The sequence below is a fragment of the Mchenga conophoros genome, linkage group LG16 (genome assembly GCF_057382185.1).
Source record: "Mchenga conophoros isolate Kocher_MC1m ecotype Shallow Benthic linkage group LG16, M_conophoros_male_GT1.1, whole genome shotgun sequence".
In the NCBI taxonomy this organism is placed as follows: domain Eukaryota; kingdom Metazoa; phylum Chordata; class Actinopteri; order Cichliformes; family Cichlidae; genus Mchenga; species Mchenga conophoros.
This window is the reverse complement of record NC_140541.1, coordinates 34,724,202-34,842,038: the sequence shown is the minus strand read 5'-3', so window position 1 is coordinate 34,842,038 and position 117,837 is coordinate 34,724,202. Positions and strand designations below refer to the sequence as shown.

Sequence of the window (117,837 nt, the reverse complement as noted above, 5' to 3'; positions counted from 1 at the left end):
CCAACTCTTGCCTCACATAATTATTCCAATGATAAATTTGTTTTGAATGATACACATGAAATTTGACACCTTACACATAATGGGGGGTGGGGGGGGGGCAATGTCAGACTCTGTGACTTAGAAATTGAACATATGCCCCATGCAGACCCTCTGGTGTACCAAGTGTTGCGCCACCTCACATGTTCTACTGACCTCAGGTTGGCTAAAAATTACAAGGGGGCGGGAGCCCAGCAGTGAGTGGTCAGATGGTTCAGCATGCAGCTGTCGTTCTAAGACTTGCTGGGCTGTGACTGTCATTTCCCCTGACTGGTAGAGCTAAGGGGGAGATCATGAGTGGGGCGGTTTAACTCATGGGATAAGGTGGGAGGGGGGGGGCACTGTGCGACTCACCAGAGAGGACTTGATGCTTCCATTCAACCAGAAGCCAACCAAGAAACACTCTCAAGGCCACCAGGAATAAAGAGGAATCTCACTGAAGACTTTCACACAATGCTGAGTGAATGCGTTACACACTTCTGGGAACTGGTTACAAAAGTTTGAAAAGTCAGAGAAGACCACGAAAAGAAGGGGGAGAAGCAACCGTCACTTCTAACAGACAAGTCCAGGGAGCCGTTAATGCAACATGATCCAGTAGGTCTTGCCCTAAAAATACCTTCAGGCAGGAGAGCGGCAGCTATCTCTATCTGCTTAATTACCTGATGATCAACAATTTCTTTTTCTTCTTCAAACAACAGCTGCGGTTAGAGAACAGCAATTCAAGGAGCACTTAATCTTATTGACGTGTTTCTAAAGTAAAAGTAAAATGAATTTATCTCTCCAATGTTCAAAAACATGAACGCCATGTTAGCTGTAATGTATGTGTGTATGTGTGTAACCTGTAGCCTCTAATGCCCTTTTAAGGCATGACTACGGCTTGCTAAGACAAGGCCCAGGTAGTGATATAATCATAAAGTCCAGGTAGACTGTTTTAGCCATGAGAAAAGCTGAGGTGCAAATGACCCTGAAAAAAGGGGCAGATGAAGCAGGGGCACCACCAAGTCCCATCATCCCCCCAAAACGGTCCAAAGCAAGCCCAGACCAAGTTGTCCCGGAACCTCAAGGACCTGGTTACCACACCCCAACCCCACCGGTTTTTACACGGAAAATGAGGAACGCTGCCGTGGGGACAGGCTGTGACATCCGTCTGAAGGTGACTGTGGCTGGAGATCCACAGCCTTCCCTGTATTGGTACCATAACGATGAACTCCTCAACATGGAGAACCAAGAGTACGGAGGGCTATGGATTAGGGATTGCAAACCGAGTGATGCTGGTCTCTACACCTGCATTGCCAACAATCACCTGGGAGAGGCTCGGAGCAGCGCTGTGCTTGCTGTACTGGATCTGGGTGAAGGTAATATCCATCTGTCTAAAGGTTTACTTCAGACTGAATAGCTTTTTCTGGATTCACTTTGCAGGTTTTGACATGTGAAAATCCACTAAAACATTTTATACCACACTTTTCCAAAAGTAACCTTCAAATTAATTGGAAAAAAACCTCCAGTTTTCCCTTAAAAGTCCACTATGGTGCTTGATTGGTTCCTGAGCCTTTAGAATATCAGTAATCTCTATAAACAAGCATCTGCAAATGAATATGCAGAATATGAAAGCAAAGGACAAGGTTTTCATGACAAGAAGCTTTCATGATTTCCATTTGCAGTCTGATTATAGACCATCTTCCTCTGACCAGTCTGCAGCTAAACAGCGCACATGGAGAGCAAAATAGCAACTGCATTTGCTAAAAATCAATCTCAAATGTGTCCATGCAGCTTTTAAAAATGTAGCTGCACGTATTGATGCACGACTGATGGCAGAAGCAAATGTCTGAAAGTTATTTTTAATGGAAGCCAACAAATCTAGCTACAAACTTGTTGCTACGTGCTGCCAGTGACAAGTCAAAGCTTCAACAATTTTTCAATGCTGGTGGTGAAGTGTCAGTCATCGTATACATCCATGTTTTGCACATGTACACAAGGACAGGGATGACGTGCTAGAGCAGCCGCTGATCCGTCTGTGAATCTATTCCACCAGGGTTGGAGTTGCAGTTAATATTCCAAAAAGGATGCAAGTTGCTCCATAGGCTTCATTGTCACAAGATCATTATTATAGCTCACCGTTCTTTTCAATGTTAAATCAGTTTATATCATTATCATTTCACTCAAGGTCAGTGCATGGCACTGTGATTGAAGCTGAGATTGAGGCAAAACACCTAAAATATAATCGCAAAATCAGATAATAAAGAATAAACTTATACGCACAAATAGCCAAATGCAGTGTGTGCTTGCAAAGCATATTGTTTTTCTTCGATGTTCTGTCCTGCTGAAGCGTGCAGTAAGATACAAGTATAGTCTCCCTTTGTGGTGCATTGTTGTTTGAGAAAAGCATGTAGTGGAAAAGCTGGATTTCCACCATGCATGCTGAAAATAAACCACCCTTAAGCCAACCGCTGCTTTTGACCGATTTAGCTGAGGTGAGTCCCTGAGAATGCATTACAGTTAGATTCCTCAATGTCTAACTGGAGACGCTCCGGAGGCCGGTGCAATGCATTCTTATCAACAAAAACCTCTTCTCATGCTTCTTGTCATCCCCGGCACTGATCTAAATTCAGCTCACCTGAGTGCTTTGACCACCTCAGCTGCTTTGAAAAATGGCATTAGCTGCTCCTCAAATTTGCCCTTCATATATCAGCCCCAGCATTTGTCATTGTTCTGCAGTCAGCACCAGTGTGTAGGGAAACTCTTGCTTAAGTTTCTAACTGCCCTTTCCTGCTGTTAGAATATGTTACATGTGGCATGCATTTACGTGAGCAAAGATGTCAGAACCATCTCTCCTGGATACACTGTACTCACTTAAACATCACTAAAGTTTGGAAGATTGAAAGTGTTTTCTGGTGGGAAAAGGGACTGGGTCCTTATATAACAGTTTTTCCTCGTATCAAAGAACAAGAGAGATTGTGCAAGCCTAGGACAGAAAAATGGGTTCTAAAAGAGTGGTGAAGTCTGCAAACTGGACAGCTGATCACAAGAATTGTTTGTAGTGTAGGCAGCAAAAAAATACTGCAGCGTATAACATTTCCTTTCCTACATAAATATTGAATGCTTGGACACTGTCCACAAAAAGATACACAAAACTGCGCAACAGGATCTCACAACCAGGCTGTTAAACTAAACAAGTCTTGGTTGAGTCTCAATTTCTGTTTGATTGTTGGAAAAAATATAATTGGCCTTTCGTTTTAAAAATCCAGAAACCGCACATTAATCTGCAACATCATACGATATATCGCAGAAAAAACAAACCAGTGTCACCACCTCATTAACAAACTGTATGTATCAGAGAAACCAACACATTTAGAGATAAATAATGACCATAATGCAGAAGTCCTATTACATCCCTATCACGTGATACAGTATGACAATGTTTACAGCAATCACATTGCAAAAAATGTGCTTTCATGTAAGCAGGCAACACAATATTCACATGAATGTTCATGTTTCATGTGATCAGTTTAACAATTGTGGAACCGTTAGCTGGACGAGAGCTTTGTCAGCATTTACAGCCTGTGAGGACTAAACAAGTCCTGTGCTGCTGGGCTTTTTATGCTGGGAAGTTTTCATTTGTCGCTCCATTTTAACCTTCACTTTGATTCAGCTCTCTTCTTCTCCACCATGTTCGTAGTCTACAGCTGTCCCATCACTCAATGATCCGGCCTGAACCTTTTCCCTCTCTCTTTCTCTCCCTCTCCCACCTCTTCCTCCGTCTTTGAAAATGTCTCTCTGTCCCGCCCCCCTTGTCCACCAACTCTCCCTAGTTATTTATACAGTGGAATGTGCCAGGCCTTAGATTTTTCTGATGTTAGCAGGCCAGCGTCTCTCCTGTTACACAGGAAGACATCACTGCTAATTTTAGCCGAGCCCTGCATGACCCACCAACACACGCACACTGATCAGGAAAAGGTACGCGTTTGAATCCACATCATCTAAATATACAACCAAAAAACTGTCTGCCACATGCTGAATGATGTCATGCCTTTTTCCTTATTTAGTTTTTGCCTTTAATTAGGCAGTTGATTTATTGTATTTACTCAGTAGCTGCATATTTACACATCCAGACACGGGGCCACAATAGCATTGATTCGTGTATTTCTGGCCACCTGCTATTAAGCTCCTATTAGCTTAGTCATTGCCATCTCCAGTGTGAAACATCTGACTCTTAGCTGCTAACTTAGTCTGTCATTTGGTGCCAGGCAGGTCGTATCAAAGCTTTTTGGTTCTTTACACCTTTGCTATGAAACCAAACAATAAGCTGAAAGATGATCGAAATATTTGCAGCGTTCTTTATTTTCTATTTTTGCTATTTTATACACAACACACATCTATTATCACCTTTTATGACAGTAAAGCAGCCAAACAGTTGCTCTTTGACACATCCAGCAGATACAGAACATTAGCTTTCATTTTGATTTATGTCTCAGGAAGCAGGAAAAACACTAAAAACATAAGGTGAGTGAATCACTTTGGTCACTGGCTGATAGTGATTTGATTTAGAAAGGTGTAGTGCCTGTCTGAAGCTTAAATGATACTGCTTGGCACTGCCTACATCTGGGAACATTAGCTGTCGCCACAGAGTGTGACGGTGGCCTTTTTCCAGTATGTTTGGATAGTTTCCTCACCGTGTTGTCTTCCTCCTAGACCTTGAATGTGAGTGAACAGGTGGAGCCACAGTTACACTGTGGAAATCCCCTACAGCGCCGTGTTGCTTCATAAGTACATCAACAAATTATTGTGTTTTTCAATGGACAGAAGGACAGGTAAGGGGTTTATATGAGCTGTAAATGGTTTAGAATATTGGAGTCTGTTTGGTCAGAGTTTTTGAGTGTGTCAGTGATGTCTTGTTTCCATCCAGCTCATAAGAAATACAGAAGGGCATCACGAGATGTAAACATGCACAAATGCTGATTTTTGTCCCAGGTCTTTAATTATTAAGGGTCTCAGAGACTAGTGACGATCTTCTAAAGTGTGTTCTGAAAATGATCTCACTCATAACTATTCTGTCTGATAAAAAGGCTTTTACCAAATATTAATTACAGTTTACTCATTTTATACACAGTCCAAGTATAAACAGTATTAACATGAACAATATGGTCACAAGTAAATATCAAATTAAAACATCCTGAAGGTCAATTTTTGTAGTTTAAATTTTCTATACATGTGCAAATTGAAGTTAATGGAAACAAAGAATTAAAGCTTTAAACATAAACAAATAGCTAGCTCTCTGGATTTCACTGCAATGTGCAAAAATATACTAGAGTCCATAGTGCACCCTTTAAAGATTTTTCAAGAGTCAAAAACCAAACACAGCTACAAACCATAATTCAGTGAATACATAATCCAAACTATGAAATATAATGCAACTGTGATTTCCATGTTTGAACAGAAGAAGGTGAAGTGATGGATAAGCAAAAGAACTTAGCAGCCATTAGGAATCCACACATTATGAAAAGAGCTTAAAAAAACTGGTTACTAACGGTGCTGGTCACATGGCCTTGGATATGTACTGGTGACAGTTTTCTAAATCTGAATTCCAGATGACAAACTGAATATAATGACTAAGAGTAAAGACCAACCAGTACAGGATCTTTAAGACCAATACTGATGCCAACATTTGATTATTTAAAAACCCCAAAACTGATACGTTGTCCAATATTTTTTCTTTTATAAACATAAACAGATGTTGTGTGTTCTTCTGCACATGTTGGTTATGAAAAGATGTTTTCTGCGTCAGAGCCTCCTTCTCATCAGCTCAAAACAGTCCGGCTGTTTTTCTCTGGCCTCTGGCATCAACAGGGTACTTTGCCCAGAGATCTGCCTCTTACTGGATATCTGCTCTCTGTGAATGCCAGACGTGGTTACATGGGGGAAAATTAAACAACCGTGCCATCTTCAGTCACTTAAATAACCTTTTACCCCATCCTGATGCACAGTTTGAACTTCAGTAAGCACTGAGTTGCTGCCATGTGACTGGCTGATTAGATATTTGCGTTAACAAACACGTGAACATGTGTTGCTAACAAAGTGACTGGTGACTGTACATTTACATAACTATTCTAGAATGAGCTGTTGTAGCACACAGCAAGTGTAAAAGCAAAGCGGCCCATGATTTCATGTCATTAGAGCGTGAGGTTAACGTCGAAGTCACACATGATATTCAGCTGCCAAGGAAACGAAAAGGCCTGAGGTTACATAATCAACAGACCATGTAATTAAGCCCGAAAGGTGGCTCCTATAATGAAAGTGCTCACTACATTTGCTTTGCATTTGTGATCTGCAATCATTAGTAATTATATGAACTATTATCTTAGTAATATAGACTTTATTCTGCACTCTCACACAGTCATTTTGCTGAGAGTACTGTGTAACCATGTGTGAACTGAAATGTTATTTTAAGCATGTTTCTGTGTACTGATTTATTCTACTGTGCAAGCAGGTATTGTTTCAATTGATTCAAACTGTACTAAAGATAGAATATTAACTGCAATTACTACGTCAAAACAATAAAGTATTATGAGCAGTTGAAATTGTCATGTGGAAAAACAACAATCTCTAGCAGTGAGCAAAGCTTGTGCAGTCAGTTAAAGCAGCCAGTAGGCTAACACATTTTCTGTGAGCTCGAACAGTGCTCCAGCAATGCAGAGGAGTGAGGAGGTCCCTTTTAGCTGTTGCGGCGATTCTCCCCCTCTCTTCCAACAACACAACATCGGCTCATTATACCCGTTGATGAAAAAGACACAGACACATGGGGAGGAAGGGGAACATGAAAAATGTCAACCAGTGCTGTAGAACACTGATCTCAAGAGGGCTGGATCACTCCCACTGGTTTTTCTGCCTATCGGTGTGCACTGCCTGTGGGGTGGAACGCAGCGGGGGAAGATGCTTACGCTGTCGCTGGCTATTGTGTGGACAGGGGGGCTCCCTCAGAGTGCATGATATGCATTCAACAGACATTTCCACCTGCGGACGGAGGTCTCTGCTCTGTGCTTTTCAGAAACGGATTCTCTCACAAGAGCTGCTGAGACTCTGACTTGTTACGTAATGGACCAAAGTGCCTTTTCTTTTCATTTTTCTTTCCGTTTTAGTGAGGAGCTTTTGTCTGCATGTTAGGAGAGTTACAATATGTAATAAGTTCAGTCTTTTTTTTTAATAGAAATTGCTCATGTTTTCTTAGGAAATTTGCTCAGTTAGGCGTGTAGTAATGGCTCGGAGCCCCCAGTGTATCTCGGGGAATACCCTGCTGCTGTGTGTAAGCCAAGACAAAAAATACCTGTCGAGGACATACCAGCAGTGCCTATGAAAAAACATTCAGACCAAAGAACAAAACAGGCAAGTGCTATTTCAATTTATCTTTCTCTTCTTCCTGCAGTGATTTAACCTTCATCTGTGAATAGAGCATTAAAGCGCCGTAAAATATTTCATTTAAAATGCTGACACCGACATTTTATAAATATTACTGTTGAACTGACCACACTGTTGTTTCAGCTGACAGTGGCAGAGGCAATGGTGCTGCTTAACAGAGCTCACTCTGCAAGTCCTTAATTGAGAAGGAGCAGTGTTACTGTGAGCTATAACCAACTAGAAACTCAGTCAACCTCAAAGCTCTTCCGTAGCTTTGAACTTCAGAAAACTACAGGAGAGTCTCACTAAAAGTTTCACTAAAATTCTTCCATGCAGTGCTGCGATGTTGAGAGGAAACTTCCAGAACTACTTGTTATACTTAAGGGCTCTTTGGTGTTATTTGGTGTGCACTTTTATGTCTATTTGTGCACCAGCAAACCGGTAGCAACTGTAACCCAGATATAGGGGTGGCCATTAGGGGGCCACTACAAATATTGGGGTGGCACACCAAAAACAGAACAATGCAGGGGCGCAGCGGAGGGGAGGGGGTGACGATGTGAAATAATGAGACATACAAAGTGACACAATACGAATGACAAACATCATATATGCAGGAAGAAATAACAAGTTTGTTTCAACTCATTGTAGGGTGTCTTCCTCTCTCTTGTGCGCACGTTTATTTAAACTATTACCAACATAGGGTCTTGCCGAAAAAGGGGCAGTGGGAGGGCCAGCAGTTTTTTGGGGATGCCTGCTGGCCCCCCTGGCCCCCCTTGGTGACACCCCTGCCCAGACAATCATTTATATTCTACCTCCTCTAACAGATTTCACAGTGACACTAAAAATATTCTTGACAATTATTAAATTGGATTTTGGAAACTGTAAGTTAAGCTCTGGTTTTTTTTCTGAGTGACAGGCTCATGTACTGTACTGTTCTGAGACTACAGCATGATTGATAATACCCTGTGCAGTCAGTCACAGTGTTATTAACTGTCAGTTACTAAAAGAGTTATAAAATCACTGTCAGCAGGGATTTAATATTGTCTGCTTCTCATGTGCAACCAATCAGGGACTTCCTCGGCTTATTCATTTGTCTATCATCTAACTTAGGTTCACAGTAGATATTGGGTAAGAGGCACAGAGGAGAGGTTGCTAGTCCACCGCAGAGCCAACATAGAAAGACATCACTGCTCCACCTTGACTTCAAACAAGATATTATGACATGCTAATTTTATACTACAAGCTAGTTTTATAAGGAATGCAAAAAAATGATACTGGAGTATATTTTCGTAATAAAAATATCCCGATTATAATTCACATTCATTCAGTTATATTTAATTAAAACATAAGTGACTTACTGGAGTCACTGCATAATGACTCTTCATGGCATGGTGGCACTTATCAAATGAACGAGGCGAATTGAAAAGAAGTTAATTAACTTGGGATGAAGAAGAAGAAGAAGCACAGAAAAGTGAATCTGAGACCTCATTGAACTGTCCCAAGATTAAGACTGAATGATAATGGTACAACACATGCACTGATACCATAAAATGGCTAAATATCATTTCTGTGTTTTGTCATTTTGGGGTATATTTTATGGATAAGTGGAAGAGGATGGGTGGATAGAGGGATGGTATATTTTAGTGTTGTGAAGAATGATTATTGCCTTGCAATATATCAAAGAGGACAGGTGCTGAAGTTGTATTTCTCAACTTTGAGGTGAGCGATTAAAGTGTCAAAGAGAAGGATAGCATTGCTTAATATAATGACAGAGTACAAATACATTAATGTTACCTGAACTAAATTTTCAGTAGTTTAGTCTTGGACAAAATCAGCGGATTCGAATGACTGCTTTGGAAAAATAATGTGTCACACTGAGAAATATGATGTTATACTGTGTAATAATACTCTTTACAATGTTGTGTCTGTGTGAAAGTGTTTTACTTTGAAATGTAAAATTATGTTATGTGATATTAATATTGCATGAATGTGCAGTGTAGCTAAATACAGATTAAATAGCTGTGAGTAGGACTCTAAGCTTTTCTGTGTAGTTTATAGCTGACTTTTTTCTGTCTGCTGATTTCAAACAAGCCTGTTTTTGAAAACATTTTTCCACCATTTCCATTGTGGCCAGCGTTACCCTGTTGTGTTCTTTTACTGCAAGAGAACAAGAGATAGCTTCTGTTATTTATTTATTTCATTTTTTTATAAGTGGTTCCACCTACTGTGAAGCAAACACCTCATGAGAGCTGCTGGGATGCCAGTGACTCAATACTGCTTTCTATTTTGAGTCCTACCAATGACTGAATTTTCTCTCAGCCTGTGAAGAACAGTCATATTTATCAGATAGTACAGCTGGAACAGTTTTTTAGGTTTAAAGAGGATACATTTCTGCTGAAAATATGAACACACTTGTAGTTATTTTCTTCTTGTATTCCCTTCCTTGAAATAAATTTGCTGATGTCATTGAAGTAATTATGGGTGACAAGACTCAGCAACAATTCAGCTGTAACAAATTTAGTATATTCAGCTTAGCTGTGCTAATGAGACCCTGGGGGCGTCAACTCATCAAGTAGAACAACTACATATATTATGAAATTCAGTTAAGTGCCACAGAAAATTTCAGTGGCATTACATAATTTCCTTTGGTATAAAGAAAGTATTCTGATTCAGATTGTTAGTCCCCCCCACTTCACCCCCAAAAGGGGGTCAGGAAAATCACTTCAGTTTCTTTCACCAAGCATCTCCATAAAGTGAACTGAACATGATAAGGTAATAGTGACGATATCCTGTCCACTGTCTGTTACATCTTTTGTTTCCACTGCAGAAAGACAGTTTTCCATTGTTGCCAAACAACATCACAGATGGTGCCATGCTTCATTTAGTAAATAGTTTTAGATTGTCCTTACTTTTATTTTCTGCTTTTTTTACAAGTATGCTTTCAAATGCACTTTTATTTTCTCACCAAATAATGTTCTTCACAAACTGGTCTAGTTGAAATGTGATTACATCACAAGTAATTTTCCATTTATTTTGTTTTATTTATTTCAGATTCTGAAACAACAGAAGATGAAGGTGGAGACCAATATGAGACCAAAGAAGATAGCGGGGATGTTGAGGACCAGGCTGTGCCTGCAGGTATGAACTGTTTCTGATTTCAATCATTAATTTGCATCAGTGCTTACAGGATGGTACTGAGACCTGCTATGAGGTTGTAAGATAGTAGTACCAACAACAAGAAAGAAAATGGAGCTGAAGGCAATCACATGAACCTAATGAAAAATAACAGTTTTCATTTCCATTGTTTTTTTTTTCTCTAGTTTTCTTTTTGGCTACTTCTGACACAGAAACAAACATGTATATCTATCTATCTATCTGTCTATCTATCTGTCTGTCTGTCTGTCTGTCTGTCTGTCGATCTAGATCTATCGATATAGATCTATCGACCTAGATCTATCTATATATATATATATTGTGTACTTTTTGTGTTGGAGGTCTTTCTCTCCTTCACTCTTTTGCTCTCCTTGTATGTCTGATCAGGGAAATAACTGTCTTTTTAGAACCTCAGTTCTCCACAGTGGTTACCAGCAGTGTTCTATACAGATGGCAGAGCCTGCAGTGATACAGCAAGTCACTTCATCCAGTGTTTACATAGAAATATTATTTGGTGGAGATTTGAACATGAATACCTGACCTAGAATTTTTGCCATACAAATGTGTTAATGCATCTCTTCTTTCACACGAGACACAGTGATGGAAAAATGTGCCCAGGATGTCAGTAAAACACATGGACATGAAGATCACTCTAACAGGCAAGTACAAAACATACAGCATTGATGGTAACCCCAACAATTACAGTAAAAAGAACTTTGTGTGTTGACTATACTACTGGACTTGAATTCAGTGCTAAAACACAGTAATGAGTAAGGTTGTAAATTAGCAACAGCTTCCTAATTTTAACAGATTTTTCCTCAAATCCTCTATTTCAGGAGCCAGTCTGAGGATTTTTCAAGAGAATCTCCCACACAAGTTCTCCCACCCCCATCTCCAAGACTGGTCAAACGCACCTCCACCTCTCCAATGCCAAGTCGCTCTGGTTCAACTACTCCTCTTAGCTTGCGGAAGAAAATCGTTGTGCCAACTGAATACCAAGACACCGTGCCTGGGGAGTTTGAAGAAAAGGTTAAGCAGCCAAAATCTGTGTCCCAAAGTAACACCCAAGATTCCCGACCACAGACTCCACTGAGTGAATATTCCAAGAAAGAATTTACTCTTAGACCCTCTCCAAAGCTTACAAGGGCTAGTTCAAAGGTTTTTGAGAAGGTCCGTGACTTAGAGGAGCGGAGACGGAGTCTTGATATTCCAGAAGGTTCCATTTCGGGAAGATCCTGGGCAGGGTTCAATCGGGCTGGATCTGTGGATTCAGATGATGGAGGAAGCCGTTTGGGTATCTCTAGAGAAAGTTCAAGGGAAGATCTTAGGGAAGCTCTAAAAGAAGATGCTGCTGAACGAAGGTCTATGTTTAAACAGAGAGCAGCTTCGCTGGAAGAGAAACCTCGCTACTCTCAAAAAGTTCAGGACATTGAAAACAAGTTCACTGAGGAGCTCCAACGCATTAAAAAGCTTGTTGGTAAACCTCATCTGAAGAAATCGTTTTCAACTGAACAGCTAACCCTGAAGGTCAAGCAGCGCCAGCCTTTTAGGAAAATTGAACCTATTCCTCCTCAGGTCCTGCAAAAACTCCAAGAAAGGGAACGAGTCCAGTGGGCAAAAGAACAGAGAGAAAGGGAACTAAGTAAGCAACCGATGCAGCAACAGCAGCAAACACAACATGAGCAGAAATCTCAACCTCAAAAGACAGCAGACACTGGTTTAACAGCTGTACCAGTTAGTAGAGTTGGAGAAGTTGCAGGCACCCCAGAGTCAATGCAGTTATCTGACTTACCAGGACAACGATCGGTGAGAGAATTCAATAGAGTCAGTCCTGTTACAGAAATTATTCAACGATCATCATCACCAGCAATATATAATCAACACAGGGAAGATTCACCAAGCAGAAATGTTACAGAGATGACGTTGCGCAAAGTTGAACGAAGGCCACCGAGTCCTCTTGTACAAAGGGTATCTCGAATGCAAGAATCCCCACACATCCAAGAGTCTCCTGTACAAACGCAAAAGGATGAGACTTCGGGGAGAAAGACACCAATAGAAGTTGCAGTAAGAAAAATTGAAAACAGACCTGAGAGTCCTCTGGTACAAAAAAGGCCCATCATTGTGCAAGATCTTGCCCCTTCAAAACCCCCAAGAATATTACCAAGCTCTCCAACAGAGGAGAAAATGGAAGTGGAACTTTCTAAACCAATCTCTAAGATTAAGGTACCTACAATTATTGTTGAAGATGAAAAAATGGAAGAGGATGTTCCTGTAAGCACAAGTGAGCCTAAACAGAAGCGTGCTGGTGCCAAAGAGGGACAACAGCAAAAGTCCAGAGGAAAGAACCGTCGTACACGACCCCTGTCTCCAGAGTTAGGTTAGATTTGTTCTGTTTCTTTTGTAAGCTTTTTTGTGGTAATGTCTAATAAAGTGACTTTCTCTGTCCTCTAGTGTCATTTTTGTAATTTGAGCAAAGGAACAAAAATCACTTTAAGTTTGTCTCTTGTTAAAATGTGCAGATTCTTCAGATGATTCTTATGTGTCTGCCGGAGAAGACCCCATGGAGGCTCCTATGTTTGAGTTTCCCCTCCAGGATACTGTAGCATCTGCTGGTGCAGATGTACTGCTAAGAACTATAATTGCTGGAACCCCTAGCCCTGAAGGTAATTTTTTGTAATTTTTATTTCAACAGCAAAACCCTTAAAGGTAACTTTGAATCAGTTGATGGAGAGGTGGATTTATTTTGTTTTCTTCTCTGTTTAAGTCACCTGGACTATAGACAACACTGAGGTCACTGGGATTGCAAATTATGCAGTCAAAGTGGAGGGTGAACGACATAGTCTTCTCATCAGATCAGCTAAAATAAGTGATGGGGGAAGATACTGTGTAACTGCTGTTAATCAGATGGGAAGAGCTTCAAGCAGTGCCACTCTTATAGTTAAAGCAGGTAAGTTTATGTTTTGGGACATGAGACCAAAAGCATCGCAAAGGCCTGTCTGACTGAGGCTTAAGGAACATCCATATCTATACATACATCCATAATCTCTTACCCAACGAAGCATGCAGCCTATCTAGGTGGACAATGGGCAAGTAGTGGGGTACACTCCGGACAGGTTGCCCGTCCATCACAGTGCTAACACTGACACAACTATTCATTCTCTCATTCACATTTAAAGCCAATTCAGAATCCCCTAATTAAACTAACATGCATTTCTTCGAACTGCAACAGGAAGCCAGAATATCTGGAGAAAACCAACACAGCTATTGGATGATTATACAAACGCCACACAGAAAGGCCACGTCAGTTATTATATTAAACTTTTATTGTAGTCGCTCAGAAATTGAACAGGACATTTATCACTCCCCCTACACTAGTATAATATGCAGCCTAATCAAAAAAAAGGTAAATGTACTAAGCAGTAATTTCCAGTTTACAGTATTCATTTTCAGAGGCCATTTTTGTCGTCTTAAAAATCATCTCGTAGTCTCTTCCCACGTTGGCATTGTATTTCTCTCCTGGCTCCCTTGTCATTATCTCTCTCAGCGAAATGTGTGCGCCATATATTCCAGCTGAATAACCTCACTTATAGTTACCATGGAAACTCAGAGGCAAAACTGAACCTATAAAGTGCCCATTGAGGCTCAGTGGCTCCACTCACTGTGAATCCACCATTGTTTAGATTTCACATTTGGCATCTTAGGTTCTAAATGTGTTTTAAACAGGAGGGATGTTTTATTCAATATGTGAACTCTTTTAAATCCCCTTGTACTCTTTCAGTTTTGCTCTCAGTAAAAAAAAAAAAAAAAAAGTATAAATGGGACTTGATTGTTAAAAAAGGTATCAAGGTATGACAATGATTATAATAGTACAATTTCTGGCTTTGCAGATTCTGTGCAGGAACCAAAGGGAAACTTGGGTGTTCCTATGGATATCAGCAGCCCTATTACATCTGATGAAGAGTATCTCAGCCCCATGGAAGAAGTCATGGACTTTGGGGGGCCAGAGCCAAGGCGAACTATTGACACACATTTTAGGAAACCCCCTGCATTCTTGGTGAGACTGTGCAGGGTTCATTGGATAAATCTTACTTTGCCCTTTAGTGTGACCATAGTATGTTAATCGAACAGTGGCAACAATACTGCATGGAAATATCTTCCATACTAAGCATTCTATCAGTATTAATTTTCCCTTAATAAATGTATTATCTGCTGTGTGGTCACCCCATCAACACATCTCTCATAAAACTTACAGGTGAAATGCATCTCTAAGCGTCTAACTTGCATTAAATTTTAAACAGGTAACAATGAGTGATCAAGCTGTCATTGAGGGACAGGAAGTCACCATGTCTGTCCGAATAAGTGGACAACCCAAACCTATGCTGTATTGGTAGGTCCCCCCCTCACTTCATCAGTCTACTTAAACTCATTGCTTCCATAAGATATGGACAGCACAAACCATGAGGAAACATGAATGCATAGTTTGTTTTTGAGCATGGTCCTTTAATTCATTAAAGGAGGTGGAAACTTAAAGTTTTAAAGTCAAAACTTTTAAATTGATTTTTTTATTGCATGTGATGCTTTTGCATACCCCCATGCTTAATCAGTGAAGTGATCTTACGATGTAGAGATGAGATCATTTCCTTTTCCTGTTGCAACTTTAACTTGGTGATACTTTTCTTCATAAGATAGTTGGTTTTAAGTTAGTCTCATATAGCTGCAAATGCAAAAGTTATATCAAAGTAAAGCACAAAAAAGGAAATAAATGTACAAATAAATTTTAGAGCTAAAATATGGTATCCAAATATATGATTTAATTGAAAATAGCACTCTCTGTAAATGTGTTTTAATAGAAAAGTGACAGCACAACAGTTAAAAAAGAGAAAATTACATACTGCTTTTGGTCTTTTTGTGGGGTTCTTTTAATGCTAAATTTAACATTACGGCTAATAATGCCAGTCTTATTTTTTTAATGTAGCTGACAATAAACGGCTGAGTCATTCATGCAGGTTTTGTCATAAGAGTTAGTCATGAATCTAAAGAGACAATAGCAGAAAAGACAATGTATTCCACCCCCTAATGTGGTGGGACAAAACGTGTGCTTGACCATCCTTTATTGAAAAACTGAAATACAGTGTATGAGTAATTTACCTCTTGTTGAAAAATATAGAAACAATTGGTCCCATGTGCTCTTGTAGGCTGAGGGACAGAGTGACGGTAAAAACAGGCCCACGTCACATTGTACGTGAGATGAAGGATGGCGCCTTTGAAATGACAATCAAGTCGGCAGTGAAGTCGGACTCTGGGATTTACACTTGTAGGATTATTAATGAGTATGGGACGAAGCAGTGTGAAGCAAAGCTGGAGGTGAAAGGTATGTATTTTTCTGCTTGTTTAATTAAGAATGCATAAATCGACATTTCGCTCTTGTTCACCGATTAATTATGTCCGTGTCAGTTTTGGGGAAGTAATTTTGTTCTACATTGTAAAGAAATGCCTCCAATTCCTTTACCATAGTTCCACGTGACTAAAAACATAAACAGAGGGCTGGAACTACTTCACAACATCACCGTTTTTGTATCACTTAACAGCAATCTTCAGAAAATGTACTTTATTTATATCCAGCACCACCAGTGGAGCCAGGTCTCGCAGTTATCCGGGCAGTCAGGGACATCACAGCCAAGGCTGGAGAGACTGTTTTGTTTGAGTGTCACGTCATTGGACCAAAGGACACGGATGTGGACTGGCTTGCAGATGGGAAACTGATCCAGCCAGCATTGCTCAATTGTAAAATGCACTTTGATGGAAGAAAGTGCCGCCTGCTGCTTAACTCTGTACATGAAGATGACAGTGGAACATACATGTGCAAACTCAGCACAGCTAAAGGTAAGTGTCAAGGATATATCCCACATGCATGATGCAAAACTTGAAGAAGTATATTTATCACTTCTAACTCGTTTCTACTTAAGAGATATTTTTTTCATTTTTTAGAGGAAGTGACCTCATGTGGCAAACTCAAAGTCATCCCCTCCCTCGAACCTCTCTTTACTCGCAATTTGGATGTTTTGGAAGTAATTGAGGGGCGCAACGCTCGATTTGACTGCAAAGTCAGTGGGACGCCACCTCCTAAAGTCACCTGGAGCCACTTTGGTAGGAACATACTTATACTCCTCTAGGTTGATGACGCTGTCACTTATACACACACTCCTTCTGTGGGCAGTGCAATAACCCCTGACTTCATTTCACCCTAACTGGTCGCAGCAGATGGCCCCGCCCCTCCCTGAGCCTGGTTCTGCCAGAGGTTTCTTCCTGTTAAAAGGGAGTTTTTCCCTCCCTGTCACCAAAGTGCTTGCTCACAGGGGTCATGTGATTGTTGGAGTGTTCTCTTTTTTCTTTGTATCACTGAATTTCACTGCCAACTGACGATTTTAGCCTTATTTCTTAATCTGATGGTAAATCAGATATAAAATCAACTGTCAAGTTTTAATTAAATTGTCGCTTAATAGCAAGCAAAAAGTGAAACTTTTTTGGAACATCTAATTAATTATAAACACAAAATCTCTTACTGACTTTTGCATTCTTTATCATTTGGTGTTTTTAATTATCTCTGATCAATCACTTATCTTTAAAGTTTTACTGGGTAAACTTCTAGCTTATCTTACTTATGCTCCTCCAATATAAAACCATATGGATATGTTTTCCTTTTTCCTTTAGATCATTTACTTACAGAAAGTGAGGACATTCGTATTCTTCGGGAGGGTGGCCGCCATTCTCTCGTCATTTCTCACGTGACCAGCGATGATGAGGGTTTTTACACTGTCAGAGCCCATAACAGTCACGGCGAGGCAGAGAGCTCTGCTGAACTTTACATACAGGAGCCACGTCCAGCCATCTCCTCACAGATGTAAGAGTGTTTGATTTTCTCTGGATCACGTGTGCTTTTTGAAATTCCGCTTGAGCTCCCAGTGGTGTTCATTGTTACCTATCCAATTCTTCTTCTCATCACTTCAGGGCTAAATTGGAGAAAATGCCCTCCATACCTGAAGAGCCAGAGGTCCCAGAGAATGAGGTGGAGCGTTTCACCATGCCTGACTTCATCAAACCCCTTTATGACCTGGATGTGATTGAGGGAAAAGAGGCTGTGCTCAAATGCAAAGTGGCTGGTTTGCCGTATCCAACTATCGCCTGGTTCCACAATGGAAAGAGGATTGAAAGCACAGAGGACAGAAAGATGACACAGTGTAAGTTTTGCAGAATGGATTTATATTCATCTGATATTTATTTCCATCCTTTGTATGGAAATTCCTTTATGTATGATTTTCTTTTCAGCAAACGCAAACAAATATTTTTTTTATTACTTCATTTAAAAAATAACTGCTTGTATTAAGCAGGTACAATAACCATTACTGATCTAGCAGTAATAATCAGAACCAAAGACTTCTTTATTGAGGAAGTGATTTTATCATTCTCTTTTTGCCCTGTTTGCTTCTTCATTGCCAGGATCATTACGACAGTTACTTCTGTGCTTCAGCAGCAAATCATTTCAACTACCTTTAATCTACAAAGACCAATTTTCAAAAACGAGGGTGCTGTCCTCTTTCTTGTTGCGTGGAGCAAAAGTACACAGAATTTCATTGTGAGATCAGGGTTTAATTAAATACAGAGAGTGTCGTTATTCTATAGCTGCTACACTGAGCACTTACACCCCTGAATGAATCCACACTGCCTCAGTCTTCCTTGTCTGTGTCGTGTAAAACCGAGTAAGCCAAGCCGCTTTCTCCTGTTGCAGTTCGTGATGTTCACAGCCTGGTCATCCGCTCTGTGTGCCATGCCCACGGTGGTGTCTACAAGAGTGTCATCTCTAACAAAGTTGGGAAGGCCACCTGCTATGCTCATCTCTATGTTACAGGTAAATTTTTTTTCTTCTTCCTCAAGTGCTTTGAGGAAACTCTCATTCTGATTTGATGCTATATAAATAAAATTGAACTGAATTGAACGCTCTGGAGAAAGAAACATGTTTTGATTACACAACCGTACTCAAGTACACCTTATAGATTGATGCTGCCCCATGCCGCACCACACCAGAGAAAAATACAGCTGCCTAAATCCATTGTCATTTTCAGACATCCTCCCTGACCCACCTGATGGGACTCCAGTCATAGAATCCATTACTGGCAAAACCATCACCTTGAGCTGGAAGAAACCAAGGAGGCTGGACCCTTCCATTGGTAAGCAAAAACATTGTCACATGTGCTATATTCAAGAGACAAAACAATATATTCCTTATTCTTAAGTTATTTATTGTTTTACACATTTAATGCAGAACATTCTCTAAGGTCTCTTTCAGACATGCATTTTAAAATATTTGTGTCTATCTCATCTTTCCATGAAAGTCTGACAGATTGTAATCTATCGCTTTCAACATGGAACAGATCTGAGCTGAGGGCCATTTGATCATAGACTGAATGTAAAAGATGGACCTTGCTTCTAGGTCTAAAAAGTAAAGCCAGTGCATTCTTTCTAATGTCCAGCAGAGGGCAACAGTTCTGGTTCCAAAAAAACACTGGGTTGTCTAAAACAGTGGTCCCCAACCCCCGGGCCACAGACCGGTACTGGTCCGTGAGTCGTTTGGTACCGGGCTGCGAGAGTTGAGGCTCGGTTGTGAAATTTATGGTTTTTATCGGTTTTTAGTGTTATTTTTTTGCAATTGTTTTTATCATTAACTGGGTTTCCCTCGGTCTTTTTCCTTGTGTTATGAATAAATCTTTTTTTTATTTGGTACCGGTACTGGTTTTATTTTGTTGTATTTATCCGCGACACCTTAAAGGCCGGTCCATGAAAATATTGTCGGACATAAATGTTCCGTGGTGCAAAAAAGGTTGGGGGCTGCTGGTCTAAAAGACTATGAGCAAATTATCCCATTTCTCAGTTTCTCTGTTTTATGACCTCAGTATAAGATTTACATGATGTGTTTATGGTCTCATTTGCTACTTTTCTGTCTTAATAATAATAATAATAATAATAATAATAATAATAATAATAATACATTTTATTTAAAAGTGCCTTTCAGAACACTCAAGGACACTGTACACAGCAGAACAAAGCAAGCATAAAAACAGGCAGTTTACAAAATCATAAAACATAAAAATAAAATAGGAGAAGGGAAAAGGTTATGTTGGATAAGCTATTAAGCTAAGCTATTTTTTACTTAATGATTTTACTGATTTATTTATTTTATTATTTAAGTTTAAGTTTTCACAATATTCATTTTGTAAATTGTAGTCCCAAATGTGTCCGAATGAAAGAAAACAAAGTGTTTGACAAATGGCCAGGCTGTGAGTGTGATGTGTTCTTTCATTTCTGGGTAAGACTTACTCATCTCTGGTTTTACAGCTGGGACACTGAAACAAGCAGCAGATTTCATTATGAAAAAACATCAAGAATAAATGCTAAAAATAACATACTGACACACTGTGAGGTGCTCCAGTTTTTACATGTTGTACTTTATGTACTTACTTCATATACTGCGTGATATAAAAAGGAATCATTGACCCAAAGCATTTTGAATCAAAAGCCTTTTTTTTTCTTCCAGATCCCAGCTCTTTGATGTACGCCATCCAACAGCAAGCCTTAGGCTCCATCCAGTGGATCATTATAGCTTCAGGCCTGAAGGAGACAACTTACACCATCACAACACTCTCCAAAGGTGTGCGCTATGCTTTCAGGGTACTCACCATCACCTCCAAGGCTTTCAGCAAGCCCTCACTAGCTACTGACCCAGTGCAGCTCCTGGACAGAGGTAGGTTTGACTTTATAGATCATCCATCCATCCATCCATTCATCCATCCATCCAGAACAAATCTGTTAAATATTACCTCTGTGGTTTATGTCTTCAGGTCCTTATGTGCAGGAGGCTCCAGTGATTATCGATAAGCCAGAAACTGTATATGTGATGGAAAACCAGTCGGTCACTATCTCAATGACTCTCAATCATGTTAATGCTTCAGTCATCTGGAAAAGGTTAGTTTCTGTCAATACACTTCATTTTGTTGTTTTTAGAAAAAGAGAAACTCAAGGAAATGAATGAGTTTTACTTTAATTTCACTAAAGAAAAAAAATTCAAACATATTCCTGTCGCATGAGAGAATCTAGTGCCGTTTGTCCCCTTTCTGACTTAGTACATAACAGGATACATGTACTGTTACTGGGAAGCATAAATACAGTATGACAGTATGCAAAGAGGCAGCTGCTTTATTCCCAGTGATTATCCAGGATTCCAGAGCAGTTAAGAAAGTCTATTATTATGTCCTGACTCAGTGACACTCTGCTGCCCTCCTTCCTATAAGTATCTGACCTGACTGAAAATGCTTTTGTTCCCAGGAGAGGAGTGGTCCTGGCCAACAAGCCAGGCCTATATGAGATGACAATGCCAGATGACGACCAGCACACGCTGAAGCTGCTGAAAGTGAAGAGCGCTGACATTGGAGAGATGGAGTTTGTGGCCTCCAATAAGTATGGCAGTGACAGCTGCAAATTCATTGTGGAGATGGCAGGTATAGATTTCAGGTAGACTGTGTGCATATAAATTATGAACATAGTCTCTGGGTTTAAAAGCAAAGCTTTTGTTGAAATGCAGTCTCTCTAATGGCCAGCAGGGGGCGACTGTTTCAAAAAGAAGTCGGATTGTTTAGAATTAAGGAAAATAGATTGCAAGACCTATGACTTCAGTTAACATGTTCCCTTAGGAGTTTATGTTTATAATGGGTTTATTCACTGGTGTTGATTCATCAGGTCTACAACATGATAATGATCTGAACTAGTGTCAAAAAGGAGGATGAAGTGTACTTTAGGGTGGACCTACTGTGAGTCCAGATCTCTGCTGTATCAGCATGAGTAGTCCCTCAGTTTCTCAGTCAGATCATCTCTGACATCTGCTTTCAGAATTCTAGTGATGGACATATTTGGAGACTAAGTACAAAATAACTGCAAATAATTGCCTCAAAATTAATTGAACTTTGTACTGTCATTACAGCTCCACCAACATTTGAGACCATTATGGAAGATTTGGATGTTTGTGCTGGGGATACCCCTCGCTTTGCTGTGGTTGTGGAGGGCAAACCCATCCCTGACATCTTGTGGTTCAAGGTTTCCATCCATTATAGTGTTTAATACAATGGCCCTGCATGACTAGTTATTCTTTACTGGTTTCTCTGTGCTGTTAACTAAATTAGTGAAATGGGAAATAACCATAAGAGTTTTTAGGGAGTTTTTAGCAAACGCAAGACGACCCGCTGTAAAACGTAGCATATTTGCTTTCAGAATGATATCCTGCTGTCAGAGAGCAGTCATTACACGTTTGTGTACGATGATAATGAATGCTCCCTGGTGGTTCTAAATGCTCGTCCGGAAGACTCTGGGGTTTACACCTGCACAGCAAGGAACTTAGCCGGATCTGTATCCTGTAAAGCTGAACTCACCGTTCATGAAGGTAAGAAGCCAGTCTGTCTGTCTGAGGTGTCAAAGGCTCTTGAATGAACAAATTGATGGAACTCATTTAATCTTTTATCTTTGCTGTAGCTAAAAGTAAAGAAGATCCCATCGACGATGAGGAAACTATTCTAAGGAAAATGCGCCGACTGACTGATTACTATGACATCCACAAGGAAATTGGAAGGTAAATCGGTTTTAAGAAAAGATCCCACAGCTGACGTGCACTGTTATTTGACAGTCTTTTTTCAACTAATAAGAAATTATGAAACTGATGAACTGTTTCTCCAGAGGTGCTTTTTCCTATGTGAAACGTGCGACCCAGAAGGCAGACAAGATGGAGCACGCTGCAAAGTTTATTTCCACGCGGGCCAAGAAGAAGACATCCGCTCTGAGAGAGATGAAGCTGCTTTCCAAGCTGGACCACGAGAGAGTGCTTTACTTTCATGATGCCTTTGAGAAGAAGAATGCTGTTGTCATCATCACTGAAATGTATCCACATTTAAAAGCAGTCAGAAAACAAACCTTCTGATGCTGAGTACTCAGTTAGCCTTAGTATAATATACCAGGTTTATGTTAAAAGAATATTTTAATATTGAATGCGTTATAACCAGTGATGGGAATAACTGGTAACGGCGTTACTTTTTTCAGTAACGAGTAATCTAACTAATTACTATTCCTATCGTTACAACTCCGTTACCATTACTAACAAGAAAATGCAGTGTGGTCGCGTTACTATTTTTCAACAAACAGACGGTTGAAGCTGCCTTCAGCTTACCGCATCTTATATCAGTTGCACGGAAGTAGCTGTAAGTAATTTGGGCCCTACTGCTTTAAGCAGCTGCGCGCGCTCCCGTGGGCGGCAATCACTTTCTCGCACAACAATCGCATGAGTGCTGCTGTTTGACTGAGGAAGAGTATAATAGTCATGGTAAGCCAATCACATGACCGCTTTAAGATGACAAAGCAACAAGGTGATATATACCAGTTTTTAAATTGTGTTGATAGGCCACGTAAAACCAGAGTCATGATAAACAATATATACGCGGCGTTTTTTCTTCAATAGTTTCGTCACGTTTGCTGTCTAAGGACAGCGCAGCAAGCGCTCTCTGCTTATGAGCAAAAACAAACAAACAAACAAAAACACAGGGGAAAAACAGAGAGAGCGAGTTTTGAGATGTGAGAGATTTGTGACGTTTAGCGTGTTTGGAGTGTGTAGTTAATGTGTTGTCTTGTGTAGTTAGTGTGTAGTGTTGTGGATAGTTTTGTGTTGTGTGTCAGAACAATGAGGCGACTGCTGTCTCCAGGTAGAAACAGGAGTGATACACCTGCTGCTGTCAGACCTGCAGGTATCAGGCTGTGATGTTTCCTTTATAGTGGACAAAAATATTTGGAGTGGCACAAATAATTTGTGTGACATCTTATTGAATGCAGAACAGCTGATTGTTCTGTAAATAGTTTGAAATGGTTATAAAGAAAAAAGGGTAAAAGGTAAATGGCTGCAAATAACTTGTGCATTTTAAAATTGACAATTTATATTTGCATTTAAAGTTATGAAATATGATTCAATAAACATGTTTGTGGTTGTTACAGTAAAAAACAGAACTTTTTTCTACTCTGATTTTATGTTTTTTGTCTGATTCTAGATCAGTTGTGGTAATACAGTATGTCAAAATGAAAACATGACTGTAAATTCAGACACGTGAGGTTGTGCTGAAAAGAATGATACCAAACAAGGCAAAGTAAATAGTTTTTAAAGGTGAAATGTGGAGGAAACATCAAAAGTAGTTAAAAATGGCCAATTATACCCTGGACCCCAGAGGGTTAAACATTTTTTAAGTAACACTATAGTTACTTTTTAGGTAATTAATTACTTTTAGAATCTTGTAACTCAGTTACTAACTCAGTTACTTTTTTGAAGAAGTACCTAGTAACTATAATTAATCACTTTTTCAAAGTAACTTGCCCAACACTGGTTATAACATAATAAATAATTTGTTACAAAGTGCATTTAATTTAACAAAAAGAAATGCCTTAACTGATCGTTAAAGATGCCACGAGGAGCTGCTTGACAGATTTACAAGAAAATCGACAGTAATGGAGTCTGATGTAAGGATCCCAATTTTTCACTAAGTAAATACTACTTTTATCTATATTTTCTTATTATCTGATCAAAAAAATCTTCTGTTTTTTTTGTTTTTGTTTTGGGGTTTTTTGGACCATCAGGTTCGTTCATGTATTAGACAACTTCTTGAAGGATTGGACTACCTTCATCATTCGAACATCATACACCTGGACATCAAGGTAGATAAATAAGAGTGCTCAATCTATACTTCCATCATCTTGTGTGTCAGAAGGTTATTTTTAAATGATCAGTTGCACTTTCATAGCAGACAGTGGGTTAGATATTATTTCCTAATTCTCTCATCAGCCTGAAAACATCCTCATGGCGGACCCCCATGGTGATCAAATCCGACTCTGTGATTTTGGCAACGCGGTGGAGATCACACCTGATGAAGCTCAGTACTGCAAATATGGCACCCCAGAATTTGTTGCACCAGAAATTGTCAATCAGAGCCCCGTGTCAAAAGCAACAGATATATGGTATGACTCAGTCACACTACACTAAAAATAGGACAGAACCTTCCATGCGATTAGTGAAAATCAGAGGTAGCCCAATGATTGCACTGATTTGTTATGTATTTATTTTTTGTTGAAACCCAGTTGCAATTAGTTGCAGTGACCAACTGGTCGCCCAGAGGCTGAACGTGCAACGCCCTCAGTCTCTGGTCAACCACTTATATCTGTCCTGGTGGGTAGCAACCTGTCTCCAAGCAATCACAGTCCGACTCAGGCTAACTGATATCCCTCTCTAACAAGATGGCCAAAGGTTTGCAAATAGCAGCTATCTAGTTAAAAAAAAAATAGACACATTGTCAACACATTTCAGTTGATCTGAGACTGTCTGTACTGATGAGTGCAACTTGTCTGTGACGCATCTTCTTGCAACAGCGGACTACGCTCAACAGGTTGCCAGCTGGTTCTATTCTGGTTTTATTTTCTAAATAAGACCCCAACTCTGCCTTGCTTTTGAACCCTATATTTTATTTAAAACAGTAAATTTAAAAAAGAAAACAAAGTTGCCAATTCCCTACGTCATTTTGTTGCCATCCTGCAACAACTAAATCACTATTTGTGAAGGAATTTTTACATTTTTGTTTCACATTTATGAGGTTCTGGGAGAACTCTGAATTGAATTTCCTCCTGGGACTTTCTGTCTATGTTGACTGCAACAGTTTAGCAGTTTTGGAGGATTTATCACAGTTGTTTGTCAAGTTAGCACAAACACATTGCATTTAATTTCCAGCTTGACTGCATTCAATTGAAAACTAATAGCAGATAGAGGGCAGACTGATTCTTTCTTATTTCTGTTTTCTTTTGCTTTTAAGACAGCAGCTGTATGTGAGTAGTTGTACACCTGGTCCCAAAGCAGTTTCAAAGCCAATAAGATCATGGTGGTTCCAGTAATTTTGGTCATTCCGCTGTTTTCCCTAATCTGACTATCACAGTAGAAAAGCTTTAAAATACAGTACTTACAAATATTTGTTAATGTCCTGATCTTAAACACTGTATTTTTTCTTTACTTTTCTAGGCCTGTTGGAGTAATAGCATATCTGTGGTAAGCACATTTTTCATTAGTTTCAATTTTCCATAATGCTAAAAACCTTTTTCAGTGTGTTGGTCAGGACTACATCTAAGTTTCTTATTAAGTTTGTTATTATTAAATGCTATTATTTCTCTTGTCAGTCTCACCGGTGTATCTCCATTTGCTGGCGAGAATGATCGCAGCTCTGTACTGAACATCAGAAACTATAACGTGGCTTTTGAGGAGGGCATGTTTGCCGATCTTTGCCGAGAAGCTAAAGGGTTCATCATAAAGCTGCTGGTGGCTGACAGACTGTGAGTAACACCGCTGTATCTCTTTTAGTCCAAGTTTCAATACTTGCAAACAGTTATGTGTCAACCACAGTAAAATCCTGACTTGATGGATAACTGTCATCAGTTATTATGTATCATCGAATGTCATACATCAAATATAATAATTTATGAAAACAGTCATATCCAAGTCAACAACACTGAGTTAATGATCAGAAGTATAAAGATTTGTCATTACATATTATTTTTATTCACTGTACTGAGCTTGAATTTAATAAAATTAAAATCAAAGATTTTTGTTTCAGCATTTCCAGAATTTTGTCTGATACTTATTTATCACATAGCCTATTGCAGATTTATTTATTTTCAGTTTTCATATTTGTTTTATCATTTTAGACGACCAGACACGCGGGAATGTCTCAGACACCCCTGGTTCAAGGTATGAATAAGTGATATCCATTTGGCAATTCTTAGTAAAGTCCCATTTCTCATTTATTTGTTTTAAATTTCATGTCCATTTATTGTACAGACCCTTAGTAAGGGGAAGGCCATAAGTACAGAGGCCTTAAAGAAATTTGTATCTCGCAGGAGGTGGCAGGTGAGATGGGTTGTAATTCTTTATTACTGCATGTTCCAAGGTCACATTGTGGTATTTATTTTGTCACATTTTCCTTTTTTTAGCGTTCTCTGATCAGCTATAAATCAAAAATGGTCATGAGGTCCATACCCGAATTGCTAAATGATTCCTCCAGCCATGTTTCCATCGCAATTCCCAGGCACCTTAAAGAGGGTTCGCCACCACCATCATCTTCCTCTGATTCTGATGAGGACATAGATGAACTACCTTTTATTCCAATGCCACTTAACATGGACTTCTCTGGATCAAGGATGTCACTGAATGACATTCAGACTGATGAGCAGGAGGCAGGGAAGCAGAACGGAGCAAGTACCTGGTCTGGGTCTTCTGTTCAAGGCCAGGAGGCAATGGAGTGTGATCCTAAAGAAATGGATAAAGAAGGACTTGAAGTGGGAGGCAAAGGCCGCCTGAGGAAAAGATCATCACAACCCAATGAAAAGGGTTCTTCAGATGAGGAAGAATTACCTGCTGAATTGCCCCAAAAATCAGAGCTGTCTAGAAAACCACTGAGACGGGGTTCAAGCATGGAGTCAGACAAACCAGAAGGTGGACGACGAAGAGGAGAGCTAAGGCGTGGTGGCTCAGCTGATAGTGCATTGATGCTTCGGATTACACCAGAAGAAGCACCTGGAGAAGGAAGTCAAGATGATGGCAGAAGAGTTCTGAAGAAAGCTGTCTCTATGGAACTACCAAAAAGGAGCACCAGCCCAGGAACTGCCAAGATGAGCCAAGAAGACTATGCTCTCAAACTGGAGCTGATGAGGCAACGACTGCTTCGTGGTGGCTCTGTGGACAACAAGATGAGTGGACTGAGAGGACCTCTGTTGGAAACATTAGGAATGGGAGATGAAAAACGTGCAGTGTCCTCAGATCGGTATTCTCGTACAGTCCGTTTGGGCCCACCTCCACTAACAAGAGCTGCATCCAGTGATTTCCCAAGGGATGAAGTTCCTAAACCAAAAGTTTTGCGCAAAAGCACTTCTTTCAGTCAGGGGGATTCAGAACCCATACCTTTGCACCGCCGTTCAGGAGCGCCTCTGGAGATTCCCTTGGCACAGATAGAAGAGAGAAGGCTCAAAGAAGCTATATCTATGTCATCTCTAACAGAGCAAACCAAGCTAGACTCCCGCCCAGTGACTCCCAGGGAGCCTTCACCAAAACCGCCAACACCAGAGTCGGTTTTGCAGGAAAGTCCAACCAAAACTGAGAGTGAGGAATCGTTTATGGAAAAAGAGATAAAGCCAGATGAGACTATAAGTGAAAAGATGGAAGGGCTGACCACAGATAGCAATTTTGATGAGAGATCAAGCACCAGTGGATTCTCAGAGAAGGACATGAGTATTTCAGAAGAACCAATGATGGAATCAGAGTCTGTAGGTCAGAGAATTCCTACACCTCCTTCTATGGTCCAAAGTCCTGCATTAGAAGAGAAAATGGAAGAGGAAGAAGAGGGAGAAAAGAAGCATGAAGAAAAGGAAGAGTTAATGAAAGAAGAAGAGGAAAGAGTTGATACTGTCACTGAATCAAACACTAAGGAAAACGTAAAAGATGTTATAGAACATATAGAAGAGAAAGTAACTATCCCTGAGAAATCCCCTGAGGTGACAATAACCACAAGCTCATTTATGCTGAGACCAACACAAGAATATTCCACTTCCCCAGGAAAAGTTGTTTCAACGTATGCGACACCCTCGCTTCCTGCTCGAGTTGTTCTGCCAGATGGAAGGACTTCAGCATATGCCAGTATAATGCAGACTATGATGGTCCCCACACTTCAGCCACTCAGTGAGCCACCGCTAGGCCCTTCTACACCTGTTGTTACTCCAACGATTTCATCATCCCCAGTATCAACGGGTATATCTTCCCCTGCCAGCTCTGAAATACCTGGTCCACCAAAGCCAGCCACCGTTTCAACCACTGAGCACCCTGCTGTATATTCCAGAGTAGCATCACCAGAGATGATAACAAAAGAACCCACTCCACCCAAGACTGTTACATATTCTTCAGCCCAAGAAGGGCTTTCAGCAGGAGCAGACCTACAGGATATCACCTCTGAAGAGGTCTTTGAGGCACGCTTTAAAAAACGTGAATCTTCTCTCACCAGAAGTCTGAAGTTTCTGTCACGCTCAAAGCAAGATGATGGATTACAAGCTGCTGCAGATTCTACAGAGAAAAGTGAAGAGATATACAGACCTGGGCCAACGGGTGCACCTTTAGAATTAAAACCAAGAAGACTTGAGGAGAAGTCAAAGTCAGTCCAGGATCTTCGTGAAGCTCAAAAGGACCAAGGCTTTATGAGAAGGCTCTCAATGCGCTTGAAGAGGACTCCATCAACAGAGCGCAAAGAGGAAATGATGAAGGAAGATGATTCTGTTGCCTCGAGACGTAGGCTTTCTTGGACTCTGGGCCGAAGAGGGTCTCAGGAGAAGAAAGAAGTAGAGATGTCAAGAATGGATGGGGGAACTGATAGATTGGTGGAAAATGATGAAAAAGAGATTAAGAAACCAAATGAATCTCCAGTGTTGGCAATGCGCAGGAAAATTGAATCAACAGTTGCTGGGATCTCTACAAGAATCCGCAGCTACTCAGAGGAGAGAAGAGCATCAGAAGACAAGGAACCCAAGAGGACACCCATTCTTTCCATGCTTCGTCGTTCAACATCAGAGAGCCGTGCAACGAAAGTTCCTCAGAACCAGCTAGTATCTCAGGCCACTAATGGTGCCTCAACCGAGTCTCTAGAGTCTATGTCCAGCCTAAAATCAGACACAGCAAAGGGTATGTCCAGTTACCTTTCCATTTTGAATCAATATTTTACCAGAGGACTATCTGTTGTACTTTTTTAAGAGTGATGTAATTTATGAAGCTTTTCTTTCCTATTTCTTTTCTTGTAGCAGGCTTGGAGGCTGAGCGCAGATCCCGCTGGGATCGATGGGGCCTGACTAGAGGGAGGCGAGATAAGACAGTGTCACAGCCTGACATACCAACAGCAATCTCTCGAGATAGTAGTTCCTTACGTTCACGTCAATACTCTAAACTGGCTTCTGGTAAGTTATATAAGAGTGTGCATAAAGTATTTGGGTAAGGCAATGATGACATTTAGTATGGGCCTCCTTTTTATTTTAATAGGAAGACCACTTACTTATATGTAGCCCTTAAATACGAAGCTACAGCCAGCAGACACTTCACTTTCTTTACCAGACCAGAAATAAAACCAAACATCACCAGCAGAGAGTGGATCTGTGACATTATTGTCACCGTGCAATAGTGGTATTTTAGAATGTGACAGTTTCCATCTGCTTGGTCAAAATGCTTGTGACTAAGAAATATATTTTTTCTCACTAAAATATAGTTACTTAGCAAAATGTGTATTTCAGTCAGACTGGGAAGTCTCAGGCACAAAAAGCAGCAGCAAGACCCCATTACAAAAAAATGTAACCATCACTTGCAACAAAGAAGCCAAAAACAGCATTAAAATAACAAGGTGGCAGTGGGTTGTAAAGCATCTTGCAAAGGCTACAACAGCCACAGACATGCTATATTAGTCATATAGTTAATAGTTATCTTGAGACACGTTATATTTTAAATTAACATTATGATGTAAATAGGGTTTTATACATGACATTTGCCAATAGGATGTACAGAAATGTATTTGCTGAGGCCTCAGATATGCTCAATTTCAGATTTTTAAAAAAATTACTTCATAATCATAACTGTTAGTTTTACCTTTCATCATACAGTATTTATGCGATTAATTATTGTAATGTCTTCAACTTCCAGATTTCCCTCCAGTATTCCATATCAAACTGAGAGATCATGTGCTGCTGGAGGGAGATCCAGTGACACTCAGCTGTTTGCCAGCTGGAAGTCCCCACCCACACATTACCTGGATGAAAGGTGAGGATCTTTAATGGGAATAAACAGTAGTGTCTTAGTGAGGGTAATACATGTGCATGTGAATAGAATCATTCTGTTTGCATTTTGCAGTAATTTGCATAATTCCTCTAACATCCATGAGTGCAGAGACACATTATGTTGCATATTGATGCAAATATGATGTAATTACAAATGCTACATACAGTGAACATAAATGTTGCTGTAGGTAAAACAGCTGAGATTATTCTTGAATGAGTTGTTATGCCAGTATCATGTTCTTTGGAGTGGTATCCTTAAGCAGCATAAATGGGCTCAAATTTACAACCTGACACAGGGCAAGTAAGAAAAGGGTAGGTAAGAAAAAGGAAATAAATATTCACCTTCAAAATTCCCTCCCTGTGCATGTGTGCTTTCTCAGACAAGAAGCCCCTAGAGATTGATGCCAGGATGAATATGATTGCTTGTCCTGATGGGAGGCAGCTGCTGATGATAATGCAGACCACCAAAAAGGACGCAGGGGTTTATGAATGTGTGGCTACGAACCCGCTGGCCTCAGTATCAAGCTCTTGCACAATATCTCTTGCACGTAAGAAATGAGACATTGTTTGAGTCTTTGAAGAAGTACATTTACTTTATCCCAACAGTATTACTAGTAATACTAATATATTTGTTTTACAGGCCTGCCCAACCGTCCTGGGACCCCAGAGATTCCTCAGAAGTACAACAACACTGCACTGGTTCTGTGGAGGCCTTCAGACACAATGGCTCCCTGCACATACTCTCTGGAGAGGCGAGCAGAGGGTCTGTGTTTGCAATAATTCTGTAATCTAGATGAACACTGCTGTACATCCATTGTTAGATTTATTAGACCTATCCTAAGTAACTCTCCAAAAGTTGATTCTGTTCATCTAGATGTAGCGTTTTCAGTGGGAGAAACGTTTCGATACTCATCCAACTGACTTCTTCAGTCTCAGCTGACTGCAGGTTTCTTATAAACAGTACATTTGCATAATAGGTGAAACCAGCCCACTGAAGGAACAATGGGCTGGGAGGTCACCTTCATCATAATTATGCAAATTCTCATGACCATTGATCAAAGACCACTGATCAGTGGCCATGAGTACCATTCACAGAGAGTTGGGGAATGGCTGCAATCACAGCATTGTAAGATGGTGAAAGATGTACCCTTAGGCCCCCTCCTCGATTAGAGATGGTCTTTCCCTTTTCACAGAAATGGCCTCCTTGACTCCGCGCTCAAACCAGCGTTCCTCCCTGTCCAGGATGTGTACATCCTCATCATTGAAAGAGTGTCCACAGGCCTCTTTCAATGATGAGATGCATGATTGAGAATGCATCAAGACGATGTCCTAAGTAACCCTTTCAAAACCTAAAACTAAGGTTTTGAAAGGGCTACACTGAACAAACTTGGGTCTCAAACAAGCACAGAAAAACACATGTATTGCATATATATTTCATGAGACATGGCGAGTGACAAAGAGGAATTGCAACTAGAATCCCAGACACTGTATATCTCTATTTGGTTGCCATGTATTCATTAGGGCATATTAGGGCATATCTAATTGGCCCTTGGGGATAAAGTCTTTCTGATTCTGATATAGGCTTTAAGCTAAGAACACTTGATCAAGTATCATAAGGAGACACACTAATGTGTTTTAGGTGTACTTGTGTTTAACTCTTGAGCATGTCTTTTAAAATTAAATTAAATAAAGACAAAAAACCTCAGTCAAAGGGAGTATTTAATTTCATACTGCTACTTTAAGCAAGTGATCTTAATATTCCTTCCACATCTGTCCTCAGGTGAGAACAACTGGCTGATTGTGGCCACTGGGATAGCAGACTGTTATTACAATGTGACTGACTTAGCAGCAGGGGGCTCCTTCAGATTCAGGGTGGCATGTGTCAACAAAGCTGGCCAGGGCCCCTACAGCAACCTCTCAAAGGTCTTGAGCATGGATGCCTCAGGTATTTACAGAAAACCTTCAATTGTTTTACATACCCTTATCAATGAAACAATTAAAGAACTTTCAAAACTGAAAGATTTACATTTGTATCTATCGTTGTTGTTGTTGTTGTTGTTGTGCTCAGCTCATTATAGAAGGTTATATTTTTATGTGTATAATTTTGTTTTTGATGGAATAATATATATGACAAATTATTCGACTCCACTTGAGGTAAAACAAACCTCTGTGTTGTATTTGTTGCATAAAATCAAGTAGCTTCTTGCCTTTTCTTGTTTTTCATAGAACCAGCTAAATCCAGTGCCACAGTAGTGGTGAAGACTGTTCCTGCAATTTCTCCTCCTCCCCCTGCTGTAATGATGTCATCCATGAAAGTGCCTCCCATGAAACTAGCTCCCAGTAAATCCACAACAGTGACGAATGCCCAACTTGCCCCTCCATCAACATCAGCTCCTGCTCCACCTTTGGTTAAATCTGCCTCTCCAGTAACCATCAGTCCTGCTGTTAGTACTGCCCCGGCAGAGCCGGCTCCTGTTAAGACCACAACAACTGCCCAAGCCACACCAGCCAAAGCCAAGAGCTCTATTAGCATCAGTGTGAGCAAACCCCAGACAAAGCTGACACCCCCGCCTGTTGTTCCACCCAAACCTCAGAGTCCAGTACATACTGTCCTCCAGTTGACCAACAAACCTCCATCCCCTGTTCCACCACCTGCACCTATAATAGGGAAACCTATTTCATCTGTGCCAATGTATGTGCCAGCTGCCACTGCTCGTGCTACTCCACCTTCCCAAACTACTTCCACCCCAACAACTACCACCCCTTCAGTCACTCCCGCAACCATCTCCCCACCTGTGGTGGTGGTGCAGAGCTTGACACCAGTGTTGCAAGGAGGGGACACTCACACTACCCCATCTGGCCGGATCACTCCATCAGGACGGATCACGCCATCAGGACGTAGGACCCCACTGGGGAAGCCTGGAGAGGGATCTCTGCGTCAGGGAGTTCCACAGAAACCGTATACATTCATGGATGAGAAAGCAAGGTGATAAGTTTTGTAAAACATTTACGGTCTGAATTAGTAGCTATTTATAATTGACATAGAGAATTTTCTGTGCTTTTCCATTGGAAGTTTATATCATTGCTTTCTCATGCAGAGGTCGGTTTGGTGTGATCCGTGAATGTCGGGAGAACGCCACAGGCAACCTTTTCATGGCTAAGATTGTTCCATATGAGGCAGACAACAAGCAGGCAGTGCTGCAGGAATATGACATTCTCAAGTCGCTTCATCACGAAAGGATCATGGCTCTACACGAAGCCTATGTCACGCCACGCTACCTGGTGCTTATCTCTGAGTACTGCAGTGGGAAGGAGCTGCTCTACAGCCTTATTGATAGGTATGATTAGATAGGCCATTTTTAGCACTATCCATAAACGAGTGCCCTAAACTGTTCTACTTGGAGTGCTTAAGAAGCTGTTTAATCGTGTCTCTTAGATTCCGTTACTCGGAGGACGATGTGGTAACCTACGTCGTGCAGATCCTCCAAGGTTTGGACTACCTCCACGCTCGACGCATCCTCCACCTGGACATCAAGCCGGACAATATCATTGTCACCTATATGAATGTCATCAAGATCATTGACTTTGGCAGTGCTCAGACATACAACCCTCTGTTCCTGAAGCAATTCAGTCCTCCTGTTGGAACACTGGAGTACATATGTAAGGATTTTTGTTTTTTAACAGTGCAATGGAAATAATACAATGATGACGATAATAACTATAGAAAATCTTATGATAATAAATTCCTTAATTTGAGTTCAACTTAAAAGGCTCAAAACCATGAGAGTGCCTTGAAGCAGCTGCTGCTGTGATTTGACGCTATATAATGAAAATGGAATTGAAATTAAATAGAGCGGAGAACCACCAATCATGACAGTTTCTGTCTAATTGCTCGACACAGCAGAGCAATCAAGAGTTTAAACGACAGATATTTTACTTATAAGTGGATGAAGACTAAAACAGAGCTGATAGGGAGCAAATATTGAATTTATTTTCATCTGAAAACCTTCAGCATATTACAAAATGAATGCTGTTCTTTTTAAGTTTAAACCAACGCGGTTAAAGAATAACAACTGTGCATTTAAATATGGACTTTGTCTTTTGGATATATTATAACTATAATAGATATATTATAGTTTTCTTAAGCATTTTAAATAGATAAAAAACCTTTGTGTACGTTATGTAATCTTAACTGTGGCCATTTATCAGAAAAGAAATTATAACACACACAAACAAAAATCTAAGTCAAAGTGATAAATGAAAGCTCTTTGTACACACAGATAATAAAGGCCGTGAATTTGTCCTTTTTCTTGCAGCTCCAGAGATGTTGAAAGGGGATGTTGTGGGCCCACCAGCTGACATCTGGAGTGTAGGCGTGCTTACTTTCATCATGTGAGTATTGCTTTCACAGCTTCCACCCTCTGAGTTCTCTTTAAATAGAAATATATTTGTGTTCTTTATAAAAGATCAGGCTTATGATTAAGAATGGTCTGCTACATTTGTATTTTTAATTTCAAGACTTTTTAGGTATTATTCTATTATATATTTCTTTTGGTAGTATGAAATCTTCCTCCTGATTTTTCAGGTTGAGCGGCAGGTCGGCTTTCATGGATAATGATCCTCAGGAGACTGAAGCCAGAATCCAGGCAGCAAAGTTTGATCTCTCTAAACTTTACCAGAATGTGTCCCAAAGTGCCTCTCTGTTTCTTAAAAAGATCCTCTGTAGCTACCCATGGTAAGCTGAATAATGGATTCTTCTCATTTTTGCCGTACTTTGAAAGTATTGCCAATTTGTAATATTTGGCTCCTTGTCATGCTCAACAGGGCCCGTCCATCCATCAAGGACTGCTTCAGCAACTCCTGGCTTCAAGATGCCTACTTGATGCGCCTTCGTAGGCAAACTCTTACCTTTACAACCACCCGTCTCAAGGAATTCTTGGCTGACCAGCAGCGCAGGCGAGCGGAGGTGGCAACCAAGCACAAAGTTCTCCTGCGGTCTTACCAGAGCTCGCCACAAACCCCCACTAGCCCTGCCACACCGAATGTGCCAGTATCACCCACTGCACCTGTCACCTAGTGAAGAGAACTCCCACACCATTGTGGCAGGACTTTGTGGTGGGAATGGGGGGCAAACATCCAAGCGAGATAAAACTTGAGGCTACAGTGAGGTGGTCCCTCCAGGTCTGACTTGAACTTGATCAGAAGAAGAAAAACCCACAAAACCAGCAATGGCTGTGATCTACAGAAACATAATTTCTATTTCAAATCTGGTTCTAAAAGAGAATCTAATGCATTAAGGAACTCTCTGAAAGAGCCTGACTGCATTTTGTATACCGTGAACCTTGTTCATACAGGGCAGGCTGTTCTTTTCAAGCTAGTACCTCAAGGTTTGTAACTTTGCAAACATTTTTGAATTAATTCCTTTCTTACTGTTGGCTGAACATTGTAAAGAGAGGAAAAACAAATACAGTGTGGTCACCGGCCATAATTTAGTAGAAAACCTCATTTAATTCCTCAGCAAAAAGCTTTTAGCACAACTTTAAAATAAGGGATAATCTACACAATTAAAAGTACATATTGAAACAACTGACACCTTTGTCACTGGAGCACATCTAAAATAGTAGTCTATAGTTGACATTCTAATGTTTCCTGACCAGAATTTTTAATGCATTATCATCCCATGGCATCAGATAATGCTGTTTTTTGTCAGATGCTGCCAGAATCTTCTCTCTGTTGCACAGAGGCAGGGATGGTATTGGCCACAGAGAGGTAGCAGTTGTGTTTCAGAGATATTAGATATTAGGATGGAGGTGTAGCAGTGGTAGGAGACCCAGGTTCACGTCAGATTGAAACTTTTGTGTTTACTACACGTTTTGGGGTTTTTTTGTTGTTTTTTTCATTTGCTGATTTGTTTTGGGTGTGGTGGTGGAGTGGGTAGCACTGTCCCCTCACAGCAAGAACATTCAAACTTCCTTGTCTTTGACTTTCTCTGTGGAATTCCCATCTTCGCCATGTTCCTGCATGGGTTGACTTGGCTATTTTAAGTGTGTTACAGTAGTAGATGTGAGAGTGTGTGCCACAAACCCACGTTGGATAAGCACTAAAAAAGAGGTATGGATGAATTTTCTGGTTAAGTTTAGTTTAGGAGTAAGAAAAATGACTGGCAAGGTGGAGCTGTGGTTAGCATGGTTGCTTCACAGCAACAAGGTTCTGAGTCTGAATCTGCCATCATTCTATGTGGACTTTGTGTGTTCTGCCTGAGCCTGTTTGGGGTTTCTCTGGGTATCCCTGCAGATGTTTCTTCCCACAGGCCAAAATAAGTAGTTAAGAAAATGGATGGGTGATGGGTAAAATATACATAACATTTACCCTGGATGTCAAAAAATGAGTTCGGAGTGTCAGTCCTGTCTCATAAAGGCCACAGTCCAGAGTATCAGGGCACAGATGCTGAACAATGCCTTGTGTGTAACCCAGCTATGTCTGCAGCTTTGACAAAACAGCATTAATGAAAGCCAAGGTAAGGAGAGAGGGTTGTAAATGCACTGAATTATGTCTAATTCTGTGTCCTTGATTTAAACAAAAGTCACTCTCCAAACCCACAAACGAGTTTAGGGAATTGTAGTGGTATGATGGTGCTGTTGGCACTTCAGTGATTTTAAAGACTGTAGCAGTTCCAGAAAGTTTTTGTTTGTTTGTTTTTAAAAATATGTACTGAGTTAAGAGGAAACTCTGGTGGCTTCTCTACAAGGGCTATTAGAATAGGACACTTGTCTGCATTTTTCCCCTTTCCTTGTGTTCTTAGACAGCACGGTAATGATGATCTCATTCTCAAAAGCAGAATTTACTTTTTAAATTTCTTATCCCGTTGTCATCTTTGAGCTTCCATATAAAACTGTTTTCCTCCCAGTGATAATGTGGACAGTTTTGCAGGGCAAATAGGCATTCGTTTCTTCACCACAGATAAGCTGTCATTGGCTTAAAGTAAACTCTTTTACTCAAACCGCAGCGAGATACCTAAGCCACAAAGAGATACTCATATCTGAGTTTTACAAAACAACTTTCGACATGTGTAATGAAGTTTTACTAACATCAAAAACACTTAATCACATCTGAAAAAATTCAGGGGATGAAAGGGAAACTGAAGCATTTTAGGAACTCACCGGGGTATCACGGTCCCCCAAAGTGCCCTTGAAGAGCATTAATCAGCAAAAAATAAAAATTAAATAATAGACGTTACTGAGTGTATTAGTCCTTATTTTAGTGTTTTTAATTACCAACAGCTACTGCTTTGAGAAAGCAGTTTGCTTCATTGTTTTTAAAGAATGTAGGCTTAACTGGCAAAACCTTTTTTTAATATATAAAGAGACATAAAATCGTTATAATTAGCATTAAGCTGAACCTAAATTATGTATAACCTCAATTATATGTTTCCATGCTATACAAGCATACAAGACACCATAAGCACTAATAGCATAAATTCATCATATGAGCCCCTGAAGACCATAATAAACATCGGATCACAAGAAGTAAAACCTTTGGAAAATCTAGTGGTTCTCAAGATGTGGGGCAGGCCCCAATTATGGGGCTTAGAGCCACTGCAGGTGGCTTTATAAAATATGGAGTGAAACTAAGTTGAATCAATATTATTTATGAAAAAAATGAAAGAGTTTGCAGATACAACTGTGCATCTACTCTACTCACTCATTTATTTCATTGAAGTTGAAATAACTGAAATGTAAACTTTCTCAAGTGGGGCATGCCAGAAAAAGTTGTCTATAAAAGATATATTTAAGTATGGATATCCATAAATATGCAGATCTAAATATATGTTTTAAATATAATATACACAGTAAATTATGAAAACCAGGCTCTGTAACTGTTTTATTTTCAGAGAAAAAATATAATAAAACACCAAACATTTGTTTGGAATCTGTCCTCTTAGAGTCAGCACATTGGCTCTAGCACTAAACTGAACACAGATTCTATCATTTTATGGCACATCAAAGGCTAATTTGCTTTTTTATAATATATGCTTTCCCCTTTGGGGGTAAACTAAGTTTTCAGACCAGCACATTTGATTTTTGATGCTGTTGCTTTCATACGTACTGATATCAAGCACAGATTTGCTCACTTAACTCAAAGTGTAACACTTATGAGAGTTTAGATCCATTTGTGGACAGATTCAGTTTTTCGGGTGTTTAAAAGCTGCTTCATACATAAAATCATGAGTTGTTTTACTGTGTATTAACTGACAAGTAGTTGGTAATCCTATGAAATTATTTCACTATTGCTTTATTGTCTAATGCTATTGCTAGATAAATACTGCCCTTCTGCAGCTCTTGTCTTCTTTGGCTCCTTTTCCTATGCAGAGTATAATCACTAAGGAAATTGTTTCAAACCTGAATGAAAACATGCAAGTCCTGCATGAAATGCAACGTTGCATTAAATCCTAAATGTCTGTGCAATTTATAATAACTTTATTTGTTCATCTTTTAAATGAAATGACAGCTGTTTGTAAGCAGACGACACAAGAGCGCTCTACATTTTGTATTTAAAATTTTGTGGAATGTGTTGCAGTGCCTCGTGACAGATATTAGACTCACAGAGATTGTAGTTTGTCAAAAAGAATGACTATTTCTTTATTTTGATAATATGACTGTGGCCGCTTTGTGTGCGTGTGTCTTTTGCAAATTGTTTATTTATTGAGTGACTGTATTTGTTACGGCTTCTGCTTTTTATCTGTGAAACATTTGAATCTGGCATGGAAACGGCATGACAGTTGTTAAGATTAAGAACAATAAAGGAAATGTGACAAATATAAGGGAAAACTTGCCATCTTCTTGGCTGAAAACTGCATGTAAGACCATGCTGAAAATGGTATACACATCACGGCTGATCCATAAAGAATTACTGAGTGTGGTAAGTCCAACCTTACACCACTCCATCTGCATCACCCTGAAGACCAACAACTATGTGCTTATTTTCATGCTGGGGAGATCCATATTCCAGAATACTCCCTCTACTATAACTAAACTATGAACTGCTTCAGTGATTCTCACGAGTATTTGATTTCTATATGAAGATGGGAAAATATCTTTGGAACATATGTTGCGCATCTTCAATCAATCTCATCAGTAGTAACCAAAGGAGAATGAATGACTGTATGACACAATACTTACTGCTTATAAAGCATCAGATTTCTTAGGTTTGCTGACTCTGTAGTGGATCTGAAGCTGTGTGTATCTTTGACAGGATCTCCAAGGTAAGAAGAGAGGGAATAAGCTGTAAAGAAATGGTGCAAGAGAAATTTCCAGTCAGACTAGTTTGGAAATTGTTAAATAAATGTTTACTATCTCTTTCCGCTGCAGATGTCCAAAGCTGAGACTTCACCCCCTCCCGGGTGCAATACTTAATTATTATTAATATTATTATTAGGCATTATATCGTGGACACAGGTAAGAGAATCTTTAATTCTTGTTGGTGTCACTGACAATCAAGGAGGTTTTGAGGCATAAGAAATGTTTAAGATGCTTGTTTGCTGGATTTTTTTACCCCTTAAGAACCGACAGTGCAACAACATATTCACTGGATGGACTGACTTGTCTCATAAAGTCTACATTGCACCAGAAACACCTTCAAGAGATTGTACCTATGTCCTCAAACCTTTTAGACTCACTGAACTTATAACTTATTACTTGTTATAAATGCCTATATTTCTCATCTAGGTCACATAAAGAGCGGCAAGAGAAAGGCCCTCCTAAGATCCTGCAAGACCTCAGAGATGTGGTCCTTGTTGAAGGCAGCACAGCAAAGCTGAAGTGTAGTGTTAGCGCTTTCCCGGACCCTTTCATTGTCTGGTACAAGGATGGCAGGATGGCAAAGGACTGAAGGTTGGTCCCAAGTACTGCTATGTTTTTGAAGACCCTGATGTATTGGCACTTGTGGTCTGGTTATGATTATAAGATTTTTTATTTTTTATTTTCTTGATTATGACATGAAGAATTTTTAAAATAATCACTGATGAGAACTTTGCCCCACATGTCAGATACAAAGGTTGACTCTTGCTGATTAATGTAGAATCATGTGGTTCACAGAGTTAATCTGTCCCAGTTCCTGCTAAGAATTCTAAAGACCCAGATAACATCAAGACCAAGAGAGGGACAACAGTGGTACTCAAGGCTGAAATAAGCAGACAGCCTCCTCCAGTCGTTGTCTGGCTCAAAGTAGTTGCTAGCAGATTTCTGCACTTGCACATAGTTTGCATGGAAGACAATGACTTGTCTTCAAACACTCGCCAAGTTCTCGCAGAGTATTAGTGAAAATGTGAAAAATGTGACACAAACTGGAAACAGAGACCATCCACCTTCAAGTAAAGTTGGGCCATTTGAAACATGTTGGCTGAAAAGGTGAGACACAACTTTTACTTTGAAGGTCTTCTGGTAGCAACTAAAATGATCACAGGGAAGTGTTTACCTCTATGACCAGTTTTACCTAGTAACACCCAGCAACCATTCGCCAATCAGATGGTAAGTTCATATTTTTTCCCTAGCAACTAGAGATTTCCAGGTGGTTGCCAAATGGTCTCTGGGCCCATGTGACTGAGATTGCAGTTTTTCCACTAGCATCCAATCACTTCATTAGTCTATTCAATATAAATACTCCCATTCCCCTCTATGTGTTGCCAGGTTGTCTTGTTTCTACTTCTATCCAGCAATTTCTTGCATTCACTTAATTTCCTTTTTATTAATAACTTGAATGCCTCCATGGAAGCGCATTTATTTGCTTTTGCCTTTCATTAAAGATCTGACCTTTGGAATTGACCAAAGATGGGACTTTATGAGCATTTGGGTCCTTGTGTGTTCCCTCAAACCATTATTATAATAATAATAATAATAATAATAATAATAATAATAAAAATAATAATAGTGGATTGCATTTATATAGCACTTTTCGAGACCCTCAAAGCGCTTTACAATTCCACTATTCATTCACTCTCACATTCACACACTGGTGGAGGCAGCTACAGTTGTAGCCACAGCTGCCGTGGGGCAGACTGACAGAAGCGAGGCTGCCATATCGCGCCATCGGCCCCTCTGGCCATCACCAGTAGGCGGTAGGGCAAAGTGTCTTGCTCAAGGACACAACGACCGAGACGGTCCGAGACGGGGCTCAAACTGGCAACCTTCCGATTACAAGACAAACTGCCAACTCTTGAGCCACGATCGCCCCACAACCCAAGCCATTATGTAGTAGTAAATGTATGTAGTAGATTCTAGATTTGGATTTGCCATTTGATAGGTAAGACTCAGTCCATCTGAAATAATATAATTAGAGTTTAAAAAATATTTAAACTGCAGTTTATTATGGGAAATGTTCATCCATGATTTTATTAACATAGAATGGTAGTGACTGCACATGAAAGTCACAACCAAATTTTGAAAAATACAACAGCTGATGCAAAGTTGAGGCTGCACCTCTTTGGCTGGGAGCGGTTCATCTTCACTGTGTCTCTGAGTTATGTCTCTTCAGGTAATTTAGCATTTTGACCAGAGAGTTAAAGAAAAAAGACAGGATCGGGGATTTTTAGGTGCCAGCAATAGTAGCAATCAGTTCAAGCTACTGGACGAAGCTATTTACAGCAATAGCTATGGCATATTTTGGCTTTAAAGCGCAGCAAATCTCTGCATGGTCCCCCAGCACAGATTGCAGATTGTAGGCATTTATTAACAAAGTGCAAGCAATGAAGATGGGCTCTTCATTCTTAGTTTTATTTCGATTCTTATTTTTGTTAATTTGTTTTCTATTTGCTGCAATTTCTAATGTGATCATGGTCCTTAAAATAAGTTACTTTTAAATTGCTATGAAAGGAGACAGAAGTGCATAAAAGTACATACAATAATGATACAACAGTGATCACAAACACCTTTATTTCCTGGCAAGGACCGAAATTTGATGTTGTGATAGCAAGCATATAGAGTATACGGTATAAACTACAGCAGGACATGATGGCCCACTGACACAATTTGTTTTCATCAGAAAAACAAAAGGCATAAGATCATTAACAGTTACTAAAAGATTTCCATCTAGAGCAAGCTCGATAAACCTGTAGAACATTTATTTTTGTGTGCCTGCAGGTTCTCTGTTATCCGCTAGGGGGTGATGCCTCCGCTTTATACTTCCACTTTCAGTGGAAAGTCCACTTGGTCGGACTTTCAGTGGACTGTAAGTACATGATTCCTTGAAACTCTGTCATTTCCGACTTCACTAAATGATTTTGACGACTCTCGTTACTGGAAACAAGCCAAATAAAAACGAAAAGCCTCGTTGTGATAGGTGGAGCCTTTACGGCAACAACATGAGGAGTTTCTATGATCTTACATGTGGCCTCTTTAGAGACCGTCCCTAACTTGGTCGGTTTCAAGGCCACCCCCAGCTGCAATGTTATCTGTAAACTTTTTTTTTTTTTTTAAGTTTCTCAGAAGTCAAAGAAAAGTAATAAGAGAAACCGAAATATGTTTTTTTCTGTTATGCAAAAGCAAAAAGAAAGGAGAAAACACTGTTTTGTTCACGGTTGGGCTCCGGATGAAAGTAAAAAATAAATAAATAATGAAAGGCCAAATGTAAAGAAAAATAATGTAATTGTTTAAATAACAATAACAACATAAGATTTATAAATACTATAAAATATTTATGAACCTGCAACAATGCTTTTTTTAAAAATACATTTAAAAAATAAATTTAAAAAAACAAAAAGCCTTCACATCCTGCATTGTGGCTTTAAGAACCGGGCTTCCTTGAAACCGTCAGGTCCCATTTAGCGAAGACAAATTGATGAACTTCTCCAGTATTTGCATCTTTTGTAACTTTTTAAGACCTATTTTTATTTTATTTTAACTTTTACAGGTATTTTTGTTCGGTGTTTCTGGCCGTTGACAAGGTTTCTTTTAGTTTTAAGCTGCAGCATGCGCGTCCGCAAACAGGGAGTGGCAAAATTTAAAGACTTGAATTTGCCCTAACTCCTCGCAAGTTTTAAACGGCGGTAAAGTTCCTGTGTGCGGATCCAATGGCCCACCCGTCGTCGGTAATCACGCAAGTAAGAAGAGAGGAGGAGGAGGGGGAGGAAAATGCCTGTCTTCGTGAGGAAGGTGAGTTTGGGAGAAGTTTTTAGAGCTGCGTATGATAATGTCAGAGAGGTTGGTTTGAGGGCGCCTGTCCTCTGTGAGCGGTTGCAGACATCTCTGTGATAACGCCTGCTCCTTTAATCAAGTGTCCGTGACCGGTTCTCAAAGGTTCTCACCGAGTTTAATAAGTTTGCATCCGGTGTAGCTTTTTGCGTTAGGTGGGACCCACGGGAGATTATAGCCGTTTCTAAGTAGATAAAGTAGAAAATATGTGTTTCACCGGGTCGGTCAAGGGGAACTTAACAGACTTCACGGTGTTACGCAGAATTTTTAGGCGGAATGAGGTTTGAACGGCAGAAATAACGTGTCTCTGAAGGGGGGCGTGGCCACAGCCCCATTGACAGCTCACTCGTCCTGCTCTGGACCTCCATGCTGAGCTGCCGTCAGTTTATTTTTGTCTCATCGTTTCAAAATGAACACGCTGTGGTCTCCCACCTCTTATTTACGTTATTATTGTTATGGAGACTGTGGAGCACGAGCAGTGTTACTCACTTTCTATAAGTGGGACATGGACTAAGCAGCTCTACTAAACAGTATTTATAGGTCACTGTAACAAATGATTTGGCCTATCTCTGGGATAGGTTCACTTACAAACACTTAGAGCTGTACACTCACCATCCGCTTTATTAGGTACACCGGTTCAACTGCTTGTTCGTGCAAATATGTAATCATCCAGTCACATGGCACCAGCTCAGTGCATTAAGGCATGTAGACAAGAGAGCGAGACGATCTGATAAAGTTCAAACTGAGCATCAGAATCGGGAATACAGATGATTGAAGTGACTTTGAATGTGGTGTACTTGTTTGTGCTAGACAGGCTGTTTTGAGTATGTCAGAAACTGCAGATGTGCTGGGTTTTTCCCACACAGCCATCTCTGGGGATGACAGAGTCGCCTGAAAAAGAGAACCTGTCCAGTGAGTCGAAGTTCTCTTGATGATACTGGCAGTCAAAGGCCACTGGTTACAGCCAAGGAATGCAGACATGTCCGATATTAAAGCAGATGTGCTACAGATGTGCCACCGAAGAAGACCACACTGGGTGCCCTTCCTGTCAGCTAAGAATAGGAAACTGAGGCTACAGTTCATATTGGTTCACTAACATTGGACAATAGAAGATTCGAAAGATGTTGCTTTGTATCAACCCTTCAAGCAGATGGTGGGGCGATGTTGTGTGGGATATTTTCTTCGCACCCTTCTGGTCTCTTAAACTGAGCATCACAGCCTACCTGCGTGGAGTTGCTGACCATGTCCATCCCTTTTTGACCACAGTGTACCCATCTTCTGTTGGGTGCTTTCATCAGGATTTCATCAGATCATCTCAAACTGGTTTCTTGACAATGAAATCAATGACAATGTGTTCATTGTATTCATGGCCTCCACACTTACCAGATCTCAATTCAGTAGAGCACCTTTGGAATGTGGTGGAACGGCAGATTGACACCATGAATGTGCAACAATGGCGTGATGCTATCATGTCAACATGGACCAAAATCTCCAGCACCTTATTGAATCTGTGCCGCGAACGATTAAGGCAGCTATGAAGCAAAAAGGGGACCAACCAGGTACTGGCAAAGTGTACCTAATAAAGTGGCTGGTGAGTGCATATTAGTTGCGGTAGTACTTCAGAAGACAGTGCCGGATTTATGCAGTTCTTTCCTAAAATGTACCATGTCACTTTGCATTTGGTGTATAATTTTTAGTATCCAAAAATACTTTGTTAGATACAGTCCCTTGTTATGTTGTACTTACATTTTGAGTTGGGCACGTATTTTCAGGTACTTAAAAACTTGTACTTTAAAGTAAGAAAGATAACATGATAAACGTGGGGGATATAAACCATAATTTGTGGCCTGTGTTATAATTTTTGTTTTTTCTAGCTTTGTTGTTTACTTCCGTCTTATTGTTAAGAAAATAATAGAAAAGAGGAAGAGGAAAAAAACTGTTTATCTGGTTTAAGTTTGTTATCACACCATCTCTGAACATGTAGTCAGCGCAAAATGAAAAACTGCTAAACATCAACCACATATCTCAGTAAGTACCGACTTATTTGCAAGTAGGCCAAATATTGGTCAACTAGGCCAATGTTAGCTGAGGCACATATTCATCCAATGTGTCAGTGAATTCTTAGAAAATCGTAAGGCTAAAAAAATGATTTTATGTATATAATGATGTTGCTGTTATTAGTTATTTCAAAACTAGTTTAGCAATTCTGTAATGCAGTTTCTTGTTTCTTATCTGGTGATGTACAGATGCAAAACGGAGATATCGGCTCTTAACTCCCAGAAATCAACTCGGCGTATGTTATTTGTAAAGTCTCATATGAGCCTCAAAATATATTTATGTTTTTCTGTTATTGTTGATTGAGGATCACATCAGCCTTGTGATTGAAAAACGCATGTTGAATTTTAGTTCTGGTACTAAACCTGTACAGTCATATATAAAGTTACCGTGGTAACTGAACTGAGGGGAACACTATTGCAGGATGAAGTGAGTAACGATTTTTATTTGGACTGAACAGATACAGTCTGAGTCAGATGTCACTGACTCTCTATTGATAGAAAATGTTAAAAGTAAGTTTGTATGGGATAATTTTATTTTATTTTTTTTAAGAAACGACTAGCTTATTTTTTTATATATAAAATATAATTTTTCATCATGAAGGAGGTCTAAATCCTGGTGCTGGTGCTCTGTAGAAGTTTATTTTGTTTTTTCAATTTTTGAGCAACGTTCTGGTGTAACAGTGTAAAACGGGAACAAAGGTACATAAACAGATCTTAAAATAGAGAACGAAGCTATTTATTGCAAAACAATGGCGATTAGAAAGGCGTTTAAAAAAGAAATGAATAACAGGAAAGGCTGTGTTGTAATTATGATCGGATAAATTAATGCCCAAGATTCTGTGTACAGATGATGGGCAGCTGAGACAGACTTTTGTCTTTAAGGGTTGTTAATATAGTAAAAGGAAAACGTTCTCAACTCACTTAAGATCGTTCAATCCTGCCTAGCAAAGAAGAGGACACTTGTTCATTGGCTGCTGCCCTAACAAACAGATTATTGGTGTCTGTGCTTTTTTACATTGAAGAATTTCTACAAAAGACACTCAATGCAGTTAGCATCCATAGACAGAAATGTCAATGTCTTATCAATTATAAACAAAAAGACTTCCTGAGCATCAGTTCTCTGAATGCAGTTGTGAACAGTAGGGGTGCAACGATATTCGTATCGATATTGAACCGTTCGATACAGTGCTTTCGGTTCGGTACGCATATGTATCGAACAATACAACATTTGTAATTTATTTTATCAACTTTCCTTCTGACGATGCTGTCTGTGTTGAGCGCTCAGTGAATCTGCGTTCGACTACTCCGCCTAGGCTGCACTGTCGAGCGCAGATCCACTGAGTGCTCAACACAGACAGCATAGTCAGAAGGAAGAGCGCAGGGCAAGCTAGCAAGACAGAAGTTAAGCTCTCCAGATCTGGCGTTTGGAATTATTTTGGTTTTCATGTGACGTATGACCCTGAAGGTAAGCGAGTCATGGACTAAAGTAAAACAGTATGTTGGATGTGCCGTGCAATGCTCAATTACAGTGGGGCAAAAAAGTATTTAGTCAGCCACCGATTGTGCAAGTTCCCCCACTTAAAATGATGACAGAGGTCAGTAATTTGCACCAGAGGTACACTTCAACTGTGAGAGACAGAATGTGAAAAAAAAATCCATGAATCCACATGGTAGGATTTGTAAAGAATTTATTCGTAAATCAGGGTGGAAAATAAGTATTTGGTCAATAACAAAAATACAACTCAATACTTTGTAACATAACCTTTGTTGGCAATAACAGAGGTCAAACGTTTACTATAGGTCTTTACCAGGTTTGCACACACAGTAGCTGGTATTTTGGCCCATTCCTCCATGCAGATCTTCTCGAGAGCAGTGATGTTTTGGGGCTGTCGCCGAGCAACACGGACTTTCAACTCCCGCCACAGATTTTCTATGGGGTTGAGGTCTGGAGACTGGCTAGGCCACTCCAGGACTTTCAAATGCTTCTTACGGAGCCACTCCTTTGTTGCCCGGGCGGTGTGTTTTGGATCATTGTCATGTTGGAAGACCCAGCCTCGTTTCATCTTCAAAGTTCTCACTGATGGAAGGAGGTTTTGGCTCAAAATCTCACGATACATGGCCCCATTCATTCTGTGCTTAACACGGATCAGTCGTCCTGTCCCCTTGGCAGAAAAACAGCCCCATAGCATGATGTTTCCACCCCCATGCTTCACAGTAGGTATGGTGTTCTTGGGATGCAACTCAGTATTCTTCTTCCTCCAACACGACGAGTTGAGTTTATACCAAAAAGTTCTACTTTGGTTTCATCTGACCACATGACATTCTCCCAATCCTCTGCTGTATCATCCATGTGCTCTCTGGCAAACTTCAGACGGGCCTGGACATGCACTGGCTTCAGCAGCGGAACACGTCTGGCACTGCGGGATTTGATTCCCTGCCGTTGTAGTGTGTTACTGATGGTGACCTTTGTTACTTTGGTCCCAGCTCTCTGCAGGTCATTCACCAGGTCCCCCCGTGTGGTTCTGGGATCTTTGCTCACCGTTCTCATGATCATTTTGACCCCACGGGATGAGATCTTGCGTGGAGCCCCAGATCGAGGGAGATTATCAGTGGTCTTGTATGTCTTCCATTTTCTGATGATTGCTCCCACAGTTGATTTTTTCACACCAAGCTGCTTGCCTATTGTAGATTCACTCTTCCCAGTCTGGTGCAGGTCTACAATACTTTTCCTGGTGTCCTTCGAAAGCTCTTTGGTCTTGGCCATGGCGGAGTTTGGAGTCTGACTGTTTGAGGCTGTGGACAGGTGTCTTTTATACAGATGATGAGTTCAAACAGGTGCCATTCATACAGGTAACGAGTGGGGGACAGAAAAGCTTCTTACAGAAGACGTTACAGGTCTGTGAGAGCCAGAGATTTTCCTTGTTTGAGGTGACCAAATACTTATTTTCCACCCTAATTTACGAATAAATTCTTTACAAATCCTACCATGTGAATTCATGGATTTTTTTTTTCACATTCTGTCTCTCACAGTTGAAGTGTACCTCTGGTGCAAATTACTGACCTCTGTCATCATTTTAAGTGGGGGAACTTGCACAATCGGTGGCTGACTAAATACTTTTTTGCCCCACTGTACATGGGTGGGAGCTAGTGTGTTAGCGCAGTTAGCTCGTTAACGTGTTGGCCGTCTAGCCCCATGCACGGGGCGATCGGCGGTAGCTCGTTAACGGAGATTTGCCGTGTTGTGGCGTTAAGGTCATTTCAACGAGATTAACCTGAAATCACTAGTGGGAACACAACGAATATGACTGCACATTTACGCCGACATCATCCTAGTGCAAAGACAAAAACAACAAGCATGCTACTAACTTTAGCCGAGTCATTTAGACAGCTGTTAGCACATGATTCTCCTTATGCTGCTGAGAATATAGCCCAGAAGAAGCGGATAGTATAGCTTTTATTTTGGAAAGAGACATTTCTCTGTAATAAACTCTCTTTTCCAAAGATGAGTGATTCCTCAATCAGATACAGGGCTTGCAATATCGCTAGCCCGACGTCCTGGGGCTAGCGATTTTTTTTCAGTCGGGCTACCAAAATCTATCTCTTCCCTGCCCGTCGGGCTATTGTAGGAAGAAAAATATATGTCAATGCTTTTGCATTCTTTCAGAAATGTAGCTGGGTAATTATGTCATTGGCATCGGTGAGCCACTGTCAATATGTGACATATTGAAATCGCGTTTGAATTTGCGCTTGTTTTTTTGCTTTCACTTTGCAATCGCGCGTACTGTGTATAGAGAGCGACAGCACTGATCTGTGAGTGATGAAAATTTGTGCACCAATTCCTCTGACATCGTCTTATTAATCGTTAGCTCACTATGCAAACATGACAAGTGAAATCTCCCGCAGCAAGCTTAAACATGTGAGAGGTTGATCGCGCAGAGAATCGCTGAGCTTATGTGAGTGCGTGTGTAAAAGCAGGAGGATATATATTTCATTTCTTCTGAGCCAAATAAGACAGGTCAGGGTGAAGAAGTGACAGCCAAAGAAAAGCTTACCACAAAACGGAGAAGTTATGACAAATCAGACTATAAGGCAAAAAGAAAGTGCAGCTTTATGGTTTCATGGACAAAAGAATTTCTGTGGCTGCAATATGACGAGCTAAATAACCAGGGCTGCACATAAGTGGTCCGCAGGTGCGCATTCGCTGTCAAAATAAAAAACGCGCACAAGGGTTAGGGTTAAATTTAAAAACTGTACTTTTGAGTTAAAATATATATTTATAATTTTAATAAATGACAAATTAAAAAGGCATGAACATTTTTTTTGTATCGAAAAAATATCGAACCGTGACACCAAAGTATCGAACCGAACCGAACCGTGAATTTTGTGTATCGTTGCACCCCTAGTGAACAGCGGTCTTAAACCCTATATTTTATTCCAGTATATGAGTAATCATACCATATCTGGGCAGTTTACAGACCCGTGGTCACATTTAAGTTGAATCTTAAAGAGTGTAGCTTGGGTCCTGTGCATACTGATGAATTAGAGACCCTGTTGAGTTGAAGTGATTGGATCTCATTTCTGTTCTTTGGCTTCCTCTCATACCAAGGAGCATAAAGGTGAGGCATTAGCAGTGCTGGTGCCCTTGAAAGAAGAAAAGATTGATAGTTGACCGTGCTGACTTTGTAATATATTTAGTTCTACTTCCCAGTGATGTGATTTGGTAGGCTGTCCTTGTGCTGTGGCTGAATCTAAATGAGCTAATTAAGTGAAATGAATAAATCTGCTAAACGACCTATCCACAACCAAACAGCATGATGAAGTGCCTTCATGTGAAGAAGCAGGATAAATAAAACATGTATATAGCCTATTTTGAACTCTGTGCATCTTAATAACTTGTATTTTTCAAGACAGTCATAAGGTGGCAGTATTGTTCAGCTTTCTGGTCAAGACCACCTCCTGCCTGCTCTCAGATTATTTCCTCCTGGCTAAAAGGTCATGAGTCCAAAACATGGCAGTCATCCAGAAGTGAGAGGCCAGCGAAAAGGGGAAGGGGAAGCTGCTCTTCAGCCATTCTATAGTTTCTGTAGTCAGTAGTGGTGTTATCAGTCGTTAAGTCCTAAATGTTTTGCACACTTTTCAGCCCTAAATACCTCAAGCTTCTTGATGTTTTATGGGCATTTGTTTTTTTTTTTTATCTCTGTCACCTCTGCAGTGCTCTGAAACATGCAGTTTAGTAGGCACAAAAACACGGCTAGTGATGTATTTTGACAAGTTTCTTTCCACACTCCAGCTACTTTAACAATTACATTTACACTGTAGTTATTGCCATTGAACTTGAGACTTGCTGTAAGGTGAATATTTTCCTTTGCAGAAATGTTTAAACTTTTTTTGACCTGACCCAAGTCCAGCTCGGCCACCATGAACTTGCCATACCATTTGCTCTGGAGGGGTGTGAAGCAACTTGTCAGATTGTAGCGGGATATCAGGTGTCAAAGTGTTGGAAAGTCGCTCATGGGAGGGGGGCCTTCATTCTTTCTGAGCCTCGATGGGAATAGAAGCAGCCGAGCACTGAGGCATGGCTCACCCGAAAGGGTCCCAGATAAGCCTGCTTTCAACTGAGTAGGCTGCTGATGTGGCGCGAGGTCTTTGCTGCCCCTTGGAAATGCTGTAACCTCATTATCAGCGTCTGAGCCTCTTGGATAGTGAAGTGTGAGGAATGTTGTGTTAGAGTTTGCCTACTCAGTTCTGCTGCTACCTAAGAGTAAAGCAAAGAAGGTGCAAGTTTATAATTGTCCGTCTTTGTATTGGTGTGTTCAGGTGTGCAGCACCTTAATTATAATCACGTTTCAGAGAGAATTTGTTTTTCACACAGGGCCTTGTAGGTTTGGATTTTTTTCCCTTAACAATAAACACTTTCACCTATAAACTGCATTTTGTTTTTCTTTTGTTTGTTTGTCTAATATTTAAATTTGTTTGTTGATCTGAAACATTCAAGTGTCACAAATGTACAAAAAAAAACAGGAAATCAGGAAGGGGCATGCATGCAGCACACAAGCCGGTTTATTTGTCTATCTTTGTTAGGATACTCACCAGCATCAGTATATTGTCAATGCAAATATGTGCCAGACCATTATCTAAACCCTTAAACCTACTTCTGCTTTCTTGTACAGATAAGTCCTAAATGTGGTGGCCCTGAGGGGTCAAATGCAGTGCAGTTTAAGAAGACATCAACAAGTAGATAGAAAAAAGCTTGGATAGCATACAAAACACAAATAATAATATTTCAAACTGCTTCTAACAAAGATGGTTGGACATCTTTGGTTTTTGCTGATAAGTGAGTCGAACGACGTATTGTTTGGATTAGCAGACACACACATTCAGTGAGTTCCTCGCCGGTGTCCATCAATCTGTCAGTTTTCTTAACTACCTATTAACTTTTAAGGGAATTATATTGTATTTTACACATAAAGTCATTTTGTTTGTTTGTTTTTGTTCTTTTTAAATACACATTATGAAGTTTGTAGTGCAGTAAAAATCAGTTAAAGGGAGCATGACAGATATTTACTTTGATTACACAAACATTACATAGCAGTAAGTAATAGATGATAGGTATTGTTTTGTAAATAGCCAATAATTAATAATAATTTGATAACTCAATACCCTGAGTTTATTACATTATGTTATTATGCAGTATATTTCTAACTAATTTGGCGGCTCATTCTCTTTGTCTTGAAGATAAAATGGAGGAGAATAGTTCTTTTTTTCCATTTTTGACTAATAAATCACTAAGTTGAACTTGAAGACCTTTGTGGATGTAAGCCAACTTTTAACAGAGTATTAACAATAATAATCCACACCCATACAAATACATGCATTTTATCAGGATTCAATTAGAACTTTCAAGTTTACAGAAAAAATGACACACATGCAGGCAAATGCGATCAAAAAATGTAACCTTGTCAGAGGTAATAATATTAGTATTATTTTGATACATTACTGAAAGTTCTGCATTGCCACTGTACTATATACACAGGCATACATGTGCTCTGATTCTCATTTTATTGCTTTGTAGAGGTATTACTGCTGCATTCCCTTTGTATCAATTAAGTTTGTACCCATGTCACGTTCCCACAGTATTTTTAGCCATGTTAGAGGTGGAAGAGTAGAGATCTTCAAAGCGAGCACGTCTGGGCCTTGAATAAGATATTAATATTACTGCTATGGCTCACATTGTTAACATCGTCTGCTAAAATTGACTGTTATTAGGGCCCGAGCACTGACAGTGCGAAGGCCCTATTGTAATTGCTCTGTTTATTATTATTATTAGGGCCCGAGCACTGACAGTGCGAAGGCCCTATTGTAATTGCTCCGTTTATTATTATTATTATTATTATTATTATTAGGGCCCGAGCACTGAGAGTGCGAAGGCCCTATTGTATCTGCTCCGTTTCTTATTATTATTATTATTATTATTATTATTCAGGCGAAACAAGGGCCTTTTTGAGGGCCTAAACATGCTCAAAAACTCATGAAATTTTGCACACATGCCAGGTCTGGTGAAAAATTTTGTATTTTAATGGTTTTACATATGAGCACTGGGAAATGGCTCTACAGCGCCACCTATGCCTTGTTAAATGCAGCCCTACGACCACATCGTTTCAGCTACATGTATGAAATTTGGCACACATGTGTATCATGCCAAGACGAACAAAAAAGTCTGTGGGCCCATTGACGCAAACCCAACAGGAAGTCCGCCATTTGGAAGAGAAGGTGACATTTTGGCTCTAATTTTGCCATTTCCATGCCTCGAACTTTTGCGAACTCCTCCTTGGGGTTTCATTTCATAACCTTCAAATTTGGACAGTGTCAACTACACCCTTGTGCCATGTTAAATTGCGGAGCTTTTGAGTTTTCACAATACTATGAGGCCGTGGCGCCATGGCGAATTTCGATGACTCGCCATGAAAATCTTATTGCCTCTCATTTTGTCATACATTTTCTGACCTTGACCAAAGTGAACACATATGATAAGGCTCCACCCCTGAACATATTTCAACTGCCATATTTGACATCAAGGACAGCGCCACCTAGTGGGAACAGGAAATGTCATGTTTTACACTTTGGGGTACAGTATAGTGATGGGTGACATCTGCAGCCTCAAATTTCTCCAGGAAAGCCTTAAGGAGTTGGTCTTGGGTTACAGTGAAAACTATGAGTTTTCGCAAAAGGGTGTGACCCCAGCAGCATGGCGAACTTTGATGTCACGCCATGAAGAAACAAATTAGTATAACTCAATGAAATCCAGTCTGATCAGTACCAGACTTTACAGGCATGATGTCAGACCCGCCCTGAACAGATTGATGTGCCCATTGTCGGAAATACGGACAGCGCCACCTAGTGGCAACAGGAAATGTCATGGCTTTAACTTTGTTGTACTGATTTTCACAGGTTGATCGTGGCCACCTCAAAAGCGGTGAATATCCCCATCAGTCCCTCGTGATGCTTCAGTGCAAAAATTGTGACTTTAAACTGAACGGCGCACCCTGGTGGCAACGCGGTTCATCATGAAAGATGAAGTGGCTTTTGAGGGTCTTGGCAAGTTTATAGAGGCTTGAAATTTGGCACACACCTCCAAATGGATGAAGGCTTTGTTGGCATGTGATCATTTTCATTGAATAGTGCGAAATTGCTCCACAGCGCCCCCTACAAAATTTCAAAACCACAGCCCCTGCTCTGTGTTCTATGTATGATTCTGAAACCTGGTAAGCTTATAGGAGATATCAAGATGTACAAAAAAGTCTCTTGGAGCAATATCCCAAATCCAACAGGAAGTCAGCCATTTTAAAATTAATGTGCAATTTTGGCAACATTTTGCCCTCTTTCCAGGCAGCGTTCTTTGACGAACTCCTCCAAGGGATTTCATTATATTGAACCAATCTCCAGTGTGTGGAATCTAAAGACCTTTGTGATGTTAAATTGCGAATGTTTTTACGTTCAGGGAAACGGGGTGGTCATGGCGGCACGTGGAGTTTCAGTCACTCGCCAAAAAGCAGTAATCTGCTGTCACTCAAAATCAAAATGTCCAATATGTCCCAAAGGTCGCAGGCGTGATGAGACTCGAGCTGGGAAATGTTTGTTATGCCATTTGTCAGTAATGGTTAGAGCGCCACCTAGTGGGACGACTATAATCATGATTGAATGAGATGAAATGTTAGCTGGTGGTTGAATGCATGAATTTCATCAATGTGACATCAGATCGGACGTGCTGGTTGTAGGTGTTTGGCGTAGCTCGACGCGAAGGGGTGCGAGGGCCCTCATAACGCTGCTTGCAGCTTTAATTATTATTATTATTATTATTATTCAGGCGAAACAAGGGCCTTTTTGAGGGCCTAAACATGCTCAAAAACTCATGAAATTTTGCACACATGCCAGGTCTGGTGAAAAATTTTGTATTTTAATGGTTTTACATATGAGCACTGGGAAATGGCTCTACAGCGCCACCTATGCCTTGTTAAATGCAGCCCTACGACCACATCGTTTGAGCTACATGTATGAAATTTGGCACACATGTGTATCATGCCAAGACGAACAAAAAAGTCTGTGGGCCCATTGACGCAAACCCAAGAGGAAGTCCACCATTTGGAAGAGAAGGTGACATTTTGGCTCTAATTTTGCCATTTCCATGCCTCGAACTTTTGCGAACTCCTCCTTGGGGTTTCATTTCATAACCTTCAAATTTGGACAGTGTCAACTACACCCTTGTGCCATGTTAAATTGCGGAGCTTTTGAGTTTTCACAATACTATGAGGCCGTGGCGCCATGGCGAATTTCGATGACTCGCCATGAAAATCTTATTGCCTCTCATTTTGTCATACATTTTCTGACCTTGACCAAAGTGAACACATATGATAAGGCTCCACCCCTGAACATATTTCAACTGCCATATTTGACCTCAAGGACAGCGCCACCTAGTGGGAACAGGAAATGTCATGTTTTACACTTTGGGGTACAGTATAGTGATGGGTGACATCTGCAGCCTCAAATTTCTCCAGAAAAGCCTTAAGGAGTTGGTCTTGGGTTACAGTGAAAACTGTGAGTTTTCGCGAAAGGGTGTGACCCCAGCAGCATGGCGAACTTTGATGTCACGCCATGAAGAAACAAATTAGTATAACTCAATGAAATCCAGTCTGATCAGTACCAGACTTTACAGGCATGATGTCAGACCCGCCCTGAACAGATTGATGTGCCCATTGTCGGAAATACGGACAGCGCCACCTAGTGGCAACAGGAAATGTCATGGCTTTAATTTTGTTGTACTGATTTTCACAGGTTGATCGTGGCCACCTCAAAAGCGGTGAATATCACCATCAGTCCCTCGTGATGCTTCAGTGCAAAAATTGTGACTTTAAACTGAACGGCGCACCCTGGTGGCAACGCGGTTCATCATGAAAGATGAAGTGGCTTTTGAGGGGCTTGGAAAGTTTATAGAGGCTTGAAATTTGGCACACACCTCCAAATGGATGAAGGCATTGTTGTTATGTAACCATTTTCCTTGAATAGCGCAAAATGGCTCCACAGCGCCCCCTACAATATTTCAAAACATCAGCCCCTGCTCTGTGTTTCATCTATGAGTCTGACACTTGGTAAGCTTGTGTAAGATATCAAGATGTACAAAAAAGTCTCTTGGAGCAATATCCCAAATCCAACAGGAAGTCAGCCATTTTAAAATTAATGTGTAATTTTGATGACATTTTCCCCCCTTTTCAGGCCTCATACTTTGACGAACTCCTCCAAGGGATTTCATCATATTGAAGCATTCTTCAGTGTGTAGAATCTAAAGACCTTTGTGATGTTAAATTGCGAAGCTTTTTCCGTTCAGGGAAACGGGGTGGTCATGGCGGCACGTGGAGTTTCAATCACTCGCCAAAAAGCAGTAATCTGCTGTCACTCAAAAACACAATGTCCAATCTCTCCCAAAGCTCATAGGCGTGATGAGACTCGAGCTCGGAAATGTTTGTTATGCCATTTGTGCATAAGGGTTAGAGCGCCACCTAGTGGAACGACTAACAAATCATGAATGAATGAGTTGAAATGTTAGCTGGTGGTTAAATGCATGAATTCCATCAATGTGACATGAGATCGGACGTGCTGGTTTTAGGTGTTGGGCGTGGCTCGACGCGCCGGGGGTGCGAGGGCCCTCATAACGCTGCTTGCAGCTTTAATTATTATTATTATTATTATTCCGGCAAATGAATTGGCCGTTTGAGGGCCTAAACATGCTCGAAAACTCATGAAATTTTGCACACGCGTCAGGTCTGGTGAAAATTTACGTATTTTAATGTTCCCAGACATGGCCAGGGAAAATTAGCTCAGTAGCGCCACCTAGAAAAATGAAAAACGCGAGCCCCCGGTATGGGTATGACCTACACGTTTGAAAGTCGGTACACCTATATAACGTTCAGAGTCGAACAAAAAAGTCTATTATGGCAATGTCCTAAACCCAACAGGAAGTCCGCCATTTTGGATTGAAGGTGACATTTTGGGTCTGATTTTACCGTTTCCATGCCTTGTACTTTAACGAACTCCTCCTTGGGATTTGGTCCTATAAACTTCAAATTTGGACAGTGTCAACTACACCCTTGTGCCATGTTAAATTGCGGAGCTTTTGAGTTTTCACAATACTATGAGGCCGTGGCGCCATGGCGAATTTCGATGACTCGCCATGAAAATCTTATTGCCTCTCATTTTGTCATACATTTTCTGACCTTGACCAAAGTGAACACATATGATAAGGCTCCACCCCTGAACATATTTCAACTGCCATATTTGACACCAGGGACAGCGCCACCTAGTGGGAACAGGAAATGTCATGTTTTACACTTTGGGGTACAGTATTGTGATGGGTGACATCTGCAGCCTCAAATTTCTCCAGGAAAGCCTTAAGGAGTTGGTCTTGGGTTACAGTGAAAACTGTGACTTTTCACGAAAGGGTGTGACCCCAGCAGCATGGCGAACTTTGATGTCACGCCATGAAGAAACAAATTAGTATAACTCAATGAAATCCAGTCTGATCAGTACCAGACTTTACAGGCATGATATCAGACCCGCCCTGAACAAATTGATGTGCCCATTGTCAGGAATATGAAGAGCGCCACCTAGTGGGAACAGGAAATGTCATGTCTTACACTTTGTTGTACTGATTTTCACAGGTTCATTGTGGACACCTCAAAAGCGGTGAATATCAACATCAGTCCCTCGTGATGCTTCAGTGCAAAAATTGTGACTTTAAACTGAACGGCACACCCTGGTGGCAACGCGGTTCATCATGAAAGATGAAGTGGCTTTTGAGGGGCTTGGAAAGTTTATAGAGGCTTGAAATTTGGCACACACCTCCAAATGGATGAAGGCATTGTTGTTATGTAACCATTTTCCTTGAATAGCGCAAAATGGCTCCACAGCGCCCCCTACAATATTTCAAAACATCAGCCCCTGCTCTGTGTTTCATCTATGAGTCTGACACTTGGTAAGCTTGTGTAAGATATCAAGATGTACAAAAAAGTCTCTTGGAGCAATATCCCAAATCCAACAGGAAGTCAGCCATTTTAAAATTAATGTGTAATTTTGATGACATTTTCCCCCCTTTTCAGGCCTCATACTTTGACGAACTCCTCCAAGGGATTTCATCATATTGAAGCATTCTTCAGTGTGTAGAATCTAAAGACCTTTGTGATGTTAAATTGCGAAGCTTTTTCCGTTCAGGGAAACGGGGTGGTCATGGCGGCACGTAGAGTTTCAATCACTCGCAAAAAGCAGTAATCTGCTGTCACTAAAAAACACAATGTCCAATCTCTCCCAAAGGTCGCAGGTGTGATGAGACTCGAGCTTGGAAATGTTTGTTATGCTATTTGTCAATAATGGTTAGAGCGCCACCTAGTGGCATGACTATAATCCTGGTTGAATAAGATGAAATGTTAGCTGGTGATTAAAAGCATGAAATCCATCAATGTGACATCACATCGGACGTGCCGGTTTGAGGTGTTGGCAGTGGCTCGACGTGCCGGGGGTGCGAGGGCCCTCATAACGCTGCTTGCAGCTTTAATTATTATTATTATTATTATTCCGGCAAATGAATCGGCCTTTTGAGGGCCTAAACATGCTCGAAAACTCATGAAATTTTGCACACGCGTCAGGTCTGGTGAAAATTTACGTATTTTAATGTTCTCAGACATGGCCAGGGAAAATTAGCTCAGTAGCGCCACCTAGAAAAATGAAAAACGCGAGCCCCCGGTATGAGTATGGCCTACATGTTTGAAAGTCGGTACACTTATAAAACGTTCAGAGTCGAACAAAAAAGTCTATTATGGCAATGTCCTAAACCCAACAGGAAGTCCGCCATTTTGGATTGAAGGTGACATTTTGGCTCTAATTTTACCGTTTCCATGCCTTGTACTTTAACGAACTCCTCCTTGGGATTTGGTCCTATAAACTTCAAATTTGGACAGTGTCAACTACACCCTTGTGCCATGTTAAATTGCGGAGCTTTTGAGTTTTCACAATACTATGAGGCCGTGGCGCCATGGCGAATTTCGATGACTCGCCATGAAAATCTTATTGCCTCTCATTCTGTCATACATGTTCCGATCTGGACCAAAGAGCACACATATGATAAGGCTCCACCCCTGAACATATTTCAACTGCCATATTTGACATAAGGGCCAGCGCCACCTAGTGGGAACAGGAAATGTCATGTTTTACACTTTGGGGTACAGTATAGTGATGGGTGACATCTGCAGCCTCAAATTTCTCCAGGAAAGCCTTAAGGAGTTGGTCTTGGGTTACAGTGAAAACTGTGACTTTTCGTGAAAGGGTGTGACCCCAGCAGCATGGCGAACTTTGATGTCACGCCATGAAGAAACAAATTAGTATAACTCAATGAAATCCAGTCTGATCAGTACCAGACTTTACAGGCATGATGTCAGACCCGCCCTGAACAGATTGATGTGCCCATTGTCGGAAATACGGACAGCGCCACCTAGTGGCAACAGGAAATGTCATGGCTTTAATTTTGTTGTACTGATTTTCACAGGTTCATCTTGGCCACCTCAAAAGCGGTGAATATCACCATCAGTCCCTCGTGATGCTTCAGTGCAAAAATTGTGAGTTTAAACTGAACGGCGCACCCTGGTGGCAACGCTGTTCAACATGAAAGATGAAGTGGCTTTTGAGGGTCTTGGCAAGTTTATAGAGGCTTGAAATTTGGCACACACCTCCAAATGGATGAACGCTTTGTTGGCATGTGATCATTTTCATTGAATAGCGCGAAGTGGCTCCACAGCGCCCCCTACAAAATTTCAAAACCACAGCCCCTGCTCTGTGTTCTATGTATGATTCTGAAACCTGGTAAGCTTATAGGAGATATCAAGATGTACAAAAAAGTCTCTTGGTGCAATATCCCAAATCCAACAGGAAGTCAGCCATTTTAAAATTAATGTGTAATTTTGGCGACATTTTCCCCTCTTTCCATGCACCGTTCTTTGACGAACTCCTCCAAGGGATTTCATCATATTGAACCAATCTCCAGTGTGTGGAATCTAAAGACCTTTGTGATTTTAAATTGCGAAGCTTTTTACGTTCAGTGAAACGGGGTGGTTATGGTGGCACTTAGAGTTTGAATCACTCGCCAAAAAGCAGTAATCTGCTGTCACTCAAAAACACAATGTCCAATCTCTCCCAAACGTCTCAGGTGTGATGAGACTCGAGCTCGGAAGTGATTGTTATGCCATTTGTACATAATGGTTAGAGCGCCACCTAGTGGAACGACTAACTAATCATGAATGAATGACTTGAAATGTTAGCTGGTGGTTAAATGCATGAATTCCATCAATGTGACATCAGATCGGAGGTGCTGGTTTTAGGTGTTGGGCTTGGCTCGACGCGCCGGGGGTGCGAGGGCCCTCGTAACGCTGCTTGCAGCTTTAATTATAATTTAGTTTGCAGGTTAAAGCAGCACCTAAAACACTGCACACAAAGCAGTACAATGCTGAGACTGTATATGTCTACTGTAACAGTTTCCTACTTTAACCCTTTTTATTTTTTTAAAAGGTAAACTTGTTTAACCTTAGCTCTGTGGCCTTTTTGTGCAGTCTCGATTTTGCCATAATAGTTCCCTTTTAGCAACTGCTGCTCATATGGAGGGCACGCGTATGGTGTCAGATGGTTTCTTTAGTGGTGTTTCCTTTTAATAGTACAGTTTTACTTTTCATCCCCACAGAATATTAGCTATCAGAAGAGTTATTCATCTTATATTTATTTTGGACGTTAACTCACGCTGACAGGAGCCAGAGCTGTCAGTGCATTCTGGGATTGTGTTTGTGTTGGCATTTGCAACACAAAGTTTGGAACCTTTAGGAGTGATTTTATGGTTCACAGTCCTCACTCTCAGTGGTTTCATTTAATTTTTTTATTTAGTTCCTGCACTGAAGTGTTACTGTGCTGCGTAAACAGTTCTTTCCTGCTACTTGTGACAGTTTTTTTTATTTATATACACAATCTCATCATTAACTGAAGTCGGCCTCTGGCGAGCTATTTTAGGCTCACTGATGTGTAATAACAGAGAACTGGACACCATGATGTTTTTCTTTTAACTTTGAGCTTCACCTGCCCAGTTCCTTCACACATGTTTTGAACACAAGCTTTTCATCATTCATCAAGTCAGGTATGTCCCAGCAAGCATGCCTTGACAATGACTGCTCCCCAGTGGTGTTGACCACTTTCAGCCACAGCTGACGAACATGCCAAACCCATCCAGCATAACACTTGAAAGTAGGTCAGACTTGTTAAGGGATGGAGCTGAAACCGTTCCAAACTGGTTAATAAAGGTTACTGTTCACTGTTTTTCAAAAACAAATGCACAAAACCGATTATTTTAGTAATCAAGTGATCTACTGATTTTTCTATCGAAATATCAGGTAAGACGTACTTTTGTCTTATTAACCAGCAATAATAAATATTCAAGCAAGAAAACGTGGGTCTTTCAGAATTAACTGTTCATTGGTTTCTATTTTGGAAATTGCAATGGTTTAAAGTTTAACTGCATACAATATCTGTCAAAAAAAACACCTAAACCCTTTGATTGTATGTGCATGTCATAGTGATCTTTTCTTTGTTTTCCTTAAAAAAAAAAAAAAGAAATTTTCCTAAATGCAAAAGAATTTAATAATAATAATCTCAAGTACAGTCAAACATTAAAATCAAATCAAATAAGATATAGAATAAGAATTCAAGGCATAAAATTTTTTTCCTTTAGTCTCTCTTCTTGGAAGGCTTCCTGACAATAGGAGCCACGTTTTACTGTTGCTGATAACAGATGTTATGATGGTGCAGGCAATATTTAATAATTTAATTTAATTTAGTCCTTGGCTCATGTACATTTTCATTGGCTTGAGAAAAAGGCTTTTAATTTTATATTTTAACTATTAATGCAATTTGATTAATATAGTCTTTCATATTACTTCACTTTTAATCTGAAAAATGTTATGAAGCCTTGAAATTAGCATGGTCTAGTACACTGCATGCTCCTCTTTAGACTCGCCCCTGTTTGCTGCAGGTATCACCTACATGTGAAATAGGATGGCTGCTGTCAGCCTTTACCTAGCTGTATGATTTAACCAGGCTGCTATCAGACTAAGTTAACAGTTAATCTGCAGATTTTAATACAGCTTCTGGAGGCTGACTGCGGGTTTTTTACTGTGTAAAACAAACAGGAGTGGATGGAGCACCAATAAGAGTTTTTGTGATTAAGCACTCCTGCTAGCTTTTAATGGTGATCACAGGAACATCGCTGGTGTTTTGGACACTATAAACAAGTTTTTCACTCTACGTAGGCTCACAGAGGCTCTGCCTCTTTGCTCTTCAGCTGGAAACAGACTCCGCCTCCCCATTAAAATGTGCCAGCGTCATCATCACTACAGGGTGGGCCATTTATATGGATACACCGTAATAACATGGGAATGGTTGATGATATTAAAGTCCTGTTTGTGGCACATTAGTATATGTGGCTAATGGGCACATGGCCCTCTTCCTATCCGGTCGTTAAGTGATGACGTGCCGAATCCTACTTCCGGGCCTAAAGTAGTCTGCGTTTAATATGGCTTTTGTGTTGTTAACATGTTTAATGTTTTGTATTTTCTTCTATTTGATCTCAAAAAGCTTCTAAAACAGTCAGTGATCACTGTTGACCTCCCTCGGCTTTTATTACCGCTAATCATTTATTTAAGCTCAGTTTTTAAAACCTTAGGATGTAACTACAGCCCAGCCCATGCAGCAGTATATGAATGACTAACCTCGTATTATGGATGGATTATCTCAGTTGTTCTCCTGGCTGAAGTTTGGTCCTTTTACAGCATCCTGCCATGCGATTACATTTGTTCCTGACCACCGAGAACATTCACGTTAACTTTCATCAAGTGGAAAAAAGTTAGCTTGTTTATATTATGCTAACATAGCTGTGTCGCTAGCGGTCACGTAGCACATCATTATATACCAGCTAGCCAACCTTCAGTAACCCTACAAACGTCACTGCTGTTTAGCTTTCTGTCTTCATTTATGTTGGAAGTGATAACAGAGCTGTACGTTTTAATTTGTTTCCAAAACCCCGCAGTCAGGACATGCTATATTGTATTTAGATAGAAGCTAGCGAGCTAACTTCCTGCTAACTTCTAACTCCGTTAAATGTCATAAATTCCGTTTTCATGGATGCCTGGATGTTAAACTCAATTGTTACACCTGGTAGAGCAGAACGCTGATCATTTTATTAAAGATGAAAGACTTTAGACAGTTTTTCAACTCTCAGTAGTGCCATAGTGATCGTTTGATATATGGACCTGCAGCGGAGTTTAGGCCCAGACACGGCTAGTGACGTCAGACTTTACGACCGGATTGAAAAAACAAAAGTTGTATCCAAGATGGCCGACTTCTAAATGGCCACCATGGTCACCACCCATCTTGAGGAGTTAGCATTGGCGCCTCTGCTCTGCGCCTCTCGCCCTCACATATACTAATGTGCCACAAACAGGACTTTAATATCACTAACCATTCCCATGTTATTATGGTGTATCCATATAAATGGCTCACCCTTTACTGCCGTTTTGTTAACAGTGTTTATGTTTAAAACTGGAGGCTTAATGTGGTCATTTATTCATACCCCTGTTTCAAAAATCTCTGTCAGAACATGGTATGAAATGCTTAGGTGGAAACTAGCGAGCTAACTTCCTGTTAACTTCTAACTCCGTTAAATTTAATAAAATCTGTTTTCATGGATGCCTGGATTTTAAACTTAATTGTTACACCTGGGAAAGCAGCAACGCTGATGATTTTATTAAAGATGAAAGAATTTAGACCATTTTTAACTCTTAGTGTTCGTTTGACTTTGGGACCTGAAGATGACCGAGTTTTGGACCCAGGTTACTCTGCGAAGCTCCTCACTACGGCAGCCGTAATGCTCTGACAATCCATCAAGCAGTGTGGCTTACCAAAGTTGTACTAAAACATTTTTTAACAGATTTCTGCACGCCAAAATCGGTTTGAGGTCAGTAAGCACAACCAGAATTCATACATAAGGCACACTCTCGATTTTTTGAGAAAATTAAAGGATTTTAAGTGTGCCTTATAGTGTGGAAAATGCGTTATACAGAAGAAAAGAATATATCGTGATATATATCGTTACCACACGTGCTTCAAATGATACCCCGATATGGATTTTAGGCCATATCGCCCAGCCCTAATATCAGCCAAATATATACAAATATATACATATTGGGTTTTTATTGTGTTGGTTTTTTTTTTTTTTTTGTTGGTTTTTTTTTTGAAGCATCAGTCTTAACACTTCTGTGTTAGTCAATCGGTAATATCAGTACATGAATGCTACTTTCACAATCATCACACATTTACACACAAAACATCTTGATAGGTTTGTATTATCCACTAAGGCAACAGATGTAGTCTGAGCAGCATGCTAATGCTTTAGCTGACAGCTCTGACTGGTCATCAAGGCTCAGCTAGTTTGTCAGTTTTTCTTTCTTTGTAAATGCTGGCTTTCATCACTCTCACACCAGCTGATGCGATGTTGTCCACCACTTGTATGTGCCAGAAGCTGTTCCTTCTGAGGTATGCGGCATTGGCAAATTCAAAGTGACCTCTAGTATCCGAGAAGTTATGTGTATTGCGTGGTCATATCTTAGATCTACAACTGCATTTTAATGAATTATGTTCATACATTTTCAAGAGTTCAGCAGAGAAAGACTCGGGTTCAAAATGATTTTTTTTTCTTCTCACTTTTGTACTTTTTATGTTAAAAACATTAATGTAATCAGTTCACATTAATTATAGCCTTGAATTTATTTTTTCATCTTATATTGTGAATATCAGCTCTTAAAGATGAATACAAAAACAGACCTTCTGCAAGTCTGTTTATTTCTTCTAATTATTAGTCCTTTATTTAACCAGGTAAAAAAAATCTCAGTGAGATTAAAATCTAATTTCCATAATAAATATTAGTACTCAGTATAGGGCAGTCCCTCGTGTCAATGAAATTGTATCACATGGAGTTTAACCATGTACTGTGTGTTAAGTTAACTTGGTGTTTCCGTAGATTGCATGAGTGTATAGCACAGACACATATCCTTACTAATTACTATAAATAAAAGTCCAGAAACTCCCAAACACTCTGGTTTTTGAGCATGAAGCTTAGCAGGCTCTGTTGGGATTAGAGTGGTTAACCCTAAGTCTTCTGTGATTTAAACTGATAAGTTGTTTAAAACAAAAATATCATCCCTTGTTATCTAGCACAAGATAAATAAGGACTAAATCATGAGTTGTAACATCTGGTGACACACAGGCCCACAAAACCCAGAAAGTTTTAGCAAATGAGCTCTTGCTATTCATTTGTTTAGTCTTTTAAATGCATTGCTATTATCATAGGTTTCATTATGATCTGTTTTATGGGAGAAAACAAATGTATCCTAAAGCAGCTATTTGCAGTAAATTAAAACTACTTTTTGCTCTAACATGGCAGTCTATTGGGTCTAAATCACTTCTGGAGCAAGCCTCATGAGGGACGTTCTAGGAAATGCAGCTCTGGACTCAGCATAAACCACGTTTATTATTCATTTCTAAAATTATGTGGATTGTAAAATCAGCCATGAAAGTTCAGTTTGATACATTTATCAGCCAGGTTAATTAACAACTAGCTAATAATGCCCATGTACAAGACAGTTCTTGGCATTCAACTTAACAAATCAGACACTGGAGCTCCGACTGGACCCAGATGTCTTCACCAGACTATTTTTGGGGATAAAATGTAGTGACAGCACGGCTGGAACAATGCACAGATTGGATAAGTCGAATGAGCAGAGGCGCCAATGCTGACATCATTGGCATTAATTAAGTCCAGAATGCATTAATCACAGTACTAGACATTACATTTGCTTACATAGTTATACAGAGAGTTTGCAGTAAAACTGATCTAGTACAACTGATCTAGTGCTGTCACACGAGTACAGTATGAATTCTGTCTTCTCTCTGTCTCCCTATGATCCAGGTTCTGTTGCTGTTTCCAGCTCAAAGAAGTCTTACAGCAGAGGTTTTCTTCGCCGTCTCTTCAGTTGTCTGTGTAACAAAGACGCCAAACCACCTCCAGTAAAAATCAACGCCCCTCTCTCGCTAGAAGAAAATGGGACAAAAGTAAGTGCATCTTTTAACCCCCCTCCCTTGCTCTTCCCTGAGATATCAACTTTCTCTCACCCTCCCCCTTGATCATCTTTGAACAGCATGTGGGCAGCATGATTGGCAGCTGTTTGATGCCTGAAACACATGTTTTCTTGGCTTCCATATTGGTTTCTTGGCTTTCATGTTTACAAGAGCATCTCCCCCGGGCTTGGTGAAAAAGTACTCCATGTTCAGACATCAATCATGGACTTGTAGGAAAGCCGGAAATGGCGTAAATGTTGCAGAAATGCATGCCTGATCTGTCATTGCTGCTTTGCAATGCTTTCTCGGAAGATGCCATTGATCAACACATGTTAGCGTAGCTGTTTTTACCCTTTTAGTAGAGGGGAATTCTGGTAGACAGTATGAGTTGTTGTTGTTCTTCTTCTTATCATCATTATTATTATTATTATTATTATTATTATTATGTTTGAAGGTAGGGTAAATATAAAGAACCATACTAATTAATATTAGATTATAAATTCATAAACAGAAACTTGTGTGATGACAAAATATAAAAATGACTGGAATGTGAGGGCCTGATCTTATGTTTCATACAGTTTTTTTTCTTCTTGTGTTTTTGGACAACTGACAATACTAATTATGGTTAAACTTGGTGTAGCCTTTGAAAACATCACTTTTGGCTGCTACGGTCTCAAGATCAAGTGGCCAAGACGTTCTCAAGTGTCAGTTTCATATTTATGCCTTAGTTCAGCCTTTTATTGAGATTTGATATTCCACAAGTTATTTGTCACGTGTTTCCAAGTCCCCAAAATAAATTTCTTGGTCTCTGGCAAAGGGAGGGTCGAGTCAAGTGCTCAGTCTCAGTTTTGGTTGTGACAACCTGTCATGTCATCAGGCATGCTGCTCCTGTTGCTGTTACTCTCTCATGCAGACTGCTACTCCCCCCCACCAGCTCTGTGACTTTTCACTCTGAATGGACTTTACAGTTGGATGCCAGTCATTTGGGAGTTGGTCTCTACAGATACAAATGCATGGAGTAAAAGCTTTGGACAAAGTCTGATAAATACTTTCGTGATGTATTTGGAAAACTCTGAGCAAAACAAAGGCACTAGAGAAGGGGAACCATCCACTGAAGCCATGTTTGCTGAGCAGTGCCAGGTCCCCAGATTAACAGAAGCTGCAGATCTCACTGGCCCATCAAAGGGAAGTGCTGAACTAGGAGTAAAGGTCCTCCTTCAGGAATATACTGAGCAGGCTGTCAGCGAAGAAATGGACCCATCTATTCCTTGTTTGGAACAATGCAACCTGAACTCGGATGAGCTTGAATCCTGCACATACTTTAATGGACACGCTGACAGCTTTGAGCAATATTCAGAGAGCAATGGATTTTTTGAATCCGACCAGATCCTCGATAAGTGCGAGACTTCAGAGTTAAGCCAACCGTGTGATGAATGTACTCAACACTGTGAGTGTTTTAAGTCCTCTGAACACTGTGGTAATCATAGCTCAGCTTCTGAATGTAGTGCTTGCTGTGAACAGTGCGCAGAACACCTCCAATTGTTTCAGAAATGTAAGCCCTCCGATCAGCAGTTGGAGATTTCTGACCTTGACGCTGATGAATTGGAAGTGAACTGTGGCAGTTTGGGCCTTTGTGGAAGGTGCGATTTCAACCTTGAATGCACAGACCACCCCGAGGCTCTACAACAATATGAGCCGTCACAACAGCAGAGTGACGGCTTTGACTCCGAGTCAGACACATCAACAGAGAACTTTCAGCAATGTGAAACCATGGACTCACTCAACTGTAATCCTGAAGTCTGTGAGTACGACGAAATATCAGATGAAACTGAATTTACAAATGATGAAGATGATGAAGAAGCAGAGGAAGAAGATTATTATGATGATGATGATGATGATGATGGCGATTTTGAAGATGATTTGAGCTATAAAGCCAAACAAAATGAAACAGAGTTCAGTGATGAAGAATCTCACAGTTCCTCAGAAGACACACCTGTACAAGTTTACTTTGATGACACTGAAAATGTTGCCTTTGCAACTGATCTCTGGGAGACGCACGAGTACACCAAAGAAGACTTTCAACAAGCTCTTACGACAGAGGTGTCCACGGAATCTGGTGAGCCGTGTGGAAATGATGACTACGAAGTAAGCCAAGAACCGTATAAATCCGAGTCCAGCGGTGAAGAAGATGGTTCCTCAGATTGCTCCTCTGTGGAAACCAAATCCTTTAAGACTTGTCCTGAGGGCAGTATTCCATCTGATCCCTTCTCCGATTCATCTGAGGAATCTGACAAAGGACCTCAGGAAGATTCCAGCGATGAGCAGACAGAGTGGGAATCTTTTGAAGATGAGGAAGTACAGCAAAGTGATGAGAATAAATCGAAAACTGTTGATGTCACTGTTGAGGATTACTTTGATTTGTTTGACAAAGTGGACTATTACGGACACATATTTACACAAAAGCAGCGCTACATCTCTTGCTTCGATGGCGGAGATATCCATGACCACCTGTATCTGGAAGAAGAGGCAAAGAAACATAAAGCCAAAACTTTATATCAGTTTGAAGATATTAACAGGGAAGCTAATGTAAAAGACACAGACACTTGTTCTGACGATGCATCTGAAGATACTTATGAGGAAGTGGATGTGGACCAGAGTGATGGGTCTTGTAATTTAGAGACTCAATCTGAGGATTGGCTCATCGCAAAATCAGAATCAAGTTTTGAAGAGGATGACGAAAGCAAAACAGAGAACGGTGTCGTTTATGCAGAAAATGATGAGACAGCCGAGGATGATAAAGCCCCTATTGATGAAGAAGCGTGTGCCTCTGATGACCACGTTTCTGAAGAAGCTGAAGTTCGCCCATCCACTGGTCCCGAGGGGAGCATGTTTGCACCATTAGCCAAGGAAATTTCTGTTGAAGGTGATGCTTATGAAGATATTTTGTGCAGTTCTCACTATTGTGAACCCAAACCTTCTGCAATTGATGAGACTGCGAGCATCACTGATTACACAGAGGATGACAAAGCCAAGCCTGAGCCTGAAGACGACGTATTTATTACATGTTCTGAAAAGGAACCGTACTGGTCACTTATAGATAATGATGAAAATAGACAGCTTTGTGAGCCAGGTGTTGAGGAATACTATGTCTATCAGATTAAAAGCATTCAGTCATCTTTTAAACAAGCCCTGAATGGATTTATTTTAGAAAGAAACTCGCATGATCAAATAACTAATGATGAGAATGCTTCTAGGAGTCAGAGTCAAGATGCTCTAATATCTCTGAAAGAGCTGGCGGCCACTGGGTTGTGCCCAGAGGAGTGCGTGTCCGACACATTTGGAATTAATGAAGTTATTGACATGAACAGCTCAGCTGTTGAAGAGGAGTGTGTGTTAAATGAGATTTCAAAAGAAACTGGACCCCCTGTAGGAATTATTCACAGTGTTCAGGAAAGGGACATGGTGCTTATGAAGACTGAAGATAACAATGATTCTGAACAAAGCAGAGAGTCAGACGAGGATCAGAGTGACGATGAGTCCTATGAGACTTGTGAATGTGATTACTGCATCACACCAACTGAGGAGGTATAAGATAAGAAGTACTTCATTTATCCCAAAGTTGAGAAATTTGTTTGGTAAAATTACATTAAACACAACAAACATATAAAAAAAATTTATCTTTAAAGTAAAACGAATTGGAAATAAATTTGAAATATAGTAAAGCAGAAATGGGTATAAGTTTGTTATACATGATAATATTTAAAAATTTTCCAAGTTATAGCCCGACCAAAGTATCAGGGATTAAACATCAGGCAGATACAATGGTGTCTGATTTTATAAAATAAAATTAAAAAATTAAGTACAGAAGAGACGAGAGGAACACCTTAAACCATGTTATGCGTGTGGTATGCAAAATATCCAACATTAAAAGGGTACTCTGTAACTTCCCTGCTGGCAGCATGTGATTGGAAGACCATAAACAGAGTAATGGTTTACTTCTGCTTGACTTGTTGTGACAATGAAAAAAGATAAGATTTATTTTTTTTAAACGGAATTGTCATATTATCTTGGTAAGGAGTTGTAAATAAGTAACAGATGTACATTTTTTGTTTTTACAAAAAAGAAAAAAAAGAAAAGAAAATAGCAGGAAATATATAAAACCAATGAGATATAGATAGATAGATAGCAAGCATTGGTCTTCATAAAGGAAGCTTAACACAGGCAAGCTTCCTTACACTAGCTGACTCAAAAAAATCTAAAAATGCCTGTGGAGGTAACGGTTATCATAACAGTGGTTAACAAATTTCTCTGTTTTGCTGGGCTTCAAACTGTGTGTGCACTCATGTACATAGGGGGTATTTAACACGTCATAAGAATACTTCTGTGCAAAATGATTACTGTGAGTGCCGCCTACTCCAAATGTTATCTGATGAGATCTTTAAAGAACACAAAAAATATAATCTTCAAATACAACATAATCACAAATAAAATAAGAGATTAATGCTAAAAATAATCCGTATTGTAATTCAGTAGCCCTATTCAGTATTTGTAAAAAGTGTTAAAATAAAATGAACCTTAATCATTTTAATGCTTAGTGCTGCTCAGTGCTGATGTCCAGTTTTAAGGTATTGAACAACTGAACGGGAATTCTTGGCTTGTGTTCTGTGCTGTCGTAGCTCCAATTCTATTTGCTTAAAAGAAACTTGTCAGCAGAAACGAGGAAAACAACATTTGTATATTTTCTGCATCACCAAATAAATTCCTGTGATTGAAGAGTAGGTGTGTAACAGAAGTGTCTTTTAAAAACATAAAATAAAGAAAAGAGAAATAGATCAGGTTTAAATATGTGATAAAATATTACTTTAATTTGATTTATTTGCCTTTTTATCCTCTAAATATTTAAATAAACAGTGAATTTTTTGACATTGTTAACTAATAAATGTACATTTTCAAACTGATGAGTCTTGCTGCGGATGGGGTCAACACAAAAACGTTAGCTACCTTAAAAAGAAAAAAGAAAAAAAGAAAAATAGCTTTTAGCCCTTTTTATCATGTTAACTCAAAGGTTTCTGGGAGAAAATAAGGCGATAAATACAAAATGAAGATTTTACAAATTAAATAATTAATCATTCAAAAAATTTAACAAGAAATTAAATAAGGAGGAGAACCTATATGTTAAATTAAAATAATAGTAATTTCCTTTCTTTGCACGTTATTGAATGCATGTTTTTATCATTGCAGTATTTTTGGTGCATAATATTACCTTCTTTTGCTATCTTAATCTTATCTTAATTAATATTTTTATCTTATTTTTTTCATTTGATTGTTCTGATGCCAACCGTGGCAGTGAACACACAGAACTGAGACTTGGCATATTGTGTGGTATCTGTGTCAAATTCCAGCTCTGCCATTAGGCTCACGTGGCAGCTCACTGATGGACAACACATCCATCAGTGTTACCAACAACCTGTTTGTTCATACCAACTTGTTTTTAGAAGCCGAATCACATTAATGAACTCTAATCACTGACCGCACGTTGACGGATGAGACACACTATAGCGATATCTACATGTTCCGTCAGCACAGTAGCAGCTGTACCATCCCAGGTTCCCCGTAACCTCTTACTGAAACAACACAACACTGTTAAAGCGCTTAAGTGACTAGAAACACAAGCACACACTCATAATAATCCGAATGACTTTCCCAGCATATTGAAATGGTGAGACCGTATTTCTTGCGCATGTTGTATTTGAAACTTCACTGAAAAAATGTTTTTGCCTTACACAGCTGAGGTCTAAACTGTGTGCTCTTCTTCAGCTGCCCGGAGAACCACTGCTCCCACAGATGGAATCAAATGATGAAGGAAAAATCTGTGTGGTCATTGATTTGGACGAAACACTAGTGCATAGTTCATTTAAGGTAAGCTAGCTATATATATATATATATATATATATATATATATATATATATATATATATATATATATATATATATATATATATGGATTACGATGATTCTGTAGACCTTCTTACATTCTTGGCCTTGGTTCACATGGACCCTCTTGCTCTTATTTCTACTAGGCTTCCATGTTAAAGTAATTAGTCTACCTGCGGAAAAAAAAACATACAAAGGAGACACATGATTGGTACAAATTTAGGGGAGACACAACATATTTTATATTTTTCACAATCCAGATCCAGCCTTCAACATAAAACCCCAAGATCTTAGGAAATTAATATTAGCTTTTATAGAAAGAAAAGTAAATCTGTCTTCTATAGAACACCTACATAAAATTCATATTTACATAAGATATTTTGTGAAACTATGTTACTGCATTCATGAGTGTTGATATACTGTATTGCGTGTTTTTAATGAAGTATCATGCAGCTTCCTTTCGGGCTGTTTGATACCTTGTATGGTAGCATTCAGTGAATAAAGTAATCAATGCCAGAAGTCGAGGCTCCTGTATCACGACAAATTATGTAATGAATGCCGCGTGCTGTTTAGTCCTTCTGCGGTCACAGCCTGTCCTGAAAGATGTCACCGGATATTAGTGTCGGCTAAACGGGGTCACACCTCCTCTGAGCTCCATGTTTAACACAACGCGGAGTGTAAAAGTTGCTGTTACTTTGACACATGAACTGCTTTAAGAGTTCTTTATATCTGAAAGAAAGGGTGGTTTGTTTGGTTTTTTTTGGTTTTTTGGGGTTTTTTTTTTTTTTTTTGCAAAAAGCTGCTAAAATTAATGTCATAATGAAATGAAATTAGCTTTGGGTGCACAGTGTTTGATCTGGAAGAGATCTCAGTGACCTTCTCTACTGTGGTTTAGAAAATCTTACCATTAAATGATCAAACAGTTACATCAAACATGAAAGAAAATAACAATAATAATGTATAAAAGAAATGTATGGATGTTTAGTTAAATGCATAAGAATTTGTATGCAAAGTATCACTACACAGTTAAAGCCACAAAAGAACATAATAGTGCAAATTAAATCAATGTAATACAGAGGTAGATATAAATTATCACAAGTTTAAAAAAATGCATTACAGTATAATCACCCTGTTTACCAGTGAAGGTGAGAAAAAAGCCAGTCTTGTCTATACTGGGGTGTTGAAATGCTTGGAAGTTGTTGAAATGTTCTTGTTAGCTCACACAGCCTGCTCGCTGTAAGCTGATGGTGAGCAGATCTAAAAGAGGATGGAGTTCAAGCTGCTGCTATTGCTGGTGAAATTTGCTTGAGAATAACGACAATGTTTTATTAACTTTGTCTGCCATTAGAATAAATGATCAAAATCATTTGCACTATTTGCTGCTGCAGGAAATAGGAAAATCCCGTGCACGTGAATGCATACTAACAGCTTCTGGATATACTCAATCTGTCTTACTTGCATTAGCTCATAGTATACCAATTTAGGCCATGGTCTTATACCATATATGGAATACACTTGCAATGATGCTGATATCAGAGAAGCAGCCTTCTCACTTTCTATAGTGCCTATGTTTCAGTAATCGATGGGAGAAGAATCCATTTATTCAGTGTTTGTGCTTCTCAGAGGCGGCTGGCACAACATTTTTGCTCAATTTGTTGCCGTCATTCTTTTCTCTGTTTCAAAGAGTTCTTTGGAGATTATAAGTTAAACGTTTTTTTGTTTTTTTTTTTCTTTTGTTTCAAACAGCCAGTGAACAATGCAGATTTTATCATTCCAGTGGAAATTGATGGAACAGTTCACCAGGTAGGACCTTTATCTGCTTAAGTTACTGTTTGCTGCTATAGTAAATTTGACATCACAAGGGACCCTAAATCTCTTTTTTTCCCCCATGCACTCACCATGCCTGTTGTAAACATCAAACACAGACGTTTATCCTTGCTTCAGTTTGCACGCGAAGTAGTGTACATGCAGCCTGACAGAGCTGTAGCCCTCTCTGTTGATGGCTCCAAGCAGCAGGTGCCTATTTCAGTGGCCTGACGAAATGAAGGAAGCTTGGCAGGCTTCTCAGAAAACACGGCCATTAATCTCAGTATGCTGAGCATATTATGTACGGTGCTCATTGGGATGGCATTACCTTTCCCCTACTGGCTTCAAATGGCAACTGCAGTCTGTTGTGCTTGGCCAGAAGAAAGAAGAGCTTTCAAAAGGCCTGGGTCTGTTTCAAGTAATCCAGGATAGGCTTGTTAAAGTGGGGAAAGCCTATTCGGGATGACTTGGTTCAGAAACAAGGCCACCGGCATCTCAGTGGAGGTAGATGTAGAGTTCTATTAAGGTGCGTCTGCTTTGTTTTATTGCACATATTATTTCTTCTTTATGTTATGATAATAATGGCATATGTAGTTGACATGATCACTTTTCATTAAGGGATATTTTTGATAAAAAGAGAACTGACATGTTTATTGGCTGTTTTTATATTCACTTCAGTTTATTTACAGCAGTTGTTTCAAGAGCCTTTATGTTGTAAGGAACGCAAGAACCACGGTGACAGTGGGGAGGAGGAACTCCCTCTTAAGAGAAAATGATATCCAACACAGCAAGGTTCAGGGAGGGGTAGACTTCCCCCTCACCCCAAGATTTTACTAATAGACTTGATCTGAACTACAGTGTTTATTTACATTTGTTGTCCTTTGAGCTTTTTATGGTCAGAATCTGTCTCTAATAGCAGCACCAATTCTGGATTTATTTCTTTTTCTCCTGCACTCAGGTGTACGTGTTAAAGAGACCCCACGTTGATGAATTCCTAAAGAGGATGGGAGAAATGTTTGAGTGTGTTCTGTTCACTGCAAGCTTGTCAAAGGTATGTCCTCATCCTTTATAAGCAAACCATTACACTTAGGATTACTGGAGGAAAAGACTCATTTTCTGAGTGATCACCAAATGTTTTCAGTTTGCGGTTTTGTACGTTTGGTTTCAGACTGCTATAATAACCTTGTAGTTATGTCATGGACTTGCATTAAACCACTTGGAGGATAAAGTTACGAGATGGCAAATCCAGTTTGTTTTGGTATTGCTTCTATAGTATGCGGATCCTGTGTCAGACCTGTTGGATAAATGGGGGGCCTTTCGGAGCCGTCTTTTCCGGGAAGCTTGCGTCTTCCACAAAGGAAACTACGTAAAAGACCTGAGCCGTTTAGGAAGAGACCTCAACAAGGTTATCATCTTGGACAACTCCCCAGCCTCCTACATCTTCCACCCCGAAAATGCAGTATGTCATTTAGATTACTTTGTCATTTAGATTACAAACACTGTCATTCACAGAAAAGTCATAGTGGACTATCTAAAAGAATTTCTAATCCCACCATCTGCTACTTTTGTCCGCACCTCCAGGTTCCTGTAGCATCCTGGTTTAATGACATGTCAGACACTGAGCTCCTCGATCTTATCCCGTTCTTTGAGAGACTAAGCAAGGTGGACGACATCTATGACATTCTCAAACATCAGAGTACTTCACAGAGTTAACAGAGGCGGGATAATAGGATGAAGATGAGCACCAGCGGCTGTCATCCGGGGGCCACGGAGGCCGGTGGGCAGAAGGCTCCACAGTGCTTCCCAATACAAGGACCACACTGCAATAAAGGGCTGTCATTTAATCTAAGATTCTCACAGCAGTACTGCATTCAAAGTGACAGCAGCCTTCCAGCTGGGTTGAGTGCTGCTGTGCAGGAAGTTGACCTGAACGCTGTGACAGATCTGTTTTTCTTTTTTGTGATGTCCAAGATGGTTCATATGTGATTAAATGACTTCTGGAGATATCTTTTGCAGTGCAGCTAGCGTGTTGTTGTTGTCGTTTTGTGACAGCACTGACCTTTGTAAGTTTGCTGTAAAGCTAGATTGTGCGAGCAGTTGTTCAGCGTGATATTGCAAATTCACCACTATCAGTCATTTTAATGTCAGTGAAGCAAAAGCATTTGAAGTTTTCACACAGCAAATAACACATCACCGAAGACTGTAGCTCAAATCCTGCTGAGCTAATATATATACAAAAAAACGTTCATCTTGTATTGCTTAATTTGATGTTTTCTAAATATTGTATGTTTTACTGTATGTCTCTGAAAAGCTTTGAATAGAATATACCATTTAATGTAGCACTTGCTTTTACATGTAAAAGATGTTTTTCTTTCTTCATCTTTTTTTTGCAATAGAAAAAAATATCCATTAGTCTGCTGTTAGTGAATATACACTGCTCAAGAAAATTAATGGACTACTCATCACAGTCCGTCTGATAAGGAAGCAGAAACCAATGAATCCATTGCACCTACTTAAGTCAAAGCTATGACAGCTACACTGGAGAGATGACAACAAGACAACCGACAAAAAGTGAGCGTTTTTCTTTAGTTTTGCTTTTTGTTACGGTTCTTGTCATTCCTGGTAGCATGAGAGCAGCTCATTCAGGTTGCACAGGTAGTCCAGCTTCTCCAGGATGCTCCAGCATCCGTACATGCTAATACAAGAATCTTTGCTGTGTCTGCTAACACAGTCTCAGGAGTGTGGAGGCGATATCAAGAGATGGTTCTTTACACAAGGAGAGCTGGATTATGCTGATTATGCGACTTAGCAAAAGGGCCGGTATTGTCTTCTTCTGCAAGAAGGAACAGGAGGAGCATTGCCAAAATGGCCTCTAAACTTGGGAGGTCTACCACTGGCACCACGTTCTCTTCACAGATGACAGCAGTTGACACTGAGCACGTCTGTAAGATGTGATAGAGTCTGATACTGTGGTGAGCATTAGCCAGGACGGCTGGTGTGGCAGCGGTTTAGTGATGATCTAGGGAGGCGTTTCCTTGGAGGGTCACACAGATCTCCATGTGCTCTTGAACCGTACCTTGATCATTGTTAAGGATAAAGTTCTCAGAGCCACTCTCAGATGTTATGTAGGTGCAGTGAAAGGCAATGGTCGGCTGCATGTAGTCTGTGCGTAATTCCAGAATGACAAGACACTGAAGCCATGGAGTGGACCTTATATTCACCAGAAGATGACTCCAGCTGAGAAATTGTCGTATATCTGATGCTGTGACCTGTCGCCCAGACTCTTCAGGAACTCATAGATGACGTTATCCAAATCTAGGAAGAGATCATCCAGCATACTGTACACCATCTCACCAGGAGCATAAGTTGGATCGCCTGTGATCTCCATTTTAAGGAGTAACGTCCTCAGTCTGTCGGGCAGGTGGGCACTGGAGAGCATAGACACCTAATTTTGTAAACACAATAACTCAAGAATTCTTCTTCGTTCATTAGAAAGTCACCTAGGATTTTCATCTGCTAGGAGGCTGCAGGGTAGCACCAATATTTTTTATTAACTAACATTATTTAAAGGTCTCATAGTGCTGATGATTCTGGTTTCACGTGACTCACCTGATTTTAAAATAACATTTTATCAAATGCAAAGTAAGTGTTCCCCTAATTTCTTTGAGCAGTGTAGTTTTTATTCCGTTACTAAATCCTAGCATTGGTGGAATATGTGAAAATCATTTTAGAAGATGTTTTAGACTGTATATAACAGATGGGTGCAGCTTTAGGGTCTAAAAGTGAAGCAGGAATTCCTCAAACTTGCATTTTTTGTTTCTCTCTCGAAACATGGGACTTTACAAACCAATGGGTGATGTCATGAGAGCTACATCCATCTTTTATATACAGTTTATGGTTATGCAGTTCCAGGCACGAACACCAGGTTCTTTTATTTTTGCAATTTCAACCTGTAAAGCTTATAAAGCTTAGTCAGGCTTTGTTGTACTGTATTTGCAGATGGGTGACAAAGGAAAAACCAGTGTCAGGTTTCTCAGTAAGAACGACTTCAGCATCGATTTAATTAGTTCCTTCAACTCTAGTGGATAGGATAACACTCTGCCAAATGATATCACCTCATCTGGTGTTTTGTTGTTGCTAATGGAGAGAGTTGTCAAACATGCCAGCCCCAAATCTCCCTTAGTTATTCACTTGGGTCGAGATGTTATGACTGCAAAGTCCAAAGTATGATTTATATATGTTCAGTATGGAAGAAACCACTGACAACAGTTTAAAAATGTGTTATTCAGAGGATCACTTTTATAGAATAAGAACTTTGAAATTATTTTTTTTCCCCTTCTAATGGAGTAAGGTGCCCAAACTCTGCCAGAGGTACAACAGCCACAGCAAGAGTCAAGGGTTCAGGTCTTTCCTTTAATTTGTCACCCACTGTTTGGCTCTGGAGTAGCTTTAAGAAGCAGATTTACACCACACTGACTGAAGGTCACACACACGTGTACAACAGCAAAAGTGGGTGAGGCTATTTTTTTTTGGTTTGTTTGTTTGGTTGTTTTCTTTTTTTGTAAATATCAGGAATTTATTGTGATCTAGTTTTAATGTTTTTCTGAGTTATCACTTGTGTTCGCCATCAGTAATGTAATATTTCATGCTGTCTTGGATAAGTTTGATTTGACTTTGCCTACTGTCAGTAAACTTGAATGTGGCGTGTACGACCTTATCGATCTGTATATTCAGTTTGATTTGAGGGGAATTTGCCACATGTGCAGCTAATAACAGTCAACACTGGGGGGGAAAAAGACGAGATACTTTCACCTTCCATCAATAAAGCATGTTTTATTGAAACGGTCATATTTCACTACAGTACTTGACTTCACATTCCTCACACTCAACACAACATACAAGATCAAGTCGAAAGGAAAAAATGGAATATGGAACAGGTTTGATATGAAAACGGCAATCGTTCTCCACTCGACAAACATAATACCCACACGATAAAACCATTTGATAAATCAAGCATGCCCTGATCATCAGTCAAGGTGATCAAATGTGTTGTTTTTTCTTTCATTTTGGCCCAGTATATTTACATTACAAGCTGTTTGCTGCAAGACAGAAAGCTCTTTATTCAAAGTTTCCATGAAAACTTTTTAAAAAATATTTCTTTACAATGAACCAATGATGGAAACATTTATTGCGCTGACACAAAAACCAACACTGGTCATACCCATAAACTGTATATAAAAGATGGCGTTCAATGGACTTTTAGGTATGAAGAAGTATTTTTAATGGTTTATTCCGCGGTGGCTACTCTGATTGCAGAAAGAGTTATGGACCTATAAAAGTCTTAAGTCAGCGGTCCCCAACCCCCGGGCCTCGGACCGGTACCGGTCCGTGAGTCGTTTGGTACCAGGCCGCGAGAGTTGAGGCTCAGGTGTGAAATGTATGGTTTTCAGGGTTATTTTGTTATCGTTTTTATCGTTAACTCTGTTTTCCTGGGTCTTTTCACGTGTGTTATGAATAAATCTTCTTTTTTTCGGTACCAGTACTAGTTTTATTTTGTTGTATTTATCCGCGACACCTGGTCAGAGGGTCCGGTGGCGCTAGTGTCCGGCAGCCTCGCCTCTGTCAGTGCGCCCCAGGGTGGCTGTGGCTACAATGTAGCTTGCCATCACCAGTGTGTGAATGTGTGTGTGAATGGGTGGATGACTGGATATGTAAAGCGCTTTGGGGTCCTTAGGGACTAGTAAAGCGCTATATAAATACAGGCCATTTACCATTTTACCTTAAAGGCCGGTCCGTGAAAATAATGTCGGGCATAAACCGGTCCGTGGCGCCAAAAAGGGTAGGGACCGCTGTCTTAAGTGACCTCAGAAGTCCTCAAATTCCTTCCTATGTCACTCAGCATTTTCCTGATTGGCTGAATGAACTGCTTGATTAAGAGCATGTTGAATACAGTACTAAATTATAGTTGTTATGGCTAGAATATAACATAAAACTAAATAAAATTCTCATTGACTAATGACTCACTTTTCATACCAGTTCCAGAGGCGGGAAACGACTAAATGCAATTACTGTTACTGTACTTAAGTCAAATTTTCAGGTATTTGTGCTTTAAGTATTTATTTTTCTGATGACTTTTTACGTTTAATGTATTTTCTACTCCTTCCATTTTCAAAACAGGCTCATTATTTAGGTGTGGGGAGTCATTATTTCCTACTGCATGCTTTAAAACATTAAGCCAGTTTACATAAGTAAATTGGAGTATCCATCACCAATGTTGAGCAAAATTGAAGCTGATGATTCACTCACTGAATTCCACCTTTATTCTGAGTACAAGTTGTAAATCGGCGTCGATAGCTTGTGCAAGATCTACTTATATCTTGTTGATTTCTTCAAATCTTCAAAGAACAGCAGCAGCACACCTCAGCTGATCACAGTCTGCCAGTGGGTTACATCATGTTGGGTAAGTCCATCTTTTATATGCAGTCTGTTCTCATACTTCATTCATGTGTTTCTGTTTTCTAAACCAAAAGAAAAAGTCGCTGCCACAACATCCACACAAAAACATGCTGTAATAAAATAAGGGGAGCCTAAAATTAATACATAATGTTAGTTTCCTAATGGAAAAGGCCTACCAATGTGTGTATACAGACACACATTGAGAGTTTTAATTTTTGCTTTACATACATTATATTCCAAATCTCTTTCGAGTTGTTGTTGTTGTTGTTGGGTTACTTTAACACCAGAGACTTAAAGTTTGAGTATTTCAATCAGATTTTTATTTCATTTTATTCTATTTTCTTTGGCACAAATACACATTCATCTTAAGCTTTCATAACCCAGTTAACCCAGTCAAACCACTTTCACATTGGAAATTATTTACAACGAAACTCCAGTTTTATATAACAACAAAAAAACTCTTCGTAAATGTTCTCACACGCTGGCAAATGTTGTCGTTAAAACGATGAGACGATTAAATGAACTGCATGAAAATCCATCACAACCCTGTTTAAGCCACGTTTACAGACTGGATTTAAATATATAAGCAATTTCAGTGGTACAACTTCAGCCACCAGTATAATAGTTAAGCCACATCAAGGTAATTGTAGAGCAGGGATTTCACTCAGTGATCACCTGTGAAGCAGAGGAAAAAATTACTTTGAAGTCCAGAGAAACAAAGTCTTACAGTTGGTTCAGCGAGGCTCGCCATATTTTATTTTTTGATTTAATTAAACATAACTCTGACCGTTCTAGACAAGCGCCTGTTTCAAAGAAGTGATCCCTTTCAGTAAGTGGTTTTAGCTGATACCCCAAAAGTACTGTCATGACAGATGAACTCGAGAACTCCCTCTCATGTTTAAATGAGTTCCCATGAAGTCATTTTATACTGGAACTGGACTATTTTCAGCTTTCCACTCTTACTCTTACCATTGAGATTCGGATTACCATTTACAAGCTATGACTCGCAAACTGTCTCCACTGTTTATTGCTAACTATTAGCTTACCATCTCAACCATGTGTGCACTACTTAGCTACCACCCCAAAAATGCTGTTCATCACATTTATTGGCCGGTTTTTAAGTATTAATGTTTAGCTAACACATTTGTTGACTGTTAGATAAAACTAAGGATAATCCAGAGTTAAATGATACTGTTAGCTATTCTTAACATAGCTTCTCCACATACCAAGCAGTCTGGTGTACCATTAGCCAACAGTTTCAATTGTTAATCTTAGATTTAGCCAATAATTTCCAGCTGTTTAGTGACAAATCTGTTTCAGCTGTATTTATCTATACTGTTGGATGATAATTTCATGCTAGCACATTTTTAATTAATAAACCTTTTTATTCACAATTGATGCTAACTATATCAACCATCCTTTTATGTTTTCTTTTCCGCTTTATTTTTCTATTGCATTACATAGAACAGTAATTCTAAACCAAGAATAAAAGTAACCCCTAACACAGTGTGAGCAGAAAACTGTGGATCATAGATTGCATATAAAAGAAAGATGCAGTTTTAGGATTGAAACGTGAAGCTAATGCATGTGGGGAAAAATGTCCTTGGTTCCCTTGATCTTGTTCTGTGACCTCAATAAATGCTTTGATAAGATAAAGAGCTTAAGAGCTAGTTGCAAATCTTATTTAATACAAAATGATCTGCATTTTAAAAAATTATAATACCCATTCTAGTCAAACTGGAGGATAAACAGAGCATGCAAGCCTACTTACTGTATGACCTGCTAGCCTACTTCCTTTGGTTTCTGACTCCTCACTCTTTACGAATCTTCTTTGATTAGATTAGATTAAACTAGACTACATTAGCCTTTATTTTCACCCTTGGCAGAATGTTATCTTGGATAAACGAGGAAACACATTATGTAAGATAATACACAAACACTCATTTACAATTTCACCTATTTCAATTTATTACTTTATGCAATAATTCATACCTATTTATCTTAAAGTTGGAAACTCTGCCTTTTTCCTCAAGGCATAAACTTATAATTAAACTCCAAAGGGGATACTTTTACCCCTGGGTAAAAATTATTTTTCTAAAGACTGATTCTTCTTTTATACATTTTATCTAAGATATTAAGAGATACGAGATCTAAAATTATGCTGTGTTTGCAAAATAAAAAAACCCCAAACTACCTACATGTCATGTGAAAGAATAATAATTTTTTGCCTTCCATAATAGCAACAATTTAAGCTTTTATTTTACAAAAGTAATCCACACATTTCTTATGATTTCTGAAGTCTGAGACCTGAAGGCAATCACATATATTATAAGATCCAAATGTAGATGCAGCTATCATGTGAGCAAAATTAAGTGTATTATAACACAATCAGAGCAAATCCATTTACTTCACCAGTGTTTTAATTGCTTTGACTTTTCCTACTCATGCATGGGGTTCTGCTCATGTTGCAATCTGTCCTCTTTTTTAAAGCTGAGTGAATTTCTGACAGTTTTACTGCCTGAACATAGCACACATTCATTTAAAAGGCGGCATAATAAAACTAAAAATAGTTTAACCTACTCCTGCTTCGGCGGGTGCGTGCTCCATTTTGCTTGACCTACATGCCTGTTGATGGACTGCCACCATAAACACCTATATTGATAATAGAACGCAGCACTGTGGGAGCCAAACATTTACTGTTTTTATTGCTTTGTGCTGTATATACCACGCCAAGTCATGCAACACACTTTAAATACGCCACATGGGCAGTTTGTTTTGTTCACCTGCAAATCTGCATATTCAGTTCTTGGCAAAGAAAACATAATGTTACTATTACACTCAAACATCATTTTCTCCTCCAACTGTGCATCATTACACTTTCTATATTTTGTTTCTTTGCATTCGAATGGAGCAAATTCGAGACTTTGTTATTACCTCCATCAGTGGTTCAGGTGTCAATTACATGACCAGGTTTTAAATTGCATGTTTAACCGGCTAGAGCATGACTTTTACAGCACACACACACACTCCTAAAAGTTAATAATAATCTATAATATTAAAGGATGTCTGTAGCCATATTTTGAGGATGAATTTGCGGACCTCTATGAATCATCTAAAGTTATTTCAAATATGCAAATAAACCTACTAAAATACTGCCTCTTAAAAATTGCCATTATTCTACTTACTCACTATCCGTAGCTGGGCTTTGCTCTTTGTTTTCCCAGCTGTGAACTCTACCACGCCATTCAATTCCGGAGAGGTCTGCCTGAGGGTCAGCCTGTGCACTGTGCCCATCTTCTCCAGGCGTACCCGAGAGCTCGGCTGCAAAGGCTCCCCGTTCAGAGTCCACACGGGGGATTTGAAGACAGGAGCTGAGACCTCACATTCGAAGCAGGCCTCATCAGGAGCCATGACTTCCACATCTTTAAGCTCTCGGACCATCAATAAAGACTGGCCTGGGTAAGGGCATGAGAGAGAAAGCGGTTAAGTGTTTTAACCTACGAATACACACTTTTAAGAAGATGTCTCGGTCTGAACAGAGAAGTTAAAACAAAGGAGGCAAAACTTCCATCACTCCATATTTTTATCCATCAGGGTCACAGAGAAGCTGGAGATCATCCGAGCTGTCATAGGCCAAGGCACCCTATCTTACTTCACAAGGTAAGAAGTAGACAGTTAACTGTTTGAGGAGGCTGACACCTACTGGTTAAAAACAAAACAATTGAGGGTCTCTCCCTCTCTCTCTCTCTCGCTCTCTCCATGCTATGGTAATTAAGCCCCAATCAAGAAAACGGTTTTAAAAAATTAATTACAGGATTACAGGGAAGTACACCAAAATAAACTGTGAAGGAACAACTGAAGAAAAATCAACCAAATATGAACAAGGGCCCACCCGATCCCCTCAAAATCAGCTCATTTACATCCAATAATTTCTGTCTATTTAATAAAACTATAAAATTTTCACAGGCCCTGAAACTACAGTGAGGACACTGGAAAAAATGATTTTTTTTTTTTTACAGTTTCTTTTAACAGCGTTTGAGTGTTCTAAGTACAGAATACAGCCACTCAAAATTTTCAAGACTGAAAAACTGTGACCAGATTTTACAGCCACACAGTCAAAAGAGAAAGCTATAATCTTTAAAATTGTTCAAGATTTTATTCTATAACCAACTCTGAACATCAGTATCCAAGGAGATATTACAGGTTCACTACCAAAATCGAGGATAACACAAACATCCAGAGCACTGAATGTCAGACTACAATATATTCAACAATCTTTTTAACAGTGTTGCTCCTGCATACTAATTAGCGGTTAAGATGCTGGATGGATGATTTTTTAAAATTACAAAGTCAATGTCTTACATTAAAGAGCCCGGCTGATATTTTTCACGTCAGATTATGTTGCCAAGAAACATCCCATGTTTTTGCCTTTTGGATCATCATCATCATCATTATTATTACATTGCTTTCCTGAAAGTTAAACAAAGTCTTTCTTTAACTGTTCCCATATTTACAAAGCAGCGCCACAGTAGATTTGCCCTCCCAGGAATGACCTAGGAGGGGTTCTTCTGCTGGCCATGCTCTCATTCTGTTCTCAAACAGGACTCTTTCATGATTTAGGCAAATTTGTAAACCACTACACTATGAAATCAGTGTAGAATCAAATCAGTGTAGATGATTTTAATTTGCCCGTTTGGGGACTTATCTATGAACATTACTTTATATCACCCATGATCAAGTTAAATAAGGTGATTGTGAAATTAAAACAGACTGACTCCTATATAAAAATGTGCCGGGATATTACACCTTTCACGAAATAAGAAATTACATGTGGTAACTCTGCTGTTCCAGTAGGTGGCACTATCTGGTTATATATGCACACACAGTATTTGCTGTTGCTGCTATAAGAGAGGGATTTTATCCTGTTACAGCTCTAATAACAAACTCTGGGTATTTTAATAACAGACTCTGGGGGGAAGGGGTGGAAAAAATGTAAGTCCTGACATTTGTCTCTACAACCCATTTTATGGGATAATCAATGGCACAGAAATAAAAACAGACCTAGTAAAGGTGGTGCATGCCTAGATGACAATATCCTGCTAAAAGAACTAGACCTAACTTTTAGTCAGATGTCATTTTTGTGCACTGATGATGTTAAGCTTTAATGAAAAAGCCTCTTACCCTCCACTGTCAGCTTTGCAGAGCAAGTATAATCTCCAACCTGCACACTGTATGTGCCCTCATCATCTAGCGCCACCTGCTGGATGATCAGCTTGCGATAACATCCTTCGCTGCAGATCTCGAAGCGTTCAGAGGGCAGGATGACATTGCTGCCTTTGTACCAGCGGATGCTACATCTGGGGTTGGATACTGTGCAGTCCAAGATCACACGGCTCTTCTCAAGGGCCGTCTTGTCTTGCAGAGGTTTTACAATACTGACTGGAAGCTCTGAAAGGGAAGGAATGTCGTTTAAATATGGGTCTTATTGAAATCACAACACACTGAGGTAGACATTGTAACCTACCTCACCTTACTTTAATGATTAGACAATACATATTCAATACATGCACTAGAGACAGGAAATGTGAAGCTAAATATTGATTGCATTGAAAAAATGAAATTTTACTGTTTAGTTGGATTAAATGAGCAAAAATCACTGAATTAACCCCCCAAAACTTAAGGATCATCAGGTTGCCCCAGTATGGTTTATCCATTCTAATTAGTTAGTAGGTGCATTATTTGAATACCTTCCACCTCCAAGTAAGCAACAGATTCAATGTGCCTCGCCACAAACTTAATCTCTCCAGAGTCCTCTGCTCGCACATTGCACATGAGAAGAAAATGTTTTGTCCCTGAAATGAAAAAAATTCTGAAATGTTTATTATAAAATATTTTTTCAAATTCTCAGGTTTTCTTTCTGGTTAAAGCCTAAAAAGTATTTTTGTTTGTTTATTTGTTTTGGTTTTTGCAAACCTTCCTGACGGATCTTAATGGTGCTGGTGGGCTGTATCCGCTCCCCATTTTTGTACCATTCCCCTGGCACATCCTCCACTGAGATCTCACAAACAAACACAGCGTTTTCATCCTCTTGGATGTCCAGGTCCTCAAGACCTTGGAGGATCACCAGCTCACGCTCTGTAGAATTCAAATTTAAAAATATGTATATATAAATACATATGTATACATATATATATTTAAGATTACAATGGAGTCCTCATTCACACATCCAGCAGACATAGAACATATAAATGTTGCAGGCAGATGGCAGCATTGTGCTGTATTTGTAAAGCTGAAAGCCACGTCTTGAATGCAGTTTCAACTCCTTACTAAAACAACATGGCCATAAATACCAGCTACATCCAGCAGTACTAATAATTTATTATTAATCATTAATAACTTCCCAACCTAATTAGTAATACTAGCCTAATAGCACTATTGGGGCTACAATTATGAACATTTTATTAGAACAATATATTTGTATAGCTAAGTTTCTAATTTTTCTCAGACACAGAAACTTTTAACTAATGTATTTTTTATATGTAGCTCTGTATCTGCAAATATTTTTCTGATGGTATCCACACAAGTACAATTTCTTAATAGCTCATCTTGATTTTTAAGAAGAAAGACACTTATTCTCTGCTGTGTTCTTCTTAAACATTAAGAGAACTGCATTATATGCACATGTAAGTAAGTAAAATTTTATTTATATAGCACATTTCTAGATAAAAGATCACAAAGTGCTTCACAAGGTATAAAACAAAAACAGACAGTTAACAAAATGCAATTCTAAAAAGATGTGTTTTTAGTTGTTTTTTAACAGTGATCACTGAGTCCGTAGATCTTAAGTTCTGAGGAAGAGAGTTCCACAGTCTGGCGGCCACAGTGTCAAAAGCTCTGTCTCCCTTGGTTTTCAGCCTTGTATGCTGAACAACAAGTAGGCCCGGATCACAAGACCTCAGGGACCTACTAGGGACATAGGGCTGTAAAAGTTCAATGATGTAGGCTGGTGCTTGTCCTTGAAGAGCTTTAAATGTCAGAACCGGTATCTTAAAATGGAGATACTAATCTTACTAGTACTGTTAGCCAAAAAGCAACAATATCTCCAAAATTATACTACTGTACTCCTATATATAATGGAGCCTTAACCACAACCTCAAATCGCTGGCAGGCAATACAAAATTATATTTAGTAACTTATTAAGTTACTTATTTGTTGTAGTTTGGTGTAGTTGTGTTCAACTACAACATGCTTCAGTGAGGTTATTGCTAACTGCTAACTAAAGCTTGGCTTGTTTGAATTGCGAATAATTGGTGATTGATGCGATAATGTCCAGCTATACCAGCATAGATACCAATAATCAGGCACGTGGGCTTTATAAGTGTTGAAGCAACAGGTGATTCTTGTTGAATACACCGGCTACAGCTGTGTAGCATTCAGGTTCCAAGCCATCTAACAGTGTCTGATCATAGCTCAGAAGATGACCTTGGTAGTAATTGTGTAATTCTGAATAAAAATGCCCAACCATTTGATGTGGCACTGTAGTGAGTCATCATTCTAGTTTTTGTAAGGTCCTTATTGCAAAAAACACCCCATCTCATAATATCGCTTCTTATCAAAACTATATAAATTTAGGACCAGTAACAATTTTTTTTAAAACCTACAACTGCTTTAATACTTGGTTGCCATCAAGTTGGTATCATTTTACATAGTAGACTGTACCGTAGACTTCCACAGTGCAGGATGTAGCTGCATCTCCTGCATCGCAGGTGTACATGCCAGAATCACTGACTTGGCATTTCATGATCTGGAGAAACCGTTTCCTTCCCATTGCATAAATGCGCAAGTCTTTGCTGGTCTTCACCTCAGCCCCGTCCTGAAAATGATAAGAAAACACAAAATAAAACAAACAAATGCAGTAAAATTTTACTTTGAACATTCTGCAGAGATCAAGAGTTGGTTTGGGGAAATTACTCTAAAAAAACTTTTAACATCAATGTTTTCAGGGTGTTTTTTTTTTCCTGTGGTCTTTTGTCAGTATCACAAATGTTGCCAGTAAAGAATAAATAAAAAAACCAAACACTGACCTTCATCCATTTCACATCCACGTTGTGTCTTGACAGCTCACACTCGATGGAGATTACTGCCCCTTCAGGGAACCTCTGGTTCTCCAGTTTTCTGAAAACGGTCACTGGGGGCTCTGGTGCAGAAAGAGATTACTTAACAGCCAAAATCCTGCTTAAATTTCTTCAAACACATTGCTGCTCAAAATTAAAGTAACCTTTAGGAGTAACTTATATGGATTCATTGCGATGACATTTTCATCCAATTGTCATCGACAGCATTTCATACTGAGCTCAAAGGGATGATGCATACTGAGTGACTGGTTATGGAGTGGATTATTTTACAGCATGAGGTTAAAATGACACCTGACAGAAAAGACTCAACCGAGCTACTGCTTTTCACTTGGTTGGGCTAGGCCAATTTGTGTTTGTAACACGAGCCCGGATAAAGGCAGTGGTAGCAGTGCTGTCAATCCATTCTGTTACATGCCTCCACTAGTTGGCACATGGCCAGCGTTGAGTAGGCCACTTTAGCTACCAGTTTAAGGTCACAACAAAATGAGTAAAGTTGCAGTTTGCCTGCTGTGAACAGAAGTGCATAATAAGTTGGCCTGGATTACTTACATGATTATTGAACTAAACAGTTGAGCAATTTGCACTCATTATCGCAAAGCTGCTTCTCTTTACAATTTCTCAAAAGTACCTACCCTTTACAACAAGCCTTGCAGAGGTCTTCAGATTCTCTATGCAGAACACAAAGGTGCCAGTGTCTTCTACTGACAGGTTAGAGATAGTAAGGCTGTGGACTTGTCCTTTTGCGCTCATACGGAAGTGATTAGTTGGCTTAAGCTTGAGTCCGTTTCTCATCCATGTGCCCGGGACATTGGGATGGGACACCTCTACCTCAAAAGAAGCCGTTTCCCTCTCTGTGGTTTTAATGTCAGTCAGTCCCCTCTTGATTGTGATTTTTCGAGCTACAGAGGCATCAAAGTGGGAAAAGTCATGTTTGAGAGACTGGGAACCTAACACAGGCATTTTCATTTCAGGCATTTAGCGCTGAGCAGACATGGCGTCCTTTTATAGTCGGAGAACAGGCGTGGAGTCTTTTTGGTGCACAGTGGTTAAACAATACAAGCTGGCACGTACACAAGCCATTTGAGCACTGGGCTTTACGCAAAAGCCCAGTGCACTTTGGAAGGGCCAACATTTTTCACTTATTCTAACACAGACACACATTCCCTGTGGAAAAAAAGGAGTGTTTATTTTGGAGACCTGATGACAACAACCTCAATTTTGAAGGCCAGGGTGTAAATTTAGATGCAATAGGAGGAGATCCAAATTCATAGGAGGTGCCAACAGCAGCCTGAAGTACTGACTTTCCCCTTCCCACCCACACTAGTGTTGAAAGAACAGCCTTTAATTCACCCACTGGCCTGTGGCTCATAGGACTACGAAACACAAGAAGCATCTGCAAAGAAAAACAAGCATAAGTACATCTTAATCACCACAACCTACCCGTTTTACAGTATGCCAGGCCTCAATGCTCTCGAGAAAGTTAAATGACGCTTATTCATAGGAATTTTCTATTTTGTTTACAAAATCAAATTATGGGCTGTGAACAGAGGCATCTTTTAATTATCAAGCATTTAACCCTTAGAATAGAATTTGGTGTGTCCCACCCATGTGTAATTATCAGGGCTTTGTTGGTCCTGCGTCACAACAGAAAGCCCTGGTCCGAAAGTCAGCTTGGGCTGTAAGGATATCACCTGTTGGATTCCATCATATTTCAGTACAAGTGCCAACCTGGTCCCCAGGTCACTCAAATTACTCTTACTCAGTTAATTGAAATTTGCCTTCATATGAAGCAGTGATGGAGGCTGCGCGTGAGATGGGGTTGTCGGCAACAGCGGTAAACAAACAACAACAGGGCATAGTGAGAACACGTGGGCACTTACGTTCCACTGTGAGCTGGGCTTGTGTGCGGTCATGAAGGGTTTCACAGCTGTAGGTGCCCCGGTCAGACATTGACACTTTGTGGAGGGTGAAACTGTGTTTGCGGCCCTTGTGCTTTAGAGTATACTTGGCCCCAGGGTGGATTAGCACCCCTTGCCTCATCCACCGCACCTCTCCCGAATCCACACTCACCTCCACTTCTAGAGTTGCTTCACTGTATTCTTCAGCTACAACTGGTGTCATTTTCTTACTGAACAGCACCTGTTGCTCTTGAAGTGAATGTTAGGAATTAGTACATAACAGCGTGTCAACAGTTTTTCTGCATCACTTATATTCAATTACAGTATGCTTAAGTTATGTATGTGGTTTTTGTTAAGTCTACTGTGAGGCCACACCCAAACCAACGGGAATATGTAAACCAGCAAAGGTGCATGGCAAGTTTAAGCACAGAGAATGAGTAAAAAGCTCTGTGGGGCCTTACCCCCTGCAGTGCAATGCACGCCAAAACCACTGAGCCACTTGTCTCTGTCAGTAACCAGAGGAATTCTGATATGAGAACCTGTGAGGTGCAAGCTGTCAAAGTCACCTTTTCAATAGTTTAAAGTTGTTTGCAAGGAATATGTGTCATATATGCCATTAAAGGGAAACTACTCCACTGAAGCTTGATAGTCACCAGAGAAAAATAAGGAAACTTAATGTTGAATATTCTAACCTCTATGGATTATTCAAATTTGTAAAGTGTCAATCGCAGGGGCCGCAACTCACCTTGAACCTGTAGTTCTGCCGCTGAAATCAACCCCTCTGCATCAGCTGTCACTCTGCTGCTATCTGAAACCATGCAGTTGTTGATGCAGAGCATGTGGCATAGCCCATTGCTGGAAACCACAGTGCGCTCGTTCAGGGCTACTTGCTTGCCGTTTAAGCGCCACACCAACTTGGTGTCCTCTGGTGAAACCACACACTTAAAAACTGCATCTTCTCCTTCACAGATGATGACATTGCGAAGCTCTGCTATGAACTCAATAATACGGGGGGCTGAAAAACATTCATATGAATTGTGAGCTCAAACTTTGCTCACATGTTACAATTGCACATTGGCCAGCATATTGTCTCTCTTAAAGATTTACACGGACTTACTTTCTACAGTAACAGTGGCTGAGGTCTTGTCATCTGTGGATTCACAGACATATTCTCCACTGTCTTCCTCCATTAGTTGGTGGATGGTAAAGCTCCGCTCTCTACCTTGAGCCCTGATTGTGTGCTGACGGCTATGAGAGATCTCGTTGCCATTTTTTAGCCACTGAACGTCTCCTTTTGGCTTGTTGATCTCACATTGTAACGTAAGGCGGGTTCCCTTTAGAGCCTTGATATTCTCCAACTGTCTGATAAATTTAACCTTCATTTCTGTTGGGCAAAGAAATACAGTTTTAGATCATGGCATCTTGTAATCAAATACTTAGAAAGAGAGGTCACATTTTGTTAAGTGACAAATTCCTACCTTTCACTAAAAGACTGAAATACATCTCATCTGTCTTTACGTCACAGACATATTCTCCAGAATCAGACAGCTGCAGAGGATTAATGATGAGCTTGTGGGTATTACCCACACTGGAGATGTGAATGTTCTCCTCGTTCAATAGTTGGCCATCTTTCAGCCACCGAACATTTGCCCTTTCATGGCTCACAATGGCACACAGTGTGACGCTCTCGTTTTCATAGGCTGTGATGTTGTTTGCTTTTTTATTCAGAAACTTGGCTGGCGGCTCTGAGCAAAAATACATTTACAAAGAAGCTGCTTGAAATTCCAAGTGCAAGCATCATTAACCTCCTAGGACCTGGCGTCCACATATGTGGACATCACATTTTGGGTTGTCTAGACCAAAATACTTAATTTTTCTCTACAAGGGCCTGATATCCACTTACAAGGACGTTATACTGCCACTGATCTATCAAAATTTAAAACGAATGTCCTCATATGTGGATCTCATTTTTCTCAGAAACAAAAATTAGGTAAAAAAAAAAAATTTTTTTTTTTACCTAAAAAATTTGTTTTTACAATCATCAGTTCCCAATCAACCCAAATAGCAAAGAAAAATTAAAAATGCATTTCATGAAAGAGTTTGGGTCTTAGGAGGTTAAACCTAGTCATATGAAATTCTGACACCTCTTTGGACATCATCTTAACTTACCTTGGACCTCTACAATTGTTATCAATTTGTCATCGAGGGCATCGCAAATGTATTCTCCAGAGTCCGAGGGCTGAAGTCCAGAGAGAACAAGCTTCCTAACAACGTCATAGTTGTCAATTTTTATGCGAGTATCTGGTTTCAGTCTCTTGCCGTTCCATAACCACTCAACTGTGGCGTTTGGCCGAGACACTTCACACTCCAAAATAAGATCATCTCCTGCTACCAGTATATGATGCTCTGGGTGGCCTGCATTTCCAATGATCTGCACAGGAGGCTCTGAACAAAAACAAGCACATTATCATTTTGTGTTCAACATAAAGGAAAGACAAGTTGTTAAGTATTTATTATTAATATTACCTTTGACAGTGATATAGAAGACTATTTTATCATCCACTGCATCGCAGGTATATTCCCCTGAATCTTCAAATGCTGCATTTAGGACCACCAGAGATCGGAAAACACCTTGCTCTTCGATGCAGTATCGCTCATTGTCATCAATAAGCTTGTCATCTTTATACCAGCTGACTGAGGCATTGGCTCTTGAGAGTTCACATACAAGAATAATGTCATCTGATACTAAGAACTGTTTTTCTATTTTTGCATCTGTTTTTCCAAGAATTTTTATAGGTAATTCTGAAAATGAAGAAAACAGAACATTCCATTTATTGGAACAGAATAATTGCCAGACCATCTGCAAAGGAAAAATGTATTCCTTCACTGCTAGCCAATGGTTGCAGGACAGTCAAGCTATATACGCTGCACTCGCAAACTATTCCCCAAATGATAGTGAAACAGTCTGGAAACCATTTGCCTTCAAAGTAAAAGTTGTGGCTTCTAAAATGTGTTTGTTAAAGCAATAATGTCCTACTTTTGTCAATGTTTTCCAGGTTTTACTGCTGCTTGGAGTGTAAATGTAAAGTGTTTGCAGACAAATCTCTATCTTTCATGCACACTACAGGCAACTGCAGCAATCTGCTAGAAACCAAAACAATCAAGGTTTTTGGTGCTGGGACACATACACATTTTTCCCTAGCAACTGGAGATCAACAACTAGTCTCTAGGCCTGTTTACAGACAGTACGTCTGTGTTAAATCTACACCATAGATATGTCGTAAGCACAAACCCTTATGAAACCTTAGAGTATAGCCTTCCTAGAAATATAACCACACATCACCATCAATGCAGCCTGCCACTTCCGTGGGCAACTTCAGTGGCTCTACATAGATTCACCCCAGAAGCATAATTCAGGCATGAGGCTTAACCTACCTTGCACTATCACACTGAAATCCATTACATCGTCTTTTGCGTCGCAGACATATTGCCCAGCATCTTCCACTGTCAGAAAGTGAATGGTCAACTGATGGATGACGCCATCTTCAAGGATTGTGATGTTTCTAGAGTCTTCGACTTCTTCCCCATTCTTCTTCCAAGTGACTTCAGCATTTGATCTTGAAACCTCGCAGTCTAGAAGTAGAGTCTCCCCGGCCATTTTCTCTACTCTACTTGCCATCTTCCGAGGACGAATGAAGCGAACAGGAGGCTCTGTGTGTTAAGTGAATCTTAAGTTAGAGTGGATATATGCTGACATAGCAAGAGCCTTCTAATTATTAAGTTTAATTACCTGCTATGTTTACAAAGAACGTCTTGGAGTCATCCGCTGTGTCGCATACATATTCTGCTGAATCTTTGACAGTGGTTTTAGGTATAATAAGTCTTCTGTAGACACCGTCCACCTCCAGAATGAGATTGTCGTTCTCCTCCACCTCGAGTCCATCACGATACCAGCGTACCATTGCATTGGGCCGTGAGATCTCACAGCTTAGCACCATCCTCTCAGATGTCTGCTGACACAGTTCCATTTCTGACTGACTTGGGGATACAATCTTCACTGGAGGTTCTGAAAGTGAATGGTATTACCCAGCTTTTCAATTAAAACAATACTGCATAATAGTGTAAAGGCTTCTGTATGCACCAGTTAAAATATTTCTCAGCTCTTTGCAGAGCAACAGACCAGAGTTAATTTCACCTTACCTTGGTGGGAGGCCATTTAGATATCAATATTTTAGCCTTAAAAATGTTCTGATGATGCGTGACATTGACTTGTTTGAGTTAAATATACCAACCCCCTAATAGGACATTGTGCTCCTTTCTCTTAGAACAGTGACATATCCCCACATGCACAGACAGTATCTATAGTGTCAGGTGTTTGTACCTGTGATATTTAGGTGAAAGAATATTGAATCGTCAGCTGTATCACAGACGTATTCTCCAGAATCCTCTACTCCACTAGACAGTATCTTAAGTCGTCGATAAGGCCCTTCTACCTTGAGCTTGATGTTCTCACTCTCTTGAAGCTTTTGACCGTCTTTATACCAGCTGACCACACCACTGGCACGAGACAGTTCACAGCTTAGAATAATTTCGTCAGGGACATGACGGTCAAGGTGGACATCCTCCTTGGGATAGATTATCGTCACAGGAGGTTCTTTGGAGAAAGAGTACAAGTAATTGAAGCCACATCTGTATATGCAGATACAATCAGCAGAGTTTTTGAATTCTGGACTGTTGTATTTGAGTATTTTATTACCTCGTATGTTAACTTTGAAGACTAAAACGTTGTCTCCTACACGGGATGTGTATGTAGCTGTATCGGACAGTTGGGCTGAATGTGTAATCAGCTTTCTGTTGGTGCCCTCTGCTTGGATTGTAACATTATTGGTTGGTTGCATTTCAGTTCCGTCTTTGTACCATTTGACAACACCATCAGACCTTGATACTTCACATGACAGAACAAGCTGTTCATGTTCCACAACACTCTGGAAAAGGTCCCTCTCTGGGATATCAGCAAATGTTACCGGTGGTGCTGCAGAAAAAAACAAAAAAAAAAAAATACTAAAAGTAGTTTTCGGATGAATCTAGATCTCATTATTTATGCTCATGCACAAGTTTTCACAGCCTAGTCATGCTGATTTTAAGCTTTGCTGTCAAGGTAATAACTCCTCACAGACATCAGAAGCATTGGTGGGTGTTAAGCCACATTTGAAGTGATGTAAAAACATATGTGCGGCAGTGCACTCATGAAATACTATTTACACAGGTTTGCAGAAAAAAAAGTTCATCATAATACATGCTGGACACTGAAGACGCTGTCCTAAAATGTAAAGCATGTATACAGAAAGCAGCTAAACGTTTAGACGTTTAAGAAAATCAGCTACGATGGATACGATGATGATCAGGTTTTGCTTTGTTAAGTATTAGAGGTCATGAAGGTGTACAAAACAGAACAGTTAAAACATTTGCCAAGAAAACATGGCCAAAAGAGATCATATCACCTTTCACCTCCACACAGAAATCGTTGAACTCTGAATCATCATCAGTTTTACAATTGTACACGCCAGAGCATGAAGATGTGGCCGGTTTCATAACCAGTGTCCTCTTTTTGCTCTTTGAATCAACGTTTAGTTCCGATTCTGGCAAGAGTTTTATTCCATCCTCAATCAAGCAGGTCTGGATTGCAGAATGTGAGATCTCGCACTTTGGTTTTATCAGTCCGCCTGCTTCAAGAGGATCGTTCCTCTCAGCCTCTGGAACAGCTGAGAATCAAACCCATGCTATAGGATCTTCAATTCATTGACAGTAACCAGATAGCAATGGTAAACAGATTTGTGTTTGTTATCCTACACTGTACAACTTACTTCAGTTTTTATAGTCAAGGGTGAGGTATGCCAACAGTGATTTTAATTAACTGATATTTGGCTCCAGAATGGTGTAAATGTTGTTTGGCAGACAGTGAAATCACACCATTATTTTAACATATAGCACTACAATGTAGTATGTAATAATAGTGTAGTATGCCTGGTCTCATTCCTAGGGAGTCAGATACTGTTGTTGTGTCAAGACGGGCATCTATCGGGTACCCACAAGTTGTCCTTTGGTGTTGGTGCAGTGACACACTGGGTTTATGGTTCCACCCATAAACAGGTCTTACTTCAAAGTCATAGCATATGGACACTCATAAAGTATGAATTGGCACCATATTTAAACTCACTGGGAAGCATAATTTCTCAGTGTGCATGGCCACTTTTGAGAAGGGGTTCTATTACAAACCAAGATCTTTTCCTGAACCTAACCATTAGTGTTCAGTGCCTAAACATACAGTCCAAACATACAAAAGTTTAAGACCACTTGAAAAATGGCAAAACATTATATTTTGCATGGTTGGATCATAGCAAGGTTCCAAGAAATGGGAGTGAGACAAAACATTTTTTTGAACATGCAGTTTATTGAAAACACTACTGTAGCTGTTTTACAGCTGATCAAAAGTTTAGGACCACAAGCCTTTAAAAGGCCAAATCTGTGCAAAAATGTGGATTTATTGTCATTTTCTGTCAGGTAGTCACACTGTCATGACGTTCTGATGGCAAAGGCAAAAAAATTTTCCCTTTTTGAACGTGGTCGGCTTGTTGAACTGCATATGCAGGGTCTCTCGCAGTGCACAATCGCAGCTTAAATAATCCTGAGGGTTATGGAACCAAAATGTCAAGTGGAAAACCCCCAAAATTTCACCAGCACTGAGCCGGAGGATCCAGTTGGCTGTCCATCAAGAAACTGGACAATCCTCAACCCAAATTAAGGCCATTACTGGTGCCGACTGCAGCCCCATAACCATCAGACACTGAAGGGCTTCAAAAATAAAAAAAACATCTCCGTGACATCATTTTCATTTTCTGGTCAACCTCAGACAAGGCTGAAAACAACAGAGGTGGCCTCGTGTCCATGAACGCCACAGAGCTGACCGTTTGGACTTTGCAAGAGAGCCCCAAACATTGGACATTGAAAGGTGGAAGAAAGTTTTATTCTTTTTATTCTTTTACTGGGTTTTTTTGGAGGTGTGGTCCTAAATTTTTGATCAGCTTTGAAACAGGCTGTTTAGTTTAAGCATTGTTTTCAATAAATTGCATGCTCCAAAAAATGTTTTGTCTCACTCTCATTTCTTCTTGTTGGTTGATCCAACCATGTAAAAGATTATTTTTTTTTGCCATTTTTAAGTGATCTTAAACTTTTGATTGAAGCTGTAGTAAAAAGCAAGTTAAAATGAAACTAATCAGTAGATCAAAACAACGTAAAACGCAGTCAAAAGACAAACAAGGCATCTGTTTTTTCAAAATTGTATTATATACTGTATTATAATTGATCAAATTGTGTTTTTGGAAACTTTAGAGGTGAGGATTATATTATTTTATATTAGTTGCTGAATCTGGCTTCATTTCTGATCAACCTATGTTTCTCAACATTTTCAGCAGTTTCCTGAGCCCTTAGTCTGTGCTGATTTACATAGACAAAGACATTTATGTCTTGAAAAAGCCTCAATTTAAATTTCTTTTCTTTTTTATATCTCAGTTTTGGTCTCCACCAGTTAAAGAGCCAATCAATTTGGCTCTTTAACTGTTTTTTCTTTTTCTCCGAAAAGCTGCAAGTGTTATTCCTCTGTTACATTGTTCTGGAAGCAGGGTTGATGAAATTTTAAAAGTGAGTAATTACCTATCTGTGATCAAAATTATAGCAAAACCTCCAAATTTTACATTTTTAATTTGGATAAATATGTTCACCAACATTATAAACAAGACAAAGTACATAATCAAGCATTAACACATCTAACTTATACATTCAAATATTGTTCCCTAAGCTAGTCTACTAGCAAAGTATTAATAGATGGTTAGTAATTCTGACGAAGCTCAAAATACTTAGATCACCTGCAACATCCACCTTGAATTCTATATGGTCATCTGCGGCCTCACAGCTGTACATCCCAGAGTGTCTGACTTCTGCTGACTGAATGACCAGTGCTCTCAGTGTTTCTTTAGCTTGGATTTCATATTCACTCTCTGGAAGTAGCTGTTCTCCATCTTTGTTCCAATAGACTTGGGCAGTTGGCTCTGAGACTTCACACTGCAGCTTAATTGGGCAGCCTGCTTCAACAAATTTGTTTCTCGCAACCTCTGGAATCGCTGAAAACCTCACAGGAGTAGCTGGGGGGTATTAAAAGATTTGCAGAGGACTGCTGTTAAGCTGACAGAGCATCATTTAACAAGCAGTGTGAAAATAAGACTTTTTGGGTTTGATTAATTTAGCACAGCTAGGATTAGACTTGGTTTTTCACAAGGTGTTTTCAACTGCATGAATAAAAAGAAGTGCCTAGTTTAAGGGTAACTATGGTAACTATGGCCATGCTAAAATGCCCCAAACTCACACTTGCAAACTCTTTAACTGAAAGGGAATGTAAGAAAATCACCTTCGACGTCCACATGGAATGTTGCAATGTCATCTGCAAATTTACAGCTGTAGAGACCAGAGTCAGAGACTTTAGCAGAAGGAATCATCAATTTTCTGAAGTTGCCATCTCTTTTCATATCAAGCCCAGTTTTGCAGAATAGCTCCAAATCATCTTTAAACCAGGAAACCTGGGCAACAGGGTCTGAGACCTCACACTGGAGGATAATCGGACAACCAGCTGCAATCAGCTTGTATTTTTCTGACAGTGGGAGTGGCATGATCCGTGACGATCGGCCTAAAAGAGGAGAATAACAAGGGTACTGGGTAAGATGCTTGTAGTAGGCAAAACACAGTCCAGCCAGTCATACCATTTTCCCATGATCATTCAAATCAAAGTATGTTTCAGCCACTCACAACAGAGAATAAGAACCATAAGACGACAACGATAGAAATAAATCACCTTTTACATCCACTTTAAAAGTCACAGTGTCATCTTTTGTTGAACATTCATAGGTACCAGCATGCGCGCTTCCAGCTGATGGGATGAACAGTGTCCTTGTCAGTCCATCTGACTGTACTTCCACATTGTTTTGTGGCAGAACTTTTACCCCGTCTTTATACCAGTCGACATGAGCAGAGGGATCATGAGAGAGTTCGCATCTCAGGACAATGGGAGCGCCTTCTTCGACGGACTTGTTCCGGTCATTCTCTTGAAGCTCTGAGAACTTCACAGGTAGGGCTGTAGGTTTTTAAAATTGCAAAAGATTGTCTTAATAAAGTGTCTTTAAATATTAAAACTACACTTTATGCAGTTAGAAATGAGTAGGAACTTAAATTCAACCAAAGCAGCAGACAGCTGACACAGGTCTTTAAGAACAAGGTGCTTTTGACAAAACAACATAAACAAGAACTCAAAGACATCTAGAGTGTCTAGAAGAGCAACGATCAATATGAAACCAACAAAAAGTACAGGTTAGACATAAGAGTGTTTATGGCACAAGAAGTGCATATGGTTAGTGACATTAAAAAGAATAAAGTAGACTCACAGCTTTCTTTATATATCGGATATGCTTAATCAGAAGCTGCATTATGACACCACATTTTTAATGAGATGTTTAGTGTGACGATGTCCTATATTCGTTCATTCTACTCTTATTAAAGTGTTAAAAAAGGGGTCATCATGAATAGGTGTGACGGGGAGTAGTTTTTCTTTAAAGTCACATAAAAAATTACTTACATTTGGCCTCTGCTTTTTAACGTGGCATGAGTAGTGTATTAGGAAGGCCGGAAAATGAACAATTTTCTGTTAGGTCACTACAAAAACGTGACTAAATCACCTGCTGTTAACCTGTTAGTGGCAATGCAAGACAATGAAAGCGCTGCAGAGTTTTTTGAGCATCACCTTTTACATCCACAGTGAACTGGATGTCATCATCCTTTGATTCGCAACGGTATACACCCGTGTGAGCCCGCTCGGCTGATGAGACAACTAGACTCCTCAAATTTCCCTCTGACTGGATGTCTACTCCACTCTGAGGTAGGAGCTTTGTTCCATCCTTGTACCAACTGACTTGTCCAGTGGGGTCTGACAGTTCACATTGTAGAGCAATGGGATAGCCTGCTATGACCGTCATTTTCTGGTCAACCTCAGACATTGCTGAAAATGTCAGAGGTGGAGCTACAGGATTGAATGTAAGATAGAACTGGTCAATAAAACATGTACTGTAATGGACCAAAAGAAGCAAAGCAAAGCCCTAAAACTGAAGCTTTCCAATAAAATCAATAAACTATGTTAAAATTTTTCAAATTTGTATTTGTAAGGAAAGATTCAGCTAGATACATTTAGTAAACCTGGTCTACCAAACGTTTTATTAATATTAACAGTCAGTCTTGTAAGAAATTTATTGCATTAATTTAAAAAAAAAAAAACCCAACTGAGGTGGTTCTGCAGTGACAGCAAATGTATGATAAAGTATACTTAATTAGCAAAGGTTTATGTTTACAAATGGTTGAAAGTCATTTTTTGTTTTACACATTCGGCCAGTACCTACAGTATGAGTATAGAAGATGATTTAGCCTTAAGAAAATTCCTGCCTTTACAGTAGGAGGCTGGAAAGTTGGAATTCTTCCAATGTTCAGTCACCTTACTTAGTCAAGCAAAGAGTGAGTGTACTAATGAAACCCTGGGTACCTGACAAAGCAATTCAGATTTATTTTGACACAACTGTGAAGACATCTAAGACATTTGGGTCAAAATACCTTTGCCCGCATCAAGGCTGTGTGCTTCTGTATACTGTCTTGGCAGGGACAAGGATTTCATTAATTGGATATTATGACTTAATGATAGGGTTAATATACTGAATCTTTGGGCATGTTTGGTTAGTTCACATGTCAGTGATGTCCCACAGAGAGCCGTAATGCACCCCTATTAAAGCTAACCAAGGGTATTTCTCTACAAAAGAACGCAGACTGTGTGCTACCTGAGTGCTTGGCAAATTAAAGATTTTGCAAAACACTTAACTTCCTCTTGGATAATAAGTCAAAAATCAGATTAAGCCGCACTGTCTTTCTAGGGCAACTTTAGCTAATTGTAGACAGTGCCTAGTTCTTTCATTTTGATTTAAAGATAAAATAGAGCATGGCACAGTGTTTGAAAACTCTCATTCGTTAACTTCAATGGAGTATGCTACAAACTAAGTACTAACTTGGACAGAGCCTTAATGTCCCCTGAGCAGTGTTGTCAAAAATAAGCCTAGGATTAGCACGATTAACACAACCTGCAGACATGTTAATGTTTTGTTGTGCAACATAGAATGTGCAAGAAATTACCCCACTTGTCAATTTTGAGGAAACCATTTGCGTACAAGTGGCTAAATGTGACTGTAGAAGTTGTCACAGCATATTCAAAATAAAAACATCAGACACAGTAGCTTACTGGTGTTAATAAGTCATGTGACCATGGTGTAGTTCTTTGAGATTGTACTTACACTTCAGAAATCATACAGTTGGAATTCATTTGCGGAGATTATCCTGCTGAACAAATGTGTCATGAATTTTTATTTTACTCAGAGCTTATTTTCTGTGACAATCCAAAAGCATTTGGAGAAATCCAATTGACTTTTTAATTAAAGGATCCAGGGCCGTACTTCAAGGCTGGCCTACAAAAAATTTCATCCCAGCAGAACTCCCAGAGTGCACCACACAGGTAGCTGTAGTTTCAGTCTCTGTGATTCATGGACTCAGACATCATAGAGTGAAGTCATGAAAGCACATGACAGTGGTTACTAGTTAAATGTAATTTAAATATTTGGATTGTACTTATTGTACTTATACTTATTTTTCTTTTAAATTAACATAATCCAAGAACTCATTTTGTGCAGATTGCAAATGATTACAGTAAAGTGAAGTTTTTCAATCAGTTGAGGTTTTGTATTTAACTATATTAAAGTGTCTTGATTTTTTTTTCCAATCAGAGAAACTAAAATCTGTCTACTTTATGGTAATTATATTTTTCCAGAAAACTAAAAAGAAAGCTTGCATTTTGTGAGTAAAGCAAACTTATTTGTATGCAAATAACCTCCACTAAAATCTAATTGCATAACAGGTGAAAACATCTTTTGTCACCTTTAACATCCACATGAAACTGCACTGCATCATCTGTTGTCTTGCAGCTGTAAATCCCTGCATGAGACAGTGTCGCAGATCGGAAAGTCAGTGTTCTTATAGAACCATCTGCCAGCATGTCCTGCCCAGCTGCTTCAAGAAGTTTTATTCCGTCCTTGTACCAAGTAACTTCACCATTAGGATCTGATATCTCACACTGCAGCATTAGGGGTTCACCACCTTCAACAGACTTGTTCCTTTCAGCCTCACAAAGTCTTGTAATTCTCACAGGCGGAGCTGGGGATGTTTGAGGTAACATCAAGAGAAAATTGCATCACTATTACTGACTACAACAGAAATGAAGCTTTAAAAACAAAAGGAAAGAGCAAATCAAATTCTAACATCAAGATTAGTCATGCCAATAAACCTTGAGAGTTAAAATAAGTCATAATAAAAATATGTCCTTGTTTATTAGTAATATAACAAGATGTGTCTTTGGTTAGACTTGAGATACCTGGGCATTCAAGTTAGGATTTGAAGCTAATGTATTTACTCTTTGCTCTATTTTGAATGTTCCTCCCAGACCACCCAAGCGCAAATTCAACTACTGAAGTACTTTTAGTATAAATAAAGTCAAGTGAGTAGTTATAGAGATTGCCAAAATGTAAAGGATTGCAAAAAAAAGGCAATCTCAATCATTGTGCCCGTTCATTTTTTGCTTGGTAATGCTAACCATTTAAATCACCTTCAACAGCCACCTTATATGCAGTGACACTGTCACTCCAGTAACCATCATGTGTCCCTGAGAGGTAGAGCTCTTCTGATTCTACCGTTGCTGTCTGCTTGATATTGCAAGGCTCTGCATAGTTGGTCAAATGTCTTTTCCCAGAGTTAAATGTGATGTCTACTTGTTCTTCCGTAGTCTCCAGGGTGCGATAAAACTCTGCGGGGACTGTTGCTTTCTGACTTGGCAGGGACAGCACTTCCAAATCGTTAGAAACTGCTTGTTCTGTATTATCGGGATGATCCAATTTGACATATGCAGACTGCTGCAAGTCGTATGGCTCTTGTTGGAAAGTTTTTACCTCTTTAAGGTTAGAAAAATCCAATGATTGAAGGGATGCTGTTTTAGGGAAGTCACTGAGCCCCTCTGAAAGATCAGCAGATTTCTGTAGGAGTCTGTTGAACTCCTCTGATTGGTCAGTTGCAGTCCATAAAGAGTTATAGGGCCCCTCTGAATAGACTGTTTCAGTTTGTAAATGGTCACAAGGCTTCTCTGAAAGGACAGGTGGGATCTGCATGGAATTAAAGGCCCCTTCTGATTTGACATCTGCAGTCTGCAATGACTTAAATGGTTCCTCTGATTTGACAGCTACAGTCTGTAAGGATTTAAAGGGCTCCTCTGATTTGTAACTTTCAGAGATTATGGATTCAATCAGATCCTCTGACTGTGGAGTTGCAGTTTTGAAAGACTCAGAGATCCTGTCTGATTTGATTGAAATCTGTAAGGTGTCAGTATTGTGCTCTGGTGTTGTAGCTGAATTCTGTAGAATGCTGCCTAGCTCTGACTGGACAGATGGTGTCTGTCCTAAACTATGTAGCTCCTCTGATTGGAAAGTTAGATTCTTGGAAGTGGATTCCTCTGACTGAACAGTTGCAATTTGCAAAAACTTGCAAAACTCATCTGTCAGAACAGCTGTCTGCAAAGAATTGTCAGGTTCTTCAGATGGGGCTTCCGTATGCTGTACATAGTAAATGAATTCCTCACCTTGTGTATCTTTGAGCTGTGTAGTGTGATGGTGTGTGTCAGACTGAGTTGTTATTGGGTTTACAGAGTCATGGTACAGTGGACATTCGGCTTTTTCCATTTGTTGACCATCATAGAGTTCGTTCAGCTGTTTAGATGCAGTGCAGTCAAACATATATTCGTATGCTGACTGAGAAGTTGGTGTATGACTGGAATGGTCTTCACATGTCTCAGTATCTCCAGCCTTGCCACCGGAGATCCCAGAATTGTATTTTGAGGACACCCGGATAACTTCAGCAGGACAAGCCTCCTCTGTGGACTTGCTCTTCTCTTGGTCAGAAGAGAGCCTTGGCGATGTAGCTATAAGCATTGTGATGTACACAGAGAAAGGTTTTCAGTGGTTGATGGTCTCAATACTTCTTCTTATAACAGAATTTTACATCAGTGTGGGTTAGCATGGAGTTATGGGATTATCCATTGCAAAGACAAACAAGAAGATCGACCAGGTTTGGTCTGAAAGTGAGCTCCAATATGTCTTCCTTCAACTGACTCCTAATATTCTCATACCAAAAATCTGTACATTAGCACCATAAAAACCTATGGTACATTAATTTTGTCGTCTTTGACAAGAGTTCGTTGTCATTGCAACGGGGAGACGTTCAGGGCAGCAATGTGAATGAGAGGATCTGGTGATGAATAAGACATAAGATGGACTTTAAGAGTGGTAAGTTGCTTGTTACAAGCAAAGATGACTGTTAAAATGAAGAATGAAGTGACAAACACAACGTATATGTTAGTATGAGAAGCAGCTACACAGCTACTAATCAACCATTTAAGAGGCAAAAACAGCAGGAAATGACCTGAAACCAGTGATGACAATGTGACACAGAGCAATTTTCTAAAGGAAAAAAGATTTACAGATGCCTCAGATGATTGGGCTAACAATAAAATACACCACTATTGTTAGTGGCATTTATGTGCTTGGTTAAAATGGATGATTGATGTTGAAATATCAAATCACCTTTGCCATCCACTGTGTATTGGGTAGATGCATCAGCTATCTCACCAATCTCATCACGATAGTGACACTGCTCTGCTGTTTGGACAAAGCCAAAGAGAAAACAATGAGCTGGGTGATAGCGTTACATATGTAACTTATTTCTTGATTCTTAATTGTGCAGGTACAATGAGGGGAACCACCTTTTATGTCCTCATTTAACTGTACATCATGAGCTGTTTCACAGCCAAACTTCACATCACCAGAGGCATATTGTAACTGGAGGGGAAAGATTTGGCTACTTCTCTGGGATTCACTGTCAGTTTCCCTTTTGGGGTAGATCTGGGTTCCATCTTTGTACCAACAGGCTTTGGCAACGGGATCTGAAATCTCAAATTGCTGAACAATTGAGCAGTGTGGTTCAGCAGAGTTGGCCTTCTCGTCATCAGGGTCAAGTAGATATGTTGGAAGTGGCACTACAAACAATCATTGGGGGGGAAACTGACTTTAAAGAGAAACTGATACATTATATGTTTATATAGAAATGTTACTAGAAGCTGCACAAAGAGTTAGTACAGCTGAAGCAGAAACCACATTTGCAGAAAAGGTATAATCACCTTGATTTTTTACTATTAATTTGGCAACATCATCTGCTGTTGCACAATAGTATGCTCCAGAGTTTGCAGGATGAGTTGGTTCAATAACAAGGGTGTTCTTGATGCTTCCATTTTCAAACTCAGGCTCTCTGTCAGGCTGTGTATCAGGTTCTGTATCCCTCTGCTTTGACACCTGGAAAGCAGGGTCTGAGGATTCACAGGGTGGTTCAGCGGGGGGGTACGTTGCTTCAAGAAACTGTGTCTCCACAACCTCCAGCGAAGGCGACAATGGCAACGTTGGAGCTAAAGATTAATGATTAATATTATGACTATGGACTTAATGGAACATACTCATACTATGAAGAAAAGGGCAATAAGTTTAACTTCCCCAAAACTGGGAAGTAATCTGCCATCTCAAATTCAACGAGAAATGCATTTTCAAGGGTTATGCTTTTTTCATTTAGTCAGTACACATTGATTTTACCATGGACAGTTACAACTTCACACAAAACACCACTTTAACACAGACACACAGAAACGCATATCATAATGTTAGTCATATCTAGTCTCCAGAAAGCTTTAGAATTAGATCCAAAAGTAAAACAATTTAATTGTAAAAACAAATCACCTTTAGCATCCACAGTGAAGTGGATAGTGTCATCAGAAGTTTCACAGCTGTATAGCCCTGAGTGCAAGAGCTCAGCAGATGGGATAATGAGTTTCCTTGATGTGCCATTACTCTGTATATCCCAACCATTCTGTGGGATGAGCTTTTTACCATCTTTATACCAGCAGGCAGGCACAGTAGAGTCTGCAACCTCACATTCCAGCTCCAAAGGTTTGCCCACTTCGAGTGACTTGGTTCTCTCAACATCAAAGATAGTAGAGTTCGTCACTGGTATAGCTAGCATTGGGAATGCAGGACAGCTAAATAAAATCAAGGCCATGGAAATGGATACCTTACAAAAATGTAACTGCTGAGCAGAAGATGAAAAGGGCTTTGGAGACTTATAATTCACAGAGAGCCGCAGGAGTCGCAAAACCAATGTATATAAATAGTAATCACCTAGTGAGTTAACTGCTCTTTAAAGTTATGTGCACGAAACACTCCTTCAAACCACATAGTAGAAGCAGGGATTATTAGTGGCATCTATGAAGAGGAGGGGTGGGGTTACAAAATGAACGCAAAGATAAGAAGCGTAAAGTCACCTTTGATCTCCACTTGAAACGCCACGGTATCATCCTGTGTGGTGCATCTGTACACACCAGAATGGCTCAGCTCTGCAGACTGAATAACTAATGTCCTTGTGTTGCCCACTGAGTGGATTTCTAATCCAGAGCTTGAAATGAGCTGTATTTCGTCCTTGTACCACAGCACATGGGCCTCGGGATCCGACACCACACACTGTAGCACAACGGGGCAGCCTGCTTCAATCGACTTGATCCTCATATCTTCAGGAATAGCTGAGAACTTCATAGGTGGAGCTATAGATATGTTTAGATTTGATGTCAACCTTAAATCAACCTCATGCCACTTAGATTATTTATCATAATCTATCTACTGACCACTTCTAACATGCTGTAATACACTGAAAAAAGGTAGCGCACACTTAAGCACTTCTAAGATGAAAGGCAACAGACAACATACAAGAATGTCATTAGAGTTAGTTGCTTTGCTGAGTAGGAGCTCGTTAATGTTTCACATCACTTAAAACAAATCACCTTTGATGTCCACATTGAAAGTGATGGTGTCATCCTTTGTCTTGCAGCAGTACAAGCCAGAGTGTGAAACTTCTGCTGAATGGATAATCAGATTCCTCATCAAGCCATCAGATATCATATCTATCCCACTTTGAGAATGGAGTTTTGACCCATCTTTGTACCAGTGCACCTGGGCAGATGGATCTGAAAGCTCACATTGTAAAACAATTGGGCAGCCTGTTTGGATGGTTTTGTTCCTCTCAGCATCTGGGAGTGCTGAAAACCTCACAGGTGGGGCTATGGATATTTAGATATTTTAATGGGTTGGTAAGTGGTAAAAAATAAATAAATCAGATGATTCAAAGGAAGACAGCATGCATTTTTTACATAAAAAAGATGTTTGGTACAAGTCACAATGAAGAGGGTTAGTCTCTGTAAAACAAAAAACAAAACAAAAAAACGCAATGTAAGAAACTTGTTCTACTCACCCTCTACTTCCACATTGAACCTGATGACATCATCAATGGCATCACAGCAGTAGACTCCTGAATGTGATAACTCTGCTGACTGGATGACAATTCGTCTCATGGTGCCCTCTGATTGGATATGAAGACCTTCCACAGATCTTAATTCCACCCCGTTCTTGTACCAGTGCACCAGAGCTGCAGGGTCTGATACCTCACAGTAGAGCACAATGGGATTCCCAATTTCTACAAATTTATTTCGATCCATCTCTGACAATGGGAAAAACTTGACAAGAGGAGCTGCAAATTTTAGAAAACACAAGGAAAACACTGAGTGTAATAAAAGGTATGTGTTCACAGGGATGGGTTTTTTGGGGTGAGACACTGACAGGTGTGCTTGCTCACATACAGCCCTCTACAATTGCAATTGGATGACTGCCTCTGGCGGGCTGTCCAAGTTCAGGTTTTAAGCAGAAGACTACATGGTGGCTCATTGGTAATTGTTTTCTTGTAATACAAAATCCATCAGAATGCATTTCTGCAGACATTTAAGGAAAGTAATACGCCACCCAGCCTACAAATTCATCTTCATTTTTCTAAATGTTCCAGACATACCTTGAATGTAAAGTGCTGCAGAATCACGGATGCCATAGGCAATGAATGTAATCTCAGCTCCATTATCTGTATCGCGTACTCCTCGAATGCGGAGAGATTGGTGTGCTCGTGACCGACGCATGGAATACCGCTCATCTTCCTGAAGCTGAGTCCCATTTAAGAACCATGTACCAATAACTGAAGCAGAAAGCTCAATAGAGAAGAGAGCGTCTTGCCCCTCTGGCACCAAGGCATCCTGTAAGGGAGCTTGTATTCTGGCCACAGGAACTGGAAAATAAAATTGTGTTTAATCATATAGCAAAAGTATCCTGTTGTGATTAATTGAGAAATACAACAAGTGGTATTGATTTAGTGCAGTTGTAGTAAAATAAACATTACCTAAGTGGACAGTTTTAGGGAATTCAACATTATTGCTTTTCCCATATTTGTTGACGCTGCAAATACGAAAGCGGTAATCCGCCTCACATGGAACACTGTCACCAAGGATCTCCACAGAGGTTGCAGAATCAGTGGTCAGACACTGAAGCCATTCTTGCGAACCAGTGCCCACCTCTTGCCGTTCAAGCACATATCCAGAGGGAGGATTCTTTCGTGAATCCTGAGCAGGAACCCATGAGAGAAGAGCTGCATTAGCACGCTCTGTGTTGATCTGCACAGCCACTGGACAACTAGGTGGACAATGTCTGGCCGCTGAAACCAGAAAAAAGTCATCATGCACCAATGTTGCTTCGAAAATTGATCAAGTTTTGTGACAAATATTGTATCTAAGACACTGTAATTTTCAGAGGGCCCTACATTTCACTCTTAGCTGAGAGGAAGTCTTGGATCTGTCGACAAGGAAAGTCACGAGGCCAGAGTCTTGGGGCATTGTGTTGACGAAAACCAGGATGTGAGTTCGACCAAAGGATTTAATAATGGTCTGATGGGTTTCACGCAGCTCTAAGCCATCTTTGTACCAATGTATATCCATCTCCTCTTTTTCTACTTCAACACAAAAGGCAGCATTTTCACCTTCCAAGACATCCACTTTTCTTGGAAGCTTCCGCAAAATTGTGCCTGCAAAGAAACACCCAAGAGAATTAATACGACACTCACAGTGCAAGAATTCTTAATAGTTAGTAGCAAACATCCATCCATTTCCATAACTGCTTATCCAATTTAGGGTTGTTCACAGCTGTCACAGGTTCAGAACAGTTTGTCACTTTATATGTTAAACATGCAAATTTTGCAGCTGATCTCATCAAGAGGACAAAATCGTTTCCCAGTGCCTTCTTTGCAGGTCACAGTTTTTGATCTGGCACCAATAACGTTTGCTGTGTGCCTCAAATTCTACCTCAAAAAATGTTAGCTACTAAAGACCTGTGTCTGCAGGCATCTGTTTTTGTATTGCACTGCTTTTGTAAAGCACCTGGTTTAACTTGGTTACAAAACTAATGTTTAACACCTATGCATTCATTTTTGTGAAGATCTGTCCTTTGTAGTTTAGCCAGGACAGGTTTTTACTTTTTTACATGCTAAAGAGTCTTGATATTGCAAGTCACATAGGTGTTTTTTTTTTTATTTTGAGATCTCCTTTAGAGACTCTGACAAGCTAGTCTGTGTTTCAACTGGAGGTGTCATGTGCACAGCCGAGGAAAAACAATGTTCTCTGAGGGCTTTTCTTTCTTCTTGCTGAGAATAATGAGCACTTTATTTTTTAATTTCACAGGATTTGTACTGAGAGTCAGTGTTTTCACTGCAGGAACAACAAACCCTAAGGCAGTCCTACAAACAAATCTGAGATAATGTGTTTTCTGCAAATACTTTAAACCAGAAAAAACTGACAAACACACCACCTTCACCACCTAAAGAAATAGTAATTATATTGCTTAGTCTGCATATGAAATCGTTGCACATTTTTGCATTGTGTTATTTTTGAAATAGGATCCGATATAAAGTAGCTCTAATTTACCTTTTACAGCTACCTCTGCAATGCTTCTGCCCCCATCAGGCATCTCGCAGAGGTAAATCCCATCATCATCAACTCCGATGTCACGAATTGTCAGTCGTCGTTTCGTTCCCCACTCCTCCATTCCATATTTGGCCCCTGGTTGCAGTCGTCTATCCTCCAGATACCATGTGATGGGAACTGAGTCCTCTGGAACTTCACACTCGAGAACAGCCAAATCCCGCTCCCACACTTCAAGATCAATGAGAGGCTGCTTGAACCGCACAGGCGGCTCTGGGACCAAAGAAGTAGAAGAGCAACAGTTTGAGCCAATATGATATCTCTCATAGTGCTAAATGTAAAATATTCAAATTTTATTTGATCTATCCAATGAATTTAGTAATTCAATATAAATTCTTGAAGCGAGGTGATCTAGCAAAAGCTCAGACTACATGTGCCCTTGTAGTAAACACTGTAAATTGGAATATATTTGGCAGTAAATTCCAGATAAGCAAACAAGATGAGCAAAATCATGAGACAAGTGGCTTATTTAGCTGAGGAATGGGAAGGTCATTAACACACTGGGGTGTTAGATAGAGAATAAAGTGTTTGTAACTGACACCATCAGACAGTACCAGACAGTTGTAAACAAAAGAATGTGGACTGTATTTAGTGGCGTGTGTGTGCAAAGCTCATCATTACCTTATCTTACTAATGTTTTAACAAGGCCAGTTACACACGCAGCTATACAAACCATCTTCCATTTAAAATTTCTTCTTAGCCGCCACTAACCATTAACTCTATCTCAGTTCTATTTTTTCTCTCCAGCTGATACAGTACAATACTTGAGGTTGGACTTCTTTGGGCCATGTGAGAAATAAGATCCTCTTCCCGAAGATTTCAATCACATGGACACCGAGTCCTGGACCCTTCACAGGCTAAGTAACTTTGCAGACATCCTACCGCTGCGTAACTCTTCCTCAAGCTAATGAACATTGCCTGTTTAGGTATCACTTGGGTCCAGTTTCAGATCATTAATACATTTCCTTCAACTGCCAGTGTACCAGGGATGATCTGATTGCTGATTATTTGCAGGGGCAATATCAATCTCTCTCTCCCTATATATATATAAATACTTTTGCCATCCCTTTTTGGCCCTACCCCAGTATATGGTCTCAAAGTACCTCTTTATCTCACTGACATCATCCTAGCATCAAATGGATAGAAATTTGATCCAAGAACACCCCACTCTCTACTCCTCCATTACTCAGTAAAAAAGGCACCACAGGCTGTGGCTGAGATGCACAATCTTGTCTTAAGCCACCCCTCAATTCTTTATATTTTGTTACAAAAATAGGTTTACTGATTTATTGACACATGTGCAAACATACATGGAAATGCAGTATACAAGACAACAGAACAGTGTGAAAAGCTTGAAAGTCAGTATTTGATATGATCACCTATATTCTTTAAGAAAGTCCAACCTTCAAGATTGCATGAACTCTTGCACAGCTCTCTAGTTTTCAGGAATAGTTCTCCAGGGATTTTGAAGAACTTTCAAAACTCATCTTGTTACAAAGGAGTATTAGATACTTGTTAAGAAAAAAAAAATTCATAAAGTTGAAATTTTGGGATTAACATCATAATTCTATTTCATGAAAAAAGTCAATTTCGAGGAAAAAGTTTAAATGTAGAGATTACCGTTGTTGTTTCAAGACAAGCTGCCATGGTTACTATACCCTTAGTATACCCACTAACCCTTAAGGTTCGTGAAACTGTATATCAGAATCTGTTTTAGTACAAAGCCAGGATATGATTTCTCTTTTAGCACATAAACACAGTGTGGTGATAAGTATAAGGAAGATATTGCAGAAAGTTGCATCTTTACAGACAGAAAAACACTCAAGCTTGAAAGAGTGGATTTGCACAAAATTAAATGGCTGGCAGTGGACAGATGCAAGGTTATCAGTGGTTACACCCTTGTGCAATAAGTGCACATAAGAGTGTGTGTCAGTGTATGTTATAGGTGTTGTATCACAAGACAGCTGATCAGTTTGTTTCACTAACTCATCTAAACAAGGCTTTTTGTAGAGGGTATAGCAAACGTGGCAGACTTTTTTCTCAAAGTTGCATATTGAGAAAAAAGTCAAAATACTATGGTAGTTTGAAAAAAGAGTTAATCTTGAAATTTAGACTTTATTATTAAAATGAGCAATGATATTTTTTTTCTTACCTTGTCCCTAATACTCAATCATATCTTTGGATGACTGCTTGCTATGTTATGTTCTTTGTCAAGATGATCCGACCCAACTTCAATAATGTTGAGATCCAGGCTCTGATGAGGCTGGATTTTGTCTTGTTTTTAAGGACATGACTTTCAGATAGTTTTTAGACCTGCTATTTATTCTTTTGTCCTCCACTTGTCCAGTTTCCTAATTTTTTTCAGGACACACTGCACACTATGTCAAGATATGACAAGTTTCCAGCTAATAACTCTTTGGAAATCACCTTATTGGTACACAAAAACTATTTCATCACATTGTTAAACTGTGATATTTTTCACTTTTATAAAAATTTATAAAAGATTCAATTAAAGAAATTAGAGCAAAATATGTAAATTTTTGTGACATGTTGCTAGTACTAGTACTGCTAGACTGGTTCATCCCTTGAGTTAGCTGACTTTTTTTTTTGTTTGTTTTGTTTTTTGCTTGAATGAGACATAGGTCAGTGTTAAGTGGCTTAACAATAAAAAAAAATGTGTTGTGAAAATGGCCAAGTACAAGGGGCCTGGTCTTAAAATGAGAGAAAGAAGAGAAAAGCTTTGAATAACCTTCAGAAATCCTGGAAAACTAGGTCACTTTAAAAATTACAACAACTTCTAGCTCCTTGTAAGCAATGGTGAAGTGAAGGGTGGCTCCAGACTGACACAGTACTGTACTTTTACATACTTTTTTACATAAATAAAAGTTGGCACTGAAAGTGATCTTGACTTACCCTTGACAGAAAGGTGTACAGCACTGAGGGTTTGCCCAGCAGTATTTGATGCAGCGCAAACATAAACTCCGTTATCCTTTTGCTTACAATAAAGAACTTTAAGTGTGAAGTAGCCTTCTCTGTCCTCATATAACAAATAACGCCTTCCAGACAGTATGAGTCTACCATCTTTCCTCCAAATTATTTCTGGTTTGGGTTTACCAGTCACAAAGCAGCGGAATTTGGCATGTTTGCCCTCTGTCACAGCAAACATTTTTACTTTTGTTGACTTGGTCATGCTGTAGTCTTTTAGGCGGTTTGGCAGTTGCCTGCCACTCCTTTGTTTTCCCTGATGGACTTTCCAGTGGCCATTTATGTAGCCGTTGCGATTTCCTTCTTCTTCATGTCCTGGACCTGCATCAACAAGCAACACAGCTCCTGCTAGCGCTTCCCCAAATTCATTTCTTGCCTTGCATGTGTATACACCACCATCAGGAGCACGGGTCTTAAAGATCTTGAGCTGGAACCATCCACCATCCTGGTAGCCTACACTGAAATGTGTGCTTTCAAATATTTCATTGAGTCTTCTACCGTCTTTTTCCCAGATAACCTCTGGCTTTGGGTTTCCCCAAAGCTTACAAGAGAAGACAGCATCTTCCCCACGACCGACACGAGTGGAGAGGGGCTTGATGAGGAATAGTGGCTTATTTTCCTCCCGCAGCTCCATCTCTTGCGCTTCACCTTCCACCTTCAGTGTGGCAGCTGCATAAGTTTCCCCAATGCTATTTTTTGCTTTGCATATGTACTGTCCACTATCCTCAGTTGTGACAGCTGAGATGATGAGATTGTAAACATTGCCATCCTCAAAGACCCTATATCGTCCTTGTGGGTCAATCTTTTCATTGCTTCGCTCCCAGATAACGGCAGGCCTTGGATCACCACCAATCTGACACTTAAGCACTGCATCAGTGCCGCTTTGTACCACTACAGGTCTCGGGTAGGCTAAGAAACGTGGCGCACCACCAAAGACATCCATTGTTGCTTCTTACTTAAGCAGTTTAGGAGAGCAGTAAGTGGCTATTCACTGGTGTAAGACCAACCTACTTCCACACTGCAGGTTTCTACAAGAAGAAACGAAAAAAATTTTACTTTCAAAACAATCAGCTTAGGCATGCTGTATAACATTGAAAAATGAAAAGACTAGAGATTAAATTTGTTTTTCTAAATTATAAAGGTGACTCAGCCTTAAATACCTGTCTGTGGTATGTAATTATTCTTCCATTTTCCCATAGGAAATGAACCCTTTGGAATAGATTCAAACACACATTAAAGCACTCAGCCGCCTCCCACTTTAAGTGCATGCATTTCAGCACAAACTCATGGTATGATTATTAGGGATAATTTAATTAGTGCTGTCTGCATGAGAGAAAATCACATGTTAACAGTGAGAGCGGGACCAGCCTAGTTCGACTGCAATTGCAGCCACAACACATAGCCAGTACAGCTGGTGCTGTATTTCAATGGGAAAGTGCTTAATATAGTACAGCCTAAATAAAGACCTGTGAGGGAGTGTGTGTCAGGTATCACAAAGACAGCTCAGAAACCCGCGTGCTCACACAAACACCAGCCAAAATCACAGTATCCCCACCCAAGAGGCCTTGCTGTCAAAATATGGTGAGCCTCCTTCACACCTTTTGTTGGCAGCGCTGTTGGACAATACCTTCTTTAAATGTCACAGTTTTTTTTTTTAATCGTAATCCTGAATCAGTATCGCTTAGCCAATCCTAGGAACCAGTTTTTATATAAAAGTTAGTAATAGTTCACGACAGCTTCAATTTTTAAATTGTATTTAATTTTATTGCTATAAAAATGTATTTAGTACTAAATACTAATATATTTATTGGAATATAAAATCTATAGAATATATTTATTTTTAAATATATTCTTGTCTGTGTGTGCTTTAGGACACGTCCTTAAGTGTTGAAACTAGGGACAGGAATGGAGAACATGTTTCAGTTGAGAGCTGGTTGCAGTTTGTCAAATTGTTCAGGAATATTTTCCCTCGGGTTTATCAGTTTCTTTAATCACTGCTGACATGTTTTCCTGACAGTTCCACATTGCAAAACCATGAAGTCATGTTCATTGGACAGGAGTTTTTGCACACTTGAGTGACTTTCAACCTTCTCTGTACTCAAAAAAGGGAAAAAAAATCAAAGATAATTAAACAGTTAAGGTGACACTGATCATCTGTGTAGGCCTGCTCTTTTTTTTACTCATATTCTACTTGTTTCCACAAATCAATGAAAATTTTGATCTTAAAAGGAGAATTGATCATGGCATTGTCATGGCTAAAATGTTATCACTATCCACCCGTAATTGCAACTTTGTGCCTATGGATCCATTTTTCAGTGTCAAGAAATCAAATCAAATCAAATTTTAAAAAAAAGGTTTTCAATGATATATTTTACATAATTTTTTATCATAATTACCATAAAATACTGTTGTTACTGATTTTGTAAACTTAGCCCACAGTTAACTGCTGCAAAACTGAATAATACTGTTTTATACTCTTTACCATTTTCCAAAAATAAAAAACTACAATATAAATAAATGATTTTAAACCCTTGAATAACTGAAAACTGATGAAAAAGATGCACGTTTTCTTGGAACGGCTGAATAATTTCAGATGTTTACATTTCATACATTGCATAAAATTTCACGCAGACAGTTTAGAGATTGCATTATTAGTTAAATATTCCCTGTGGAGGTTTAAAGAGGAGATTAACCCCTGTGTTTACTTGTCTGATTTAATTGGAATGACCTCTGCCCCTTGTGAAGCTGTGCTGTGTACCCCTCACATGACCTACCTCCCTTCAGTTGCCAGGAACGACCGTCAACATACATTCCGCATTTGCAATCTCCGTCCGAGTTAAGAGGCCGCCCGTCTCCTGAAGGCTGAGTAATGTCCCAAGTTGACTTCAGATTCAGAAACATGCTACCACATGCTGTCCTCAAAGGTCCCAAGTTTTACGGCAGTACATTTTTCTTGACTTTTGTCCAGTAGAACAGGCAGAAAACGAAACATAAGCATCCACGGGAGCTTCCTGTTTAACTACAACAGAGCGGTCCCCCAATCTCTGTGTTGTTCAGGCCCTCGACACCCCAAGTGTCATTGTTCATGGAATACTGTTAAATGCTTTTGCAGCTGCTGCTGTCCCCTAAAAATACTGGCTGCCTCGATGACAGCAGTGAAGATAAGTAAGGCACTTCCACTCATTTGCCAGCAGGGGCTAAAGATAGTAAGGTGGCCAATGCAGGGCAAACTGCTTAGCTTACTTGAGGTTTTGCAATGTAAAGTCATTAAGAGAACAGCAAGCTTTTTAAGTTTTAATGTTTATCATCATTAAACTCCTCATATTAACCTTTTTCCTTTCAGATTACACTTTGTAAGGCACGAATTATTTGTTAATACGATTAAGTTGGTCTCATAAAGTTTCAGCTTTTAGTCTGTTGTTATTGTGCAATATGCAAACGACTCAAGGCAACAACCAGCCAATAGATAATAAAACCACCCATGTAATGTTGCTTAGGTCCGCCTCCTGCTACTAAGATAGTGGAGATTAATTGAGCCATAGACACAAGACCTCTGGGGGTGTCCTGTAATGTCTGGCACCTACATTGGTTGTAGGGTGGGGCCTTCCTCGATCTGGCTTCTCCTGGCACATCTCACAAATGCTTGCTCAGACTGGAGCTAATCTGGTCAAAGCCTTGGGCTCTTTGTTTTCTTCTTTGAGCTGTTCCTGAGAAGGTTTTGTGTTACATAGATAATCAACTGTTAGTGCAATTTAACCTGTCTGTTCTTCCATAGTAGCCAATAGCCTGTATTTGATCCTATACCTTGTGGTAAAAGCAGGCATTGTATGACATGCGTGCTGGAGTTTTTCAGCGTGTAAGGCTGTTCTGTGATTATGAGATCTTTCCTTAACGTGGGCTACAGTGTCCCTTCAGCTG

At 39.8% G+C, this 117,837-nt stretch overlaps 4 protein-coding genes across 8 annotated transcripts; 3 read left to right on the top strand and 1 right to left on the bottom strand.

Annotated features, from left to right (window-relative positions):
* The first annotated feature begins 434 nt into the window (after positions 1-434).
* spegb (striated muscle enriched protein kinase b) lies at positions 435-39,362 on the top strand. 3 transcript variants are annotated; one of them, XM_085249048.1, is made up of 41 exons: positions 435-1,391; positions 10,477-10,563; positions 11,177-11,237; positions 11,415-12,955; positions 13,098-13,241; positions 13,343-13,525; positions 14,466-14,632; positions 14,877-14,965; positions 15,774-15,949; positions 16,201-16,461; positions 16,567-16,725; positions 17,290-17,479; positions 17,587-17,816; positions 18,365-18,484; positions 18,699-18,803; positions 20,168-20,374; positions 20,472-20,595; positions 20,956-21,128; positions 21,608-21,720; positions 21,895-22,063; positions 22,153-22,249; positions 22,354-22,554; positions 24,114-24,171; positions 24,289-24,366; positions 24,494-24,666; positions 25,715-25,741; positions 25,870-26,022; positions 26,395-26,437; positions 26,528-26,596; positions 26,680-29,410; positions 29,530-29,679; positions 30,413-30,529; positions 30,927-31,094; positions 31,187-31,309; positions 32,327-32,491; positions 32,773-33,532; positions 33,645-33,884; positions 33,983-34,206; positions 34,863-34,938; positions 35,132-35,281; positions 35,371-39,362. In XM_085249048.1, the coding sequence occupies exons 1-41, from the start codon at positions 974-976 to the stop codon at positions 35,621-35,623; spliced, it is 10,773 nt and encodes a 3,590-aa protein (XP_085105174.1). In that variant the 5' UTR covers positions 435-973; the 3' UTR covers positions 35,624-39,362. The 3 variants fall into 3 exon arrangements, with proteins under 3 accessions (XP_085105174.1, XP_085105173.1, XP_085105172.1); XM_085249047.1 differs by having other exon boundaries at positions 29,527-29,679; XM_085249046.1 differs by having other exon boundaries at positions 11,171-11,237; positions 29,527-29,679.
* Positions 39,363-39,420: 58 nt separating this feature from the next.
* On the top strand, positions 39,421-40,862 carry LOC146557209 (SPEG neighbor protein-like). The gene is given in 5 exon segments (XM_085250547.1): positions 39,421-39,465; positions 39,915-39,946; positions 40,272-40,437; positions 40,440-40,495; positions 40,547-40,862. Coding segments are annotated over 5 exon segments (615 nt in total).
* A 2,457-nt stretch (positions 40,863-43,319) lies between these two features.
* Positions 43,320-79,120, top strand: LOC146557208 (carboxy-terminal domain RNA polymerase II polypeptide A small phosphatase 1-like). 2 transcript variants are annotated; one of them, XM_085250681.1, is made up of 7 exons: positions 43,320-43,691; positions 66,384-66,526; positions 72,350-72,451; positions 74,213-74,269; positions 75,231-75,323; positions 75,546-75,731; positions 75,854-79,120. In XM_085250681.1, the coding sequence occupies exons 1-7, from the start codon at positions 43,610-43,612 to the stop codon at positions 75,983-75,985; spliced, it is 795 nt and encodes a 264-aa protein (XP_085106807.1). In that variant the 5' UTR covers positions 43,320-43,609; the 3' UTR covers positions 75,986-79,120. The 2 variants fall into 2 exon arrangements, with proteins under 2 accessions (XP_085106807.1, XP_085106806.1); XM_085250680.1 differs by lacking the exons at positions 43,320-43,691; positions 66,384-66,526 and adding an exon at positions 66,588-70,117.
* A 39-nt stretch (positions 79,121-79,159) lies between these two features.
* Positions 79,160-117,001, bottom strand: obsl1b (obscurin like cytoskeletal adaptor 1b). Of its 2 annotated transcripts, XM_085250678.1 has the most exons (32): positions 116,694-117,001; positions 115,080-115,128; positions 113,848-114,947; positions 110,878-111,147; positions 109,722-109,982; positions 109,305-109,616; positions 108,927-109,193; positions 108,336-108,611; positions 107,869-108,144; positions 107,356-107,631; positions 102,828-103,103; positions 100,606-100,881; positions 99,664-99,942; positions 99,223-99,498; positions 98,684-98,959; positions 95,518-95,793; positions 95,143-95,415; positions 94,552-94,827; positions 94,197-94,472; positions 93,288-93,563; positions 92,931-93,206; positions 92,240-92,506; positions 91,879-92,145; positions 91,507-91,776; positions 90,744-91,010; positions 89,496-89,762; positions 88,813-88,925; positions 88,448-88,601; positions 86,702-86,863; positions 86,476-86,580; positions 85,910-86,176; positions 83,906-84,183 (listed from the first exon to the last, which is right to left on the bottom strand). In XM_085250678.1, the coding sequence occupies exons 3-32, from the start codon at positions 114,860-114,862 to the stop codon at positions 83,906-83,908; spliced, it is 8,406 nt and encodes a 2,801-aa protein (XP_085106804.1). In that variant the 5' UTR covers positions 114,863-114,947; positions 115,080-115,128; positions 116,694-117,001. The 2 variants fall into 2 exon arrangements, with proteins under 2 accessions (XP_085106805.1, XP_085106804.1); XM_085250679.1 differs by lacking the exons at positions 99,664-99,942; positions 100,606-100,881; positions 102,828-103,103; positions 107,356-107,631; positions 107,869-108,144 and adding an exon at positions 79,160-81,403 and having other exon boundaries at positions 83,914-84,183.
* Between the last annotated feature and the right edge of the window lie 836 nt (positions 117,002-117,837).

Coding starts and splice junctions, on each gene's coding strand:
- LOC146557208 (XM_085250680.1), top strand. CDS start 67,505: ATGCCAGTCATTTGGGAGTTGGTCTCTACAGATACAAATGCATGGAGT. Junction 74,270..75,230: donor TTGATGGAACAGTTCACCAG/GTAGGACCTTTA, acceptor TCCTGCACTCAG/GTGTACGTGTTAAAGAGACC. Junction 75,732..75,853: donor TCTTCCACCCCGAAAATGCA/GTATGTCATTTA, acceptor CCGCACCTCCAG/GTTCCTGTAGCATCCTGGTT.
- obsl1b (XM_085250678.1), bottom strand. CDS start 114,862: ATGGATGTCTTTGGTGGTGCGCCACGTTTCTTAGCCTACCCGAGACCT. Junction 100,882..102,827: donor GTTTCATGTGGATGTTAAAG/GTGACAAAAGAT, acceptor TCAATCCTGTAG/CTCCACCTCTGACATTTTCA. Junction 92,507..92,930: donor AACAATTGTAGAGGTCCAAG/GTAAGTTAAGAT, acceptor ATTTTTGCTCAG/AGCCGCCAGCCAAGTTTCTG.
- spegb (XM_085249046.1), top strand. CDS start 974: ATGAGAAAAGCTGAGGTGCAAATGACCCTGAAAAAAGGGGCAGATGAA. Junction 25,742..25,869: donor GGAGTAATAGCATATCTGTG/GTAAGCACATTT, acceptor TTCTCTTGTCAG/TCTCACCGGTGTATCTCCAT. Junction 33,885..33,982: donor CTCTACAGCCTTATTGATAG/GTATGATTAGAT, acceptor CGTGTCTCTTAG/ATTCCGTTACTCGGAGGACG.